General features: G+C 44.1%; 2 protein-coding genes and 1 pseudogene across 5 annotated transcripts; 1 reads left to right on the top strand and 2 right to left on the bottom strand.

The window, feature by feature from the left end:
* Positions 1-10,672: 10,672 nt before the first annotated feature.
* On the top strand, positions 10,673-71,883 carry LOC105470587 (VAMP associated protein B and C). 4 transcript variants are annotated; one of them, XM_011722735.3, is made up of 6 exons: positions 10,685-10,955; positions 39,827-39,979; positions 55,091-55,194; positions 59,396-59,476; positions 61,368-61,544; positions 64,556-71,883. In XM_011722735.3, the coding sequence occupies exons 1-6, from the start codon at positions 10,898-10,900 to the stop codon at positions 64,712-64,714; spliced, it is 732 nt and encodes a 243-aa protein (XP_011721037.1). In that variant the 5' UTR covers positions 10,685-10,897; the 3' UTR covers positions 64,715-71,883. The 4 variants fall into 4 exon arrangements, with proteins under 4 accessions (XP_011721040.1, XP_011721038.1, XP_011721039.1 ...); XM_011722736.3 differs by lacking the exon at positions 59,396-59,476 and having other exon boundaries at positions 10,681-10,955; XM_011722737.3 differs by lacking the exon at positions 39,827-39,979 and having other exon boundaries at positions 10,682-10,955.
* A 9,050-nt stretch (positions 71,884-80,933) lies between these two features.
* Positions 80,934-93,258, bottom strand: LOC105470586 (APC down-regulated 1 like). The gene is made up of 4 exons (XM_071078899.1): positions 93,195-93,258; positions 92,497-92,635; positions 88,961-89,513; positions 80,934-83,434 (listed from the first exon to the last, which is right to left on the bottom strand). The coding sequence occupies exons 1-4, from the start codon at positions 93,256-93,258 to the stop codon at positions 82,670-82,672; spliced, it is 1,521 nt and encodes a 506-aa protein (XP_070935000.1). The 3' UTR covers positions 80,934-82,669.
* A 23,472-nt stretch (positions 93,259-116,730) lies between these two features.
* On the bottom strand, positions 116,731-117,097 carry LOC112424730 (large ribosomal subunit protein eL43-like; annotated as a pseudogene).
* Between the last annotated feature and the right edge of the window lie 4,799 nt (positions 117,098-121,896).

The following is a 121,896-nucleotide window of genomic DNA, read 5'->3' as shown; positions in this document are numbered from 1 at the left end:
ATTTTCTGATGTTTCTCTTATGTTTCGACTGGGGTGGTGGGCTTTGGGGGTGAAGACCGCAAAGGTGAAATGCACGTCTCATCACATCATATCAAGAGTACCTCCTATTGCTGGGTGCGGTGGCTCACACCTATAATCCCAGCACTTTGGGAGGCTGAGGCAGGCAGATCATGAGGTCAGGAGATCGAGACCATCTGGCTAACACAATGAAACCCCATCTTACTAAAAATACAAAAAATTAGCTGGGCGTAGTGGCGGGCGCCTGTAGCCCCAGCTACTCAGGAGGCTGAGGCAGGAGAAAGGTGTGAACCCGGGAGGCGGAGCTTGCAGTCAGCTGAGATCAGGTCACTGCACTCCAGCCTGGGTGACAGAGCAAGACTCTGTCTCAAAAAAAAAAGAAAAGAGTACTTCCTATCAGCAGGACTTATCAGTAACCATGTTGACCTTGATCACCTGGCTTACCAATGACTTCCCAGAGTCTCCCCTATTAAAGTTGCTTTTCCCCCGACTTTCCATCCTGTAGTCTTTGGAAGAAAGCCGCTAAGTATAGCCCTTGGTTGAGGGGTGGAAGTTATGTTCTGTGTCCTGGAGGGAGGAGTATCTCTAACATCAATTATTGACAATTTTTCTGTCTGGGAGATGTGTCATTTCTACTCTATTTATTATTCAATCATTTATTTATGTCATTGTAGACTCAAGGATATTTATTTTCTTTTTCTTTTTTTTTTTTTTTTTGAGACGGAGTCTCACTCTGTCGCCCAGGCTGGAGTGCAGTGGCGCGATCTCGGCTCACTGCCAGCTCCTCCTCCCGGGTTTGCACCATTCTCCTGCCTCCACCTCCCGAGTAGCTGGGACTACAGGCACCAGTCACCTCGCCCAGCTACTTTTTTGTATTTTTTAGTAGAGATGGGGTTTCACCGTGTCAGGCAGGATGGTGTCCATCTCCTGACCTCGTGATCCACCCGTCTCGGCCTTCCAGAGTGCTGGGATTACAGGCGTGAGCCACCGCGCCCGGCCTAGGATATTTATTTTCTACTTTGATTTGTTTATTTATTTTTGTAGAGATTTGTTTATATATTTATTTTTGTAGAGACAAAGTCTTGTTATGTTGCCCAGGCTGGTTTTGAACTTCTGGGCTCAAGAGATCCTCCCGCCTTGACCTCTCAAAATGTTGGGATTGCAGGTGTAAGCCACTGTACCCGGCCTATTTTCTACTTTGGGTTATAATCCAATACTATGTTATTTATTTTGTTATTCAAATTGTGACAGCTTCGGCCATCGGGAGCTCTTCCAGTTGGTGTCCCTTTGACATGTTACCATTGTTTTATCTTTTGAGCACTTCCTTAAATTCTACCCATACAAGATGTTGCAAGTTTACTTCAGATATTCCCTACCCCAGGCCAGGAATCATCCATGCTTCCAAAAAGTCCTGGTTTCCATTTCTGGGGAAATGGTATGAGAAACTAACATCGGAGGCATGCGTGCAACGAAGTGTTTTTAACATGAAAACTTTACTCTGGTGACTTCTGTTTCTGGCAATATGGAGGATTAGACATGCTGAGTAACCCTTCCCACCAAAACAGCTCACATGCTGGATAAAACATTTTAAATGCATTGATGAGCCAGCACAAGGAGTGTTCTGAAACCAAACAGTGAAGGGAAGATTAAGCCCTTAGGGATAAGCTGAGTCCCGAGGCTGGTTTTTTATTTTTATTTTTATTTTTTTTTGTCCTGGGGAACGGTGGAAGCCTGTGAACAAGTGATTTAATTTTCTCAGTACTTTAGGTTTTATAGGACAAAAGACAAAGCTCAGGGCCCATTCAAGTTGGGAAGTCTAGCAGTATCCTTCAGTGTACAATGATCCCAAAACACTGCCCCCAGCCCCAAAGGAAAAGTGTCAGATGTAGGCACTCAGTGAGGGGAAAAGGCCAATTCTTCTAAGAGTCAGGAATACAGGGTAGGCTTCCCAAAGGTTTGCAGCCCAAATTCACACTACCTGGGTGGTCTGAAAATCTTTAACCGAGACCTGAAATCTACTGGTCAGTGCCCACCCTCCACTTCTACCTGGAATAAGACAAGGCAAAGGCAAATTCTTTCTGGAGAAGCCACCTTCAGCCCAGGTGTGGCTGATTGTACATTCTGCAGACAGCTGAAACAATATTTCCTACAGGATGTGCTCTCCTAGAAACTTGCCATATCCCACCAGGAGGTAGCGTTTCCATCCCCACCCTTGCAAACTGGACAGGCCTCTTGACTGCCTCAAAGGATAAAAAGCAGTGAGCAAGTGACCCCGCATGACTGCTAGGTTAGAAAATGTGATACAGCCTCCATCTGGGACTCTCTCTCTTTCTCTTTCTCTGTCTCTCCTTCCCTCTCTCTGACACTAGCTTGCAAGCCCTGAGCTGCTGTGTAAAATGTCCTGCTACCTGAAGCCTTGATCTGGAGAGACAGCTCCAGGACAAAACATAAAAGTCATAGAGAAATGACCACAGAGTCCCAGGTGTTCCCATTGGCTGAACTCTTCCAGCCAGGGGCCAGACCTGTGAGCATGCAAGCCTTCCAATGATTCCAGCCTGGATAATGAAGACTTTGGCCTCACCCAGACAGATCTGGCTTTTGTCCTGGTGCTTGGGAAGTAATCTCTGGGTCCTTAGAATGTTTTGACTGATAGGAGTGTTCACCTGGTAGCCTTGTGTTATACTGAATAGTCATAACAAGGTGAGTTGGGGTGGAGGCTGGCCAGATAGCAAGGGGTTGGCTCCCAAAGACCAATAGTGTAGCTTAGAGTGGAGACTTGGGATCATGTGATATCAGTTGACCTGGAGACTGAAATCAGTCATGTGGGCAATCAATCAATCATACCTACATAATAGAGCTTCAGTAAAACCTCTGGACACTGAAGCTTAGGCAAGCTTCTATGATAATACTCCATGTACTTTGTTACACACTGACACTAAGAGTCACACATCCTGTATTAGTCTGTTCTCACCCTGCTAATAAAGACATACCCGAGACAGGGTAATTGTAAAGGAAAGAGGTTTAGTGGACACACAGTTCTACGTGGCTGGGGAGGCCTCACAGTCCCATGTGACTGGGGAGGCCTCACAGTCATGGCAGAAGATGAAGGAAGAACAAAAGGATGTCTTACATGGCAGCAGGCAAGAGAATTTGTGCAGGGGAACTTCCCTCTATAAAACCACCAGATCTCGTGAGACTTACTATCATCAGAACAGCACAGGAGAAACCTGCCCCCGTGATTCAATTACCTCCTACCGGGTCCCTCCCACGACACTTGGGGATTATCACAATTCAAGGTGAGATTTGGGTGGGGGCACAGAGCCAAATCATATCACATCCTGACTCCACGGGGGAGGGCGACCGAAGCTGCACATTTGGAGCCCTCTGCCCTATGCTCGTCTTCCCTTGGCTGATTCCATCTGTATATATTCCCTACAATAAACCATGACCATGAGTACATCTGCTTTCAGTGAGTTCTGAGGGTTTTTCCAGTGAATTATCAAACTGGAAGGTTGTTTGAAGATACCAACAAACTTGCAGTTGGTGTCAGAGGGAGGGTGATTTAGGAACTATGCCCTTTAACTTTGTAGTTGGCCCTAAACTCCCTGCACAGGCCCAGCTGCAGTTTTACGAAAGCCACATGAGAGGCTCTGAGTGCGAAACACCCAGCAGAGCCCAGTCAACCCCACAAGTGTGAGTGAGAATAATTAAATGGTGGTTGATGTTTGGGCCGCTAAGTTTTGGAGGTAACTGAAATGCTCAGCCTCCAAGGATTCTCACAGATAGGGTCAAAGACAGTAAAACACACAAGGAAACAGGCCACACTGAGCCAAAGCCCCCAGAAACAATAAAATTAGAACTGCACACACGTCAGGCACTGAACATACCACAAAAATAAGTATGTCTATCATGTTTAAATAAATAAAAGAGGAACTGTTAGTTATGAAGCTGTTGTCTCTCAGCTCCAAATTAACCCTCTACACCCTGCTCTGTCGTACTGGGCCTGAGTCTCTGGCCATGTCATTTCTCCTCAGTCAGCGGGTTTTCTCTCAGGCTCCAATGGGAGAGGCACTCAAGGAAGACCTGAAATCGGAAGAGGGGAGAAGAGACCAGTCTTTCCTGTCCTGTTTCTGTTCTTGACAGCGTTGCTTCAGCAGTGACCTTTCATCCAAAAGCAGTAGTTGTTCAGTCTCCACGTTGTTTTGGCACTCCCAGAAGCAGCCTCATTGTATCCCCTCAGAGGCCCCAGCCCTGGCCAGCCAGTGTTCCCTCCTCAGGAGTCCGTGGCCACCTCTATGAAGCCCTCTCACTGAGCTCCTGGGGTCCCATAACCCCAGCATCTTCCCTTATGTCCCCTTAACTCTAGAAATGGTAGTTTCTTCCTGCAGTTACTACCCTTGTGGTACCTTAGTGTCGTCTTCTTTTGGCTTTGACAGTTCTCCATTACCTGTTTAACCAGTTCCTTATACTAAGTTATCTTTGTTAAAACAGCTGGTGTAATTTCTACTTCCCTGGCTGGACCTTGACTAACAGAGCACTTGGTACCAAGAGTTGTCCCAGGAAACAGACTCTCGAAGAAGGGATTCTGGGATTGGATTGGCCACATCCTCATGCTTGATTGCAGTGCCTATGAAATATGGAATACAAGCACAGGTGTGCTGAATACCAGCTAGTGAGACCCAGTCATACACACCTCTTTTCAACTCTGTGTTCAGTGACATCCCATTGGCAGCCTAAAATCAGTCATGACGGGAGTGTTTATACCATAGAAATCTGCAAAACCTGGCTGGGCATGGTGGCTCACAGCTGTAATCCCAGCACGTTGGGAGGCTGAGTCAGGAGGATCACTTGAGGCCGGGAGTTTGAGGTTATGGTGAGCTATGATCGTACCACTGCACTCTGTCCTGGGTGACAGAGTGTGACCCTGTCTCAAAAAAATAAAATTAACCAACCAACCAAACAAAAAAACAAAGAAAAGGAAATAAAAGGAATCTGCAAAAACTAAAGATATTATTTCCCCCCTGAGAGAGCCAGTTTACCATACACCAGTGATTACAAGTAATCAATGGCTCATGGTGACATCACTACCAATATCATTTGATTGTGACAATGTTCCCACCGAAGTAAGGGCATGGAGAGCCATGGGACTGCCACACTTACATGGTAGTGATGACTTCAGGACCATGGGGTGAGACAGCTATTTCTGAGTTAACTGGAGCTATTATGGAAAGCAAAGGACATGTTCCAATCTTTAAACTCTCAGCTTAAATCACAGTCAGAGAACCGGAGAGATTCTACAGAGCCCTAAATAATCCTTTATTTCTTGTAGTCATAGGTTTTTTTCTCTCTCTCTCTCTTTTTTTTCTTTTTTCTTTTTTTTGAGACGGAGTTTCGCTCTTGTTGCCCAGGCTGGTGTGCAATGGCATAATCTCAGCTTAACTACAACCTCTGCCTCCCGGATAAGTGATTCTCCTGCCTCAGCCTCCTGAGTAGCTGGGATTACAGGCAGTTGCCACTATGCCCAGCTAATTTTTTGTATTTTCAGTAGAGACGGGGTTTCACTATGTTGGCCAGGTTGGTCTCGAACCTCTGACCCCAAGTGATACACCCGCCTCAGTCTCTCCAAGTGTTGGGATTACAGGCATGAGCTACGGCACCTGGCCTAGCTGTAGATTTTTGACTTTGCTGAAAATTATACTCAAACTTTAATTGGGTGGGCTGCAGGATTACAACATAAATGGAATTCACACGTTTAGAATCTCAAGCAGTGTGTTCGGCTGTGTACTTTGTGTGGCTGAGAAATGACCAAGAGCACAGAGGTGCATGGGCCCCTGGGTAGTGGATGATCAGGGATGGAGAGAGCAGATGTGGATGTTTGGTGAGGAGGTCTGGGAGGAAGTACTGGATACCTCTCAGGATGGGTGTGAAGACACTGGTGTCTTGGCCGAGCGTGGTGGCTCACGCCTGTAATCCCAGCACTTTGCGAGACCGAGGTGGGTGGATCACGAGGTCAGGAGTTTGAGACCATCCTGGCCAACATGGTAAAACCCCGTGTCTACTAAAAATACAAAAAATAGCCGGGCATGGTGTGGGCGACTGTAATCCCAGCTACTCAGGAGGCTGAGGCAGGAGAATTGCTTGAACCCAGGAGGCAGAGGTTGCAGTGAGTTGAGTTCATGCCACTGCACTCCAGCCTGGGCAACAGAGCAAGACTCTGTCTCGAAAACAAAACAAAACACACACACACACACACACACACACACACACACACACACACACAGAGGCATCTCATGTGAACGCCCACTCAAAGACATCTACTGCAGCAGCGACTCTATTAATTGAGTGGACAAGATGGCATATTCTGCAGACAACAGTTACCCTTTCCCGCAACTGTGCTATTGTGTGCTCAATGAGCTTATTTACACAGAGGTCATGGTGGCAGGTGTGATGGCTCTGTATAGGCTTAGGAACGTGGGCTTCCCCTTACCAAAGTGACCTGGCAGAAGAGACCAACACTAAAGCTCTGTTATGGCACCATTCCCTAGGGGAGGGCAGAGGAGCTGGGAACCAGTGTTAAAAACCTATAAATGTGGCCAGGCACAGTGGCTCATGCCATTAATCTCAGCACTTTGGGAGGCTGAGGTGAGTAGATTGCATAAACTCAGGAGCTCGAGACCAGCCTGGGCAATATGATGAAATCCCATCTCTACAAAACATTCAAACATTAGCCAGGTGTGGTGGTGTATACCTGTAGTCTCAGCTACTCGGGAGGCTGAGGTGGGAGGATGGCTTGAGCCCGTGAGGTAGAGGCTGCAGTGAGCCAACATTACACCACTGCACTCCAGCCTGGGCAACAGAGGGAGACCCTGTCTCAAAAAAAAAAAAAAAAAAAAAAAAAGAAAGAAAAAGGAAAAAAGCACAACCTATAACTACTTGGATATGTAAAAGAACAAAATAGAACTTATAGACTTTAAAAAAATAACAAACAAAATGAAAAACTCCTGAAACAGGTTTATCAATAGCCTAAGAGATAATTAGTGACTAGAAGAAAGATCTGAAGAATGATCTGGAACATGGAACATAAAGATGACAGATTAAGATGTGATAGAGAGGTTAATAGACACGGAGAAGGGTATGAGACTTCTGTTTCTTTCACAATCCACAGTAATAAATGTATTTTACTTGTTACTCCATAAATATGTGTATATTAATAAATACAACTGAAACAAAAGTTTCATGAAATAATACAATACACTCCAATATATTCTATTCTCATTCTTTCTCAACACTGGTAACAATCTACTACATTGCTTTTATAAGCCACTATTGGAAAACAACCTACAGTTTGAAAAATATTAGTTGAATAACTACTAATCACACTACAAGATGTAAAGAGTGAGAGAATAAGGTTGAGATAACATTCATTTTTATTTTTTCTTTCTTTGAGATAGGATCTCACTCTGTTACCGCAGGCTGGAGTGCAGTGGTATAATGGTTCACTGCAGCCTCAACCTCCTGGGCTCAAGTGCTCCTCCCACCTCAGCCTCCTGAGTAACTGGGACTACAGGCATGCACCACCAGGCGTGGCTAGTTTTTTTTTTTTTTTGTATTTTTTGTAGAAATGGGGTTTTACCATGTTGCCCAAGCTGGTCTTGAACTGGATTCAAGCAATCTGCCTGCCTTGGCCTCCTAAATTGCTGGGACTACAGGCGTGAGCCGCTGTGTCCATCCAAGATAACATTTAAAAGAGATATTCTCACATATGATACAACATGGATGAACTTTGGGGACTTTATGCTAGGCAAAATAAGCCAGTCACAAAAGGATAAATATTGTATGATTCTGCTTACAAGAAGTACCTAGACTAGTCAAATTCATAGAGGCAGGATGTGGAATGGTGGTTGCCAGGGGCTTAGGAGAGGGAGCATGGGGAATGACCGTTTAAGGGGTACAGAGTTCTAGTTTTGCAAGATGAAGAGAGTTCTAGAGATGGATGATGGTGAGGTTGCACAACAATAGGAATGTTAATACCACTGTATACTTTAAAAAGATAGTAAATTTTATGTTATGTGTATCTTACCACAATAAAAAAGTAAAATTAAATTTAAAAAAAAAGGTATTGTCTGAGAGTTTTCAAGAATAATGAAAGACACCAATCACCAAATTCAGAAAGCCCAAAGAATTCAAGGCAGAATAAATAAAAAGATACAGCTTGAGCTGGGCTTTGTGGCTCACGCCTGTAATCCCAACACTTTGGGAGGTCGAGGTGAGTGGATTACCTGAGGTCAGGAGTTTGAGACCATCCTAGCCAACACGGCGAAGCTCTGTCTCTACTAAAAACACAAAAATTAGCCGGGCGTGGTGGTGGGTGCCTGTAATCCCAGAGACTCGGGAGGCTAAGGCAGGAGAATCGCTTGAACATGGGAGGCAGAGGTTGCAGTGAGCTGAGATGGCATCACTGCACTCCAGACTGAGGGACAGAGCAAGACTCCGTCTCAAAAAAAAAAAAAAAAAAAGATACAGCAAGGTAAAACTGTAGAACATGAGAAGAGGGGGAAAAGACCAACAACCTATGAGGGAACGATGTAAGATTGTCACTGGACTCCTGAGGAGCAATGAGGGGGAGCAGGCAAACAGTGGATGGCAATCAACTGTGCTGAGAGAGGACAGCTGTCATTCAAGCAAGGAAGCCAAAACATCTTTCAAGAACAAGGACAAGGCCAGGTGCAATGGCTCATGCCTGTAATCCTAGCACTTTGGAGGCTGAGGCTGGAGGATCACTTGAGCCCAGGAGTTTGAGACCAGCCTGGGCAACATAGTGAGATTTTACAGAAAATAAAGAAAATTAGCCTGGCATGGAGGTGCATGCTTTTAGTCTCAGGTACATGGGAGTCTGAGGTGGGAGGACTGCTTCAGCCTGGGAGATACAGGCTACAGTGAGCCATGATCATGCCACTGCACTCCAGCATGGGCAACAGAGCAAGACCTCATCTCCAAAAATAAATAAATAAAAAACAACAAAAGACAAAAACGAATGCATTTGCAGACGAACAGAAACTGAGAGGGTCTGCACCAACAAACCTACAAAAAAGTAAAATTTAAAGGATTTACTTCAGGCAAAAGGAGAGTGATCCTGTTCATGAAAGCTAAGATGCAAGAAGAAGAATAAAAATGGTAATTGTGTGGCTGAATCTAAACTAATGTTGACTGTATAAAACAATTTAATAATGTCTCCTGGGGTTAAAATGGCAAAGGTTAAACTTAACATACACTACATTAAGGTATCTAATTTAGAGGATGGGTGATTAAAGTACTCCGAAGTCTTCATATTTTAAGGAAACAGGGTAAAGACATTTTTACAAATATTTAAACATACTGGACTTTCACAAGGTAAGCATGCATGCCCAAAATTTTCAAGTAACCACTAAAACTTAGAAATAGAGTATGTAGGTGAAGAAAATAAGAATGAGAATAAAAATAAACCCCAAAGAAGAAAGGGGAAAAAAAAAGAAAAACAAAACAGGCAGGACAAGTAGAAATAACAAAATACGATGGTAGAAATAATTCCAGATATATTAGTAAATATAATAAATGTAAATGGACTAAATGCTACAGTTAAAATACAAAGATTATTCTTCCAAGAAACCTGTTTATCATGAAAAATTTCAAGTATACAGAAAAGTGGGAGAAACAGTACAAGAAAACCAGGTACCTGCGATGTCAAGTCAGCCATTGTTAGCAATTTGCCATGTTTGTTTCACCTATATTGGTATGTATAGGAGACTATTAAGAACACCTATTTTACTTTCACAGTGAACATAATATAATGAAATACAATTTAAACGGTAATCATGATGTAGAGTATCCATTTTTGAGGTCAAGCAGATCTGGATTCTCCAGCAATTTTTAATTATTTAACTTACTTGTGTGGTTATTTATTCAAAAGATGTCTCTTCACTAGGCTACAGTAAAAGGATTGGAATCAGGTTAGCTTTTCTGATCATTGTATTTCTAAATATTTATTGCATAAACAAATCGAATTTACTAGTAAAAATTCAGCACAGTGCCAGTTGCCTAATAAACATTTAACGTAGAGTAGCTTGTATTTATTGTAGCTGCTGTTGTCATTGGAAGCATTCAGCAGAGTGATACGAAATAAGCAATAATTGGTAGTTTATTATATTTATAATTATTATTTACAAGACGTCACAGTGCTTAGCCCATATCACTCACCCATAAACATCGTGTTTATACTAAGTACTTTCACTATTATTCAAAGTCTCTAACAGTGCCTGGCACTACATAAGCAAGAGAAAAGTGGAAGTTTATTCTAATTGTTGTTACTGAATAAAGCATTTAACACGAGGCTGGCCCCCAGCGGACCCTTAATAGTTTTCGCGGCTGCAGTCGTTAGCCGGACTACAAACCCCGCCTCCTGAGCAGCGCGAAGCCCCGCCCCTTGCTGCCCTGCAGTTCCGCCCCCGTGGCTTGTACCGCGCCTGCGCACTGTCCCGGGTGGGGCTCCACGCGCGCAGCTTTAGTCCCCGCCCCTGGAGCTGGCGGCGCAGGGCGCAGCTTCCCGCCGCCCGAGCGGGCCAGCCTGCTGCGTGCGTGCGTGTGTACGCCTGTGCGTGCGTGCGTGCGTGCGTGCGTGCCGTCAGCTCGCCGGGCACCGCGGCCTCGCCCTCGCCCTCCGCCCCTGAGCCTGCACCGAGTAGAACGACCCCCCCCAGCGCGCGCACCCCGTCGAAGACCCTCACCCGTGCCCCGACTGGTCCCCCCTTTTTTGTAAAACTTAAAGCGGGCGCGGCATTAACGCTTCCCGCCCCGGTGACCTCTCAGGGGTCTCCCCGCCAAAGGTGCTCCGCCGCTGAGGAACATGGCGAAGGTGGAGCAGGTCCTGAGCCTCGAGCCGCAGCACGAGCTCAAATTCCGAGGTAAGCCCCAGAGGCCGCCACCTTCATGCTTGCGGCCCCCGCCCCAGTGCTGGAGGGACGGAGTCCGGCGCGGCGGGTGACGTCGGCCCTCGTCCCCACCCCGACGGCGCTGTCGTGGGGGCCGGCGAGGCCGGGCCGGGCCTTGGCGCTCAGCGCGCGCCCCAGAAATGCGCGGAGCGGCCGGGACCCGAGAGGGCTGGTGCAGGAGCTAGGGCCTGTGCCTCCTCCCCGACCCCCAGCCTCCTGGGACTTGCCTTCGAGGCACTTGTCACTTTGCCTTGTAACTTAGTGACCAGTTTGTGATCACTTTAGTGTGAGCCTCCGCCGCTGCTGTTGCCTGGAAGGTTCTTCCCCTGCTCTGTGACAGTGTTGACCTCAGGGTTTAGTTGAGGTATCACCTGCCCAGAGAGGCCTGCTGTGGCCACCCAGCCCACCGTGCACACCTGCTCTCCTGCTGTCCCCATTCTGTCACTGTTTCGTGGTCAGCACCGCACTTTTCGTACTCAAAATCACTGTTTCAACACTAGAAAGGAAACTGCATGAGGACAGGTTCTTGTCAGTTCGCTGCTGTGTACCCAGCACACATTAGACGCCTAGGAAATACCTGTTGAACCAACAAATGAACCTCCTCAGGCCTTCTGATGGGATTGGTCCCATTTTCCGTTCACTGCCTCCCTCATGGTGCCTCCTGGATGCAGCTGAGGGAGGCTGCCAAGGTGCTGGGATCCTTTTGCTCCGCAGAGCTGCCTGGAGCAACACCTGCGGTGGTGGGAAACCATGACCTTGGTTTCTCCCAGACACTATTATCTCTGTAATTTGTGCCTTTATGTTTTCTATGTTGTTCTTTTTTTTTTTTTTTTTTTTTCCTACCTTCACCAGGGCCACGAGGTAAAAGGTCTGACATGCTCATTCCTTCTTTTTGCTTGTATCCAGTGATGTGGAAGGCACTAGGGAGGTGATGGATGAACAAGACAGACGAGGCCTCTGCTCTCAGAGAGCTTAGCTTCCGACGAGGACAGACAAACCAGCACACAACATCGTTACAGATACGTGGAAGGCACTGGGGAGGTGATGGATGAACAAGACAGACAAGGCCTCTGTTCTCATAGAGCTTACCTTCCGACGAGGACAGGCAAACCAGCACACGTGATCTTTGCAGATAGTGCTAAGTGCTGTGTAGGAAATGGAACAGTTTGACTCCATGGAAGTGTACTGTAGATTGGAAGGTCAGGTCTCCACTATATCGCTAGCAGCGGGCTCACAGTAGATGTTCAGCTGGTATTAATGAATGGCCAGAGGTTCTCCAGTTTATATGTCCTATTGGGAAGTAGTGTAGGGTAACTTATGCAAAGTTACCCAGTTGGCAAGTGGTACATTTGAACCCAGACTTCAGAGTTCACGCTGTTAACCGTTATGCTGTCTGATCGCTGGGAAATACTCCAGAACGGTGGCTGTCACTTTGCCTTCCAAGTTAACAATGTGAAATAACTCTGAATTTACAGAGAACCAAAGGCTTTCCAATTAAAATGAAAAAAACAAAAAAACCCCACCAAACCTACCGGGGATCGAAATTCCAGGATAGTACTTGAGGTTTCATGATGCGCTCATGGCTTTCTGGGAACGCCAGATTGGAAAAGGAGGCCAGGTGGCTAAAGTGGTGAGCCATGGTTTCCACTTGAGTTGTCTGAAGTTCTTTTTCTGTCTGGGAGGCCTGGCTTGGCTTCTCCTGAGAATTGGTGGGTTCATTCGGTTAGTCCACAAACATTTACTGAGTACCTGATCTGTGTGTCAGATACCCGGAGAAGCCAAGTCATATCAGCTGTACTCTCCCATTTTCCCTCAACCTCCTCCCAGTACTTTAGGGAAGGGGACAGATGAGAACAACAGCCAGGACAGGACAATGATGTAGGGTAGTTCAGAGTGCCCCAGGAGCATTGAGGAGGTCAGCTCCTGAAGGAGGTGTCATTTGAGCTCAGTTATAAAGGTTGAGTAGAAGAAGGCTCAAAGAAGGAAAGGGTGAGAACATTTCAGACAGAGGAAATTGCATGCACAGAGGCACAAACACTGAGATGACTGGGCTCCTTTGGGATGCCCAGTAGTTCTTTTTTTTCTTTTTCTTTTTTTTTTTTTGAGATGCAGGTCTTACTCTGTCACCCAGGCTAGAGTGCAGAGACGCGCTGTCTCACTGCAACCCCCGCCTCCCAAGTTCAAGCGATTCTCCTGCCTCAGCCTCTTGAGTAGCTGGGATTATATACAGGCGTGTGCCTCTACGCCTGGCTAAAAATGTATTTTCAGTAGAGACGGGGTTTCACCATGTTGGCCAGTTTGGTGTCAAACTCCAGACCGCAAGTGATCTGCCCTCCTTGACCTCTCAAAGTGGTGGGATTACAGGCGTGAGCCACTGTGCCCAGCCACCACTAGTAGTTGTGAATGACAGCAACAAAGAAAATTTGTTGTGGTTGCCCGGCAAGATGGCAGACAAGGCTGGTGAGTAGACAAGAGTCAGACCTCAGTCCCTTTATGCATAGATGCAGCCAGTGTCCAAGTTAAAATTGTGTTGCTTCTCCTTGAGCAGTCCTTCCTTGCATTAACTTTCTGAAAACCCCCAAATCCCAGTACAAACTCTGTTGTCTAATAGGATGTTTTGGAAGGAGGCACTCATTTGAGAAAATTCAAGATTTTGTTCAGTTGTTTTACTGAAAGATGTGTGACCTTAGGCCACTTCACTCCTCAAAGCCTGGGGTCATTCTTTGGTCAATGGGGATGATGCTCATGTCCACCTTGCCTCTTGTAGAAAGTGTTTAAAAGGAATGACATGGCTGTTAGCGGCTTTGTAAGTGCATAGTACTATACAGAGATTAGACAACCACTTAACCACTTAAGTGGTTTCATCACTTCTGTACCTGAAAGGTGTGGCAGAGAAGAGGGATCATTCTGGCCCTGGATTGGCCAAAGTAATAATGCCAAAGTCACTGGATATTTTTGCTGGGGAAGTGGTCCAAGAGAGATGGTACCAAATTGTTGAAGGCCTCTGGCTTATAACTTTAGAAGAGACATCTGTGTGTGTTTTTAAACGACGTCATGAGTTATGTTGTTTGTTTTAAACTGAATGCTAAGACAGTACAATTAATAGAGACTCAATACCCTGACTTACTTAGAGATAATTCATTTCAGGATGAAAACTGGCACATTTAACTGGTTTCTTCCAGGTTACTCAGGGTGATGACTCTGATTTCTGGTGGTTCACCTAGATGAACCTCTGAGCTAACTACTTAAGAAGGTAATAACTAAAATGCCCATTCAAAGGAAAAATTATCTTTTAAATGCATCCTAAGTTGATCATATGGGATTGTATATTGTCAGACTCTTTAATCTTGGGAATTTTGTGTGGTATATTAAATTTAAGGATGTTACAGAAGAAAAAACGCAAATTTATATGACCTTATGCAGTTTTATAGGAAGTACTGTGCTGCATCATAAATATGGAAAGGACAAAGCCTGGTGGCTTCCTGAAAGAAGCATGACACAGGAGGATTTGCGTAGACTTAAGGTTGATTTTCATGAGATATTTTTAGTAAGTGAACATTAAGCTCCTTCAGACTAGGGGTATCTTTCTGAGAGAGTAAAAGTAAATGTTTTTGTTTTATGGCAGGGTCTTGCTCTGTCACCCAGGCTGGGGGGCAGTGGTGCCATCATAGCTCACTGTAGCCTCAAACTCCTGGGCTCAAGAGATCCTCCTGCTTCAGCCTCCCTAGTAGCTAGGACTACAGGTGCCACCATTCCTGGCTAATTTTTGGATTTTTTTTTTTTTTTTTTTGAGACGGAGTCTTGCTCTGTCGCCCAGGCTGGAGTGCAGTGGCCGGATCTCAGCTCACTACAAGCTCCGCCTCCCGGGTTTACGCCATTCTCCTGCCTCAGCCTCCCAAGTAGCTGGGACTACAGGCACCCGCCACCTCGCCCGGCTAGTTTTTTTTCTATTTTTTTAGTAGAGACGGGGTTTCACCGGGTTAGCCAGGATGGTCTCGATCTCCTGACCTCGTGATCCGCCCGTCTCGGCCTCCCAAAGTGCTGGGATTACAGGCTTGAACCACCGCGCCTGGCCTAATTTTTGGATTTTTTTATAAAGGTAGAGTCTTGCCATGTTGCCCAGGCTGGTCTTGAATTCCTGGCCTCAAGCAGTCCTTCCGCCTCGGCCTCCCAAAGTGCTGGGATTACAGGCATGAGCCACTGCACCCAGCCTAAGTGTGTGTTTTCTTTTATATTTCTTTTTGTCTTTTTCACTAAGTCATAGGAGTTTTTTTTAAATTGTCACTCTTTCTGTTGATCTCAGTTCTTCCAAGGCCTAAATGTTTCCTTGCCATCTCCTCACTCTGAGATCCCACTTGTTGTCCAGCTTAAAGAGAGCTTTCCAAATGAGTCACTTTCAAGGCATTATGTAGCGCTCTTCTGTCATTCTCTTCTCCCTCCCCTTCCATGAGAGTCCGTCTGTGGTAAATAGTATGTCTTATATATTTTTTGGTCATAGTTCAAGACTCTAGATCATTCTTTATACCCTAGCCCGTTCCCCTAGCAATGATATTGTCGCATGGAAGTGGTCTGTTGAACATCCATACTCACTAGGTTAAGGTTTTTTTTTTTTTTTTGAGAGAGTTTTGCTCTTGTTGCTCAAGCTGGAGTGCAATGGCGTGATGATACTGGCTCACCGCAACCTCCGCCTCCTGGGTTCAAGCACTTCTGCCTCAGCCTCATGAGTAGCTGGGATTACAGGCACGCACCACCACGCCCGGCTAATTTTGTACTTTTAGTAGAGACAGGGTTTCTCTGTGTTGGTCAGGCTGGTCTCAAACTCCCGGCCTCAGGTGATCTGCCCGCCTTGGCCTCCGAAAGTGCTGGGATGACAGTTGTGAGCCACTGCACCCGGCCAGTTAACATTTAAACATAACTGGACGCATTTACTTTTGCTTTACTCCTTGACTGAACCAATGGCCTTCAAGAAGTCTTAGATAGTCCTGCCGTTAGGGATATCAGATGGGAGGGCACCAATGAATCGGTGTAGTTGAGTACCACTTTTCGGAGAAAATAGAAACTTGGACACTGAATGATAGTTTAAAGATGCTGTTTTGTTTTGTTTTGTTTTTTTGTATAGGAAAAGCTGGCTTAGACTCTTTAGTTCAGCCCTTCAAGTTGATGTGTAATTTAAGATTGTTTAGGAAGTTACAAAATCGAAAACCCTTTGGATCTACAGTTCATTCAGTGCAGTAATTATCTTTCATATGCCAAGTACAACATTAATTCTTTAACTTTAGCACAGCACTGATTTTCTTAACATTTCCTGATCACACAGAGCAGGCTGTGTTTTACAGCACAACAGAATGTCACCCATGTGCTGAAGATTCTTCATGGTAGTAGTTTAGATCCATCCTGAATAGATTATCTTCGTTTATTTAATTATTAAGTAGCTTGCTTAACAAAAGTGGCATTAAATTTAACTTGAGTCAAACTTAAATCTTCATAGATAGTACCATTTACTTCTGAAATCTTGTTCCTGGGAGAACAATGTGGACTGGAAGTTAGCTTACTTTTATCCACCTATTCACTCCCTTTTCTTGACAGTTAACTCCTTAGGGGGAAAAATGTATAGTTCTTGACCATGTGCTTATATTTGTAAAGCAATGATGTTTCCTGAATGTGAGTGGTTGTGACATAAATCACAGTTATCTTCATAATTACCTGGGAGCTTTTCATCCAAGTGTGGATGTACTAAAATAGTCTGAATTGATGCTTATTAAAGAGCTGAAGTCTTAAACATTAACACTGTCTGTTATTTATTAAATTGTATGTATGTTTCCTTCAAATACTGAAGGCAAAATACTGAGAACGTTGACCCTGTGTTATTATTGCTAAGTAGTTGAAAATTAGGGGAGGAGTCAAGGGAGTATATTATATTGGTTAACACTCAAATACTGCTCCTAGGCTTGATTTTTAGAACCGAAACTTGAATATTTACATAAAGAATTATTTCCAAAAGTGTCTTTTTTTTTTTTTTGAGATGGCGTCTTGCTGTGTTGCCAGGCTGGAGTGCAATGGCACAATCTCGGCTCACTGCAACCTCTGCCTCCCGGGTTCAAGCGATTCTCCTGCCTCAGCCTCCTGAGTCGCTGGGACCACAGGCACGTGCCACCATGCCTAGCTAATTTTAGTATTTTTAGTAGGGATGGGGTTTCACCATGTTGGCCAGATGGTCTCGATCTCTTTACCTCGTGATCCGCCCACCTCGGCCTCCCAAAGTGCTGAGATTACAGATGTGAGCCTCTGCACCAGGCCAAGAGTGTCTTATATATTCCTGCTTTTTTGAAAAATTTTCTGTCTAAAGGATGACCATGATTTGGGACAAATGGGCTTAGCTTTCAATGAGATGACAAGAAAGATGAACACACAGAGTACTGAGTTCTATTAGTCAAGACAAGGTTGCCATAGAATGTCTTTAATAAAATAGAACAAAAGCCTTTTGCAGTTATTTTGCACTGAGGATTGTGTTAAAAACAAAGTTGCATTATGGTTTCCAGACTGGCATCCTTGTTTTTTTTTTTCCTATCATTTTAGGCCCCTTTCAGGCTGTTACCAAGCATAGGATATCCAGGATTGCTTTGGCCTTGCTCAGTGGGTATGTGCATTCTTTGAAGTTCTTACCTGACAGACCTGGGCAGCTGGCTTTACACAAGGAAGAGTTGTTTAAAGAGCTTTGTTATGGAAACAAAGTTACTAAACTTGACAGTCACTTGAGGATTATTTAAGAAACAAAATAACCGAATGTGGTAAAATAATATCTCTAGAATATTTTTCAAAATGTTAAGTGCATCCTTTTAACAGAAGCTGTTGATGTCTGCAATGTCTTATGGTACTTTAGGGTTTTTATCCCCTAGCATGCGGTCTTAGGGGTTGGGAAGCAGTTGAGAAAATGGCATGGTCCCATGAGAAAACCTTGGAATACCTTCTTTTAATAACAATTTTTATTAATTGCATAGTACTGTAAATCTATAGAAATGCTTTCTTGGAGTTTTCCTTCATCCTTTCAGAAGGGCTAATATTGACCTTTGGTTAGCACGTTAGTATTTTCACCTGTGTCAAGTGATGTCTTCAGGCTTTTGGGGGGTGTGTGTGTGCATGCCTACCTCGTGTTGTGGTGGGGCACATTCGCTGATACCTGTAATGTGTTTCAATTACTACACTGTTGGCATTTCAGTAGGCTCCTTTAGCCTTTGCCCATCTGGGAAGTGGAGACTAGGGCAATAAATGTTTTGGGGGTAGATTGAGACTGCAGTGTTTTTCATCTTTTAGCTTGTACTTTAAGACAGTGGGATGTACCCCTAGACCATTTACCTAGATTTGAATTACTTCCTTGTGATGTGGTTTAGAGCTCTAAGTTCCTTGAGTTGTCTTGAAAGGCTAGAGAATGGAGGGGAATTGAAAATGGAACCTAAGGATTTCGGAGTGGTCATATTTGTCAGTGGTGACATGTGCCCGCCAACACCGCGTTGGGTTGGGTCTGGAGTTAAAAGCAGTGGCTGACATACATTTTGCAACGTGAAGGTAAAGAAAGATAAAGAAAGAACAAACATTTCTAGAGGATAAATGCTTTAATTCCTGAAGATAGGCCACACAGTTTAGGAACTGTGGTAAGAGGTGCTTTGCCATATTTATGTTACTGTTTAATCTGTGTAACAGTCCTATGAGATGACTTAGTCAGTGGCTAGGTAACTTTCCGCTGGATGAGTCTGCACTAGTGAATGGTGGCACAGGCAAAGCCTTATACTTTCCCTTATACCACTATCAGCTCATTAGAGTTAACTCATAAAGGGGTTTGTTCTTGAGAGAGGGAGGCAGATAATTTAAAACCATTAATGAAGTATTAATAGCTGTCTGGACAATTTCTTGAGAACATCAATTAAGAGTTATTCTCTGTGAATTTTTTAGGAGGGATTTCTTGACCTACTTTTTAAAAAGTTCAGACAGATGAGTCCAAAGAATGCTTTGATTTACCTTGTGAATATTCACTTTTATATCAGATTCTGATGGTTTCATGATTCTATATATTTAGAAAGCATTAGGCCAGGCATGGTGGCTCACGCCTGTAATCCCAGCACTTTGGGAGGCCGAGGCAGGCAGATCACCTGAGGTTGGGAGTTCGAGACCAGCCTGACCAACATGGAGAAACCCCGTCTCTACTAAAAATACAAAATTAGCCGGGCGTGGTAGCGCATGCCTGTAATCCCAGCTACTTTGGAGGCTGAGGCAGGAGAGAATCGCTTGAACCTGGGAGGCAGAGGTTGCCGTGAGCCGAGATCATGCCATTGCACTCCAACCTGGGCAACAAGAGCAAAACTCTGTCTCAAAAAAAAAAAAAAAAAAAATTAAAAGCATTACCTTGTGAGTAATTTGTCCTGCTATCCAGTCTTTGGAAGGCAGGGCAAAGCTTGTGTGTGGTAGGGATTTCATAGGCTTGCAGGTTTGTAGAGTGGGAATTCAAGAAGTTGTAAAGGGCACTTATTAAGATAGGAATGTCTAAAATAAATGATCTTTAGCAGTGCCACCTTAAACTTTGTAAGTGGTGCTACAAAGCCTTTAGTTCTGCATTTTCCTGACCAGCCATTGTCTTGGACAGAGAAACAAATAAGGGCGAGTTAATAAATAGAGACTTGTCTCAAGTATTCAAAGAGGTAAACTTAAGGTGATTAGAAAGTGCTGTTTTACTTTATATGAGGTACACTTTGGGAAGTCATCATTTCACAAGACGATGATATGCCAGGCATATGAATTGGATCAGAAAGGATTTAGAGACATGCATGGATGTAATGATCTCGTACAGATGCTCCTCACCTTACAGCGGAGTTCCGTCCTCATAAACCTATTATCAGTTGAAAATATTATAAGTTGCAAACATGTTTAATACAGCTTAGCCTACCCAACATCATAGCCTTGTCTACCTTGAACATGCTCAGAACCCTTAAGTTAGCCTCCAGTTGGACAAAGTCATCTAGCACAAAGCCTATTGTATGATAAAATATTGAATATCTCATGTACTGCATATTACTAGCCTGGGTAGAGATCAAAATTCAAAATATGTCAAAATTGTGATGGCTTCACATCACTGTAAAATTGAAAATTGCAGGCCGGGCGTGGTGGCTCAGGCCTGTAATCCCAGCACTTTGGGAGGCCGAGGCGGGTGGATCACGAGATCAGGAGATCCAGACTATCCTGACTAACATGGTGAAACCCTGTCTCTATTAAAAATACAAAAAATTAGCTGGGCGTGGTGGCGGGCACCTGTAGTCCCAGCTACTTGGGAGGCTGAGGCAGGAGAATGGCGTAAACCCGGGAGGCGGAGCTTGCAGTGAGCCCAGATCGCGCCTCTGCACTCCAGCCTGGGCGACAGAGTGAGAATCTGTCTAAAAAATAAAAAATAAAAATAAAAAAAAAATTGCAAGCCAAACCAATCAGGGATTGTCTGTACATAATAGATGATTGTCCAAATTAGAGCTATTTTGGGTTTCTGCCCTTTGCAGATCCTTTGAGGTTTTCTTTATAGACAGATGACTCCTTCTGGGGGAATTGAACGTGACTCTGAGATTTGGTTCAGTTACCACATACTGAAAGCTTCCTGTGGGCCAGGCACTAGGTTGCATTGGAGACCTGGGAGGAAGGCTTAGCCCTTAAAGTTTCCAGCCTCTAGGTATTGGGAGACAAGGAGGGAAAATGGGGACAAGATATTTATGGCCTGCCCCTATTAAAAGCTTAGAAAAAGCTGTGTTAATTCTGCTTTGGGTGTTCGATCTCACAGGGAAGATGGCATTTGAGATATGTGACTTGGTGAGCTTATACTGTGTGCTTGCCATTTTTCTAAACGTTCATTTATTTAATTCTTAATGCAAGCCTAGGAAGTGGGTACAGTTATGATCCTGAAGTTATTAACCCAAGTTATGAACCTGACTGAGGGTTGGAGTTGGGATTTGAATCAAGATCTATCTGATTGCAAGGCTATGTTTTTTTTCTTTTTTTTTTTTGGTCATTATGCTGGCTGTGTTTCTTCCCTTAAAAGATAAGTGGAGGTGTGACTGCCCTTGGCTTTCTTATTTATTATGTTGTTAGGAAGATGAGGAGTGAGCCTAGAGAAAGAGGCTTGAAAGAGAAATGGGATAGAAAAATAAAGGAAAAGGCCGGGCGCAGTGGCTCACACCTGTAATCCCAGCAGTTTGGGAGGCTGAGGTGGGTGGATCACCTGAGGTCAGGAGTTCCAGACCAGTGTGACCAACATAGTGAAACCCCATCTCTACTAAAAATACAAAAGTTAGCCGGGCTTGGTGGTGCATGCCTGTAATGCCTGTAATGCTACGTACTTGGGAAGCTGAGGCAGGAGAATCACTTCAGCTGGGGAGGTGGAGGTTGCAGTGAGCTGAGATCGTGCCATTGCACTCCAGCCTGGGAAACAAGAGCAAAACTCTGTCTCAAAAAAAAAAAAGAGAAAAAGAAAGAAAAAGTGCCTTATTGTAATTGTAGTCTAATAATTGTCTCGTTGGCACCTCTTACGTAAAGTGCAGTTGCTCTGGGACATTAGAATGACTGTGACTGACTTTTAATCTTTTGCCAGCCGCGGTGGCTCATGCCTGTAATCCCAGTTTTGGGAGGCTGGGGTGAGTGCATTGCTTCAGCTCAGGAGTTTGACTCCAGCCTGGTCAACATAGTGAAACCCCTCTCTACTAAAAATGCAAAAATTAACCAGGCTTGGTGGTGTATGCCTGTAATCCCAGCTACTCAGGAGGCTGAGAGGTGGGAATCGCTTGAACCAAGGAAGGCAAAGGTTGCAGCTAGCTGAGACTGTGCCTCTGCACTCCAGCCTGGGCTAAGAGTGAGACCCTGTCTCAAAAAAAAAAAAAAAAAAAAAAAAAAAAAAAAAAAAAAAAAAAAAATCCTTTAACAAATTCTGTGTTTCCCCCTAAGAACTTCTGTCACTTCTTATTGTGAGCTGTTTATTAGTGTCAAAAATTCTGTGCTAATGCTATCAACTGTACCTTCCCTTCCACCACCCCACACTCTACTCCGAGTCTTTCATGTCCTCAATACCTGTCGTGCAAACTATGCATTATAAACACTCAGTGTTTACAATATAGTAGAAAAAGGGAAGAAATGGAGTGGTATGTACTCGAGAAGTCAATGTTATGACCATCTCTGTTTTAGAGACGAGAGGCCTTTGCAGAGTGTGAATTTGTACCCAGGTCTTCCAGCCTCCCAAGTCTGTGTGCTTTGCATTACAAAGGGAGTCTGTGGTTCCTAAGCCTTGCTGTCACCTAGAGGCACTTGGACTAACCTGCTTAGCTTTGGTTTCCTCCTCTGTGATGTGAGGAGGCTTCAACTGAGTACCTCTAGGTGGTCCTTCCAGCTCTAAGCTTGAGAACTTAAGTTTATTTTAGCTGAAGAAGAGAGATGGAAAGCCCCTTGAGGACAGGAACCAGCTTGTGTTTCCCACAGCACCTACCAGTACTTTGTTCCCATGGGCTCCTGAATATTTAATTAGTGAAACCTCTTGTTCTGTTTGAAAGCTCACTACTAATATTAACCTTTCCTGAGTATTCTTGGACTCTGATCCAGTTTTTTCTATATCACCTCTTATTGTACGAATTATATGTCACTTTGATGTTTTGTTTTATTCTTTATGTGCTTCATTTACTTATTGCTTGGCTTTCGCTGCTAGAATGGAAGCTCCTATAGTTTTTTGTTTTGGTATTTCTGAGTAGTGACTAATAGACTACATTCTCTTCTTATTGTTGTTTTCTTTTCCTAGTACCCCAAAGAAGGGTACAACCCTGGACTTGGTCATCTTTTCAGTGTTTGCTATGAGCATTTGAAATAGACGCAGACATAAGAATAAAAAGAGAAATTTGCTGAAAAACCAGAGGTTTGTCCCTGTGGAGGCTTATTTGAATTCTCAATCTGTTGGTTGAATTGATTTGTTGGCATATAAATATATCCTGATGGACTCCTCTGAAAATCTAAATTTGTGCTTCTGACCTTTGTAAAGTCAGGCAGTGCTTTACTAATTGGATGAAGGAGAGCCATGGCTTACTCTTGAGAGAATGTGCAGATGCACACAATCAAAACTTTTCATGTAATTTGCGGGCAGGAGGATCCCATCTTAGTGCATAGTTCACCTCTAACCTAGCTCAGAGAAAAGGTGGAAGAAACATGAGCAGTCATCTAGAGAAATCCAGAGAACACTTGGTCGGCTCTTTTGGGTCTTTTTATTTATTATTGTTTTTAAAATGAATGCTTTTGTTGCCTTTCTCTTTCAAAGCAAGATTGTTTCTTTTTCTTTCTTTACATACCTAGCACTCCTTGAGAATAGTGTTTGGCCTTTAGTCATTTTCATTAAACATCTGAGTATTGTCCCTTCCACCTTTAAAGAAGAAAAACTGTGTTGTCAGTCCTTTTTGCACTGTCTAGCTACTCCTTTCACTTTCCTTCTTATCATGGTAAGCTTCTGGAAAGCATAGTTCCCTGTCTTTTTTCTTTCTGTTCTTCATTTCTAGTCACTGCCCAGGAGCTCAGTCATTGCTTCATCACTACATCTCCCATTGCATGTTCAGTCTTCACCATATGTGTGCTCTCCCTACCATTTGACGCCTGTTGTCATCCTGCTCATTGACACACTTCTCTTGACCTCCCTAATTGCTCTCTCTGCTTTTCTTCTGCCCATGTGGCCAATTTTGCCTACTCATCATGCAGTCTGGTTGATAGGTTACAGGTTCACCACCTCCCCGTCTTCTCCTTTCCCTGTTTCTCTCAGATTTGCTCTCTCCGTGTCTTCCCTTTTCCCCCTTGTGGAACTTTTACCAGTACCCTGAGCTTCTAACGTCACTTATGTATGAACCCAGGCCTGACTCAAGCCCTATAAAAGACTGCAGTACTTTAAATGCAGCATGACCCAAGCTGAACTCTATACCATCTTTTCTTTTTTTCCTCCAAACCTCCCCCTTCTTACTGTCTCATTGAATGGTACCTACATTCATGCATTTGACCAACTCAGAGAGTCTATGACTCAATTCTGTCCCTTCTTCCCCATTCCCTCTATGGTTGTCCCATTTTCTCCCGCAACTGTAATAGCCTCTTAACCTGTCTTCTTGTCTAAGTCTTCTCTTTCTTTCCACCCTGATGTGGTTTTCAAAGACAAATCTGAGCATATCTCTTGCTTGCTTACAATCATTAAATGTCTTCCTGTTGCCAAAAATGACGTTTAAATTCTTTAACAAAACCTGGAAAATTATTTATACTTGTTGCACTCCCTCCACATTGCCCTCCCCATCTTTCCAGCATCATCTTTCGTCATGCTTGTGTTCCAGCCTTTTAGTTCTCCTTGGCCATGGGGCTTTGGCATACTCTGTATCATGACTTACCCTGTATGTAGTCATAAAGTAACAGCTTTTAGCTGTTTCCACCACTAAAAATTAGTTGATTCCTTTTTCTCTTGTTGGTTTCACTGCTTTCCCCTGCTTACCTTTGAGGCTCAGCATGGGCTTCACTTCTTCAAGGTCACTTTCCTGACATTCTTCACTCACATTGTACCTGTTCCCCTGGCTCCCACGTGTCCCAGCGTGTTGTCATTGGCTACGTGATACATGACTCCTTTCCCCTGTTAGTCAGCAAGCCCCTTCTTTTTTTTCTTTTTCTTTTTAGATTGTGTCTCTTCTCCCCAGATCCCAGTGCCTAGCACAGTGCATGGTACATGGCAGTTTCTCAGGGAGTTAATGGTCTCTGGGTCTAAGGCATAGGCGAGGAAGGGTTGGTGTTTAGAAGGAAGCTGGGAAAGGAGAGGCCAGGCGCAATGGCCTCACGCCTGTAATCCAAGGATTTTGGGACGCCGAGGGGGGTGAATCACTTGAGGCCAGGAGTTTGAGATGAGCCTGGACAATATGGCAAAACCCTGTCTCTACTAAAAATACAGAAATTAAGCTGGTGTGGTGGTGCATGCCTGTAATCCCAGCTACTTGGGAGGCTGAGGCATGAGGCTCAATTGAACCTGGGAGGTGGAAGCTGCAGTGAGTCAAGATTATGCCACTGCACTCCAGCCTGGGTGACAGAGCAAGACTCTGTCTCAAAAACAAAAACAAAGCTGAGAAAGGAGAGGGGGGAAAAAGAGAAGACTTTCAGTGGTGAGGAGTAATGAAGCCTTTCGGCAGGGCCCATTATGTACAGCCGATTGATGTAGACACAGTGCATTTTGCTCAGAAAATATTTGAACATTTTCTACTAAATGCTGGTTACTTTTCTCTCATGTAGAAACTTAGGTTTTTATTTATCCTCCTCTTCTATTTCAGAGTCAGGACTACCTCTTAGGTGTGTGTTCTTTCACCCCATTCCTTTCCCAACACTTAACAGTATTTTGCATCGTTAGTCAGCCTATTACTGCTGTCTCAAATTTCTCTTGTACTTGATTCCTTCCTTGTGCCTACAATAACATTCTTCAGTTGCCCCTTCCTAAAAAGAAATCTTGTTTTCTAGATCTTCCCCACTTAAGCAAATGCCCAGTCTTCTATCACAGCTAGTTTTGGGGAAGCTGTGAATCTCAGTTTCTGATATCTTCATCCTTCTTTCATCAGATCCCACCCCTCCACTCAAACCCTTCTTAGTTCCCCAGGTTTCTCTCTGTGATACTTGTCTTTGACTTTTCCGATGAACTTCTTTATCATCTCTTTTAGCGGGTGTTGAGGTTTCTCAGGTTCTGGCTTCAGTCTTCTCAATTTAACAATTTTCTGTATGTTGCCTCATTAATAATGACTTCATCTTCCACTTCTGCACAGAAAACTTCCAAATCTGTATCTCCAAGCAGATCTTTTGATCTGTCAGCCTACTGGACATCCGTGTCTATCTGGTTGTCATGAGAACACCTCAAACTCAGCATGTTCCACACTGTATTTACAGTTTACCCTCTCATCGGTACTGACTGTGGCTTCTGGCTCTTGGGAGTGGCCCTTGCATCAAGTTGGCAAACTGGAAATCCTAAACTTGTCTTTTGCTCCCCCTTTTCCATAACCTTTCACATCTACTCAGTCTGTTTAAATCAGCAACATCTCCTATGCCCTTTTGCTTCTTTGTATTCTGCTGTCGTATCCTGAGTATAGGTCCTTTCCCTTCCATACTATTGTAGTAGCACTATGTCTCAACTTTCTGTCTCTTAATTTGTCTACCTGCTTCTCTTACCCTTCGGACTATCCTTTATAGAGTTTCCAGAGATATTTTTCTAAAAATTGAAATTTGATATCATTTCTTGGTTTAAAAACATTCATTGGCTCTCTAGATCTTACAGATAGGTTCGTGTTCCAAATTCTTAGGCCAGCAGCAAAGCTCTTCAGAGTCAGGCCACGCTGCGTCTCTCCAGCCTCAGCTTCTTTCACCCCTCTCGTACCCTTTCCTCTTCAGCCATGTGATGCCCCCAGAAGTCCCTTACAGCTTTATCACACTGTACGTTTACCCAAGTTCCCTGCAGCTCAAAGTGTGCTTTGTGTTATCTGCTTCTCAGACTCCAGGGCTTGCCTCAGTGATCAGTTCCCAGTACTCCTCACCCTCCCCTTTTGATAGGATGCTTTATAGATTACCTTTCATACAGTATTCGATGCAGTTAGAGGTAGTATACTGCCCAGGAGTTAAGAGAGTGAACCCTAGATCTGCCATCTGAGAGTCATGTGTCCTTCAGTGATGCATTTAACCTGTCTGTGCCTCAAATTCCTCCCTCTGGGGTGTGTTAGGAGGATACAAATTAACACATGTAAAGTACTTAGAATAGATTGGCACTGTTAAATATGAGCTAAGGTCACATTTGATAATTTTTTAAAAAGAAAAAATCATTAGGGAGTCTCAGTCCTGGAAATTCTGATTCATTAATTCTGGATGGGCCCCAAGATTGTTCTGTGTGTTCTGGATGGGAGCTGCAATGCCCTGTTTCTCTCTCCAGCTTGAGAGCCTAGCACAGCACCTGAACCATTCTCTTCATTGGTTACTTACTGAGTACCTGTAGCGTGCCAAGCATTGTTGAGAGGCCAAGATGAGAAAACTTTTACCTTATGGAGCTCATCTAATTATAGCGGGGAAGATGTACATTAAATAAAAACAGAAAATATATATGATGTGGTGTCAGGTAGTAGGTGATAAATGGGAAAAAAACAACTAAAAACAATGCAGGATAAAGGGATTTGGGAATGTGTGCAATTTTAAATAGGGTGATGAGGGAAGATCATTTAAGTAGGGTGATTAGGGAAGGTCACTTACCTGAGAAGGTGATATTTGAACTGAGACCTGTATAAAATGTGTGTGTGAACTATGGAGACATTTGGGAAGAGCATTACAGACTGATGGAAGGGCAAGTGCGAGGTGGTGATGAGCTTGGTGTGTTCAAGGAGCAGCAAGGTCATTATGCCTGCACTAGAGTGATGGAGGGGCCTGCTAGGAGGTGAGCTCAAAGAAGAGGGCAGGAGCCTTACTGGTAGGCAGGCCACAAGAGGGACTTTGGATTTTGTTGTGAGATAGGAAGCCACAGAGGATTCTGAGTAGGAGTTTTTTTTTTTTTTTGGAGACAGTCTCCAGATGAAGGAGCCCTTGGCTATCCCCATTTCAGTTATTGTGATGGTGCAGGGAGTTTCTTCATCATACCCACTTCCATCTTAGAGCTAGTTTTATTTCTTCTTTTTTCTTTCTTTCTTTCTTTTTTTTTTTTTTTTTGAGATGGAGTCTCACTCTGTCGCCCAGGCTAGAGTGCAGTGGTGCGATCTCGGTTCACTGCAACCTCCGTCTCCCGAGTTCAAGCAGTTCTCTTCCCTCAGCCTCCTGAGTAGCTGGGATTACAGGCACGCACCACCATGTCCGGCTAATTTTTTTATTTTTAGTAGACAGAATTTCACCATGTTGCCCAGGCTGGTCTTGAACTCCTGAACTCCCGAGCTCAGGCCTCCCAAAATGCTAGGATTACAGGTGTGAACCATCATGCCTGGCCAGGAGTCTTTTTTTTTTTTTTTTTTTTGAGAAGGAGACTGGCTCTGTTGCCCTGGCTGGAGTGCATTGATACTGTCTCACTCGGCTCACTGTAACCTCCCCATCCTGGTTCAAGCAATTCTCCTGCCTCAGCCTCCCAAGTAGCTGGGACTATAGGCATGTGCCACCACACCTGAGTAATTTTTGTATCTTTAGTAGAGACAGGGTTTCTATATTAAATGTAGAAGAATATAGAGGAATGTAGATTAAATGTAGAGGAAGAGAGACTGCTTTTGGCCTGAGCAGTTGGGTGAGTGGTGGTTTCTTTACTGAGATGAGAAGCATTGAGTTTGAGGCAGGAGAGTGGGGACTCAAGAGTGCTGTTTGGACATAAGAAACTTGAGATGCTCAGTACACTTGCAACGAGAGATGTTAAATAGGTAGTTGAGTCTGGAGCTCAGGGGAGAGGGCCAGGCTGCAGATAGAAATTTGGCAGTCAGCTTATTGTTGTGACATAGAACAGTAAGGAATAATTTCTTCTGACTAAAGAGATTTGGTAAACCTTTCCAAAAGAGAAGACATTCGAGCAAAACTTTGAAGAATGAGCATAATTTCCAAAGGCAGAGAAAGGGGAAAATAGAAAATATTTTTCATCCAAGTCTCACAGCCTTTCCTCTGGCCTCTTGTTGAGTTTAAGAAGCTGCTGACCTGGTTGATAATTTCTTACCACTGGTATAGCCACTTAGGTTCTTTATTGAAAAGGAACCAGACCAGATTATACACTAACTGATAAACCACATTCTACTAGTTTCTCATTGTTCACAAACTGAAAATTCCAGTTGGATCGTCGAGGTGCAGAATGCTCAGCTTGTTCTTCTCCCTTCTTCTATGTATCTGGTGTGAATTGGGTGTGTTGATTTTGGTGTGGAGGCTTTTTCACATGCTCTCATCTCCACTAAAGATGGAACACTTTGGGGAAGTTTTTACTTCTGTTGATACTGACTTTTTGCACTTGAACTGTTAAAACAACTACAACCACGAGAAACTGGACCCCATGCTATTTTATCACGCATACCCCTAACTTGAGCATATTGTCTGTCTTGACTCATCCTGCTTTGTGTAAAATGTGAATCATGTTTTGCCACTCTTCTAGTTAGATAGATTTTTATTTGGAGTAGAATATTGCTTATCTTTTTGTTTATTTTTGTGATCATTGTGATCAGAAATTTTGGTCTTTCAAGTAGAGAATAATTACTAGATGTCCGCTAGTCAATGGGATAAAGAGTGCATTGAAAAAATTCAGTTTATTAAACCGTCTAAGATCCTTTTAGAACTGATACAAAATTAATCTGTGAATAATCTTCCACTGCATGATAATCTTAGTGCTGGATATAGATAGAATGTATGAAGCCTCAGCTCTTATGTACTCCTTTTAGCCATTTTTTCTATTATAAAAAAAATCTAGTGCATTAAAGAAAAGTAGTGACAGTATTTATCTTTAGATGGTCTTTAGTCTTTGAAGTTCATACAGCAGCTTTTGTCAGAATTGTAGACATGGGTGTTTGTCTTGAATTAATGAGACTACTGCAACTTTAAACATGTTTTAAGTGATAACCTTGATTTTTATAAATTATACAAGCATGACTATCAATGTTGATTTGTCAGTTTTCAACAACTTTACAAGTTTGAACAAGTAGAAAATTATTTCAAAAGAACCTTGTTTGGATCTCACATAAACTACAGGTAGCTTTCTGTATATGAAAAAAATTTTAAGTACAGAAAAATACAGATAATATAAATACCCCAATATGGAGTAGCTAAATGTTAATAATTTGTTAGAAGACTTGTTTTAAATCTTTCTTTAATAAGTAAAACTTCACTAATAATTTATGACATGTCTGTACTCCATATCTGCTGATTCATACTCCCTCCGTTTTTTTTCTTTTTTTTTTTTTTTTTAACTCTGCAGAGGAATTTAATGTGAACTATTTCCATTTTTTTCTAGATCACTTAATGTAGTGTCATGGTGTATGGATGACTTAACATGTTTTTGAGACCCATCAATTGTTGAAATACAGATCTAGTTCATTCTTTTAAAGAGTTGTATAGTATTCCTTCATGAAATTTTAGCATTTTTATTGTAAGATAATTCTTTATATATTTTGAATTCTAGTCACTTATCTGTTATATAAACTGTAAATATCTTAGTTTTCCAGGCTGTTCCTTACTGTCTAACTTTATATTTTTTCAGGTAGCTTTCCTGAGTTTGATCTGAGGAATTATTAAACTACAATAGCATGCCTTCCGGTTTAGTTTTCCCACCCATGGATGGTGGCCTGGGTTTTGTTTCTTTCTGCTCTGAAAGAGCTAGGAAACTAGTGAATTGAGCAAGCAGCCTGCAAGGCTGGTATAGTCTGTTTCAATCAAGCTGGCTTCTGGTGTGCCTTTGATGGCATCATCGGTGAGAGTTCTTGGTGTTGATTTCTCTTGCTGCAATAACAGGTGTGATGTTTCTCAGTAGCTGACTGGCTCCCGAGGATACCAGGAGGATACTTTATTAATTTAAAACACTTTGCATTCTAAGAGTTCTTCAGGAAAGTTATGTGTCTATGGGTAGGGTTCTTTTTATGTGGTTATTTCAAAATAAGAGCTATACAATTAGGCTTTCTGCTGGAATATTGGAATATAATGCCTGTCATTTAAACACATTGGTTGCAAAGCTTTAAAGCTTTATTTTTGTTTCTAAAGCATTGATTTAATGTGTGAGCTGACAATTCAATCAAGAAAATAGATTTTTAAGAAAACTTCTCCACTGTCCTTATTCTTGAGTTCATGGTTATTTAAGAGCTCACTCTCTTTGAATATCTGTTAGTATGGTGTCTTTCATTTTTTAGGGAGGGGGCAACTTTAAAAAAAAAATCACCATACGGTAATTATGATGAAAGCGTTATTGACACAGTGAGCATTTTTAATACCTTCGACCTATATATAAGCAGCACAGATTTAGAATGACTTCAGATCCAGGTTTTGAAGTAGGTGTCTGTTTACAGGAAATGCAGCAGAATCAGAGTACAGTGACCTCTGAGGAAGTCTCCTGTTCATGCAGCATACATTTTTACTGTGTTTGTGGCACTGTTCTAGTTCGGAGGATCTGGTGATGAATAGGATAGACACCCGCCACGCCCCCCACTCCTTGTGGAAACAGGAAAGGAACAAACAAAATATGTCCTATGCAGAAGATGAAAAGGGTGTAATGCTGGAACGGGAGCAGCAGTCGTCTCGGTATTTATTCACCCAGAGCCTGGATATGCATACAGTGGGTGCATGGAGGAAGAATACAGTCATTGTGTGAAGTAGATGGAAGCATGGCATGGCTATTTGTTCATTCAGCAAATATATTTATTGAGCATCTGTTCTGTGCCTGCGAGTGTTCTAGGTGCTGATGATCAGTAATGAACAAGAGGGACGAAAAAGTCTGTGTTGGTGGAGTTTCCATTCTAGAAGGGGAAGATTGATTTACATAAACAAGAAAAGAAATAACGTGGGGATTGGTGCACTGCAGATGGGTATGGACAGCAGAAAGCAATAGGATACTTTTTAATGAAAATAGACTGTCAAAGGGTAAAATTTAAAGATATTAATAAGATACCCAACAGATTTTACTTTAGAGTGTCTGTGTCCCTCCATTTTAGTGTATTTTTCCCACATACAGTCTTCTGTATTGAAACCTCAAGCACACTTTTATTGTCTTAACAAAATCCATCAAAAGTCACAGGCTTCTGGAGACAGATTATTACCTTCCCAGAAGGTAATCTTTTTAGAGCTGAAATGAAATATGGTAACTGGTTTTTTGGAGAGGCTGTGAAAAGGAGAGATGCTGTACCTAATTTGTGTTTTCAAGAGTATAAAATAATACAGCTTTTTTTATGCAGAGTGAAAAAAACTGTTGTGAAGCTATTAACTCTAAACTTATATCTAGAAAGCTGAGACCTGATAGATTATATATCATATTGGTATATAACTTATTTAGTAACATATAGGTTGAGTTTCAAAGTATTGTAGCTACATCAGAAGATAAATTACAAAGGAAGGATATGTATTTGTGAAACCAGAATTTCATGAACTCTAGAAGAGGAGCAATCATTTTGCACAACAAAGAATCTTTATTCATATATATACACACACACACAATACAGATTTTCAAAATCTCAATAATATTTAATGTTAGAAATGTTAAGGGGGATACAACTGAAAGTGAATTAATATAAAAGACCAAATACTTTTTCCTCTTCCTTTTTTTTTTTAAAAACATAGTTTAGAACAGTTTTAGGTTCACATGAAAACTGAGCAGAAAGTATGCACAGAGTTCTCATGTAGCTCCTACCCTACACATGCATAATAGCCCCCTCCACTGGCAACATCCTACACTGAGTGGTACATTGGTTACCATTGGTGAACCTACATTGACACGTCATTGTTAGCCAGAGTCCGTAGTCTGCATTAGTATTCATTTCTAGTGTTGTACATTCTGTGGGTTCTGACAGTGTATAATGACATGTATCTACCATTATAATATCAGAATAGTTTCACTGTTCTAAAAATGCTCTATGCTCCTCCTGTTCTTTCCTCCCTTAAGTTCTATCAGCACATTATTTTATTTTCTTATTTTTATTTTTTGAGACAGAGTCTTGCTCCATCACCCAGGCTGGAGGGCAGTGGGACGATCTTGGCTCACTGCAACCTTCACCTCCTGAGTTCAAACTATTCTCCTGCCTCAGCCCCCTGAGTCGCTGGGATTACAGGTGTGTGCCCCCACACCCAGCCAATTTTTGTAGTTAAAAGATGGGGTTTCACCATATTGGCCAGGCTGTTCTCAAACTCCTGACCTCAAGTGATCCGCGCCCCCACTCAGCCTCCCAAAGTGCTAGATTACAGGCGTGAGCCACCACTCCTGGCCAACACCTTGTCTTTTTATTGTCTCTGTAGTTCTGCCTTTTCCAGAATGTCATAGAGTAAAAATCATACAGTATGCTACCTTTTCATACTGACTGCTTTCACTCAGGAATATGCATTTAAGGCTCCTCCGTGTCTTTTCATGGCTTTGATAGCTCATTTCTTTTTAGCACTGAGTACTTTTTCAGTGTCCGGATATACCACAGTTTAATTTATCCACTCACAAAATGCTTCTGCATTTTGGCAGTTATGAATAAAGCTGCTATAAACATCCATGTGCAGGTTTTTGTGTGGATATAAGTTTTCCACTTACTTGGGTAAATACCAAGGAGGGTAATTGCTGGATTGTATGGTAAGAATATGTTTAGTTTTGTAAGAAACTGCTAAATGGTCTTTCAGAGTGGCTGTGCCCCATTTTTCATTCCTACCAGCAGTGAATGAGAGTTCCTGTTGTTCCATATCCTCACCAACACTTGGTATTGGTAGTATTTTAGAATTTGGCCATTCTAAAACCTAACAGTAAGAGAATGAACAAATGTGTAATAGTATCTCATTGGACGTCTTTTCTTTTTTTGTTTTTCTGAGATGGAGTCTTACTCTGTCGCCCAGGCTGAAGTGCAGTGGCACAATCTTGGCTCACTGCAACCTCTGCCTCCTGGGTTCAAGTGATCCTCCTGCCTCAGCCTCCCCAGTAGCTGGGACTACAGACATGGGCCACCACACTTGGCTAATTTTTGTATTTTCAGTAGAGACAGGGTTTCACCATGTTAGCCAAGCTGGTCTTGAATTCCTGACCTCAGCTGATCCACCCGCCTCAGCCTCCTGATGACAGGCGTGAGCCACCGCACCTGACCAGACATCTTTTCATATGTTTATTTGCTCTCTGTACATTTTTGGTGAGGTGGCTGTTCAGATCTTTTGCCTATTTTATTTTATTTTGTTATTTTACTGTTATTTATTTATTTATTTTTTGAGACGGAGTCTCTTTGGTTCTGTCGCCCAGGCTGGAGTGCAGTGGCGTGATCTCAGCACATTGGAAGCTCTGCCTCCTGGGTTCACACCATTCTTCTGCCTCAGCTTCCTGAGTAGCTGGGACTACTCAGCCCGTCCCCACGCCCAGCTAGTTTTTTGTATTTTTAGTAGAGACGGGGTTTCACCATGTTAGCCAGGATGGTCTTGATCTCCTGACCTCGTGATCTGCCTGCCGTGGCCTCCCAAAGTGCTGGGATTACAGGCGTGAGCCACCGTACCTGGTCTTCATTTTCATATTATTGAGTTTTAAGAGTTCTATGTATATTTTGGTTGACAGTATTTTATTCGGATATGTTTTTAGCAAATATTTTCTCTTGGCTTGTGGCTTGCTTGTCTTCTGCAGAACAGATGTTTTTATTTTTAATGAAGTCTAGCTTATCAGTTATTTTTTTCATGGATTTTGTTTTGGTGTTGTAAGTAGAGTCACCTCCAAATCCAAGGCCATCTAGATTTTATTCTGTCATCCTCTAGGAATTTTATAGTTTGGTGTTTAAATATATTTTAGCCTTTATTTTCTCGTAGAATTGCTGAGTTAAAAGTAAAATTGTGGCTGGGCGCAGTGGCTCACACCTCTAATCCCAGCATTTTGGGATGCCAAGATGGGTGGATCATTGGAAATCAGGAGTTTGAGACCACCCTAGCCAAGGTAGTAAAACTCCGTCTCTATTAAAAATACAACAGTTAGCCAGGTGTGGTGGCATGTGCCTGTGGTCCCAGCTACTTGGGAGGTTGAGGCATGAGAATCGCTTGAACCCGGGAGGTGGAGGTTGCAGTGAGCCGAGATGTGCCACTGTACTCCAGCCTGGGTGACAGAGCGAGACTCTGTCTCAAAAAAAAAAAAAAAAAAAAAAGGTAAACTTGTATATTTACTCCTTAAAAACATCTGTCTTGCCATTTAGTAGATAGGATGTTATGCAATTCTTGAGGTAATAGATAGGTAAGGCCTAGATTGAATTTTCAGTTCATTGGGAATTTTCATTGTTACTTTTTATAATTTGATGGGACATGAACTTTTAAATTATTCTTTTGTAAAAAGGTAGTATTTACATTTCCTGAAAGGAGGGATTTTAATTTTTCTTCCATGGGTCTTGAATGAATAATTACAGAAAAGCATTTAAATCATATGTAGATCAGGAGACTGTTTAAAGATTTAATGGAATACTTTTCCCACAAAATGCTCTTAGGTTTCCTGACAAGTTTATTCAGCCATTTTTTTATGACATTTTCAACACCTGGAACCTGACCTCTTAATGTTGTTCTGGAATGTGACTGTCTTCTTTGACCTTTAAACCAGAACTTTGTACATCTTAAGGCCCAATTTTTGTAACTAAGAGTAAAAAGCAACTATTTCTTCTTTCACTTTTAATGGTATGCAAGTTTTTGCTGGTATTGTAGTATTTGCCTTCTAAAACAGGTCAATTCTAGCCCCTCTTACTGTCTTACTCTTACCTCTTATTTCCTTAAACACAATTTAAAATGACAAAAATCCAAGCACAGTGGGTCCTGGGGGAAGGTAGAGGAAATAAATTATACTATGTTTAGCTTTATCTAAATACATTTTAGAGCATGTCAAGGAATTCATTTTCAGTTAGTGCTGTTTCATAAGCATCTTCAACAAACTCACACAAATGTTCACAGGTGAGTATATGCATAATCTAGGATGTAAAGGGCGTTGTTTACATTATTAAAAAAGAGTAACAGTTTCAAAGAGTATTGCCAATTTCTCCCAAATTCATGTTTTTTCAATTTTTTAACCTCCCATTTCACATTTTAGATGCTTAGTTCCTAGTTTTGCAGACATTATCTGAAATAAGGAATAGAAGATTAAAAATGATTTAAAGTATATGCTGTGGTTCTAGAGACACATCATTTTTTTATCTCTAAAAAGGAAAAATTCTAAGTTTAGAAGGAGATTTCATTTGTAAAATTGACTCTGTACTTTATAAGTAGTGTTTAAATTCATTGGTGATAAATATGCATGTTGGTATAGTAAAATCCCATTTTTTACATAATGCTTTAATGGAAATGGCAGTTTTATGAAATGAAAGTGACTAGTAAAAATCTGAATGATGCTCATAAGCTTTTACATCATTTTTATTGAGAGTTTTGTGTATACTAATCCATTAATACAGGGGAAAAGGAGAACACTAACATAGTTTATTTCCTATAATTATTCAAATCGAATATAATTTATTTTCAATAAAATTCTTGGAGTAAATTGACCAGAGTAGGGAGAGGAAGGTTGGCCTGTTCTTACAAACTATCTTGATTTTTACCTATGGGACTTTGTTGTTTTACCAATGATGTTGTTTCATTGCATATATTTTCAGTATGGTTCCCTCCAGATTTTTACAAATAAAAGCCCGTGAAAGGCCAAGAAATCCCAAGCATGTAAAGACCTAGTATTGCAGAGGGAGAAATCTGGGATGTTTATTTTATCCTGTTTATTATTACAGATACTGCTTGTCTTTTAACAATTTAAACTTCCTTTTATGTGATTTATGTAAGTTGAAGCACCATTAAGATTGCTGTGTAACAGCAATTAATTGTGATGCAATGGATTAACCTGGGGAAATTTTTAAAAACAGTTAAATATTTACATTTACATTTGGCTTATTTTTGTAGAGTACTTTGAAGAAGAGGTCAGTGTAAGAAATAAACAAATACTTAAATTTGGGATCCTCACACCCCAGCTTCATAAGGGGGAGAGGAGGGAAGGAAGAGACTAGAAACTGAATTGGAAACTAGCAAGTATTCTGGATTTCATCACAGTGGAATCTTGCCAGCATCCTGGTTTGCTGCTCTCACTATACTTCAAACCATTTTAGAAAAAAAGATCTATGTGTTTTTGGATGTTTTGGGGGCCATTATGAATTCTTGGCATTCTGCTCTGAAGATACTTCCATGTTTTTGAGGCAGAATCTTGTTGAAACTAGTCACTTTAAGCTTTGATTAAGCTTTGATTTAGAACGCTTTGTGGCCTGAGAGTTTCTGAATCACATTCAAACTGTCGTTGAGTACCTGTCATCCTTAGGCTTTATATTTGAAAGCTCACCCTAATTTCAGGTGTCTCTTTATGTCGTGCACATTTTTGTCCACTTTTTTCTCCCTTCCCCCAGTGTTGCAGTGCTGCTGTGCTTATGTGGAGTTCTTCTGAGTTGCAGTTTTTAGATGAGGGTCAGGGAGTGGATGTACATGGTGATTTGCTTGTGCCCTCATAGGTTTGTGTGTCCTTTATGCCTGTCTGTGTGTGTGTTTTATTGCTGCTTTGACCCTAGAAAATCAGAGCTTGCATAGCTAGTCTTTTCCCCCCTACTCTGTGAGTGCTGAAGTGATCCCTTCCTTAAGCAAGCAGAGAGACTTGGAGGACAGCTTTTTCTCCATCTTTATTATGAGTCAGAGAGTGGAAAAGGGTAGTCACGGAGAGTGCTGCCTCTATAATCTCCCCAGCACTGCTTCAGCACCAAGTGTCCTGTTTCTCCCTTTATGCCAAGAACTTGATGCCAGGATGGAGCAGCATCAGCATCTGGCTCTCCCTTACTGTAGCTGAAAATCCTTTTGGGCCACAGGTACCTGGCCTCCTTTGTACTCTTAGTTTTCAATGGGGAGCTGACTTAGAGCGTAGTGATAGAGTTGTTTGTGATAGAAAGGTAAGCAAATGGAGAAATTCTCATGGAGTGTTGCATCTGTGAAGATGTCACTGCTCGTGGAATGAGAATAGTGTTTGTAATAATAATTCACAAAACAATAGATGATGCAGTAGTATAGTCAGTTCTGCTGTAATGCATTCCTGGAATCACCACACTATACTGAATAGCTCAGTAAAAACCACAGGGCTTATGAGGGAAGTGTGGTTAGGAGCACAGCACTCAAAGCCTTTGTTGGTGACGCATGCACAAAGATAGGGTGCTGGTAAAACCACAAATGCTACAGCAGATATGGCATTTTTCTTGAAAAAGACCCAAAGTTTGTCTGTGGATATGGACATCAGAAGAGTTGTTTTCTTGAAGTAAGGAGGATTACCTGAAATCATATGGAAAGTTGTAATACCAGGTGTGGATAGGTGTGGCTCATTACCCACAAGGTGAACTGAGGTATCCCGTAGGTGGTTGAGGTGTGTGTGCTTGTAAGTTTTCTGTATTTGTTTGCAGTTGGGTTCAGCAAGGAGCAGTTTTCTGTGTTCCCCTAGTGTTGATAGCAGACAAAATCACGCAGAAACAAATATGAAAATTGTTTATGCCCAGAATATCCCTCTAATATGCACATGAGTAATGTTGGATCAAATTTATGTTTTCAGAATAAGCCTCATAGCAGAACTGGCTGTCGTTTGATTTTGGGATTGAGTCCCATTTCCTTCCTTCCTTATCACCATTTTTGATTTCTTAATTTGTATTAAGGTAAGCCCATATCAGATTGATTTTTTTTTTTTTTTTCATGCCCTGAGCATCTCAAGAGTAGAGACACCAGCCTGAGATTTTAATTTTGCTGGAGATAATCCACACACGGGTGGTTTTTTTCTTGGTGAATATGTGGATTGAGACCTTTATTTCATGCAGCCACGGTGCTGGGGCTACAGAGATGGGTAAGGCATAATCCTTGTCCTTAGGAGCTTCGAGTCTCATCGAGAAGTTTTTCAGAACATACATTTGAATGACTTTGTTAGGTCAACATTACGTATTTGTTTGTGAACACAAAAGCACACACCCTTTCCCCACCTTCACTTCTGATTTCCTTGCAAATATAAAGACCAGAGTAAAGAACTTGCCTAGAGGAAACACAGAAATACTTATCTACAGGTGAAAAATATGTAAATTTGAAAAGGTGTTGAAAAGGACCTCAGTTTTTGTAGCCACCTGACTAATAAACACAGAGATCACATGTCCACCATAGAGGGGTAAATGCAGAAAAGCAACTTTCAGAGTAATAGGAATAGTATTATTTCATTATTTGTTAGCCCCCATCCCTTGCACATGTGTGCATGTATATTGTTTGTGTAAACATAGATGATGTGGAAAGATCTCCCATATTGTTAATATTAGTTATCTCAGGGGACAAAGGAAAGCTTATTCCTGTTTATACATCTTTTATTGTTTGGTTTAAGAAGCATGTTTTACTTTTTTAATTAAAAAAATCTAATAAAGTAGGAAGTGAATAAATAATAGTAATAAAAAGTATCTTCAGGCCACTGAGCCTGTTTGAACCCTCCCGGTAGCCTCAGTAGTTAATACTGTCTGTAATGTTTCAGGTGTGGACTGCCCAGCAGGACTCTGAACTTCTTGCTATAGCCTAAGGTGATACAAAGTTTTCTGTGGCAACACTATAATGTTGAGAGTTTCTGTGTTTATAGACCATTAACACCTCAAAGTCTTTCTTCTATCTGCTCCTCTTGGCACACTGTGCTTTAGATAATCATTTTGGACCGAGTTTAGTCCTTTGTGCTCTCCCTGTTAGATTTCATATTGTTATTGTGGAAACCAGTATTTAGCATGGGTAAGAACTGGCCTTAGATGCAAGCCATCTGGTTACAGATCCTCACTACCACTATCATGAAAACTTGGACAAGTAACTTGTCCCCCCAAGCCTCAGTTTTCTCATTTACAAAACAGCAATTATCATAAAGTTGTGAGGGTTCAGTGAGATGCTGTATGTTAGAATACTTACACTAGGTACCTAGTGAAATAGTGGGAACATGGTAAATATTAGACGTTACTGGTAGTACATTAACCTCAGCTCATCTCTTTCATCCATTGGCATGTTAATGAGATAATTGTGGATCTCAAATCTTCCCTTAACTGTATTTATAGCTCTCCTTTCCACAAACCTTCTCAACTTTCCTCATGAGACCCCCAATCAGTCTCTGTCTCATTCTACAGGTCCCTTCACTGATGTTGTCACCACCAACCTGAAGCTTGGCAATCCGACAGACCGAAATGTGTGTTTTAAGGTGAAGACTACAGCGCCACGTAGGTACTGTGTGAGGCCCAACAGTGGAATCATTGATGCAGGGGCCTCAATTAATGTATCTGGTAAGTCCGGAGATGAGGCCTGGAGGGTGGACTCAAAAGGCCCCTGGACAGTAGATTTTCTTAAAGTTTATTTGCAGTGTAGCAAAAGAAGATAGACTTCTCTCCACCCACCCCCCCATCCCACCCCACAATCCTCCACCCCACAATCCTCCACCCCCGATCAGAAAGCTGGGTCCCAGTCACCTGTTTTTCATAATTAATGCCTCCTTGTTTCAATGCTTACAGCCCCTTTGCACCTCAATAGTTAGAGCAAAACTGAAGTGATAACTTTAGACCTCACTTCAGAATGAGTTTTGTTTTCACTCCCTTGAAATTAAATCTGCCCTTTGGCAATAAATATAAAAGGGCTAAACAAACTTAATTTTACTTTGTGGGAGAAAGCTAAATGGAGTTATTTTCTTACTTAAGCTAAATGATTTCTGACATTAAGCTCATGCCATTTCCAATGATTGGCCACTGCACTTTACTGATTGTGGAACGCCAAGGGAGATGAGGGCTGAGGAAATTGGAATATACTCGAGGGTGTCAGTTTGGTGCATGTCTGATGGCTTTCCCTTCTGTCTGCGAGTGCATATATTTTCCAAAATCCAGCTTTTGAAAAGATGCTGGTAAAGTGCCCAAATTGAGAATTGGATTTCAGAGTTAAGGAGATGTCAGTGATGGGTTGGAGTTTAAATGCATTTTAGAAATGGAATAAACTTTCAGCTCATTAGAACTTCTCCAGCCAAGAACGAGCTCTGGGGGAGTGTGTGTTTATCCTGTAAATATCAGGTGACTCACTGTCACAGAGGCTTCTGCATCAATAGAAGCTACTGCTCGTTTGAAGTGAGTACCTCTCTGGCTTTTTCCATGATAGATTTTGATTGTGATACTTTTGGCTATTCATTTGACACCTAAAAAAAATGACTCACCTCTTCGGAAAAATATAAGGTGTTTCATTATCTGATCATTTCTGCGAACTCTTATTCCCTGCATCTGTTGGTCTCTCTCATTATGGTGCACCCATGCCAGCTCTCCCCCTGTGCTTCTCTGAGTCTGCAAGACCTGATCTGGACTCTCGAATCAGGTTATTATCTTGAAGTCAGGAGGGTGGAAGCTGGCATTGATTGAGTGACTTCTGTGTGCTGGACCTGCACATGTGCTATCTCATGTCATTTCTCTTACCTGCCCTGTGAGGGATGCGTTTTTACCTCCATTTTACTAAGAAGTAGACTGGTGGTCATAGGATCATGAAGCTAGCAAGTGACAGAGCCAAGATGTGGATCATTCTGACTGGCTCTGAAGCCCATGCTCTTTGAACTGCAGCGCAGCACTCTGGAGAAAGGAAGGGACTGGGATTTTGGCATTTCCATATCCTCTGGATCCGTATGGTTTAAATTTTTCTGTTGACGTCAAGGGCAGCTGAAATCTTTTATTCCCCTGTTTTATCTACTTTCCCCCCTCGATTTCCATGCCCGTATCAAATTTGAGCAAATTTGTCAGTAGATGAAAATTACCAATTTTCACAGTAAGAACAGGGAACGCAGCATTGTTTTCTGAATAAAAGAATCTCAGTAGGTAGTTGTACAATGTTAGTGTGTTTTCTGATATAAAATATAAATATGTATGGGTGGGTGTAGGGTGTATGTCTCTGTCTCTTTTTTTTTTTTTTTTTTTTTTTTTTTTGAGACGGAGTCTCGCTGTGTCTCCCAGGCTGGAGTGCAGTGGCGTGATCTCGGCTCACTGCAAGCTCTGCCTCCCGGGTTCACGCCATTCTCCGGCCTCAGCCTCCCAAGTAGCTGAGACTACAGGCACTCGCCACCACGCCCGGCTAGTTTTTTGTATTTTTAGTAGAGACGGGGTTCCACCATGTTAGCCAGGATAGTCTCGATCTCCTGACCTCGTGATCCACCCGCCTCGGCCTCCCAAAGTGCTGGGATTACAGGCTTGAGCCACCGCGCCCGGCCTTTTTTTTTTTTTTTTTAGACAGAGTCTCACTTTTTTGCCCAGGCTGGAGTGCAATGGTGCCATCTTGGCTCACTGCAACCTCCCAGATTCAAGCAATTCTCATGTCTCAGCCTCCCGAGTAGCTAGGATTACAGGTGTGTGCCACCACACCTGGTAATTTTTGTATTTTTAGTGGAGACAAGGTTTCACCATGTTGGCTAGGCTGGCCTCAAACTCCTGACCTCATGTGATCCGCCCATCTCGGCCTCCCACAATGCTGGGATTACATGCTTGAGCTGCTGCGCCTGGCATCTCTGTCTCTCTTTCAGGAAGATCCATTGTTTCCCCATCATAGGAATTTTTAAAAAGCAAAAGCAAACTCTGCCTTTGTTCTGATCTATGATTGCTTACACAAGGAAGACCAAGACTTTGTGGTTGTGGCCTTCCTTTGGCAGATGAAGTAAGGCATAGAGTGTGACATAGTCATCAAGGGTCACGTGGATGGTCATGGCAGCACTGCTATTTGAAGCTGGTGGCTTGGCTCCTGATCCAGTGCTCTTTCTGTCATACTAAACTGCCTCAGTAGTGTTAGAGGATGACCCCACTTATGAATGAATATAAAAAGTACCATCATTCTCAAAGTTTAATGTATTTGGGGGGAAAAGTAGTTGAATAATAAAATGTCCATGTGTCTGTAGACTTTCTTCCTAGATGAGACAAGATCATATCTGCACCTTAGAAAAGGGTTCCTTTGTTATTATTTGGTATTTATCCCAGTGCTTGAGGGGAACCAAGGTGAAGCCAGATATCATTGCATTTCTAGGACAGCCTTGCAAGTCAGCAAAGGAGACCAGCCCCATTTGCTGCAGTTGTATTGCTGAGGGACTACTGCATCATTTATTAGACGTGCATAGCTTGGGATAAAAAGCACTGCCTTTTTCCGGGAGTCCTCTTGATATTAATACAGCTACATGATGACATCTTGGTGAGTCAGTAGAGTCCTCAGGAGGAGGAGGATACCAGTGGACAGGCAGTGCAGATTATCCAAAAGCCAGCCTCCCCTTTTCCCCGGAGGTGCACATGGCCAAGCTTGGTTTTACCCACTCTCTTCAAAGATTAGTGGATTTGAGGTTAGGAAACCTGAACAGGAAGACCAGTTATGCTGTTTAACCAGCTGGCTGAATTTTGACCAACCTATTAACCTTTCTAGGTTCTTGTTTTCTCACTTGTAAGGTAGGGAGAATAGTGTCTACCTTACAGAATGTTTACAAATACTGCAGAATCGACAGCATGGTACAAGAGTGGTACATTTGTACATTGTTCTTCTTCTAGCTTTGACAAAAACCGGCTAGTTTTTGAAGAAGGTGGATTGCATAATACTTGAATTGACTGTTTAGAAATAAATCAACCCCTACATTTTGTTTATTTATGGACCTTTCCTAATTTTGAGAAGAAATTTGTATTTTCTCTTCCTTGTATAATATTCATTTGTTTTATAGTGAAAAGTTGCCAGTACATTTTCAGATATAATCTTTAAAAAGGTGGCCACCAAATCAACTTAAAATACTGCTAGCATTGCCCTGCCCACTACCCAGAGTGGGCAGGGCATACCTAAGAAGGACATGACCAGTGTGCTTTTCCCATTTCTGAAAACCCTTGGGATGCACTAGCCATTTGGGAAGGCTATAAATCATTATTTTAAAGAGAGGAGGGATGGAGGGGGAAGGAAAGAAAGAGAGGAGGGAAGCAGGAAGGTGGGAAGGGAGGGAGGGTTGATGGTAATGATGTCTGCCCATGGAGCTGGCACCTGTGCTGGCCAGAGGGATCAAGGTTTTGAAGGCACACAGGTCTAGATTGTGACATGGAAAGCCAGATGTCTTTGAGACATACCCTGTGAAGCTCTTCTTACCTTTTCACATTACCCTCATATTCAAGGGACCTTACATTGTGCTTCAAAAGTTCAGGCTCTGACCTATCATGCTATTTTCTTCAAAACATGGCAGATCACTTATTGGGTCCTTAAAAACACTCCCTTTTATAACCTTACGTGGTAAAGTAAGAGTGGACACAGGCATAACCTAAACTTTTTGTGTCAGTGGTTTATAATGTGTGGGCTTTACCAAAGAGTTGCTTTAAGATATGGTCCCCTGGACCTATGATTTGAATCCTTTTCTTTGTCCTTTCCATAGGTGCTTGTCTTATCTCATTTTTATTGTAGCCCCTTCTGGGGTTTGTGCTTGTTGGATGAGACAGCATGGTAGGTAGGGGGTGCGGGGGGCTTTCTCTTTGCATTCACTGGCCCAGAATTGCTGTGGTTTTGGCCCCTTGCTCCATGATACATACTATCAACTAGAGATGGTTTTGAATTATTTAATCTGGACCTCAGCAAAATAGGTACACTTAAATAAGGATTGGAGAACGGGACGTTGGATATTTTTCCTCCTGAGATTTCAAATGTAAGGAATAAAGAACTTTTTGAATTAATGAATTGTTTTGAGGCAGTGGGGGATCTTCCCAGTTGTTCTGGCTTTACAAAATTAAATCTATTTTCTGAACTGTATGGTGGGAAAATATTTTTAAGGTACATAATTTCTGAAAATCTCTTTATGGTAAGCTGTTAGGTGGTTGTGGATTTTTTTTTTTCTTTAGTGTTTCAGTTAATAATGAGGGAGTTTTCCATTAATATTCCAAACCATGTTTGCCAGCGGATACAGCAGGTGAAGTGGTAAAATTATGGGCCCATCAAAAATACTTACGCTTCCTGTAATATGATATTAAGTTTAATATTTTTATAACCTTCACTGAATTCTAATTTCACTAAAGTAGCAAGCATGCTTCCATTTGTAGTTCAGTTATGTACATTGGTTGCCTGTGTACCAAGCAAATTAGAAATGCAAAATATCTGTGTGTGGAGGGGGGCATTGGAAAGAGTCATTAAAGATACCAATATTTAGGTACGGATGTACTTTACTAAGTGTACCTTGGGAATTGAAAATGAATTAAAGACAAACACAAAACTCCCAGTGTCTGAATCTGTATTTTAAATTAGAATTCAAAGGATTAAGGAGCAGTATTCATTCCTGACATACAGCCCTTTTCAGCACTCTTTTCAATCACATTTAAAGCATAAAGTTTTTCCAGTAAAATCCTCAGGACAGCCAGGTTCGATGGCTCATGCCTGTGATCCCAGCACTTTGGGAGGCCGAGGTGGGTGGATCACCTGAGGTTGGGAGTTCGAGACCAGCCTGACTAACATGGAGAAACCCCGTCTCTACTAAACATACAAAATTAGCTGGGCATGGTGGCACATGCCTGTAATCCCAGCTACTCAGGAAGGCTGAGGCAGGAGAATTGCTTGAACCCAGGAGGTGGAGGTTGCAGTGAGCCAAGATCGTGCCATTGCACTCCAGCCTGGGCGACAAGAGGGAAACTCCATCTCAAAAAAAAAAAAAAAAAAAAAAAATCCTCAGGACAGAGCATGAACATCAGCAGCTCTTCTTGGATGGAAACATTGATCAGTTAATTTAAATGGATAGTATTGTGATTAATAATTAATCCTTTTAAGATTTCCCTGACTCGGTTTAATATAGCTGTTTGGTGGCCCTGGACCAGTCAACCGGGGTGCACCTTTCAGGTGATTAGCACTAGGGTATAAGCGCACAGAGCCCTTAGACAAAGAAGCCAAATATTTATCCATCAAGCACTGATAGTGGGAGCTGCGTTTGGGGTGTTTGGGCTTCTTAACAGCAGCATTCTTCTTAGTTTGATTGTTTGCTTTGGAAGTCTCTGAAAAGCGAAACTTTTTTATAAGTGGTTTCCATGAACCAGGCTTATTACTCTCAGATAACAACAACTCACATTCATACTTTAAAAGATGTCTTTAATCTTTTTCACCAGATGAGATTCTGGTTAAACAAAAAGTAGAAAAAAGAAAATTGCCCACAAAAATTCAGCTTAATTATGCTTTTAAGGGTTTTTACACATTTACTGTAATACTTAGCTTTTTAATGAAGAATTGTTACTTTTCTTGTGACTATGACATAGTTTATTCGTTACATTTTCAAATATCAAGATCGAGAGGACTTACACGTTTCGTCTACCTCAGTTAGCTGAAGGTAACTTCAACTATGTACAGCATAACTGAGAAGCAAAAAATAAGCAAAGTTTTAAGAAGCCAAAAGTGATTTTCTTTTTGCTCATTACGGGTCCTTGCATACTTACACACTTGAGGGCTCTCCAGTCTTGAATGTTGTCTTGTTTATTCTTACCTTAGACTTACTGTTAACCCTGTCCTGGTTGCCAGCCCATCACAGATCAGAATAAAGGGAAAGGAGTAGAGAGGTGGCCACATTGAAAGTGGCCCATGTGACAGCGCGTAGCAGACAGTGGACGTGCTGGGCAAGAACACCACAGAGAGCAAGTGCGGAGCATTCAGAAATAACATTGGGGAGCCGGAATTCCTTAAGCCTCGGGGAACTGTTCTCCATGTTTTAGGTGATCAACCCCAAGAGACACAGCTTGCAGGTTTCACTAATACGGTATATAATGGGGGTTCATGTCACCACATAAGAGTAATCAGAAAAGGGGTATGTTGTATTCCGTTATAAATGTTAGAGGAGACTGAAAAGTATGTTGGATTTTTGAAAAAGATTTACATTTTAAAAGATATTTATAAAAAAGAGTGAATAAGCCTTGTTATTTGGCCAGTGCCTGTAGATAGCAGTCCTCATCTTCCATTGATACTGGAGAAAGGAGACCTCACTGTCAGCACATTTGTACTAGTCTCTGCACAAATAAATTAATCAGACTGTGAGGAGTTTGTTTTCTAAGACAGAATACACAAACTGGAAAATCCTGTAGAGAACACAAAGACTCTTCAGTGTTGACTGATTTATTAGTAAATGCAATTCATTATTTACTTGCTAGACTCAGAGTTCCATCCATGGACCCCTGAATAGGCAGAGGTCCACCAAGGTAGTCACGATCTCAACGTGTTGAGGACCGTAAAGGAAATGATAAATTTGCTCACAGTCTAAAATGTCCGACTTCTTTGCTTTAGGCTAGAATTATATCGCCTTGTTTAGGTAATGCTGGTTATCTCCAGCTCATCAGGAGCTCTGCTTGGCATTTATGTATCTGTGTCTTTGATTACTCTCAAAAAAGTGGATCAGTGACTTCATTCCGATCCTATAAGTGCAGTATGGTAGAGGACAGTCTTTATGCAGGCTTTGTGAGAGGATAGGGAGTGCGAGACTGAGGGCACTGCCATCAGAAGCTGGAAGCCCTATCTTGCCCACTTGGAAGGGAGGGAGTGACTCTGGGAAGCAGGACAGAAGAAAAGCCAGCTAGTGGGGGTAAAGGAGGGTTTCGTCTTTGGGCTTCTCCAAGGATATTTCTAGGGAGAGCATGATTCAGGAACACTTTGAATGTTGGAAGAGAAGAAGGTGCAAACCTGTCAACTAATGAAAAAAATGCAAATTAGCACCCAGAATGTGAGCTATTAAAACATTAAGTTCTGGGCTCAGTCTCACTGGGGAGAAAAGGCAAACATGTCAGTAGGAGCTTAGGAGTCTTGGAGTTGACAGTCTCCTAACAAAGTAAGGTGCCCACAGTAGGCACTGTGGTATGAAATGGTGTTTCAGCAGGAACTGTGATGTTAGAAGGTATAGCACAGCACAGATTTTCCAGGTGCAGGCCCTGGGCCAGCAGCAGCAGCAGCAGCAGCCCACCTGGGGACCTGTTAGAAATGGGAGTGCTCATTCTCACTCCGTCCCTGCTAACACAGACATTCTGGAGGTGGGGTCTAGCAGTTGGTGTTGTAGCAAACATTCCTGGTGATTCTGATACTCACTGAAGTTTGAGAACTTTTCCCTCCAGGGTTCTTATCTACATTTTATTATATTTATATATTTATTTATTTTTGACAAAGTCTCTCTCTGTTACCCAGGCTGGAGTGCAGTGGTGCCATCTCAGCTCACTGCAACCTCTGCCTCCCGGGGTCAAACGATTCTTGTGCCTCAGCTTCCCCAGTAGCTGGGATTACAGGTGTGTGCCACCATGCCCAGAATTTTTTGTATTTTTAGTTAGGGATGGGATTTCACCATGTTGGCCAGGCTGGCCTCAAACTCCTGGCCTCAAGTGATCTGCCTACCTCGGCCTCCCAAAGTGCTGGGATTGCAGGTGTGGGCCACTGCGCCTGGCCTTATTTATTTACTTATTTATGGAGTTGGGATCTTGCTGTGTTGCTCAGCCTGGAGTGCATGCCGCTCTCATAGCTCACTGTAGCCTCAAATTTCTGGGCTCAAGCAGTCCCCTTGCCTCAGCCTCCCAAGTAGCTGGGACTACAGACATGCACCACCACGCCTGGCTATTCCTTACAGTGTTCTGTCAGAGGATTAAGTCCTGGAAGATGGGGTATATTGACATGTGAGTAGAGTAAGAGAGAATCAAGAGAAACGTGTCAGGCAGGGCTGACATGATGAGAGGAGACTTTGATGATGATCGGAGAGCGTCACTGGGTCTAAGGACATAGGGGCATGGTGTGTGGCCTGAGTGACGTGCACACCTGTTGGAGCAGAAGGGAGGCCTCCAATAAGAGATACCAAGAAATCCAAGAAGGGCCAGATTGTGAAAAGCTGAACTGATTGCCTTTTACTTAGGACATAGTTACTCTTACAGGAGGTTTTTGATTTGAGGAATTAACGTGATACAAGTAGGGTATTAAGGTAAGATTAAATGTGTGGAGTTTGTAGGGGCTAGGCAGGGTGATTTGGTTGGGAAAGAAACTAGAAGAAACTTGGAAAAATCTCTTAGTTGGGAGAAATCTAGAGAGATCTGTGGGCCTGAGCTGAGATTGTAGGCATGCAAAATGTGGAGAGAGAGATTTCGAAGATAAGATTCTGAGATTAAAAAAAAGTGAAGCATGTGCCATAGTGCTTGTTAGACTTTATTTGCTGTCACCATTATGATGCAGATGAAAGTGATCTGTGATTTGCTTGGGTTCTCAGAAGCAGCATTTATGCTGCATTTAATCAAGTCATCATTTCTCCAAGGGGTGTGTGTATATGTTTTAAGTAGCGTATCTTCTGCATTTCTTTTCTGTTGAGGAAACTCTGATATTATTGATCCAATGTTTTATGACCCCAAAGGCCCTTTCTTAACAGGATCCAAGTTTGCAATCTGTAATACAACAGGCATTGTATCACAAAGCGTTAATGTGGATGAGTAGTGACCTGGCTTCCAGGCTGTCTTCTGGTAACAGACTTCTTTTTAATGTATCAGCAGATACATTTTAAAAGTAGGATAGATGATTCATTTAAGAGGGCTTTATCATCAGTATCTCTGGTATTCAAGTGAAGAGATACTGGTGAATACCATTTGGTGTAGCATAACAGTGCTTAAACTTTTTGGTCTCAGGACTCCTTTACATTCTTAAAAATGAAGACACAGCTGGGCACAGTGGCAGGCAACTATAGTCCTAGCTACTCAGGAGGCTAAGGCAGGAGGATCACTTGAGCCCAGGAGTTGGAGGCCAGTCTAGACAACATTAGCAAGACCCCATCTCTTTTTTAAAAAAAGTGAAAGTGAAATAAGTTAATGGGAAACTGTTTAATAACCTGCCATGGAAAAAAGTACATAATTTCTGTCACCGTTTGCACGTATGGAGCTGAAAGAACTAATGATTAGTAGCATTCTGTCATGTTTTTATAAAGTTCCCACTAACAGGATAGAGCAAATTGAATTTGACATGAGATGATAGTAGCTGAAAAATACAAACTATTTGATGTGAGTTAGGGGCCATGTTAAGCAGGATGTGGATACCGAGGTACTCCAGGAGTTTATGAAGTTTCACAGAATCTGGGTGTCCCAGATCTTCACTGTGGCTCACTGATGTCGGAGCCCACAAGCCAAGGAGAGCTGGTGGTGGCAAGCACCCCCCTTAGATGTTCCAGGCTGGTAGAAATCTAGAAGTGAGTCTTTGGGGCCTGAGCTGAGATTGTAGGCATGTAAAATGTGAAGAGATTTCTTTTCAAAGATGAGATTCTGAGATTTAAAAAATGAAGCATATGCCATGGCTTGTTAGACTTTTTTTTTTTCTCCAAAGCAAAAACCTTTTATCAGATCAGAAACCTCCCATAAGTACCCACCTTATACCTAGAACTTCCTGAAAGTTGACATGCCAGTAGGGCATGTTTTTTATTCCCAATTGAAAAGTTTCTATTCAACAGTGTATTTAGGCATCTGTGTATATATCTGCTCAGTCCTCTGCTTTTGCAGAAGGGCTGTTGGACCTGCTACCTCAGGCTGTCGCTGGGGCTCCGTTAAAGTGATTGCTTACACCCACTGCCTTGTGGTGGGTGTTTATGTCTTCTCCCCTGCCCATGAAATGGTCCTTCCATGTCTACACTGTGGTGACTTGGTAGGTAGGATGTTCTAGGCCTGGAGCTGTGCTGGTGACATCTGTAAGGTCTGCAGTAAGGGGGCAGTATATCTCAGACAGTGCCCTTCTGTGGAGGTAGAGCAAGCAGTTGCAAAGGCGTTTGATTAGAGGAGCATAGGTAATGCCCCATTCCTTCCGTAAGGAATGTGTGTGCATGCATATGTGCTTCTGTTTTCACCTGAGGGCCAGGTACGTCCCGAAAACTCAAGACCTGGTTTGTGTAAATCTCCTTTCTCTTTTTAAACTGCAGATTCTACCAAGAGGGGTACTACTTAGAGCCACCAGTGTGTTATTACTTAACCGCATTGACTTACTTAACCATATTGTTTACCTCCTGGAGGGCCTGTGCTATTTGTTGTAGCATAACAGTGCTCAAACTTTTTGGTCTCAGGACTCCTTTACATTCTTAAAAATGAAGACACAGCTGGGCACAGTGGCAGGCACCTATGGTCCTAGCTACTCAGGAAGCTAAGGCAGGAGGATCATTTGAGCCCAGGAGTTGGAGGCCAGTCTGGACAACATAGCAAGACCCCATCTCTTAAAAAAAAAAAAAAAAAAAAAAAAGGACCCACAAAGCTTTTTGGTTTGTGGGGTTTATCAATATTATATTAAAAATTAAACTGAAAATTTGTAAAATTATTTAAGAATGACATAATTACATGTTAACAGTAACATTTTTAATGAAAAATAAGTTTTCAAAAAAATTAGTGAGAAGACTGAAACTTGACGCGTTTTTCCATTTTTTGCCAATTTCTTTTCTTTTTTTTGAGATGGAGTCTGTTGGTCAAGCTGTAATGCAGTGGCACAATCTTGCCACTGCACTGTAGCATGAAGGACAGAGTGAGACTCCATCCTCCCAGGTTCAAGTGATTCTCATGCCTCAGCCTCCCGAATAGCTGGGATTACAGGTGCCCGCCACCATGCCCGGCTAGTTTTTGTATTTTCAGTAGAGACAGGGTTGCCTCTTGGCCAGGCTGATCTCAAACTCCTGGCCTCATGTGATCCACCCGCCTTGGCCTCCCAAAGTGCTGGGATTACAGCCGTGAGCCACCGTGCCTGGCCTGCAAATTTCATTTTTCTTTTTTTTTTTGTTTTGAGGCAGAGTCTTGCTCTGTCACCCAGGCTGGAGTACAGTAGCGCAATCTTGGCTCACTGCAATCTCCACCTCCCAGGTTTAAACGATTCTCCTGCCTCAGCCTCCTGAGTAGCTGGGATTACAGGCGTGCACCACCAAGCCCAGATAATTTTTGTATTTTTAGTAAAGAAAGGGTTTCACCATGTTAGTGAGGCTGGTCTGGAACTCTTGACCTTAGGTGATCCACCCACCCCTGCCTCCTGAAGTGCTGGGATTATAGGCGTGAGCCACTCTGCCCTGTGGCAAATTTCTTTAGTGTCTGTTTCAATAGAAGACAGGCTGGATTCTCATATCTGCTTCTACATTTAGTCTGTTAGGATGTGTTCTTTTGGTGAATGCATATGGAGAAAAACTGCTTTCTCCACAGATAATGTAGTTGGAAAAGGGAAGAGTATGTTTAATGCTTTTTCAGATAAATCTGAACATTCTTCGATACTACACCAAAACTTGACAAGTGTTACTTTCTTCAAGGTTATTAGTATGATGTGGAATCTGAAGCCATGTCTGTGACTTTTTGAACATTGTTTCACTAAAACACATCAGTCTCTCCTGTACTTTGAATGGATTTTGTGATATCATGCATGGACTGTTTGGAAACCATTTGCTGAGTGTTGCAGAGCTTCCAAATGTTGGCATATTGCATCGTACACTTGCAAAAACATCACATTCATTTCTTTTCCTGCTGATCTCATTGGAAAAGTCTGTAAGTATAGGCCACCATGCCCAGCTGATTTTTTTGTGGTAGAGATGAGGTCTTGCTTTGTCGCCCAGGTTGGTCTTGAACTGAAGTGATCCTCCCGCCTTGGCCTCCCAAAGTGTTGGTATTAACAGGTGTGAGCCACTGTGCCTGGCAGCCCTTATCTTTTTATCTTGAAAAAGGAGATATGTGCTGCTTTGATGGATTGTTGTGAGTCGTAAATGGGAGAACTAAGGATAATTTGCCTTCTATGGTACCTATTACACAGGAGACATGTGTAAAGGTTCTTTTCCTTTCTTTCCTTCTTGGGCCATCATGAAAGTATTGGGGATGAAGAAGCTGAGGGATGGTGGAGAAATGGAAAGGAAAGGCCTGTTTTCCCTTGGGGCATTCTTAGAACCCAGGCAGAGCTCTGGACACAGTGCCCTTGGCTGTACTTTTTTACTCCCACTGCCTCTAGGAAGGTGGTGAATGGGAAGGGGCAGGCAGAGCTTCCTAGGGCTGTTTTTTGGGGGTGTGTTCTGTTCTCTGGATCCATTGGTTTTTTTTTATTTTGTCTAAATAGCTTCTCTAAAAATTAGCATTTTCCTTAGATTGCTGTCATGTGAGCATCAGGGCTCTTTACAAATAAACCTTGTTCCTCCTCAGAGCTCTCCAGAGTGGTAGACTTGGGAATGGTGCAATAGCTGTTCACGGCTGGGAGAACAGAGGCTCAAGGGGAGACAGTGTTTACTACTAGATCTGTGCCCTGCCAAAAATCTAAGAGTAGTTCAGGTCAAAGTTCTCTTCTTTCCTAAACTGAAAAATACCAGAGCATGATTTTGTCACAGCCAAGCAAGACCTGAAATTCTTAAAACTGAATTTATTTTAATTTTAGAAAGGGAATGTTAATCTAACAGTGTGTCCCAGCTCCAAAGAAGGTTGACAGTCCCTGTCCAGGAAAGTTCACAGCACATGTGAAGACACTGGCTCTTTACTTTATAATGTGTGTCTTCCTTATTGCAGTCTTGGGGGCAGAAAAAACAAAACAAAACAAAACACATTGGGAATTTAGCTTTCAGAAAAAGCATTGACCTTCCAGTCTGGTCATTTGTCCCTGAGGTTAAATGTCAAGCCCAGGTAGGTAAATGTTCCAGGTCTGTCTATAGGAAAGTTCAGCTCTTGCCAGTTCAGTGATGCCAGAGAAAGAGTTACGTTGATAAAAGGTTTACTTTCTGACAGTTATTGAATTTTGTCCTGAAGAAGTCTCCCAGCAAGGCTTCCTGTAGCTCAGGGCACTCAGGTAGGTCTTGTGGGCAGTGAAGCTGTCTGGGTGACTAGGGACACCAGTGCATTTAAGTCCGGTGCATGGTTAGGTTTCAATGGACTTTCTCTGTTCCCATGATGGAAAGTGCCACTGCATCCCTGAGAGATGGATGGGGGAAGTTGGTATTTCTGTCCTGTTTTGTGACTCGTTCCATTAGCTTTGTCATGGGGCCTGGGTGCCAGATATAAATCTAGCTCGTGTTGGAGTGACTAGTGTGGCGAAAGGGGTGTAGACTGCACTTGGAGTCAAGTCTTGGCTCTCTGTCCCAGTGTTGCCGCTTCCTGATATTGTGACTTTGAGGGAGCCACTTCACTTTGTGGAATCCCAGATTCTTCATTTGTAGACCAGGGCTATCCTGCTCTCTATCTGCTGCTGACTGTTTGATTGTGTGACTCTAGAGGAAGCACCTGGGAGGTTCTAAGTTGGGGTTTCAGGGCGAGAGAATGCTGATGAGGGCCCAGCAGAAAGGTAGTAGAAGCCCTGCTGGTGAGAAACGTAAGGCTTGTACTGTCAGAGGACAAGGCACCAGTCCTTTGTGGTGGCTGTGAGCTTAGATCTCCACACCAATTGCCTGGATTTGAGTCTGCACTCCACCAAGGTGTAACCTTGGGCACATTCACCTCTCCGTGTTCATTCCTTTCATTTGAAAAGTAGACACCGGAATAGCCCCTCTCCACCCACAATAGTACCTACTTTTTAAGGATTAAATGAGATAATGGTAGACGTAAGGGACAGAGCCCAGTTTCTGGCGCATGGAAACACTCAGTCCATGCCCATTGTTGTGGTCAAGGCCACAGTAGGCTTTCGCTGCATGTGAAGTTATTTCAGGGAACTTAACTAGATGTGTGGATTAGCCAAAACCTTGTAGCAAAGTAATGTATTCTAAAGCAGCCATCATTTGATAGGAGTAGGCCCAGCTGCACTCTAGGAAGTAGGTTGAAGGGAGCCAGTTGGGGTAGGAAGGCATCTTCCTCCATGCAGTGGGTGTGACTCATCCACAGGATCCTCTATGTGAGATTTCTCTAGGTTCTTAGGGAAATAAAAGGGGGGTGTAAGCTGATACTGTTTTCCCTGCTGTGTGAGTGTCCTGCTTGTAAAAATTTTCTAGTATTGTATTGGCAAAATTGTATTTCAAGGATTACCTTGATTAGCTGTATGAGAAATGGGTTGGAGAGAAGCTAAAACAGTTCCTTAAATGTTCTTAAACATCTTAGATTATTCCGTTTAATTCCTGAAAAGATCATTTGGATATGTTTTCTTGAGCAAAACAGGCAGATGGTGTTGCTACCCAGTTTCCCGATTCTGTAAGGCCTATAGCAGACATGTATGGTAGGCTTGCAGTAGTGAAAGATCCATGGACTAGGAATCAGAAGACTGGGTCCTCGGCCTTATTCCCAGCTCTGTCATGCCCTGATTTTGTAGCTCTTAGGTTGGTGACCTGCAAAATGGAGATGTTAGTCACCCTTGCTTACTCCACCAGGGGCGTCCATCCTAAGAGATAAGAGAATGCCGGTAAATTGCTTTACAACCAAAGTACAAATATTAGCATAATAAATGGCACTGACAACCAAGCTCTGACCCTCCTAATGAAATATTTTCTTTCTCAGTGATGTTACAGCCTTTCGATTATGATCCCAATGAGAAAAGTAAACACAAGTTTATGGTTCAGTCTATGTTTGCTCCAACTGACACTTCAGATATGGAAGCAGTAGTAAGTACTGAATGCTTCTTATTTTTTTCAGTAATAATAATTTTAAAAACCAATTAGATATGGAATTGTGGGTGCATGCATTGCAAAATATGTCAAAATTGTTTAAAAGGGAATAGTTTTTTTTTCAGAAGGTTTGTACTTTAACTACCTTTGTGGTTTTTCTAAAACTTTGAGGAATAATTTTAACATTTTATGTGACTTCTAGAAGGCTGTTCTTTTCTGACCTTTCTGAGCTCAGTGTGCTTCAGCAGCTCCTTGCACTGGTGGCTGGTGTCTTGAATGGTTAGGGATTGCCTCCTTTCGCCTCTCCTTTCTGCCCCGATAGAAAAGGATACTTTTCATTGTCCTGCCTTTTCTTACCCTGTCTTCTCATCCCCCACAAACTCAAGAGCCATGTGAGAATGTCAGTGCTGAATGTCCTCACCCATTTAGACATACGTGTGTGTGGCTTTGTTCTGGTAAATATGATTATTTTCCCCCTGCTTAAAATATATGTTTAACTTTTCTCTAATTTTGATAAAATTAAGATGACTTCATTTTTATAAAACAAATAAGTGATATTAGTGATGGTTTTGGGGAAAAAAAAAAGAGTATAATGGACATTCCCCCCAAAACGAGCTTTTTATACATTTGAATAAGTCTATAGGCATTCTGGGGCTGGGAGTTGAATTGAAATGTACAGTACAACCCACAGCCCCAGCAGGGACAGATGCGTTTGTCCTTACAGTTCGGGAAAGCAGGACAGGGTTGCCTCATACCGCTCGTATTGCTCTCCAGTTTTGGCCAGCCCAAAATGGGGCCCCGAGTCATTCATGGCAGGCCTGCCCACCTGAGTCTGCTGTTCCTCACACCATACTGCAATTCTCCTCTGAGTTTCATACCAAAGGCAACTCAGGCCAAGCCCACCCCATGCCCTATTTCGCCACATAGTCTTTTGTTTTAGTTCTGGAAAAGCATCTCCACTGGTGTTTCACTTGTAGGCAGAAAATGAAGGGGGAGGCCAGATATTTTTGAGTTTTAGAGAGATCAGTGATAATAGGCTGTCTTCTTTTCATGAGAACAATTCTTATGAAAAGCTTCTCTTTGATTTTCTGCAACATGATGTGTTAACTTCATGTTAATTTGTGTGATCAAAGAAACATGGCAGATAGAAAATAATGGAAGATCCCAGGGTGTGTTCTGTTTGGCTTTTGCTGCATGGCATAGTGGAAAGAGCATGGGCTTGGGTGTTTTTGAGCTGAGTTCTTCCTTTTACTAACATTGTGGCTGGGAGCAGATTTTATTAAATCTATTGCAGTTTTGATCATTTGTAAAATAGGGATAAAAATGCAGCTCTCACGATGGTATGAAGTGAGCCTTGTGTAAGTGCCTCGTCGGTCTAGTGTCTGACACTTGCTTATCAGAGTGTGTCGTAGGCCAGGCACTGCATATCCAGTAAAGAGTCATTTTAGTTCCTTGTATGATTATTTTTATAACAGTTTACTTTTTTTTTTTTTTTTTAATGTACATTGTGGGAAATTTCAGAAATACACAAATGAAAAAAATTTAAAGTGACCCATAGTTCTTTTCTACTAGGTCTAACCATCATTAATAAGAGCTTTGTGTTTTTCTTCCTTTTTTTTTTTTTTTTTTTTTGGCAGTGGGGAGACATGATCTCACCGTGTCACCCAGGCTAGAATGCAGTGGAGTGATCTCAGCTCACTGCAGCCTCCACCTCCTGGGCTCAAGTGATCCTCCCACCTCAGCCTCCCAAGTAGCTGGGACCATAGCAGCGCACCACCATACCTGGCTAATTTTTTGTAGAGACAGGTTTTCTCCATGTTGCCCAGGCTGGTCTCAAACTCCTGGACTCAAGTGATCTGCCCACCTGAGCCTCCCAAAGTGTTAGGATTACAGGCATGAGCCACTGCCCCAGCCTGCTTTTTCTTTATTTTAAAATGTTTTTCTTTTTATTGTAAGATACAGAAAGTTGAAAAAATAGCATGGTGACCACTCATATAACTTTTACCTAGATTTACCATTTGTTAACATGTTGTCACATTTGCTTCCTTTCTGTCACAAACTTTCTTATTTGCTTAAGATGCAGATTTTATGGCACTTCACCCCTAAATGCTTCAGAGCAAGGACAGTCTCTTATAGTGCCATGATACTATTAATCATAGCTGAAAAAATTAACTTTAATTCAGTATTATTATGTGATAAATTAATATTCATTATTTCCTAGTTGTTCCAAAAGTGGCCTTTAGTAGAGGACACCCAAACCTTTTTGTTTTTCAAACTTTGAACTTTTTTTTTTTTTTGGAGACAAAGTCTTGTTCTGTCACCAAGGCTGAAGTGCAGTGGTGCAGTCAGTAACTAGAACTACAGGCATGCCACCACGCCGGCTAATTTTTTATTTTTTTTGCAGAGTTGGGGTTTCACTCTGTTGCCCAAGCTGGTCATGAACTTCTGGGCCCAAGCGATCCTCCTGCCTCTGCCTCCCAAAGTGCTGGGATTACAGGTGTGAGCCACTGCACCCTGCCCAAACTTTGAACTACTTTTTTTTTTTTTTTTTTAAGTGTCCAGGCCAGTTGACTTATAGAATGTCCCGTATTGTGGATTTGTTCGATTATTTCCTCATGATTAAATTCAAGTTAAATGTGTTTTGGCAAGAATATTCCATAGTCGGTATTTCATACCAGGTTGTCCTGCTGTTGGTGATGCTGTTTGATCACTTGGTTAAGACGGTGACTGCCAGCTCTCCCCAGTGTCAGAGCACAAAGCACATTTGCCCCTGTGGTTAATAGGTAATCTGTGATACTCTGAGTCATCTGATACTTTGAGACCATGTGAATATCCTGCTTGCCAGCAGTCTCACCTGGTGGTTTTAGCATTCAGTGATGATCCTTGCCTGATATTTTTTTGACTCATGTGGTAGGCACACGTGTACAGATGTGTGTGTGCAGAGGAGCAGACTTCAGTATTCTCTGTGGTTTCTTCACTTAATATTCTGGACATTTCCTCCATCTAACTGAATGCTCTTCAGCATCATTTGAGTGGCAGCATGCTATTCCATTTAGTGGATCTGTCATAATTTTTGTGGCAGTTCCCTAGTGTCCCACTTTTTGGTTCCCACTTTTGATTCTTGGTACCTGTGTTATACTAGCTGCCTCTTGCATGGTTTTGGGAAGGGTTGGAGGCACGGAGGGTAGGGGATGCCTTCTTTTTCTATATCGTCACCTTGCTGCTATCCTGGTCTATGATCCTAGAATACCCTGTAATTCCCATCCTCTGCTGCCAAAAGGAGAAGTTATCAGGAGCATATCCTCTTAGGACATGGGATTTAGCTGGGAAGGTGCTGTCACTACAGCCTGGAGGGATGGAGATGGGTCTTGGGGTAGAGATAGCCCAGACACTGCCACAGTGACAGAGGAGGGATTTGGTAATGAATGTGTTCCGTTGGTAGTTGGCAGAGTGGTTCTAAAACTACTCCCAGATAATATGCGCTTACACTTTCTAGATATGCCTTTAAAGTAAGTTTCATTTTCTCATTTTAATTTATTATTTTTGAGACAGAGTCTCTCAGTGTCCCCCAGGCTGGAGTACAGTGGTGCTATCATGGCTCATTGCAGCCTCCCTCCTGGGCCCAAGTGATCCTCCCACCTCAGCCTCCTGAGTAGCTGGGACCACAGGCATGTGCCACCATGCTCAGTTAATTTTTAAATTTTTTTTGTAGAGATGACATCTCCTTGCGTTTTCCAGACTGGTCTCAAACTGCTGGGCTCAACCATTCCTTCCACCTCAGCCTCCGAAAGTGCTGGGATTACAGGCATAAGCCACCACGCCCAGGCTAAAACAAGTTTTATTTTCATAAGGAGAGCCAAGGTTACCTGGTCATCCAGACATTATTTAGAGGACTCCTTTTTGTTCAGTGGTAGGCCTCTCCTGTAGAGTAGCAACATGGGGAGCATTGGTTGACTTTAAGGAGTCAGGCAGCAAGACTTTCAGGGTTTGTGAAGTGTAATAAATATTTCGAGAAAGTGAGTGTATTTAATCTTGTCATGTTACAAATACTGGAATCTCAGCAGACTTCAGTTCTTTATTTGATATAGTTCTAGGCTTTCTCATTAAGAGTATTTTTCTGAAATTATCAGTTATAGGAAGAAAGTTATTCTTCCACCAGGTAAATAATATCTTGATTATTAAATTTAAATTGTTTTAGTGGAAGGAGGCAAAACCGGAAGACCTTATGGATTCAAAACTTAGATGTGTGTTTGAATTGCCAGCAGAGAATGATAAACCAGTAAGTATGTTTATAGTTAACAATAATTGAATGTTGTAAGCTGATACTTATTTGCATACCATTTCCTGCAAAACCAAGATTTAAGTTGGCAAATTATTTTCCTTTATCTGATGTCTGAAGAAAAAAATAAGCTGAGGTCAGCAAGTAAGTGGGCCTTTATGAAATCAGCCTTTGAAAAACTCAGGGAAAGACAACTGATTCAAACAGTGTTTCCCCTTGAAAAGTGCAGCCCGATGGCCGTTGAGATGTCATAAATCCTAAGAGCTTCTATGACCTGGCGAAGGTATAGGTTGCTGTTAAACAGTGGGTGAGTGTAAAACAGGGAATAATTTGCCCTTTATCATGGTGCTTGATGGACGGGTGGGAAGCTTTCAGGTTCTCTTGTTTTACAAAGTGCCCTGTCAGCCTCCCTACCCCTTTTACCCTATCTATCTCCTCAGTCAAAGGCTGCTTTTAGATGAGGATTTCTCAACTTCAGCATTGTTGATATTTGGGATGGATAGTTCTTGGTGGTGGAGGTTGCCCTGTGTACTGTAGGGTCTTCTATTGATAGCAGCATCCCTGGCTTCTGCCCTCTTGATACTGGTAGTACTCCCCAGTTGTGACAACTAAATATGTCTCCAGATATTGCCACATGTGTCCTGGAGGGCAGTATCAACCCCCCCTGAGAGTGATCTCATTCCGGTGTTGCCTGCGGGGAGAAGGAAGGAGCCCCATCCTCTAGCCTGTCCGCTTTCACCCTTGATGGTCCTCACTTGTGACCGGTTGAAGAAAGGGGACTGTATCTGAAATGCTAATTTGGACTTCCCTTCAACCTAGTCGAAAACATTTTAATTGTTATAAAAACACCAAAACTGTGAAAATATGCAGCATATGAAACTATCTTAGCTGTTGATACCTGGAGTTGGGAAATAGAAGTGCCCTGAAATGTTCTGTTAACAGTATCTATGCTGGTCTGCGGGAATGCTGTTGATTTGTGTCAAAACTACCTGATATTTTATTTCTGCTGAATCATTTACCACTATTTTTACCGTGTTTCTTTAAGTAGATAGTGGTCTTTTTTTCCCTCTTCCCAGTGTACGTCCTGTCACAGGAAGGTCAGTTTGCAAGTTGTGAAACCTGTATTCTGGCCTCAGCTCTGTGATAGGTTGACTTGGTAGCCTGGGACCTTGCTTCACAGGGCCTACTCTTCTCATCTGGAAAATGATGGGGAGAGCTAGATTCCTGGTTTTCAGTTTGCTACCCAGGTCAATGATCGTCAGTTACTTTTCCCTGACAAGCTGCGTGTTTCCATGCCCTCCCTCCACTGACTGGCTGTCATCCCCAGTAAATCTCAAGAGGGGATCATAGCTCAATCTTGGCAGGGGAAATGAGGGGAGTATATAACTTCCGAAGATTGAAACATTGCAGACCCTGAGCTTGTTACACTTTCATCCCAGCTTCCAAATGCTAAGTTGGTAAAATAATTCGCCCTCTGTCTACTACTCTCCCAAGCTTCCTACTCCACCAAGACAATCCTAGGGATGTTCACATCTTTGTGGTGACAGTAATTTGTGGCTAATAATTCCTGAGCTTGCACAATTACAGTATGCTAATTTTTGCATGGCAGGAATTTGATAGTGCAATATACACAGCCCTTTTTCTCTTTCTCTGAAGTATTAGTCTCAGCTAAACTTCATTATTTACCCTTATCCATAATTTCTAGGGCCCAGTTGCTTTAGATTATTAAGATACCAAATAAAATGATCCATTTCAAAAATAAATGTGACATTTTACAGTGTGGATGAAATGCTACCACGTTTGGTGTTTGCTGAGAACTACTTTACTTTGCATAAAAAAGTCCTTTATTACATGGTTGGTGACACTTAGGCTTTCATTTGTTTTTGAACAGCATGATGTAGAAATAAATAAAATTATATCCACAACTGCATCAAAGACAGAAACACCAATAGTGTCTAAGTCTCTGAGTTCTTCTTTGGATGACACTGAAGTTAAGAAGGTTATGGAAGAATGTAAGAGGCTGCAAGGTGAAGTTCAGAGGCTACGGGAGGAGAACAAGCAGTTCAAGGTAATAGTTTATTTTCTGGTAATCTACAGAGAACAAGGGCATTTTCACTAGCTTCTTGGGTGGGGAAGTTGATGAGCCAGTGAATGTATAGATTTCTTTTGCTTTTGGTATTTGGCTGTTTTTTTCTCCCCAGGGAGAAATTTCCATGGCTTTCATCAGATTCTCAAAAGGGTCCTTGGATCTGTGTAAATTAAGAACCACTGTCCCTTGATCAGAAGTTTCTCTACTGTTTAAGCTGTTGTCCCCTTGGAAAAAAAAAAAAAACCTCGGCCGGGCACGGTGGCTCACGCCTGTAATCCCAGCACTTTGGGAGGCCAAGGCAGGCCGATCACAAGGTCAAGCGTTGGAGACCAGCCGGGCCAACACAGTGAAACCCCGTGTCTAATAAAAAATTAAGAAAAAAATTAGTTGGGTGTGGTGGTGGGCGCCTGTAATCCCAGCCACTCAGGAGGCTGTGAGGCAGGAGAATCACTTGAACCCAGGAGGCGCAAGTTACAGTGAGCTGAGATTGCGCCACTGCACTCCAGCCTGGGTGACAGATCTAGACTCCATCTCAAAAACAAAGCAAACAAACAAAACCCCCCAAAATTCACACTTTCCATTAGTGTAAATTGAAAATAAATGTTGAGACCAAAATAGCAGTTTTTATTTTGAATATGCATTTTTAAACCCCACGCCATCCCCATTCACTTGGGTGAGAATCTTTTTTTCAGAGGGTAAGTACTGACCAATACTCTGATTTAATGCAGGTATAGTTCTGATTTTAGAAGACTCTAAATAGGTCTGGGCAGTTTTGGCTCCTCAAACTGTTGATGTGGTGATGAGCTTGGAGGTGGGGTGCCTCACAGTGGTTAGGAGGTGGAGATTATGGAAAGAAAACCTGAGCCTCTAGCTCGTGGACGAGGCAGTTGGCATTGGCAATGGAAGGTTGTATTGTACTGAGTGGTGAAGGGGGGAGTCAGAGGGTGCTTCTTTTGGCTTGGAGGCTTGTGGTGGTGTGGAAGTTGCTCCCATCCAATATGAAACAGCTCTGAATCTGTGCTGGTCACAGCATCTTTTAGGCCTCTGTTTGCTAAACACCTGTAAGGCCCCTTCCAGCTTTAAAAGTATGAGTTTTCTTCTCTTTTACTCTTGACAATGAGGTAGATATAGGAGAACTGACAACATTTGGGAAATGGCATCATCTTCCTTTGCAGTGATCTTGATTTGCCTCAGTCAGTAACTTCTTTAACGTGTAAGTAAATTGTGAAGCCGACACTACGTTTTGGCTAACAATCTAAGCTATGCCTGAAGCTTCTCCTCAAGTGTATTTCTCTTCTGAAACAGAGTTCTGTGCTGTTTAAAGTGGTAAATAGGTAGAAATAGCTTCTATATAACCCAATAAAATAAATGGTGTAGTTAGCTGTTTTTTTTTTAAGTCAGTTGGACACCACCTTGTTTATCACTGTGCAGTGATATTGCCATGCCCCATGAGCAGAATATCCTTAAAATATGATCAGACTAATCTCGACATTAGAAGATTCTTTATCCTGCCAGACGCTGCCTTCTTGTTTTGTGTTGGTTTATTCTGTCATCTGGCCAACAAATGAGGGTCTAATATGTGCCTGTCACTGTGGATTCAAACACAAACAGTCCCTGCCCTTGAGGAGCTCTCTGTTAATGGGATAGCAGGGAGAGACATACACAGAAATTATTATAAGCCAGTGTGATAAATGTCCCACAGAGATAGCAACAAATTGCAGGAAGAGTCAGCTCCGTGGGATTCATCTGCCTGTGGTCTCCAGGACCTACTAGGTACTCGGGTGGATGGGAGAGAATGGAAGGAAACAAAGAAAAGAAAGTACAGCTGGTGTGTGGGGTTTGGGGATGAGTAGATGAGGTAATTATCAAGAGATCTTTCAGCAAAGATGAGTCTGGGCCAGAATAGAATGGCTTGATGCATGTCCCTCTTCAGGGATGTGGGCTTGGCTTTGAGAGCATGGAAATGGCATCATAGATCTACATGGTAACTTGCAGATTCTTAGGAAAGTGCAAGGCAGTTGTGGCAGTGGAGGTGAAGGAAGAAAAAAATTTTCATTTCTTACATATCCATGTAGTTTGGGGACAAAGGGAGGGTGGGGGATACGGTCAGACATCTTTATATGTGTGAAAAAGAATGTTGCTTCTTCAATGAGAAATCTATGCATTAAGTAGAAAATATTTGAGATGAGTGTACCAAGGCCAGTCACATTTTAATATTCCAAATATCATTTGATCCAGCAGTCTGGATGTAGTTCATCAGGTACCAGCTATGTACAGAGCTCTGCATTTGAAAGCTTCCAGATGTCCCACTTTTAGATTTTTTTTTTTTTTTTTGATATGGAGTCTCACTCTGTCACCTCAGGCTAACTTTTGTATTTTTAGTAGAGATGAGGTTTCATCATGTTGACGAAGGTGGTCTCGAATTCCTGAGCTCAGGTGATCCACCCGCCTCAGCCTCCCAAAGTGTGGGGATTACAGGCATGAGCCACCGTGTCCAGTTGACTTTGTAGTTTCTTATGATTTGTATATTTATGTCTTGGGAAATGCCTCTCATTTAAAAAATTGATGATTTGATCAAGGAAGGCTATTCATTAGAGGCAGGAAGGACAGAGAGGTTGGGGTTGAAGAGAAGCATCTGAAAGACATGGCCGTAAAGGTGGGTGGGGCTGAGGGTGCAAAGGGCCCAGTTGACCCTTTTAAGAACTTTTTTCTGTAAATCATGGGAAACCAAGGAGCACCCTGTTTAGATTTCTGTTATAACTAGCAGCATCAAGTGGAATGTATGAAAGAAAAGAGGGGACTGTTTTCTCTGTGGCTTCAGGCTAGCCCTTTCCCCTCTGTAGCCTGCAGTTTCTCCATTTGCAAAATGAGGTTGGACCATATCATGTCGGCCAACACTGGGCATGAACAGCCCATCCTGTTAAGCTGTACGGTTGACTCCCCTTTCTGGTGCCTTGGCTTGTCTTTGAAATGTGCATTTGCTCCCATAGGAAGAAGATGGACTGCGGATGAGGAAGACAGTGCAGAGCAACAGCCCCATTTCAGCGCTAGCCCCAACTGGGAAGGAAGAAGGCCTTAGCACCCGGCTCTTGGCTCTGGTGGTTTTGTTCTTTATTGTTGGTGTAATTATTGGGAAGATTGCCTTGTAGAGGTAGCATGCACAGGATGGTAAATTGGATTGATGGATCCACCATATCATGGGATTTAAATTTATCATAACCATGTGTAAAAAGAAATTAATGTATGATGACATCTCACAGGTCTTGCCTTTAAATTACCCCTCCCTGCACACACATACACAGATACACACACACAAATATAATGTAACAATCTTTTAGAAAGTTAAAAATGTATAGTAACTGATTGTGGGGGGAAGAATGATCTTTATTAATGACAAGGGAAACCATGAGTAATGTCACAATGGCATATTGTAAATGTCATTTTAAACATTGGTAGGCCTTGGTACATGATGCTGGATTACTTCTCTTAAAATGACACTCTTCCTCGCCTGTTGGTGCTGGCCCGTGGGGAGCTGGAGCCCAGCGTGGTGGGGAGTGAGGTCATCTCCACACAGTAGTCCCCACGTGGCCCACTCCCGGCCCAGGCTGCTTTCCATGTCTTCAGTTCTGTCCAAGCCATCAGCTCCTTGGGACTGATGAACAGAGTCAGAAGCCCAAAGGAATTGCACTGTGGCAGCATCAGACGTACTCGTCATAAGTGAGAGGCGTGTGTTGACTGATTGACCCAGCGCTTTGGAAATAAATGGCAGTGCTTTGTTCTCTTAAAGGGACCAAGCTAAATTTTTATTGGTTCATGTAGTGAAGTTGAACTGTTATTCAGAGATGTCTAATGCATATTTAACTTATTTAATGTATTTCATCTCATGTTTTCTTATTGTCACAAGAGTACAGTTAATGCTGTGTGCTGCCAAACTCTGGTGGGTGAACTGGTATTGCTGCTGGAGGTCTGTGGGCTCCTCTGTCTCTGGAGAGTCTGGTCATGTGGAGGTGGGGTTTATTGGAATGTTGGAGAAGAGCTGTCAGGAAGTGTTTTTCTGGGTCAGTAAATAACAACTGTCATAGGGAGGGAAATTCTCTGTAGTGACAGTCAACTCTAGGTTACCTTTTTTAATGAAGAGTAGTCAGTATTCTAGATTGTTCTTATACCACCTCTCAACCATTACTCATACTTCTAGCACCCAGGCCCAAGTCTGAGCCTAACCTCTCCTTGGGGACCTAGCTTGGAGTCAGGACGAATGGATCGGGGTGCAGAAGGTTAGAATCGAGGGCACCAGCAGTTGGGGGTGGGGAGCAGTGGGAGAGAGAGACTCTTCAGCTAATCCTTCTAGTACTAGTTGAGAGTTTGACTGTGAATTAATTTTATGCCATAAAAGACCAATCCAGTTCTGTTTGACTATGTAGCATCTTGAAAAGAAAAATTATAATAAAGCCCCAAAATTAAGAATTCTTTTGTCATTTTGTCACATTTGCTTTATGGGGGGAATTATTTTATCATTTTTATTATTTTGCCATTGGAAGGTTGACTTTAAAATGAGCTCTATCACTGGGAAATATGTGTTTCATGATTTAAATGTACGTGTGTGTGTGTGTGTATATATATATATATATTTTTTTTTTTTTGGTTGTCTTCAGCTGACAGTATGAAAAATAAAACTGCTGAAAAAGCTGAGCACCTGGTCACCCTTGGCCTTCCATTGCTTTGGCCTTCAGTAAAAAGCAGCCTCGCTTCTAGGTCAGGGAACCATGCCATTGAGACTAGTAACAGGCGTTCTGGGCACAGTCCCACTGTGCACAGGTTTGAGAGGACAAGTTCATCAGAAGGAAGGCAGTCCTTAGAAGTCACATACGTCAAGCCACATTGCTCCTAAGCCTGGCTGTGTTAAGCTGGGTCAGGTGCCTTGAAACAGGAGAAGTGGAAGTCTGTGGTTGGTGAGTAAGGAACTTCCTGTCTTCATGAAAAAAGTTGACTTTGAATCCCAGGTACTCACAGAAATGGTGAGCAGACTTAGTTGTTACCCAGGCACCCATGGATTGCGTTGAGTGTGCAGACAGGGAGGTCACCCCAATATGAATTTGTCTCCAGGTTTTTTCCCATGTGGCCCCCAGTACTTATAAAAGGAAGTGAAAAGACCGAACTGTAAGGCACATGCCTTCTGCCGCCTGATTTTCCGTGAGGAGACTAAAATTTGCTAATTGTAGGTGCTGCAGCCAGTTAAGTCCTTCTGTAGCTTCCAGGCCCTCATGTCCTTGCCCTCATGGAGAGTGCTTAGATGGTCCCCAACATACGTAGGGGTACAGTACAGTCCCATTACACTAGAGCAGGGCTCTATTTGTTTTTAAAGGATATGGCCGTGTGTTTTGATAAAACTTTATTCACAAAAACAGCCAGGTCATGGGATTTGGCCTGTGAGTCTGTGGCAGTTCTTAGAAAGAATATTGAGAAACTACTCTGTTTTAGACCTTTGAATGTGATTTAGAGTTTTGTGTACATCTAGGAGAAGGTGTTCAGCTTCTCAGAGGATGTGGACGTTTTGGTTGCAGCTAAAAATCAGCCTCTGAAGTCTCTCCCTTCTAGAGGTTAGCACTTGGTGAACACGTTTGTGGGGTTTTTGGCTGAGTGGCAGAAGGAAAATCCTCAGGAAGAGAAGCAGGTGAGTGATGGGAAGGTTGGTTATTTTATCAGTCATCCTGGCAGCCGAAAATGTGCCGGGAAAAGAAAGAACGTGGAGCAGGCATGGCTCCTGGAGAACTTGGACATGCATGCACATTTAGGGTGTCTTTCCTAGAATTACATAATGAAAACAAGAGTAAGGCAAAGAGGAGGTGAATATGGGGCCTGTCACAACGGCCTGCCCTGCCCCAAGAGGTTAAGAGTCGGATAATCGGGATGAAACTGGCATGGAAAGAGCGAGGCTGAGGAGGGTGCCGCCGGGCAGTGTGCATGGGGGAGCTGCTGCCAGACTGCCCTCCAATCTGCTCCTGTGTTACTGGCTCCACGGCACCTCAGAGAGGGCAGCCTTGGCTTCGGAAATGCCAGTCATAGTGCTCACAAATGCAGAAGAGATGGAAGCGGCGACAGACTCCTGAAAGTTTTTATTGATTGACGTTTTAAATGGATAATTTAAGCTTCCTTGGCACGATACAAAAGACCTCTTAAAGACAGCAGGCTGTTTTATTTGTAGGTGTGAGGAACTGGCTTTACCTTTTTTCTCCTCCTAGTTTGCATGTTTTCCCTCTCTAGTCTTCTAAACTGCTGGCACCAGCAGTAATATATACTGATAAAATCAAAATTGATTTTTACCAGTGGCCAGTTTATGGCTAGAGAGACGGCTTATACCTCCTTAACACAGAAGGGGGAAAAATGAAGAACCTCCAATGATCCGTGAAAACCTAAACGCTTTCAAACAAATCCTAGGAACAGAATTGCTATCGAAAGATATCAGTGCTCGGCTTGCAGGCTGTGTTGAGTCAGATAGAACTGAATGTAGTGAGAACTCAGAGCTAAAGAGCCTTTCAGATTAATTTGAAACCAGGCTCTGTGTGTGCATGCATGTGTGCATGTGTAGTATATGTGCCATGTGTCAGTGGCTTGACAGTCTTCAAACCGTGCCTATATTTTTTGCCTACACAAAGTTTTGTATTTGCAAACTCAGAATCCATGCCAAAATACCATGTCATTTGTCATTTTCAGCTCCTTCTCTAAAGGAATGGCCCATTTCTTATTGTAGTTTGAGAAATATGTATATCAAGAGAGAGGGGTCTTGGGCTTCCCAGTGTCACTCTGAACACCTGAATAACATTTAACCCCTGAGACCTTCTCGCTGTAGAGGCCAGTGCTTCCCCCTGCTGGACATGACACTTCATTGAAGGGCCTCTCGTGGCTTCCCCTGCCCCGGGCTGTCTGGCCTGAAGGAGAAAAGAACCAAACTAAACTATGAAAAGTTACCACTCTGAGACCTCTCTTAATTAAGCTTGGGGCCATGTTTGCTGTTGAGAAGGAGTGTTCTCAAAGATAGGCTGGAATGGAATTGTATTTAGAAAGGTCCCTGCAAAGTATAGATGGATGACTCTAGTTCATGACACACAGATCCCATAAGGCCAACGACCACTCTTCTGGAACCCCAAGAGTAGCTCTGAGATCACGCATGCCCTACGCGAATTGAGTTTCTGTGACCTAATTGGATTTGGAGAACGCCTTCCCTGCCCCCCCCTTTTCCTCAGACAGATCTGCTCTGATAGGAACCTTTTCAAGCAAGTTACTGTTGTTTCAATGCCATTCCTTACCTGTATAGAACATTTCCAGTATATTCGCACATTGAACTTAATCCTTGCAACTGTACTGGGGGGTAGGTGGCTCTGTTTGCATATGAAGAAATAAAGGCTCCAGGAGGTTAAATTGGGCAACTTTTTAGAACTAAATCAGTCTCTGTAAGGCCTGCATTGCTAAGATACCATTTCAGCTCTGAAAATCTGCTTCAGGGAACTGAGTGGATGAAGCCTTCCTCCTTCAGCTCCTCTGCCCGTCTGTACATCTTTTCTGTGTCTGCCTCCATACCTGTTACTTTCACACTGAAGTAAGTAGAATTAAGACTGTAGTTCACATGCTTTTTCTTTTTCTGTTGCAAACTGAACACACTCCAGACAGTGAAAAAAAGTGCATATTCCATTTTCTCATTGCCTGAAGATCTCTGCCCGATGCTCCTGGGGAATGACTTTGGGGGCTTTAGAAAGAATATTACCAGTCTGTCTCGGCAAGGAGATGATGGGAACGCTTTATATGGAGGCTTTACATGACTTGTAAATTAAATGTGAATGAGGGCAGTTCATTAAAATTGGTATTACAGAAGTGCCCTGCTGAGGTTTGAAGACAGCTGAGCTGCCGATGTCTCAGGCCTCTCCCTGAATTAGCACTGCGTTTCTCCAGGAAATCAGCTAAGGGAGCAAGTAATAGAAGCCCCTGATAAGGAGCATCAGCCGAGAGGCAAGCTTGGGAGGCTGTGGGTCTGCCGCCAGCTTCACAGACCTCTTCCTCCAGCCTCTGAATCCCATTAGCCACAGCGTTAGCACACGAGGCTCAGCCACCAAGAACATTAGCTGGGGTGCACGAGCTCGCCCACTCCTGTGCCGAGGGGCCCTGACCTTCCTCCATGCCATGTTTTTAGCTGTGTCTATGGCACTTAACAATAGGGGGCTTCATTTTATTTAAGTTACAGAGAGGTATTTTGAAAAATTTAAAAGACACGAACTCACATAAACAGTTATGGGTAATAGTTAAAAGGGAAACCGGTGGAGGTGGATGAGAGGTTGTCTTCATGAATATAATTGAGATTTCTTTTTCTTAATGGAATTAATTTGTTAGAAAATGTCTGCGTTAAATCTGTAGAAAAAGAAGAAAAGTGTAGGCCGGGCGCGATGGCTCACGCCTGTAATCCCAGCACTTTGGGAGGCTGAGGTGGGCGGATCATGAGGTCAGGAGATCGTGACCATCCTGGCTAACATGGTGAAACCCCGTCTCTACTAAAAAAAAAAATTCAAAACAATTAGCCGGGCGTGGTGGCGGGTGCCTGTAGTCCCAGCTACTCGGGAGGCTGAGGCAGGAGAATGGCGTGAACCCGGGTGGTGGAGCTTGCAGTGAGCCGAGATCGTGCCACTGCACTCCAGCCTGGGCGACAGAGCAAGACTCCGTCTCAAAAAAAAAGAAGGAAGAAAAGTATAGCAATAAAAATGTAGCTATTATCTAACTTGCCATAAATATTTGCAATTATGATACCTTGGAATGTTGCCACGATATGGATTGCTTTGATTAAAAGATGTCAGTTGAATAAAACAGTACTATGGGAGAATCGCTTTCTGCTGCTAGATAAATGCTGATGTTTATTTTTAAACCAGGAAACATTGATCCTGTAACAATGCCCGATTACAACTGCTTTCTTACACCCCAGGGCTGATGGAGAGGTAATCACTTGGCTAATGGATGTGGGTGCAGGACGGATGCTCACTTGCTGGCCTGCTTTCCTGCTGGCATTCTGATGAGCCGCGGGAGCCCGCCTGGGCTTCTGCAGGTGGAGCTTCTGTCAGAGCTTCGTTTCAGTGATACCCAAAGCCATGTCTGACTGAAATAAAACAGGTTCCCTTTTTTTTTCCTTTGGAAAATGCCAACTAAGGGAGACTAATCAGATATCTTAACACAATTTCATCCAGGCTTAGTGCTAACAAGATTGCGGGGCTTTTTAGGGTTTAAGAAGATGAGAAATTAGTGTGCACGTTTCACACATTGACTTGCTGGTTTTTCCATGTCAGACAAAAAAGTCCTGGCTGTTTCTCCGAACTGGCTGCCTGCATTCCCATCTTTCTTTTGTTTTTACGAAATAGACTGAATTCAGCTGTTAATCCTCTCGTGCAGCATCCATGTTAAAGTGCTTTTCCATTGCATCTTTTATGTGAATTCAAAGGTCAGAATTTATTGTCTGTGATACTGAGACCATGTGTACAAGAACTACTTTTTGCTTTTCATCATTCACTCGTTAGCAAACGTTTCATAAGTACCGTCTGTCTGGCTGCTACTATATGAGGTGCTGAGAAATTAGTCAGTGGGAGTGACTTTTTATATTTTTCATTCGTATGTAGCCTAAGTAAGGTGATTCAAGCTTATACACTGAGAGAAAAATGCAAAATATATTTGGTTCTCATTTCTGTTGCTGTCGTTTCCTTTTTAAAGACTATTTATAAACTGCTGCCATTTGGAACTTCCTATAAGAAACTAAAAGTGATCTATTTCAGTGTTCCCCTCACCTTTCCTCTCCTTTTTGAATAAATGGTTTCAGTAACCCATGCTGTTCTCTCCCTATTCTACGTCTTTCTCCCTATGTTGAAAAAAGATTCCTGCAGTTTCTAATGTGTTTATTGTCTTCGATGTATGTTAACATTTTAGGAACTGAGTATCTTAAGAGATGTCTTAGAATGCTTTAGTTTTCATAGTTTTTCCTTTCTGTAGTTTTCATTGTATTTGCTGTTTTGACATGGAAGTCATTTAAAAAGCTGGTGTGGGAAAGGACTCTTCACCGTTGCACATTTTGGTTATCTGATATGTAATAAACCCATGGCTTGGCAGCTGACATGATGTTTCCCAGAGAGAAGGAGATGTATTTCTGCAGGGTCCAGACCAAAAGAGCCATTAACAGCATGTTCTCCCATGTTCCATATCAGCCTGATGAAACCTGCCCTGCCAAGGCGTAAACTTTTGTACTAGCTGTCTCCATATTATGTTCAATAAATTCTGTGCTCTGAATATATTTAAAGGATGCTTCAGTGTAAAATTATTTTGAATGGATGGCTTCATTCCATTGAGATAGGCTTTGGAGTGTGGACTAGAGCCCGTTGCTTGACTCTCACTGCTTCGTAGGAACATGAAATTGGTTTAAATTAAAATCAGAGATACCTTGCACCAGAAAACAGATCTAAGAGATCGCTTAGGTCAACGTCCTCTTTTTACTGATTAGGAAACTTTTGCCCAGAGAGCTTAAGCACAGGGACCAGCTTGCACGCCAGTGTTTTCCTGTTGTGGGAAGTATGTGTCATCATTGATTTACAAAAGTACCCATCTGTGTAAATTGCTTCCAGCTTTGAAAGGTGGGTGGATTCTGTCTTTTAAGTAGTGGTTGATGGTTCTCCCATCTTACAGTGTTACCTTGTTAAAACATTAATGAAAACCATTTTAACTTCTTTTGGAAGAGTAAGGTAGGAAAATGGTAAGACTTCATATCAGACCAAAGGGTACACAGTATACAAAGTCAGGTTTCCTCCATTCCCCAACCTTTCTCCAGAGATATCCTGAACTTTCCATGTATTGACTCTTTCCAGAGATCTGTGCACATATATGTCTGTGTATATCCAGCCTTGTGTTTTCTTTTTGTTTTGAGACAGGGTCTCACTCTGTCACTCAGGCTGGAGTGCAGTGGTGTGACCCCCACAGCTCACTGTAGCCTCCACCTCCCAGCCTCAAGCAGTCCTCCCACCCCAGCCTCCTGAGTATCTGGGACCATAGGCACGCACAAGCATGCCTGGCTCTCTTTTTTATTTTTTGTAGATATGAGGTCTCTCTGTGTTGCCCAAGCTCGTCTCAAACTCCTGGGCTCAAACCATCCTCCTGTCTCAGCCTCCTAGAGTGCTGGGATTACAGGCGTGAGCCACTGCACCTGACCAACTGTGTGTTTTCTAATACACAGGCAACAGCACACACTAACTGCTCTGTTGTGCATGTTCCTTTTTTGACTTTGAAGTTTATCTTGGAGATCATTTCATGCTAGCCCACATCATTCTTTATGGCTCTATAATTTTCCTCTGTATGGATGTGCCCTTAATTTACTTAATCAGCCCTCTATTGAGCTGCATTTAAGCAGTTTCTAGTCTTGGTGCTAAAGACAACGCTACAACAAATACTCCTACAAATGAGCAAGAATATCACAGAATCACTTCCTAGAGGAGCAATGGTTGGGTCAAAGGAAGCCTGCATTTTAAATCGTGTTAGATGCCTTCCGCATTGCATCCAAAGAGGACATACCAGTTCATAGTCCTCGCAGGGTCTGCTGCTTTACTCTGCCAGCACCTTGTGCCATCTTAACTTTTTGATCTTTGCTCACCTGTAACATGCACGTGGTATCTTACCTTGAGTTTGTGGTTCTTGGGTTGAGCAGTTGTTTATGTACGTAAAGGCCATTTGAAAACACACATGAGGACCCAGAGTGGAGTAAGGTCAAAGGGAATAAAGGCTTATCTCACAAAGGGCTGACGGCAGAGCAGCAGAAATGAAGAGGCTAAGGGCACAGTCATGAATGTGGAAATTGGAATCTACCTTGTTTTACTAACAGAAAAAGAACTTGCAGCAAAGTGTATCGAAGTGGATTGGGCAGGGGGAAATAACCCTTCATGGCAACTGCTAGAGCTCTGATTCTTGACCTGTACTAGCCACCTCACTTGCTCTCATCTGGCTGCATTCATGTCATTCTTGCATCCCTGGGGTCCTTTTAACCATGGCCTTCACAGAGGGTGTAGGGGAGGCAAATGTTAGCATCCCAGACCAAAGAGAGCTTCTGTAAGAGAGACTGATAAATGGTGGTGGTCGTTAAAGAGTTAAAACCCAAAGCGTTGGCCGGACGCGGTGGCTCAAGCCTGTAATCCCAGCACTTTGGGAGGCCGAGACAGGCGGATCACGCGCTCAGGAGGTCGAGACCATCCTGGCTAACACGGGCGAGGTGGCGGGTGTCTGTAGTCCCAGCTACTCGGGAGACTGAGGCTGGAGAATGGCATAAACCCAGGAGGTGGAGCTTGCAGTGAGCTGAGATCCAACCACTGCACTCCAGCCTGGGCGACAGAGCGAGACTCCGTCTCAAAAAAAAAACCAAAACAAAATAACCCCAAAAACCGAAGCGTTAAAACCCAAGCTGTGAAGGAGTTTTCTAAACAGCAACACGAGGAGCTATTTTGAAGAAGTGACCACACTGATTTGCCATTATCTCTGGTTAGTGCATTAGAAGACAAAACTTGCTACCTGATAATTTGCCAAGGAGTAATGGGAGTGACATGCCCCGTTAGAAACTGAAAATACTCTCAGAAATTGCACTTAAGAGTCTAGGGTTTTCTTGTTTTCCAGGTAGAACTTTGGCCTCTGTTTTCTTAGCAATGTTTGACTGCTAAAATCACTTCAAAGAAGAAAATAGTACAAATTTGGAGAAACACAAAATTAGTGTTGCGGACTTTCTGAAAAAATGTTACCTTTATGCCACTTCAAAAAATGTTAAAGAAATGTGTAGGGAAGACAGGAAGCTTTTGAAGTCAAGCCAAGACCCGCTGTTATATTTTAACCCCACCATGCAGTCACATTGTTGGCCCTGAAAGTGCCTCCACACTAAAGAAAATATTCTCCATTAGTAATGAGAAAACCACCCTAGAATATTCCAGCTGATATGTGAGGAAGGGCTGGCAGGCCACGGCTAGGATCCTGTCATGGTCCCACTTTTCCTCCTGTTTCCCAGAAGCTCAGACTCCCGAATGCTCTGTTCTCCCATGAGTGGGCCTGGCTGCCCCGCTCAGCCCTCTGTGCTCCACCACTCTCGCCTCCCAGAGCATTCGAAACCTCTCTTAACAGAGTCTGCCCTTTACTGGATTGAAAGCAATTTGAGGGGAAGTTCAAGGTTTTTGTTGTTGTTGGGTTTGGTTTTGTGGTGGTCTCATTTTTTTTTTTTATACCAAAGTATTTTGTGTGCATAATATAAAAAGCCAAACAGCTATAACAGGCTCATAGTGAAAAGCAGCAGGCCCATATCGCCCGGGGCTGCCTCTTCCCATAGGTAGCCAGTTGAGCACATTGAACTGTTTCTTCTGATATTAACATCTACATTTCCTAATAATGTGGTTATATTACTTTTTCTTGATTTTTCACTTCTATATATTATCTGTTTATTTCCTCCTAAGGAAGAGAGGGATTTAGCTCTAATAATCTTTCTCCCAACCACATCCCAAGCATAGATTTCCTTCTCTCTCCCTCTCAGTCATGTTATAATTTTTGGCTACATCAGTATACTTTTGCATGATTAAGACTACTGAGATATTGTTTACAGCTGTACCTTGGATGTGCTATGCTTCTATTTCCCTTTTATTTGTAATCCTTTGTTTTGCCGGAGTTACTAAATCTTAGTGTTTTGTTTGCTTAGCTTCCAATATATCTGTCACCTATTTAGCCCAGACCCTGATAGAAGTGTAAATCTCCTCAGCACAATCACAACACCTCAGGCAATCTGATTTTTCTGGTTTTCTTAGATCACTCCTGGAGCTCTCTGTTTTCCTGCTCCTCTCTGGACTGACTGCTATCTAAGCCTACTGCACAGCTCTCATTCCAGGGCCTTCACTCACTCTCATCTTCAGAACTCCTTTTGCACTCTTCTGGATTGGATCCCTTCTTTTCTGGATTTCTAGCTTCCTCTCTTTTGTTTTACTACCTCATTTTGGGGGAGCACATCCTTTAGCAGGTCTCTGAGCAAGGAGTATGTGGGACATAATTTTGTTGAGAACTTTACATGTCTGAAAATGTCCCATTCTGCTCTCCCACTTGATTGATAGTTGTACAGGGTATAAAACACAAGGTTTAAATCATTCTGAGGATTTTGGAAGCATTGTACCACCGATTTCCAGCCTCTAGTGTTGCCTTTAAGAAATCAAGCGCCTGGCCATCAGAGAAATGCAAATCAAAACCACAATGAGATACCATCTCACACCAGTTAGAATGGCAATCATTAAAAAGTCAGGAAACAACAGGTGCTGGGGAGGATGTGGAGAAATAGGAACACTTTTACACTGTTGGTGGGATTGTAAACTAGTTCAACCATTATGGAAAACAGTATGGCGATTCCTCAAGGATCTAGAACTAGAAGTACCATATGACCCAGCCATCCCATTACTGGGTATATACCCAAAGGATTATAAATCATGCTGCTATAAAGACACATGCACACGTATGTTTATTGCGGCACTATTCACAATAGCAAAGACTTGGAATCAACCCAGATGTCCATCAGTGACAGACTGGATTAAGAAAATGTGGCACATATACACCATGGAATACTATGCAGCCATAAAAAAGGATGAGTTTGTGTTCTTTGTAGGGACATGGATGCAGCTGGAAACCATCATTCTCAGCAAACTATCACAAGAACAGAAAACCAAACACCGCATGTTCTCACTCATAGGTGGGAACTGAACAATGAGATCACTTGGACTCGGGAAGGGAACATCATACACCAGGGCCTATCATGGGGAGGGGGGAGGGGGAAGGGATTGCATTGGGAGTTATACCCGATGTAAATGACGAGTTGATGGGTGCAGCACGCCAACATGGCACAAGTATACATATGTAACAAACCTACACGTTATTCACATGTACCCTAGAACTTAAAGTATAATAAAAAAAAAAAAAATGAAAGAAATCAAGCACCATTCTAATTCCTGATTCTTCTTTTATTTCTGGGAACATTCTTCAACTTTTATTTCCAGCCTTTTTATTTTTTTCTGCTAACATATTTATAATTTTCAAGACATCTTTCTTTTCCAGTTATTCTTTGTTACAGCAACCTGCTGCAAGATGTATGTATGTTTTTTTTTCACTGAGGATATTATAGCCCTTTATTGCTTTGTTCTTTTTTTTTGTTGTTCTGTATTTTTTGCATGTTGTTCCACTGGAGACCAGAAGTGTTTTGTAATTCAGATTTGTTTTTGGATTTTCAGATATTTACATTATACTTCCCAGTTAAACATTCCTAATTTGAAAATCCAAAATTCAAAATGCTTCAATGAGCATTTCCTTTGAGTATTGTGTCACCACTCATAAAAGGTTGTGGATTTTGGAGCATTTTGGATCTTGAATTTTCATACTGGGGATACTTAACCTGTATCTAAATTTTTAGCATGATACTCTACCCTGGGCTGTTGCTAAGTCCAAAGATTTTCGGGTTAAACTTTTGGTTTCTTACAGTGGTTAGGGATGGGATCTAGGAGTAGAATTCCTTTTACAGACTTGTAAAACATTTCAAAGATTCCTCCTGTTTTTAGCCCTACTGTGCTGTTGGTTTCTGCCATGCCTAGGGCCACCATTTCCTTAGCCTTAGGGGGGATTCATGGCACAAGTGGACTTGCTTCTGAGCTGCGCCCCTCGACCAACCTGCTTTTCACCTTCTGTGATCTCCCGCCAGTGATAAATTACCCATCAGCTTTCCAGATCCCAGAATCGTGCTGACATCTCCTGTTGGCTATGTTCTTTCTTACTTTTCTGTTTATTCATGTGATCTTGTGCCCTTTAATTCTTTCCCATAATTTGTTGGGACTTCAGAAGGAAGTGGAGCTAAAGGTAGGTGTCTGCCTGCCCCACCTTCGCTGGAAGTCTGGAAGGCCTTCCTTCTAAGACACCCAGCATAGCACCTGGCACATGATGGGTGCTCAGCAAATGTCTGAGTCTTTTTACTAAACAGGCAGTTGATTTCACCAGAAGGAGTGACCACCTAAGTTTTGGTAATTTTTTTTCTCCTGAGGGATTAAAAACAGTGTCAAATGCAGGAGTGAGAGCAGTAGGTTATCAATAACCCCTAGGAAATACATACTATATCACAGGACAAAGACCTATCCTCACTAAGAGTTTGTTTTGTTTTGTTTTGAGACAGAGTCTTGCTGTCACCCAGGCCGGAGTGCGGTGGTGTAATCTCGGCTCACTGCAAGCTCCGCCTCCTGGTTCAAGTGTTTCTCCTGCCTCAGCCTCCCGAATAACTGGGACTACAGGCGCGTGCCACCACGCCTGGCTAATTTTTTGTATTTTTAGTAGAGACGGGGTTTCACCGTGTTAGCCAGGATAGTCTCGATCTCCTGACCTCGTGATCTGCCCGCCTCAGCCTCCCAAAGTTATGAGATTACAGGCATGAGCCACCGTGCCCAGCTTTTTCTTTTTTTCTTTTCTTTTTCTTTTCTTTTTTTTTTTGCCATTTCTCTCAAAATACGTTATTGATTCCATTTGAATCACTTACTATTTTGGGTCTTCCTGTAACTGGTGTTGGGGCTGGTTGGCTTCAGGAACTATCAGGTTTCAGCTCATTTTATTGATAAAGAAACTGAAGCTGGCAGGGTGGGGGGTGGGGGAGATAGAGGCTCCAAAACTAAGAAACGGAAGTCTTGGGTACCTGTGTGAGGCTGAGGCTCTCCCAGTCTCCCTGGCCTTTGAGAAGCTTGAGATGGAGAAGCTTGAGATGGAGAAGCTTGAGATGGAGAAGCTTGAGATGGAGTCTCAAGGCACCTCTCACCAGGCCCTGTGGCCTCCTATTCGGGGATAGCAGTGGTCTTTAATGCTATTCTAGAAATATCCTGGCTAGTAGAAAACAGATGTCCTCAAGTTCACAGGCCTTGGTTCTGCTCTGCCCACCTGATTAGAAAAAAAGTCAGCAACATCAAAATTCCAAGCCAGTATAGTGTGTGGGTGTCATCCTGCTGCTTGAATTCAGAGTCTCCAACCAGGTCTTGGAACATGTATTCTTTTAACTGGTATTTATTTACCTCCTACTATGTGCCCGGCACCATTCTAACACTGGGGATCCACGGAGAACGAGACAGACAAGGACCCTGCTGGCACAGAGCTCATGCTAGAGGAGAGGGGCTAACAATAGGTGAAAACCAACAACCAGGAATTTTTTCAGATTTTGGCTACTGACAAATGCTGTGATGAAGTGACTGTGCTGTGGTGGACGCTATCTTTAGGGTAGTCAGGGGTGAGGTGGGCAGAGCCTTCCAGGCGAGGGAGAGCTGGAGCCAAGACCTTGAGAGGCACCAGGTTCCATGGGACTGCAGGAGAGCAAGGAGGCCACTGTGGCCGAAATGGAAGGTGGAGGTGCCAAGTGGGCAGGAGGAGGGTCTGCCTGGAAGCTTGGAAGGGTGGTTTTGGGGAATGTCGACAGGTCATTTGTGTTCATGCTGACATCCATTTAAGGGGGGTTGTGTGTGTGAGAAGGAGCAGGCTTTCAGTCTCTCAGAACCATCAGGAGCAGACTGGAGGCTGCACGCTACTGTTCAAGTCCCCTCTTGAAGTGGGAACAGCTCTTCCCTGCTTGGCTCCAGTCTGCAATGCTAATGGGTATGAATCAGCCCCGACCAGGCCCTGATGCAGTGCTCCATTCTGCGTCAGAAAGCTCTAGCCCCTCATGCCTGAGTCACCTGTGCCCCAGGAGAGGATGCACAGACCAGGGCCACGTGCTGGCGGGCCTGCGTCACCAAGCCACACGCTGCTGCTCAGCCCGGTGGCACCGCTGGGAGATTAAAAACATGGGCTTAGTGAAAGGCAAAGAGCTTCTTATGATAACCAGCATCTGTTAGTTAATGGACCTCTGAGAGCTGTATACAATTTCAACTTTTTATTAAGGGAAAAAAGCTCATTTGCTCTCCTGGGAGTTGCACAATGAAATTATCAACTGCATGGGCTTCCCACCCACCCCTCACCTTTCAGCGTGACTGAACATGCAATGGAGAACATTAATTTTATTTGGAAATAGGACTCTGGGCTTTCCTCCCCCTCTGTGGATGAGAGCGCTCTCACGTTTTATGTGAAGGGCAGAGACTTAAGGGGCAGGAGCAAAGGGCTGGAAGGAAGGCTTGGTGCCCATGGGCCTCTGGCCCTGTCGCCAGGGAGTCTCAGCCCCTCAGCCTCTGAAACGACCCCTTCCTTTATCAGCCCAGAGTCTTGGAAGCCCTGACCCTCTGCCTGGGAGAAAAGGGATGGTTGCCCCTTCTTCAGCCTTCGTAGCTCCAAGCAGCATCACCTGCCCCCAAACTAACAAGCCCCAGCGAGCAGAGAGCAACTAAGTCCAACTGAGGGGATCCAGGAAGCTGCTGTCCTGCTCAACACACTCCTTTTCATTAGGGATGGCTCACGCCACGTCCCACGAAGCAACACTAAATTGCCTTCCCCAAATAAAATCAAGGAATCCCATTCCCTCCAAGAGTCAGGAGGACACCCCAAGCCCGCGGGCTGTGAGACAGAGTCCTGGATCTCAGGCTCTGGAGCCCAGCCACTTCTCCTCTCTGTGCTTCAGTGTCCTCGCGTGCAAGACACAGAGACTCACAGCCCTCTCACTGACTCAGCTGGGTCTCCCGAGGGTCACTGAATCTGGTAGATGGAGGTGGCCCATTCACAGGTCTCAGTGTGAGGCTTCACAGCGATGACCAACATTTGCTGAGTCTGCCATATTCATTGAAGGTCTTTCTACCATGCACCAGGCACGCTGGACCCTTCTGGAAAGATTGCAGGCAGTGAGTCAGAGCCGAGTTGTTTTCGTTGGAGCTTACATTCTAGGCAAATAAGGTCATTTCTGACAGTGATCAGTTTTTATGATAAAGAACATGCACCTGTGATGCAATGGATTGACAGAAGGACCGGGGAAGAAGTGGGGCTGCTCTTTGGGATGCGCATGGTGACACCTTCAGGAGGTGACATCTGGTCCGAGACTTGATTGAAAACAAAGTGCTAAGCTTCTGAAGGTCTGGGGAAGAGACGCTAGGCAGAAGTCAGGGCTTGTGCAAAGGCCCCAAGGCAGCAACAGCTCCTGTGATCCAAGAAACAGAAAGAAGGCCAGTGTGGCCAGGGCATGGGGAGGCGTGGCTGAGCCTTGCAGGCAACAGTGAGCCAGAAGTCAGGCTTTTATTCTGAGTGCAGTGGAAGCCCCTGGGGGGTTTTCAGCAGGGCAGGCAGTGACATGAGAGCAGAACTGAGAGAGCTGGGGTTTACCTCCACTGGTTTTATCTCTTTCACACATTCTCTGGAGGACATTCTGCTTCCTTTCTTTAGAACCATAATTCCCTTGGTTGACTTTAATAACCAGCAAGAGCATTTTTCAGGCTGTTTAATTTTATTAAAAGGTTTAAATTTGATGATAAATGGTGGCATGATTGCTTCAAGTCTCGGATACAAGACCTGCTCAGCCGTGGACACATCATCGACACCCACCGCCGTCCCCACCCCCCAACCCCGATGTAGTCTGAAACTGTAAATAATGTAATTATTTCTTGTACTTTGGTAAATATGCCAGGAACACTGGTAGCTGTCTGAGACCTACAGAGAATGCTAACTTGATGGGCTTTTTTTTTTTTTTTAAAGAAGAAGAATGGGTAATAAGTGGGAGCAATTTCAGCAGGCTGATTGGACCCCACACAATCTCAAGCAGGACGAGGGCTTCCCTCTGAAAGCATCATTAACCTCACAGACAATTGTTCAAAATCTGTGATAAGAGCTAGAGATAGAGATCAGGAGGAGGAAGGAGGGGGTGAGTCATCAGCCCCCAGTCCTGAAAACTCTCGGGCCCACCAGGAGGCCAGTTAATTTCAGTGTACAGATGAGGCCCTGGGAATTCGGGTAGAGTCCCTGGAGAGGCACAGCCTGTTCCCACCATGATGACAGTCCTCTCTGAGCAGAGGACACCAATATATTAGGATCATGGCAAGGAGGCTGGGCAAGGTGGAGCTGTCCAGATGTCGCCATGTAGCCTGGCGACCCCGACTTCTCCCTAGGGTGGACCCAAAGATACACATTCGGAGATTTCGTTTGTCAGGCAAGCACAGGAAATCTTGGCAACCGAGCATGGCTGGGCAGGGCGAATTGCAGAGCATGTTAGTGTTATGGCGGTCATTACTATTAACTACTTTCAGAAGGCTGGAAACGCTGCTCCCCTCCAAAGACCTGCCCCCAGCAGCCAGCCTGGTGCACACTGGCATTCGCTTGGGCTAGGGAGGCTTGGAGGCTGCAGCCTGCTCTGGGGAGGCCACACTTCTCAGCTCAGATGGAGTCCTCTTCATTTGTATGCTGGCCCGGGAAAACTGGATTTATCCACACGCAGTATTGGCAGCTTGAGGTCTGACTCACAGAAGCACAGGCAGATGCAGACGAATGCCAGCAGTCAGGATTCAGGAAAGCTGAGCTGCCTCTGAAGACACAAGCCCTTCGCCAGAAAGCTGAGAAGCACTGAAAGCCCGAAGTGGCATCTTTAATTCATGGCACCACTTAGAGATCGTATTGCTAAATTCGAATTAATAATCTTTAAACAACAACCTACAGACATGGCAGAGCAGTAGGCCTTGTCCCTAGGCAGAACCTCAGGGTCTCCTCTTGCTCCCATCTTGGAATCCCAAGGGTCAGGATGGGAAGAACGGGGAGCAGCGTGGGATGGGGGGGTTCCATGTGGCCACCTGACTGCACCTGTTGGCGGGCTGCCAAGGATAAGGAAAGTAGAAAAATTGGGAGTGATCTTTAGAAACTCACATAGCAATGAACATCACTGCCGCGTCCAAGTGCGTGACTGGGACGTGGGCTGTGGGATGTGGTATAGGCTTTGCAGGTGTTAAGCTCATGCCCTGAGCCACATGGAATGCAGGCAGAGTTTGGAAGCAGTGGGGCTGTGCATCCATCCATGACAGAGCAGAGGAGAATGGTTCCTTCCCTACAGTTTCCAGGAGGGAGTCTGAAGAGTTGAATGGGTGTCCAGAGCCACCATCCTGATGTCAAGTCCAATGTCATAGCCAGTAGAGGAAAGCCAGCCCTAGAACTAGGGGCAGAAGTGGGAGGGGGGCTACGCGAAGACCCCCTGTGCTGGGGTGCTTCTGCAGCAATGGTCGGTGCTGCGGGGGCCTGGAGAAGTCGGGGGCTTCTCCCCGACAGAGCACCAGGGGTGCTTGGTAGGAGGTGGGGCGTTTCTCTGGGGTATCGGGACTTGACCCATCAGTGGGCCTTTGTCCGATGAAGAGCAGGCTTTGCCCGAGGGGGTCTTGCTCCATCTTGAAAAGCTCGTACTCCACGTGTGGGAGCCGGATGCCCAGCGGCAGGCAGCCATTGGTGGCTGTGACATCCCGCTCAGTGCCCACGGACCAGGCCCCCGCACCCCCACAGCTGCGTGGCTCAGAGAAGTTAAGCATGGCCGTGGTGACCTGGTCCATGGGGGTTACATGGGCCCGTGTAACCTCGAACACCAGCTCGGTGCCGCCGCGGACCCTGGTGGACGGCGTGCCCCTGGTGTATCGGCCGGCGGCATACACGGTGAAGGTGGGCTGCTGGCAGGCTGGGTCTGAGAAGTGATGGTAATACCCTTCCCAGGAGCGGCTGTGCCCGTGGAAAGTGAAGAGCCGGGTGAGGAACAGGACCGCTGGGCGCACCTCACATCCCGAGCTGACCCACCAGCCGCCCAGGCGCAGGGGCAGGGCCAGAGGGGGCGGCAGCACGGGCGGGTGGTGCACATCAGAGCGGGCAATGAGGCCACAGGCTGGGCACGGCCGCACGTGGTGCTGGCGAAAGACAAACAGAAAAACGGTGGTTGTCCCACAGGGAGAAGTTGGGGTGCAGCCTGGAAAGGAACCCCAGCTCTGTAGGGGTGAAAAGGCAGAGTGAGTTGCGGCCTGTCCCTCCCTCCTCTCTCTCTCACTCCCTGCCTTCAGTCAGGACGGCCTTTTTGCTTCAGTCAGGAGGGCCTCCTTGATGGAGGTCAGCCCCTGTATCCTCGGGCCTTGGGTCTCCTGCTGTCTGAACTCCCCGCCAGCTCCTTCTTACTAGGTCTCTGCTGGGCACCAGAGAGAGCTTTCCCGAATGCCCCATGTAAGGTGGGGCTCAGGGCTGGCACACCACCCTCTTTTATCTTCCTCATTCCACCCCCTGAGACTCTCTTCTCTCTATCCCTCGCCCCTCATCAAACTGGAAGGCATTATGCCTTACAGTCCTAAAACGCCCTAGAAAGCGCGAACTGCCTCTGCGGCTACCCCATCCCCACAGCACAGGGCTTGGCTCGCAGCAAGCACACATTTGTTGCATGAATAAATGAGAAATGAATGGAAGCACAGGTGGCCTTCGTCTTGGGACCTGACAGAAGTTGTCCTTGCTCAAGCCCAGTGTGCTTGGTCCTGGAATTTGACCGTGAAAGTTGATCTTTTTTCTAGCTCACTCTTCTAGGTGTTTCCGAAGTGCCAGGAACTATGCTAAGCACTTCCCGGGCAACTGGTACGTGTTATAGCTGAGGGAGCTGAGACCCAGAGGACCGGCTGGACTTCCCAGGTTGTCCGGCCTGGAAGTGGCAGAGACCAGCTGAAATGCAGCCTGGCTTGCACCCGGCTGTCTGAGCTCCCACTCTCCTGTGCTCATAGCAGGTTACATCTTCCCTACAGGTAGAGAATAGAGGATTTTTGTCTTTAGAAATCTCACAGTGGAAGGTGCACATCATTTGCTCTACCTACCCCATGGAAAGTGAATATGGCAACAAGGATCAAAAGCCATCAAAACATGTCTGAGCCGAGCGTGGTGGCTCACACCTATAATCCCAGCACTTTGGGAGGCTGAGGTGGGCACATCACTTGAGATCAGGAGTTCAAGACCAGCCTGGCCAACACGGTGAAAACCCATCTCTACCAGAAATACAAAAATTAGCCAGGTGTGGCAGCACATGCCTGTAATCCCAGCGACTCGGGAGGCTGAGGCAGGAGAATAGCTTGAACCCGGGAGGTGGAAGTTGCAGTGAGCCAAGATCACACCACTGTACTCCAGCCTGGGGGACAGAGCAAGACAACATCTAAAAAAAAAAAAAAAAAAAAAAAATAGGCCGGGTGCAGTGGCTCACGCCTGTCATCCCAGCACTTTGGGAAGCCAAGGCAGATAGATCAATGGATCATGAGATCAGGAGATCAAGAGCATCCTGGCCAACATGGTGAAATGCCGTCTCTACAAAAAATACAAAAATTAGCCAGGTGTGGTGGTGCACGTCTGTGATCCCAGCTACTTGGGAGACTGATGTAGAATTGCTTGAATCTGGGAGGCAGAGGCTGTAGTGAGCTGAGATTGTGCCACTGCACTCCAGCCTGAGTGACAGATCAAGACTCCATCTCACAAAAAAATAAAAAATAAAAAATTATGTCTTTGGAAGCCCATTGCTTAAGTCTGTGCGAAGGAGATAATTGAAATCTCGTGAAGAGCTGTGGCTCAAAGATGTTCATTCTCATGTTATTTGTTATAGGGAAAACCGACCACACTTAGGTCTTCAGGTGCTGCCACACCCTCACTTGTCCCAGGCTATGAGTTGATTTTCCTCCATCTTTGCCTGTATTTACAGTTGTCCCTGCCTTACAAACTCTCGTGAGCTGCGTTTACCATAAAACACGTTAACAGGAAACAGATGCTAAACTAAATTGCGTGGGAGTAGTCTGCGTTTTGGAGTGAAAAGGCTCAGCAGACACTAAAAAGGAATGCGATACAGACTTCTTCCTTCTTTCTCCCTCTCCTTCCCCTTCTCCTATTTTATTTCTAAAAAAGCAGCTGCTGCCCAGACTTGAGGCCAGAGCACCGTTCTGGAAGGTAAATGGCCTTGGAACTTGTCAAAGCTGATGTGGGAACAAGCAAACATCTCCTGCTGTTGCCATTCCAGAAGGAAACTTAGAGTTGCAGTCCAGCCAGGACAGGCACAGGAAGGGGGCGTTTTGAAGGCCCAGCTGGGAAATTAGCTCCAATATATTTTTTCTTGCAAAACTCCCAAGATTTCCATGTAGCACTGCTGAGTTCCATACAGTACTGAGTGAGTTTCATGCCAGACAAGTAACATTTAGAAGTTCTGGCTTAGAAAGAAAATATTGGATGATTGATAACAGTGTTTTTTTTTTTTGGGGGGGGGGTGTCATTTTATAAGCTGTTATTTTTTATTTCTATAATGAACCTTAAGTTTCCTTGATTTATATAACATTGGAGACCATATTGGTTTTGGTTATGGGGATTTTGGCCCAGAGAGCTTGATGGTTCTCTGAAATGCTAGCAAATGGCTGCAAAAATGTTTGTGACAGGAGCAAGCAAGCTTGATAGTTAGCTGGAGTGTTGGTGATGGGGATGCCGGCTGATGGGAGTTGGCTCTATGTCACACTAATGTATATTGAGAGGACGTAATGCATTACAGCAAAATAATCCCAGAGCTCTCCTTACCCACCACAAAGGACAAACAAACAAAAGATATTCTCTGCAGATAGGACGTTTGGGGATGCTGGTTAGTAATTTGGGGCAAGCAGTTTTCTGCAGAGCAGAAGCAAATTGAGAACCAGCAAACGTTTAAGGTGAAAGAGGGGTGAGAAAAGGCATTTCCTTCTCTGGTGCTTTTGAAGGTGGTGAGACAAGGTTCCCGGCTCCATGGGGATTCTTCCAGGCACCTTTCTGCAGAGGTCTGAAGTCTCCTGCGTTAGTAAACAAGGCCCCCGGCAGGCAGAATTCACACTTGTACAGAAACCAAACTCTTACTCATTTAAGCCCGTTACATAAAGTTATTTCTCAAACACTGCATAACAGTTTCTAATTAACCCCCAGAGGTGACACCAGGCTCAGATAATTTTGGTCCGGTGTTGGCTGATTGATTAGGATTCTCTATCCAGGCAATGAATTTGGGGATCCAATTGGTTTTAAATTAACTTCTAAAAATGTTCATGTTTACCATCTGGTTTGGGTCGTGGGCAGGGCGTGGGCCCCAGAGAGCGTAAGGCAACAACTGATTCATTTCTTAGGGGTTTCTCTGCAGCAGTTCCTTCTTTGAAATTATCTGTCTTTTCTCTTTCTTTTTTCTTTTTTTTTTTTTTTTCCCAAGGAGAGGAGCCACTGGTGAGCAGACCTTTAATTTAATGTCTGTACATCTGGCACTGTTCATCTCTGCATTCATTTCTATGTGTTTTGCTTCTCAATCACATTTCAGGCTGGATTGGCCACCCGGGTTAGCCAGGCAGCAGGGAGGGCAGGGACAGCCATGGCCCCAGAGTCCTGCCTGGGGACGCATGAAATTGTCAGCCTCCGCAGCCCCCGGGGATCTGTCCTCTCTGCATTCAGAGCAGTTTCCCCTCCTAATGAGGTGGTGGCGGCCAGTAATCAACTCACCACTAGCGCCTTCTCTGAACTAAGTAGGATTAACGCCACACCAGCCTAGAACATTGGTTGCCAAAAAGGGAATAATTTCGAGGTCATAAAAAGAACTCTGAGGCTGATTTTCTGATTATGAGAACTTCGTGTCATGTTCCTCCTCTGCTACTGAGATCCTCAGTTTGGAGAAGGGGAGGGGGAGGGGGAGGGGGAGGAAGGCAGGCTTCCGGTCTGTCTCATCCACAGTGCTCCCACATTGGGGCAGTGACAAGTGGCTGCTGCCAGGGGTGAGAAGTTGCCTCATCTGGTTTAGTTCCTTGAATGTCTAGTACACAGTAGGCAACAAATACATGCTGAATGATGTGAAGGTGGCCTAAGAGCTCCAAGAGGACTTCATGGGGATGCTGAACCCATCCATCCATCCACACCCATTCATCCATCCTCCCTCCATCTGCTCATCTGTGCACTCAAGAAATACTCATTGGGTGCCTTGTACAGAGGTTTTTCACCTGGAATGCTAACCTCAACTTCATTTTCACTAACCTTTCACTAATAAAAGTTAACATTTCTTCTCATTGTAAATGGAGGCAACGCGCCCCAGTAGCGTCAGCAGAACCTCTGACTTTGTATGACGCTAACAGCGTTGCAGGTACTGGAAACATGGTTTGCAGTCATCCCTGCTTTGAAATGAGGGCAAATAAAGATTTCACATTTATCGTTTTTCTATATCACAAATTAATACTTTAAAACTTGGGTAACTATTTTAATAGAACCGGTTTTCATTTAAATCCCATGTATTTTCTCTTATGCTTTTAAAAACAGATTTTCTGAAGAGGGGTCCTTAGGCCTCACCAGCCACCAGAGGGTTCTCTGACACTGGGAAGGTCCTAGGTCCACACCCTTGTAGGAGCCAGGCTCTGAGCTATGTGCCAGGAGCCATTATACAGTAAAGTTATGTTTCTTTCTGCCTGTTTGCTCACCTGGCAAAAAAAAAAAAAAAAAGTGTGTGTGTGGGGTGCTACTAGATCTTCCCCAAATTAGGATGGTATGCGGGCCATGGCTTCATCTAAAATCTAGGTTAATCAGCTTAAATGAAATTCGTGCTGGAGTCAAGGGGGAGCATGTCAAAGACAGGGCGGTTTCCTTTAGACTGCAGCCTCCCCACAGCCCGGACGGCTTGCTGGAAATGCAGAACCCCGGGCTCCCTCCAGACCTGACGGATCCCTTTCGGCCTTCTCACAAGAAGCCCAGGCCACGTGTCTTCGCCGTCTGGTTTGGGAGTGGGTGGGAGTGGCGCCCCAGTGGCTGTGCGGCTAGGTCGGTGTGAGGCTCGCACTGAGATTTCAAGGGACCGGCATCTGGGCTGGTGTGCGCAGCCCCAGCGGCACCCTGGAGGAAAGCTGCCCTCTCCCTAATTCATCCATCCACATTTATTGGTCCTGATCGTGTGCCTGACCCGTCGTGCTAGGTGCCCGCTGTGACCCCACCCTTGTGAAGGACCTAGCGCCAGAGGGAGAGGCAATAAACAAGTCAGCAACGGAGCTTCAGAACGGGCTGAGAGCTGGCAAGGTCACTCGCGGGAAACAGGGAACAGTAGAATGGGAACTGCAGCGATGTTTCAGCCGAGAACCAAGGGAGGGGGACTCCCGCCCAAGCCTCTGTGCCCAGCAGGGGCAGAAACGAGATCCTGCAGTGCCCACGAGGACAGGGGCTGGGGAGGACCAGCGTGGGAAGGCCGACCCGAGGCCCGCCAGCCTTGTAAAGGCTGAAAAAAGATGTCTCCAGCAGCGTGAACAGGGTGCGCAAATGTCCTGAGGCACGTGGACCAGAGTGGGGAGGGGCAGTGATGACAGCCGGACAGCCAGAGCCCTGGGCCGGCCCAGATCTTGCAAAGCTGCGGGGCTGGGCTCCGAGCTCGCCCCCCGAGACCCCCCCTCCCCACTCACCAGTGCGCTCTGCAGCGGGCGCTGGTAGCCGGTGGGCCGGTAGTGCCGCCTCTCGGCCGGGTCGGTGTGGATGTCCCCCAGGTACAGCTCCTCCACCAACCGGGGCGCCGCCCGGGGCTGCGGCTGCAGTCGGCGCTGCACGCGGACCAGGCTGAACTCGTGCATGCTGAGGCCCAGCGCCTCCAGGCAGTCCCCCTGGGCCCGGGCGCTCCGCAGCTCGTACAGCGCCCCGGGCATCCAGGCCCGGGCCGGGGGCAGCCACCGCGCGCAGTCCCGGCCGGCGCGGGTCTGGTTGAGGCGCCCGGAGACGTCGAGCAGGGCCCGGCGGCTGTGGAAGACGATGCCCACCTTGCGCAGGTAGTAGTCGGCCTCGGTGGCTCCCCGGGTGACCCAGGAGGCCCGGCGCAGGCGGACTTTGCCCTTGACGAGCAGCGAGTGGGCAGGCTCTCCGCAGAAGGGGTCCTCGTAGTAGAACTGGTGGGCTCGAAAGAGCCGGCTGGGGTAGAAGGTGTAGGCGCGGGTCAGGAACTCCGGTCCTGGGCGCACCTCGCAGCTGCAGGGGTGGAAGGAGATGGGTTGGGTACGGAGGGAACACCACGCCGCGAGCCCCTCTCTCCTCTGGGCTGGGCTCCGTTCTCCCCCCAATCCCTCTCTTAGGCCTCAGCTCAGGCCTGGGCCCCTCCAACTTCAGTTCCCCTCACTGCTCTCAGTCAGCCACCCTTGGGACTGTGGCTTTGCATTGGATGCCTCATGGCCTCAACACAAGCCTTCTAGTTCATTCTCCTTTCCTTCAATCCGAATTGCCCTACTGGAGGCCCTTTTGCAACCATCTGGGGACCCACAGGCCTGGGAGCTCCGGGATGCCCTGCCTGCTTCCTCCCCCACTGGACTTTGGGCACCTGGCCCAGAGCCGGCCCCGCGCCCTCCGCCGTCCTTGCTGAGTGAATGGAGGGAGGGGAGAGTAGTGATCAGATGTGACGGTGGCCCGTCCTATCTCCCCCTTCTCTAGGCTCACTGCCCTGACCAGGTCTCATCCTTGCCTGTGACAGGGCTTGTAGGTATAAACCAGGAGTCGGCAAACTTTTTCTGTAAAGGGCTGGGTAATAAATATTTTTATTTTTGTGGGCTGGGTGGCTTCTGCCGCAACTACTCAAAGTTGCCATTGTAGAGCTAATGCAGCTATAGATGACATGTACATGGATGGGCATGGTTGTATGCCAATAAAACTTTATTTACAAAATTGGAAAGTGGGCTGAACTTGGCCCCAGACTCCATTTGCTGGTGATGCAAACAGATCCAGGGGAAGGGGTTGGAGGGAGAAGAAAGAGGAATGACTCCTAGACCCATGGTCAGCTCCGGGATGGGGCAGAGGAGGCCTTTGGGACTTCCCACTGAGGGTGCAGGTGGGGTGGACAGTGGATGAAGTCAGGGGGGAAAAAGAGCAGGCACCCTCCTCACGATTTTCCTCTAACCAGGTACCCTCTTGTACTGCTATTTTCTTTCTTTTTTTTTTTTGAGACAGAATCTCACTTTGTCACCCAGGCACTTGGCTGGGTTGCAATCTTGGCTCACTGCAACTTCTGCCTCCTGGGTTCAAGCAATTCTCCTGCCTCAGTCTCCTGAGTAGCTGAAATTACAGGCGTGTACCACCATGCCTGGCTAATTTTTGTATTTTTAGTAGAGACGAGGTTTCATCATGTTGGCCAGGCTGGTTTTGAACTCCTGACCTCAATCAATCTGCCCGTCTCGGCCTCCCAAAGTGCTGGGATTACAGGCGTGATCCAAGCCTATTTTCTTGATATTTTTTGTAGCAGGGCTGTTGGAGCAGAGGAAACATGTTATCACCCAGCAACGAAATAATTCCCTTTTCTTTTCTTCCATCTTTTTGATAATGTTGAGGGGAAATTCTCTGTTCAGAGCTAATGTGTCTTTAGTGCCAACCTCCCTGTTCTCCCAGAGAGAGCAACTCAGAGCCTCGGGTCGGCAACGGATCTAGAGAGGATTTATGTTGTTTTGTTTTCGTTGAATTTAATTTTACAGTTGCCTTTAATTTATGACAAGTGGCTCTGGTCCCCATATCCAGGATAATATTACATTTTCTTTAAAAATAATCACATTACATTGTCAATGTATGCCAGTTATACCTCAATAAAGCTGTAAAAATAAATGAATATATTTTAGTAAATAAAAGCAAGTTGGTTTACAGAAAATGATAAGTAAATACTAGTATAGGTACTTAAAAATAGGAGGGGTGACCATACCCCTGAGGGTCTCAGACAAGGCCTAGAGAGGGGAGATTTGCCTGAGAGGACACAGTAGGTCACACTGGACCGCTCGATGGTTCCCAGGCTCTGGGCCCTTTCCCACTCTTCTCCCAGGAAGCAGCAAGGTCCGTCTGGAGAGCATGGCAGGGAACTTTCAAGGAAGAAAGTTCTAGAAGAAATTTCTTAGAAGAACTGCTCCAAAATGTTACTGTCTTGGGGCAGGAGTGGCCTGCAACCAGTGTCCCCTCTTCCTGCACCCCAGTTCTGTCTGGGTGACCCTGGCGAGTGGATGCCTGGATCCCCCCTGGACTGTGCCGTGGGCGTGGGGACTGCTTGCAGCCTGGCTGAGCCTGCAAATGTGTTCGAAGCGGCCTTGAAGAACTCGCATCCCTTCCTCCACCCAAAGCACTAGCAGATGTTTGGCAGTTGGGAGTTTCTGCCTGACCTCAGGAGGTACAGGAAGGACACCAAGAGGCCAGTCCTTGACCCCAGAATGGGACTGGCCTGGAGGGGATGTTGGGGGAAGGAGGAATGTGCCAGGTGTGGAGGGGGCCACGCTTTTCCCCAATCCCTGCCCCAGGAGTGGGGACTCAGCTGGCTGCTGTAGGGTTTGTGCACCACGGATGAGGACAGAATGCAAAGTCCATTGGCCGCAAAGCAGCAACTGAGCCTCTGAAATGTCGAGTGAGCCTGTCAGGTTAGACAGAATTAGATGGGTGCACCCAGGCTCTCCCTGGCCTGCCACTTCCTACCCCAGGGCCTTTCACCAGCTGCCCCCTCTGCCTGGCTCTTCCCTGGCCCTCTAGATGGCTGATTCCTCTCCTTTTAGCTCTCAGCTGATGTCACCACCTCCAAGAAGCCTCCCCTGATCACTCTCTAAAGAACCCTCCAGGTCCCTTGCTATCACATCCTTGGTTTTATTTCCTGCATTGAAGAGCTTAGTGCAATCTCAAGTTTATACTATTCATTCATGTGTTCAAATGTTAAGGGCACGTCCCACTGCTGACCCCGGGCACTCAGTTCGTAATAGGTTTGTATAATAGGTGCTCAAGGTGTTGAATGGATTTTGTCCATGGACGTGATGCCCAACACAGTCCCTGCCTCCCATTGCAGTCTGGGAGGGGAGGCAAGCATCGCCAGCAGCTTGGCAGATAGCAGGCCTCTTGGATAACTATGTGAATTATGCCTCTTTCAAAGATTGGACACCGAGTCTCAGAGAGGTAGAAGTCTCCGAGCCCATGGGCCCATGGTCAGGATGACCTGAGGTCTTACCCCGTGGAGATCCAAGGTCCATTGAGGCGTGGGGGCAGGATTGCAGTGCTGGGCACTCTATCTGGCAAGGGCAGCTGGCAGCGGGGTTCCCAGCGCAGGCGGCTGCCCCCAGCCTCCCCAGCCGCCAGTGCGGTGTGGGCTGCAAAGCAGACAGACCTGGGTAAGACCCCAGCATGCCCCAAGAACACCCACCCCATCTGCCCTGCCAACCCCACTGTGGCCACAGACAGCCAGGCAGGGCTGTCCCGCACCCTCCATCGCAGCCCTGTCCCCAGGGTGCCCCAGTTCTGGAGAGTGATGCGCTCCCCATATTGAGGATCCTAGAATCAGCCTCCCCAACGCATCTCCTCCTGGGTTCCCAGATGTGATCACCCTGGAATCCAAGCCTCCTGGATGGAGACCGTCCCGGATTCTGGGGCTGGGAGGCCTCTGAGAATTCTACTGCGTGGAGCAGACTCCTAGAAGCCCAGAACTTCCACGGGCTTGCCAGCTGTGACCAGGTGCTGCCCACAGGTGGCGGAAGGACCCACGCTCCTGGACAAAGGGCATTCGGGACTCAGGACTCAAAGTGCTGGGGACAGTGGGGCCCTAGCCCATCCCCAGAGCAGACCACTCCCCTCCACCAAGGAGCCCTGGGGGCTGCTTGGCCTCTCCCAGCACAGAGCAGGTCCCTTGAGGCCACTGGCTTCAGGTCTCACCTGGTGCTGGGTGCCTGCTGTCTACTTGGTGCTCAGTGAACATGTGGCAAGTGAAAGAATGCATGGCCGCTGCAGAGGCCTGGGCCAAGGTCTGAGGACAAACAGTGCAGGCCCTGTCCTCCTTCAGGGCTCCCTAAGCCTGGACACCAGGGGAGGAATTGGGCTCAGGGCAGAAGGTGACTGGAAGATGGACACGGGAAGCAGGCACTGCAGCACAAGCTCCAGATCCTCTGGAGTGACCCCTGGATGAGCTTGGCTGGGCCTGGAGACAAGTCAAGCCCGGGCGTGGGGCTGTTCACGATCTCTTCTTGGGCTGCTCAGAGGTGAGAGTGCCAAGACCTTCAGCTGCTAAAGAGCAGCAGCTCTCCCAGAAACTGTCATCTCCACTCGGGGCTGATGGGCTTGAGATGGCCCAGATGACGGGATGCTGTGGGAAGCTCAGCAGTGAGCAGCGTCCAAATACTGCAGCCCCGGGCTGTGCTCAGGGGCGCCGGCCTGGCCCTGGAGGCCCAGTTCCTGCAGCGAAGCTTCCAAGCATGGCTCTTCCCACCCAGCGTGGGGCTGAGTCTTAGGGCTCCAGGCCAGGGGATGTGGGGGCCTGGCAGGAACTTCAGGAGGCCTTGGGAGGGGTTGGGGGCTGAGTTGAGAAGTGAGCAGATGGCATGTTCTGTCCCTTTCCTGGCCTCGCAGGCAGACCTTCCCAACAGGGGTTCAGAAGAGCTGAGGGCTCCCCACTGCCCCCTCAGAGCTGCTTGACCCCAAACTCTCTGTGCCCTAGGGGTATTTTAGGAAAATGAGGCAGAGTGGATTCCTCAGTTCCCTTGAGGTTGAGGGTTGCATCTGGAGACTTTTGGGGTCCCCAGTGATCAGCTGAGAAGGCAGGAGTGACGCTGATGATGACGAGGGGATGACAGCACCTGTTAACTGGGTGCGAACCCCTTGCACTTCTATACATTATTCCCATCTGATTTTTGCAATAACCCTGCAGTCGGTGTTAGTGTTATCTTCCTCTCATGGGCAGAGAAACAGGCTCAGCTCAGAGATGGGCTTAGCTTCCAAGGGACACGTGCCACCCGGATGTGGCAAAGCCAGGATGTGAGCCCAGGTTGTTGGACTTCAGGTTGTGACGGCCTCACCGGTGCTTGTCTTACATCCCCAGAGAACACAGAAGGGGCTGACTTGGAGGCGGGGTAAAACTCAGGGCAGTCAACAATCATTGGCCGACTGAATAAACGAAGGCATGAGTACAAATGCTGGTGTAGCCCGAGGTCCCTGTTGTAATCTTGGTTCATCCTGCAACTGATTATTGGCTTTAATTAGCGAAATAGGAGAAATGAAAACAAATAGCCACCCAGCCAGGGCCAAGGTGTCACCATACTGACTCATCAGCACTCAGGGCCGCTCTACCAAGTGAATGAAATGCCAGCAGGATCTTGAAAGAGAGAGGCTGTGGTTGTTTTGTCTTAATGTAGCACGTCTAATTTGCAGAAATTTGTTGCAGGACGTTGTAGTGGGTGGGTAGGCACCAAAGTTGGGCCAGGTCCCTATACAGCTCGCCAGAAGCCCGGAGCTGATGGGTGCGCGGCAGCGTCCACATCTCGTGCATTTGGGGGCTTCTGCAAGCTGCGTCGTCAGAAGACATTGGGTTCCCTGGATTCAATTCTGCAGGTTAATTTGAACATCTCCAGTGTCAATGAAACCTGTCCAAAAGTGTTGATTTGGGGGAATGGATGAAAACAGAGCGAGGAAAAGGATCAAAAGGGGTCAGCAATATTTGCCTGGTAGGAAAATCCAGCTTATGTTTCAGAGTGAAATAGTGAAGGGGTCCTGCAAATTATCTTGTCATTGTTTCCACAAAACTTGGGCTCTTGAGGAAGTGTTTTTCTGTTCAAAAGAAAACAAGACTTCTTTTCCCCCCCCTGCACCCTCCCTGAAGTCACTGAGACTAGATGGCCCTTGAAGTGGTGTTTTGTCATGAATCCTCAGATTCTGTGTTTCTGCCGAGTGCATTTTATTTATCTTGTTTTTCTGTGAGGAATTGGGATTTAATTATGTTGGGAGACTCTGAGATACAGCGAAGTGTGGCTGCATTCAGAACATGTACACACAAATGCGAAGCAATGCCGGGCACCTCTTGAGGAGCATCATGTCACCTCTGGGTCATGCATGAAGTCTCAACTTCAAGGTTGCAAAAGCAAAATTGACCAATTATAAATGATTGCATGACATTTTCTCCAACACAGCTCTTGGGGTAGAATGTTGGATTTTCTTTGCTTTCCCTCCACTTCCTCTTTCTCTTCCTCCAAAAAAGTCTTAACTAAAGAAATAACAGCTGAAAGTAGATGGTGCGGTGGATTGAGTTACACAACTTTTTGCAGGGAAGTGATAGACGGAGTTAAATGCATGGACCAAATTGATTTTTATCAACCATGGATTTTTAATTAACAGTGGTGTCCACTTACTGTCATTCATTATTTACTGTTTACCCACTAATTAAAAATTATGCTGCTTTTGCATTCATAAGAGCAGGACATTTGAAATTAGATAGCATCGTTCAAATTACCTGAAGAATTAAATCTAGAGTTCCCAATTGCTCAGACCAGGCTACCGGAGCTTAAAATATGACCTGCTTGAGGCCGATGTGTCATCCTGAATCAGAGCACCAGAAACAGGTCTCATGAACAAATACCGTATGGACCTGCCTGGGGCCTTCCGGGGAAAGGACACTCACTGAGTACACACATAAGTGTGGGCACTCGGCTAAGATTGTCTTGAGATCATCAAGTGGTGCCCAGCGTCTCCTGAGTGGGAGGCCCAAGGTCAGGTGCTTCATCTGCATTATGACCTTGAGTCCTCCCAGCGGCAGTGTGTCAGTACCCTGGCAGAGCCCAAAGGATTGACAGGTGTTATTGGCATAACCACCTGTGACACGGGTTCAGTCAATGAACCCATTTTGCTGATGAGGAAACTGCAGTTCGGAGGAGTGGAGGGACTTGGCCATTGTCACTCCTCTGCAGACAGATGCTTCTTAACCAAATAAAACACAACAATACACCCAGTAAAATACAGCTAACATCAAAGGTACCATGTCGGCCGGGCACGGTGGCTCACACCTGTAATCCCAGCACTTTGGGAGGCCGAGGTGGGCGGATCACCTGAGGTCAGGAGTTTGTGACCAGCCTGGCCAACATGGTAAAACCCTGTTTCCACTAAAAGTACAAAAATTAGCTGGGCATGGTGGCACACGCCTGTAATCCCAGCTATTTGGGAGGCTGAGGCAGAAGAATCGCTTGAACCCAGGAGGCGGAGGTTGCAGTGGGCCGAGATCGTGTCATTGCAGTCTAGCCTGGGTGACAAGAGTGAGACTCAGTCTCAAAAAAAAAAAAAAAAAGGCACCATTTTAAAGTGAACCATTTGGTAGCATTAGTACATTCACATTCACAATACCATGCAACCACCACCATGATCTCATTCCAGAACGTTGTCATCACCTCAGAAGGGGACCCTGTGCCCATCAGCAGTCACTCCCGCTCCCCTTTCCTCTTAGATCTCGGCAACAATGACTCCGTTTTCCGCTTCTGTGGATTTGCCTATTCTGGATATTTCATAAAGATGGAATCCTCCACTCTGTGCCCTTCTCTTACCTCCCTTCCCCAGCAATTCTCCTAGGTGGGTGTGGTTATTCCATTTTGCAGATGAACAGTGGAGGCTTAGACAGGTTTCACTCCTGGGGCCACAATTTATGTTTTCTTCAAAGATCACGAAAAACGCAGGTATGGATCAAAGAGAGAAGAGGGTGGAGAAAAGATGTGAGCTTTGTAGCCAGAGCAGATGGAGAAATATGAGCTTTTCAGGTACCTTTCTTTTGGGGGTAAAAAGCAAAAGAAAAGTACCTTTTTTCTCTTTTAATCTGCTTGTTCTGAGGTTCTCAAAGCAAGGCACTAATGAATGCAGGGTGGGGTGCGAGGTGATTTTAGGCGCGATGCGAGCACTTCATATTCCAACAGTCACGCATCGATTTTAGGAGGTGTTAAAAGTGTTGGTAGTTACCGTAACAACCTTGTACTTGCACGACCTGTTTTGCTGAGGACTGAGTTTTAAAAGGGGATTGATCTGAACTTGATATTAAAATATTAGGTATTTTATTTTAATTATTTTCTTTTTATATTTTAATGAAATCGTATTTAATAAGTAGATGTACAAGGGACTCGTGGGTGTGGTAAATGGCCTGAGGGTGGATGCACGGAAGATGGAGGGAGGAGCAGTTCAAGGTGAACTGGTCACCTCACCTGAGGCACGCAAAAGGAGAGCATCTGGGCATCTCAGGGCTGCCATGACAAAGACCACATACTGAGTGGCTGAAGCAACAGGAGTCGATCCTTTGCCAGTCTGGAGTCTGCAAGTCTGAAGTTTGAAATCAAGGTGTGAGTAGGGCCTCTCCCAGGACCTGGTGGCTGCAGGTGTCCCTTGGCTTGTGGCTGCATCACGCCAGTCTCTGCCCCCATCTTCCCATGGCCTTCTTCCCTATTTGTGTGTTTCCTCTGTCTGCACCTGTGTCCAAATCTCCCTCTCCTTTCTTTTATAAAGGCACCAATCCCTGGATCAGGGCCCACCCTAATCCTAATCCAGCATGACCTCATCCTAACTTGATGACATCTGCAAAGACCCTGTATCCAAATAAGGTCCTATTCCCAGGTACCGGGGGTTAGGACTCGAACATATCTTTTTTGGGGGGTTACATTCAACCCACAGCAGATAACAATGACCATCCAAAATTGAGGTCCCCCAGGTGACCCAACTATCATTCATTCATTTCTTCTCCCCCACACAAACACTTATTTTTATTTATTTATTTATTTTGAGACAGAGTCTTGCTCTGTCGCCCAGGCTGGAGTGCAGTGGTGCAATCTCGGCTCACTACAACCTCCGCCTCCCAGGTTCAAGCAATTCTCCTGCCTCAGCCTCCTGAGTAGCTGGGACTACAGGCGCATGCCACCATGCCTGGCTAATTTTTGTATTTTTAGTAGAGACAGGGTTTCACCATGTTAGCCAGGATGATCTTGATCTCCTGACCTCATGATCCGCCCACCTCGGCCTCCCAAAGTTCTGGAATTACAGGCGTGAGCCACTGCGCCTGGCCCCAAATACTTATTGAATGCCTGTTGTATGCCTGGAACTGAAATGGACTCTGGTTCTATATGGCTGCACATGATGGTCAGAATTCCTGTTCTCCTGGAGAGATTGGCATTAATCAAATAGGCTCACATCAAAGTATAACTTCAAACCATCCCTAATGTCTTGATGGAAATTTAAACAATGGCCAACAACTTCAGTGATTTCCCAGTGCACTCGGTTCAATGTTCAAGCTTTCTTGTGTAGCCTCTGAAGCCATTTGAAACTGGTTGCCTTTTTACCACCAGATCATCCACCCCATCCCACAGTGCTTTTCCACTGTGAGTCCCTACTGCTGAAAGGGCAAACCTTTGGCTGCCTTGAGGCTATTGCCTGTGCTGTTCCATTCTCTGCTCTGTGCTGGGCTCTCCGTCTTCACGGAGGTCTCAGCATAAATGGCATTTCCTGGCAGCACATCCTTTCCAGGCATCCCTCTTCTGTTCACTCCATTCTCTTCTCTCCTGTGCAGCACTCATCACATCTGGCATTTATTATCTGCTTTCTTGCTTTGGTTTACTTTTTTGACTTTTCATTTTGAAATAATTTCAGACTTACAAAAATGTTGCAAAAATGGTAGAAAGAGTTCTAGTGTATGCTTTGTCCAGTTTCTCTACAGGTTAACATCTTACACAGACATTGTGCAATGATCAGAACCAGGACATTAACACTGATATAGTGTTCTTAACGAGTGTACAGACCTAATTCAAGTTTCATCCATTGTCCCATTAATGTCCCCTTTCTGGTCCAGCATCCAATCCAGGATCCCACATTGTATTGAGCTGTCATGTCTCCTTCAATCTGAGACATTTCTTTTCTTTTTGTCTTCTATGACTTTGACACTTTTGAAGAGTAGTGGCTCTTATTTTGTAGTACCCTTAGTTTGGGATGGTCTGATGTTTCCTCATGAGTAAATTCTGCTCATGAGTTTCTGGTAAGAATGTTGTGGAAGTGATGGTGTATCCTTCCCAGTGCATCATCTCAGGAGGCACACCAAGGCAATCATCCCATTCCTGGTGATCTTGACTGTGATCACTGGCTTAAGGAGGCATCTACCAAGTTTCTCTACTATTAAATTGCTACTTTTCTCTCTGTGATTAATAATTACCTTATGGGGCTATACTCAGAGATAATGGAAATAGTTTGTACTTCATTATACATTCCCCCACTAATTTTAGCATCTATTGATAAGTGTCAATGATTCTTGTCTACAATTATTATTGGTGTTGTTTTTCAAATGGTCATTCTCTAGTTCCATTACTCTTTTTGAGTTTATTTTTGTTTTTAGAGACAGGGTCTCACTATGTTGCCCAGACTGGTCTTGAACTCCTGAGCTCAAGAGATCTGCCTGTCTCAGCCTCCCAGAGTGCTGGGATTTCAGCCATGAGCCACTATGCCCAGTTCTTTCTGAGTTTATTAACTGTAATTGTGCTGTAAAAATGTACTCTCCTTTCTCTCCCATTTATCTTTTTATTCAATTATTTATATTACTATGAACTCCTGAATATTTATTTTTACTTTATTGATTATAACACTTTACTATCATTATTTATTTTGTGGCTCAAATTGTCCCTGATTTGGTCATTGGGAGCTCCTCCAGTTAATCTCCTGTGTCCTTTCTGTATGTCTTTGTCATTTTGGGGGGAGTATTTCCTCATTTCCTGGTGCCAGAAGATCTTCCAGGCTCATTTTGTATTGTTTTCAGTCCCATCCCTGAAACTGGCCATTTTTCCAAGGAGCTCTGATTCCTTTTATTGGAAAATGGTGTTTAGAAACCAAGATCTGGGTGCTAGGTGTGCTCACTGCTAGTGGGCTGTCACTTTAGGCTTCTTAACTTTTTCTTTTCTCCTTCCTTCCTTCCTTCCTTCCTTCCTTCCTTCCTTCCTTCCTTCCTTCCTTCCTTCCTTCCTTCCTTCCTTCCTTCCTTCTTCCCTCCTTCCCTCCCTCTTCCCCTTCCCTTCCCTTCCCTTCCCTCATTTCTCCCTTCCTCTCACTGTGACTCCACTACTCTGCCAGCCTCCTGAGGGCTGAGTCCTCATCTATCTTGCTCACTGCTGATTCTCCAGCACCTGGCACAGTGCCTGATGGATGCCCAATACATATTTGTTGTGTTAAGTCATGGAAAGTGCTTGGGACAATGCCTTCATATACTAAGTGTTCAATACATGCTATTTACAATGACTACTTTTCATTGAATGAATGAATGGCTTGTGATCCATAGCAGCACGTGTGTGAGTTCCTTGATGACCCTTCTCCCACCTCTCTGGATGTGGCCGTTAGAGTCAGGCTTGAAGCAGGAGGGGAGAAAGAGACGGTTTACAGTTGTTGGGATTGCCAAGAATCTGGTTGAGGGTGAAAGGGTGATCAGTCAGGGAGTTCCCAGCAGGCTGGGGGCCCAGGCTGATCCAAGCAGGTAGAGAGGAAAGAGAAGTAGGTGAAGGGAGATTAGTGTGTGAGCATCAGATCATGTCACAGGCTTAGATAGGCTGGATCTGGCCTAAGAAGCGAATGCCAGGTGCTTTGCTTCAAAGCCTCTTTTCACCCTTGGAACCTGCCCTAATGAAACCAGGATCCTGAGATGGTCCTGCACCCCCCAGGAAGGCTCCACTAGCTCCATAGGCACATAATGCAAGCCATAAATGTCAGCCCTGCACGTGATTTTATTGGTGCATGTTTTCTAGTAGCCACGTTAAAAAAGCTAAAAAGAGACAGGTAAAATCAATTTTAATGATATATTTTATCCGGCTCCAAGTACTATATTTCAACATGTAACAAATGCAACAATTAATGAAATATTTTATGTGCTTCCCCCCCCCCATATCAAGTCTTCAGAACTTGGTGTATATTTTATACTACTAGCACAACTTAATTTAGACAGGCCACATTTCTGGTGCCCTGTGACTACATGTGGCTGGCAGCTGCCAGATTAGACAGCAGAGCTCTAGCTCAAGGATAGAGCATGCATGTTACATTTTGCTGTATCAGATGTTTTCAAGTTGGCTTCTGAAGACTCCTGGGGCTATTTTTGAAACAGATAGGGCAACCCAGTAGGTAAGATGTAGTCTTTGACCCAGCTTTAGCCCAAACAGTCCCTACCTGTTGCTCTGTTTTATATACTGAGATTTGGATTAAGATTTGCAATTTTTTTTTTTCTTAAAATGTCTGAAACCCTTTCGTTTATTTCAAAACCGTCAGCTTGAGGTAATTCACCTAGAATGTTTGGACCTGGAGGAAGCTTACACATATTTTAAGTAAAAATTTCAGCAATAGCTCCCCACCCAAAAAATAACCTCTCTTGATTAGAGGAGGCTGCCTTTTGCAAATGGAGATATGCTGGCTGTGACAGTGGCCCCTGCTGCGTGGCCAGTAAACTTCAGACTGGCTATGGAAACAGAGCCATCACAGCACTGCTACAGCCAGAGATGTACTTTCCAATGAAGTCACTGCACAAAAGGCATGTGGGATTTCCACCAGAACTCCCCTGAGAAGGCTGCCGATTGGACGCTACTATTGGATGCTGCATCAGCAAACAGAAATATGGAGACACCCTTTGCATTCTAAGGAGCCCGCCCCCAACCTCTGGTGTGAATGGCTGGTCCTCAGATACCTCACATGTCTCTCATTTGGCTATAATTGAATCTCCTCATCCACCTAATCTGAGAATCTTTGTGTTCAGGGCTGGGAGGCAGGTTGGGAAGTGGGTTGGACTTTGCTATCTTGGGAAACACAGAAATGATATGCTCTAAAAAAAAAGTACCCTCCATTCCCCGCAACCTTCAGCATCCCAGCCTTTGGAATGTGCCCTCCTCTGCTCAGTGTGCTCGGAGAGTTGAAGGCTGCCCTGAGAAAGTCAAGAGGAACTGGGTACCTGGGAGAGCAGGTCTGAGGATGTGAGGAGCAGAAGGTCCTTTGGATTAAGAAGCCGCGGGTTGAAAGGCAATCAAAGGGACAGGGTTTGGTTCACTACTGGTCCCCCAGTTCTCCATGAAAAGTCTCAGGTCAGGCTGGAGCACGGGATGGAGGACAAAGATGGGCCTTGCCTGGTTCCACCTGGAGAAGGTGACTGCTTCATGTTTGTGTGACATGTGCTTAAATCACAATGGAAAATGCTGTGTATGAGGAAGCGGCTGGTCACTGAGGATACATCCCTGAGGCCTCTGCTTAGCCTCTCCTGCTGAGAGAAAGGAAGTGCACAGTCCACAGAATGGGAAAGGAATGGGGGCCTGGGGAGATGAGTTCTGGCCCACCAAGCCTGGCTCATAAGCTAGGTTTTTCTGTTTGTTTGTTTAGGAATGTTCCAGAATGAAAACTGTGCACATGAAAACTCTCCCTCGGCCCCATGATAACACTAATTACTCTCGCTCTGGCTGAGGTTCCCACCCAGTTGGAAACTGGAACATCCCAGCCACAGGCCAGCTGTTTCTAAAGAGCCAAGGCAGCAGGGTGATGGATGGGAGCGTTTCCTTTTTCACCCAGATGTTCCGGTATCTTGGAGACAAGGCCTCGTTAGCCCAACTTTAGCTGCTGTGTTCCCAGCTTGCACGTTGGTCTGTAGACATTATTTATACCAAACTTGGCCAATGCTGTCCACTGATGCCAACATCCCACCTGGTGCTTGGAGGAGCCGGTGAGGGGATGATGATAGCTTGTAGCATCACTGTGTAAAAGGGGTTCTGAACGTGCCTGGATCTCACTGAATTTTCTGGTGACTGCCCTAAGGGGTGTAGTTAGGAGTCAGTGTTTGCCAAACAGAATGTGTATCTGGGAGTCTCCCGTTGGACTGAACTCTTATTAGCTCTCTTGGCAGAAGGCTGAAGCTTTCATTGTTCTGTAGAACAGGACTTTGGCAAGATAATCACAAGGTTTTGACACATTCAACAAGAAAGAAGATATTCGTATACATCACGGTGAAGACCCCTCGGAACCCAGAAAGGGCGCCTGAGAAAGACTGTTGGGATTCCAGTTTGAGGGACTGAACTCTTCATGGAGCCTTGGCAACTGGTTCTCCACCAGGTCTTCCCCAGAGGGGCCAAGAATCTTGTCGTGTCGCACAAATATTTAGGTTTTGAGGAGATAGGGATGGAGGATGGTGGTTTCCATTGAGTATCCTTGGATCTGAGACCTGCCCCAAGATGTCGGGGGTGACTGGGAGGAACCCCAGCGTGGGGGGAAACACACCACTCACCGAGCTGTTCTTGGGAGCTTCCACAAGGGGGCCCTCTTGAGCTTTGGTAGGGGCGATTGGGATACTGTGGTGAACCCTCACACCGCCGGCTCCAGCTTCGGCCTCCAGCCCAGGGTCACCCAACCTCCCTCGTTCCACCCAGTCCTTGGGGAAGAAGGAGCCCACCAAGGCCAGCTCTGGTGCCCAAACTTTCTTCCACATGGGAGATCTTCCTTTCCACTCGCGCAGAGAACGATATTTAGAGACTGAAGCCAAGGGCGAAGGGTCACCTAGCGTTGCCTCTTTCAGAGAAGTTTGCAACAACAGAACAAAAGCTCCAGTTGGAACCACATAAAAGGGCATGTGGGAAGCTTCATAAACAATGAAACAAGACATCTCGGCTCCTTGGGCCTCTCCCCAAAGACACATATACGGGGGCCTTTGGGTCAGCTGCAACAGGAAGCACTGAGATTTTAAATGCAAGAAAATTATTGTAATTTAACAAATCAATCTTTCTTACATTGTGTTGAGATTAAGTTCGTGGTCTCTTTCATACATTCAAACTAAGAAATTTCCCTAGAGTGCAATTTTGTGGGAAAACCTACATCATGTTTCGAAAAACCCATTTTGCTAGGAGTTACCAGATTTTAAGATAAATGGTAATATTTAATTATTGCATTATTTTACCATCTAGAAAATTAATGTGCTTTTAGAGTTTCAGGAGAAAGACCCGCTGTAAGTCCGCACCCTATTTTTAAATTACCATACAAATAGAATCCCAAAGACGCAAATATTGGCTTAAGTGTTGCAGAGAAGGTACAGGAAAATGTGTTGGCTTCCTAAATGTTAAATAAACAGGCTTGTAATTCTCACCTTCCCTCATGACCCCGGCCCAGCTGTGCTCTTACGCTGGGAAGAGCACATATAGCTCAGGGAGGGGACAAAGCAGTGCTAACTGGATGACCACAGCGGGTGAGTCATCAGAGTATCATGGTTACCACCACAATAACAAGATGCACGTTTTTGGTAAAGCTCTGGAGTCTTCGAAGCCCACATTCATGGATCTGCTCGACCCTTATCACAAACATTCCAGTGGGGTGATGACTGCCCCCATCTTACAGACCCCAAAACGGAGGCTCAGAAGGGAAAGCCTGACAGTATCTCGCCTCTGTCACATAACCCTCAGGTGGAGAGGCCTAAATTCAAAACTGGGTCCAGTAACTGTAAACCCCTAGCCTCTTTCCCCCTGCACTTACAGCCCTGGTCTTGGCTCAGCATTTATTGGGCACGTACTATGTGCTTGGCCATGGGGTTGCAGAGCGCAGAGGCATCTACAAGGGCTCAGGGTCTGACATTCCAAGCCAATTATTCTGCCTAATACTGGTCCAGTTTACCAAAAGGATCTCAAAGAGAAGAGGGGCCTCCAGAGGGGCCCCACTGCCTATGTGTGCTTTGAGGTCTTGCAAGACAAGAAACTGCTTGACAGATGGAGAGAGCTATAATGGGCACTCCAGGCAGGAGCTGCAAAGGTAGCAGGGAGGTGTGAACCAGCAGAGAGAGATGGAGGAGGATGTAATTAGTCCATGCGTGATGGTGGCACCGTACAGAGGGTTGTCATGGGGAGAGCTAGAGAAGCACAGAGCGGCAGGTGCGGAGGGAGGCCTTACCCGCTGCTTCTCGGGGCTGGAATGTTCTCCAGGAGGTGGGCAGGGGGCTTGCAGGGGGTGAATCAGGTGTGTGCTTTGAAAAGCAGTGTTTTCCACACTGGCTGTGCCTCCTGGGTGGCACTGCCCACCGTTCCAGGGGTCCATGGTGGACATTTTGCATTGGATTAATTTCATGTCTATTTTGACTCAATTCAATAACTGACACGTCAATCCTGGGTTGCTGTTAGGATGAGGCTAAGGCACAGAGGGATAGATTATTTTAAAAAATAAGTTAAGTGAGAGTGAGCTAGTTGATGTGGAGAGAAATGTTGACTCAATTACAGAACAGTAACAATCAGATGTGGCCAAATGGCCGGAATGGCACCTGGTGACAGGTGGTGGGAGGCCCAGGCTCTAAGGCCCCTGCTGACTTGCATTAAAGATGATGTTGTGCACATCTGAGGGCTGGGGAAGGAGGGACTTGAGAGGGCCTGTGGGTACCAAGTCAATTCCTGAGCAAGGAGGCTCTGAGGCTGGGGCCAAAGATGGGGAGGCTACCTTGTAAGGTGAAGTGGGGTGCAGCTTCTCAGCCTGGGACATGGGAAGGATGGGGTGCAGGTGTCTGAGATAGAGAACTGGGGAGGAGTACCACATTTAGGGGGTACATTTTGAGCATCTAGAGAGGGCACCCAGCTGGGCCCAGTCACCTCTCCACACAGCACCTGGGGACGATAATGGGCTGGAGAAGCCAGCCTCTGGAGAGGCAGAGTCCCCAGGGAAGTGGCTTGAGGGAGAAGGCTCAGGCAGAGGCCAGGCAAGGGGGCACAGTCAGAGTGGGGAGCAAGTTGTTTGATAAATAGGGTTGCAGATAAAATGCAGGATGCCCAGTTAAATCTAATTTCCATACACACAACAAAAAAAATGTTAGCATCTGTGTGTCCCAAATATTGCATGGATGAGTGTAGCAACTTGGCTATGGACAGAGAAGAAAGTCGAAACCAGGGAGATGTGTGAGACAGATTGTGCTTAATGGTTTAATTATTATTTTTATGTAAGTTCTTTTATGCCATACACAGGGCAAAAAAAAAAAAAAAATAAATCAGAAAATGCAGGAAAGCACAAAGTTGATTTAAAAGCACGTCCACAGTCACCTAACCCAGAGTGAACTGCCATTAACCTGCTGGTATACATTACCTTCCAGCTTCTAGAGTCTGGGGGTGCCAAAAGGCACAGCACAGGGACTTTGGTCCCCTCTGAACTTCCATCTCTACAACAATGCCTGGCCCATGGTAGGCGGGCAGTACATTTTTGTTGAATGAATAATAAATCTTTCTAGGCTTTTTTTTCCTTATACATACATACCTGTATTTATCCAATTATCATTTTTATAAAAATGGGGTCACCCTATACCTATTATTTGAAATCTATTGTTTTAACTGAACAATAGGTTTAGCGATCTTTGTGGACAGTTGATTTTTTTTTTTAAGACTGTGGGGACTAACACACATTCACACATTCACAGTCTGCAGCGGAGAAATCAGAGATGATGCAGGGGCAGAAGCAGGAGATGTAATAACTCAGTGAGGCCGGTGCCCTAATCAAGAAGAGTCCAATAAAAACAGGCTAAACTCTTCAAACAAAAGCAATATGTGGCTTGCAGTGGAATTTTCAAAATGTATAAAAAAAGGTGTAAAATGAAAACTGCAAGTCTCTTCCTACCCTGAAGCCTTGGTTGCTTCCTTTATACAGAATCACTTTAACAGTTCCTTGTGTATCCTCCCAGAAAAATGGTTTCATGCCGATCTCTGCTATTAAAGTTTTTTTTTTTTTTTATGAATGCAATCTTTCTACACACATCGTTTTGCATTTTGCTTTTTACACTTAAATTATCAGAGATAGTTTTCTGTTGCAGACTTATCTCTTATGGAAAAGACAAAATAGTATTCCATTATTTAGATGAATCTTGATGTAGCTAAGCAATCCTCTGTTAATGGTCATTTAGGTCGTGGTACCCAGACACACACACACATGCAATTATCAAAACAACAATACATTGGACACCCTTTTAAATATGCCTTGGTATAAATATTCTGGGTCTCCATTGGAGAAATTCTTAACAGAAAAATTGAATGTGCATTAACATGTCAATAGATTTGGCCAAATTGTCCTCCAAAAATACTGTTTCAATTGATCTTCCCTCAGTGATGTACAAGAGTGCCTGTGTCCTTAGATCTTGGGCCACACTGGATATTAGCAAATATAGAAAGCAAAGTTTTCATTTTTACAAGTCTAACATATGAATATTGGAAGGGAAATGACAAGTTAATGAAGCTTTGTGGTTAATCACACATTTCCGTGCCTACAAATAAACAAGGGGCGCAAGTTAATCAGCATATACTCCATTAACTTGGATTCATACCCTTCTGTTTATTTTCACTGCCATCACTCTGGCTCAAGTCACCATCATTTTTCAGATGAAAGGCTGACAGGGGCCTCTCGCTGTTTCCCTGGCACTCACTCTGGCCCCTGTAATTCATTCTCCACGGAGCAGCAAGCATGATCTTTAAAAAATGCAAATCAGCATTCTGCTTCTGCAGTACAGCTTATCTGAATATTCTGAGGGCCTTCCCCACTGTGCCTAACTAGATTTGGTATAAATTATGCTTTTTCATAAAGTAGGGAAGCTTCTGAGTTCTCTGGCTCCCAAAGTGAGCTTAAGGGGGGCCTGGAGAGCCCCTCCAGAGGACAGATGTCATTGTCTTCTTTGCCTGTGGCATGAGGTTGGGCAGACCAGGGGCTAGAGTGCTCCCAAGCTGCTGATGCCCCTGGCTCCTGGGAGAAGCAAATATAAATAATCTCTAGAAGAAAGCATTATTATTTTCAATTATAATTTTTTCACAGATTAAGATCAAATAAATCTGAATTCTCAAAGATCCCCCAATACACAAGTAAACAATCCACTATGGAGTAACAGCTGGCAGAAGCAAAAAATGAATATCAGATATTGGAATTATCTATCACAGAATATAGAATAATATACATGAAATGTTTAATAAAATAAAACATGTAAGTTAAAAAATGAGCGAACAGCATGAGCCGTAAAAATGACCAAGCAGATCTGGAAAATGAACAAATACAACTTTGAGAAACAAAAATAACATTTTTGAAATAAGAACTTAGTGGCTGGTTCAGGGAACAGATTAGACACTGTTGAAAAGGAGATTAGTGAATTGGAAAATAGATGTAAAGAAATTACCCAAAATTTAGGAAAAAAAGAGAGGGAATGCAAACTAAGAAGAGAGGTTAAGAGACATAGGAGCTATCATGAGACAGTCTAACTAATGTCTTCCATAAAGACAAAAAAAAAAAAAAAAAAAAAGAAAGGGTAGAGGAGATGCAATCAGCAAAGAAGAATGTCTAACAATTTTCCAGAAGTGATAAAAGACACTAAACTACTGGAAGCACAGTGAATACCAAGTGGGATTAAGAAAAATCCAAATAAATAAACACTTGACCCTGCAAAGCACCAAACAGAAAGTAGTCACCAACCTAGATTTGTGTACCCATCAAAATACTCTTTCAACAACAAGGGCAAAACAAAGACATTTTCAAATAAACAATACTGAAAGTGTTCATCATCCTACACTCTATTAAATGAACTTCTAAACAAAGAAATTTATTAGGAAGGAAAATTTACTGGAGGGAAGGTTTTTTTTTGTTTTATTTTGTTTTTTGTTTTTTGTTTTTCTTTTTAGATGAAGTCTTGCTCTGTCACCAGGCTGGAGTGCAGTGGCACGATCTTGGCTCACTGCAACCTCTGCCTCCCAGGTTCAAGCAATTCTTCTGCCTCAGCCTCCGAGTAGCTGGGATTACAGGCACACACCACCATGGCTGGCTAATTTTTGTATTTTCAGTAGAGATGAGGTTTCACCATGTTGGCCAGGCTGGGAAGGTCTTAGTTTTAAGAAGAAATAACAAGCAAAGAATTGGAAAATGTAATTCTTTAAATAAATAAATAAAATAATACCCTCTAATTTTGTGGGGTTAAGAAAAGAGGAAAAGGACAGAACAAAAATCCTGGAAAACAGAAGTATGTAATTTGGAAGATAAATTATTAGGTTAGTGTTCTAAATTTCTTGCATTAATCAGGAAAAGAGTTAAGATGTTATAATTTCAAGAGTTAGCTGCTAAAATAATAGAAGCATTGTGTAACTTCTAAACCAGAAGAAAGAAAGAAAAAGTAATAAGAGTAAGTATAAATAAACTAATTCCTTAAATATTAAAAAAAAGCAAGAAAGGAGAAAAGGAGCATAAAAAGTGTAGTTTGTTGGAAATAAAAGATGGTTAAAAACAAATATGAAAAAATGTAAATGGTTTAATTACCAATTAACAGAGATTATCTAATTGGATTTTGAAACCCCTAGCTATGTGTTATTTACAACAGACATACTTGAATTATAGGGACACAGAAAGTATGAAAGTGAAATAATTCACAAAACTTGCCAAATACTAAGTAAAAGGAAAATGGGTGGCTACACAGGTAGAGTACGATATGCAATAAAAAGCGCTATTAGGGATAAAGGTGGTCACTCCACAAAAGGTCCAACCTGCCAAGAAAAGATGGCCATATCAGAACATACAAAGCAAACATTGCTAGAGCTAGAGCGAAATATTGACAAATCCATCATTATAATGGCATAGTTTTGCACAACTCTTCTGATTATTTATAGACCAAGTAGACAAAAGATCAGTAATGACACAAAAGCTTAAAAAACACAATGAACAAGTTTAATTCCTTTCATATATATGTGTGTGCCTGTGTGTGCATCTGTGTGTGTATGTGTGTGTATGCATGTGTGTTATGTAAGCATAGTGTACACAGTGGTCCCCTCATGTGCGGTTTTGCTTTCCGTGGTTTCAGTTACCTGCAGTCAACCATGATCTGGAAATATTAAATGGAAAATTCCAGAAATAAACAACTCATACATTTTAAATTGAGTGCTGTTCTGAGTAGCATGATGAAATCTTGCACCATCCTGCTCCATCCCACCCAGGATGTGAACCCCCCTTTTGTCTAGTGTATCCACATATACACTGCCTGCCCTATACAATGCGATAAGAGGAAAAAACATAGTATACATAGGATTTGGTATTATCCACAGTCTGGGGCACCCACTGGGGGTCTTGGAATGCCTCCCCTGAGGTTAAGGGAGGGACTAATGTACACACACATACACACACACACATATATACTACTGTGTCCAACAATTAGAGTGTGAACATTCTTTTCAAACACATATGCAACATTTACAAAAACTGACCCCATACTAGGCCATACAATGTCTCAAAGAATTCAAAGAATTGGTATTACACAGGCTACAGTTCTGATTGCAATGCAAATAAATTAAAAGCCAGTAATAAAGATATTCAAACATTTCTATGTGTTTGGAAATTAAAAACACTTCCCAAACACTCAGGCATCAATGGAGAAATCAAAATCAAAATCAAAAGAACACAGATCTTAGAACTAAGCAAAAAGTAAAAATAGTACACATCAAAACTCATGGAATTCAGATAAAAATCAATACTTTGAGGTAAACCTATAGGCTTATGAGCATATTGTTAAAAGAAGAAAGCCTAAGAATTAAAGATAACCATCCAATTTAAGAAGTTAGAAATAGAAAAATTGAATAAGCCGAAATAAAGGAGAAGAAAAAAGCAGACGCTAATAAAATAGAAAACAAAACTAGAAGAGAGAATGAACGAGGTCTAAGTTGCTTCTGTGAAACCCCTGAGAGATTAGATCAACCTCTGCTAAGATTGATCAAATAAAGGAAAGAAAGGAAAGGAGAGTGAGTGAGTAGGGGGAAAAGAGGAGAGGAGAGATTAATAATACTGAGAATGAAAAAGAGACAAAACTACAGATCCAGCAAGTTTTTATAAAAAAAGAAGTTTATGATCCAACATGTGTGTTTATAACCTGAATAGTTCTGTAAGTGTTGAAGAAATTGAGGAATAATTTAAAAATCTGCTCCCCGCCTCAAATGTAACCCAAACCAACACCAAACACTAATCAAACAAACAAACCAAACCAAACAAACAAACAAAACCAGGCAGGCCAGGTGCAGTGGCTCACACCTGAAATCCCAGCACTCTGGTAGGCTGAGGCGGGTGGATTGCTTGAGTCCAGGAGTTTGAGACTCCAGCCTGGGCAACATGGAGAAAACCCATCTCCACAAAAAAAAAAAAAAAAAAAAAAAAAAAAAAAATTAGGATCGGGCACGGTGGCTCACACCTGTAATCCCAGCACTTTGGGAAGCCGAGGGGGGCAAATCACGAGGTCAGGAGTTCGAGATCAGCCTGGCCAGCATGGTGAAACCCTGTCTCTACTAAAAATACAAAAAAATTAGCTGGGTGTGGTGGCGGGCACCTGTAATCCCAGCTACTTTGGAGGCTGAGGCAAAAGAATCGCTTGAACCTGGGAGGCAGAGGTTGCAGTGAGCCGAGATTACGCCACTGCACTCCAGCCTGGGCAACAAGAGTGAAACTTTGTTTGGATAAAAAAAGAGAAGAAAAGAACAATATCACTCCAATTTTACATAAACTCGTCCAGAAAGTAGAAAAAGGGTGCAATCTCCAACTCACTCTGTGAGCTCTTAGTATGAATGGCAGATCTACGTTTTGTAGAGCCTGAAGTTTATTCAATTTCGGGGGCCCTCTTAAGAAAAAGAATGGAAATTCATGCAAAAATTCAAAATTGGCATAAAAGTAAATATTTAGAATTGGAAAATAACAATAAATTACAAATTTTATAAAGCTGACATGTACCACAAACACAACAAAATTTAGAGAACTCGTATATTATTTTTATTATTCAATTGAGTCTTCTACAATAGTGTTTTCTTACACTTTTTAGATTGGGTTGGCTTTACCTCTTCACATGACAAAGATTTCATATTTTCATTTTCTATGGCAAGAGTAGAAAGGCCGCTTATTCTTTCTTCTTCCTTTGTTGTAAAAATATTTTTTGTTACCGATCATTCAGGAGATTTCTTTTTCAGCTTAACAACTCATTATTATAATGTCATAAGTTTTTAGATTATCAAATTTGGAAAACTTCTATGAATTTTCTTTCATGTATAAGCTATGAGATTTGCAACAACTTTCCCTAGACTAGCTTCTGGTTCTGCACATTTCACACCTGTCTCTCCACTGCCCCATAGTTCTAGTGATTGGTGCTGAGGACACATTCATGGTGCATCTTCACACCATGACAGTGGGCAGGTAGGACAGTGAGAAGCAGGGGTATTTGGGGAAGCCAGTCCTACCCTGACCTTGCTGGCGAGAACTTAATGACACATGGAAGTGGCTGCATAACACACAAACTTAACGGCACTAACTAAAATAATTCTCAACACAACCTCTCCGTAAGCTGATCCCCCAAGTGCCCGCGGTCACTTCAACATTCACAGCAAAAGGCAGAGTGTGAAGAACCAGTGAAAGAACCAGCAAAAGACAGAGTGGGAAGAGACTGTGTCTTCACTGATTAATATTGAAATCTGCTATGTTTTCAAAAACGTAAGTCCCTGTGAACACATTGCTAGGGTTCTCACACTCGATACCCTTCCGGGTTTTGGAAAGTACTCTTGCAAGACAGAGACCCTGAATCCTTTTGAGGGCAGTGTGAAAAGGAAAAATTAAGGACAGTATGAGAGAGGAAAGGTATAGGCTAATCGCATTTATGGACATGGTTGCAAAAGTTGTAAATAAAATATGAGTAAATGGAATGTAAAGATAACACATTATGTCCATGTTGGGTCTATCCTAATAATGCAACTCATTAACATTAGAAAAATCTGTAAATATCCTTGCCACATTCACAGATTAAAAGATCTTTTCAAAGATGCAGAAAATGCATTTGATAAAATTCCAAACCCATTCATAATTTAAAAATGAGAAATAGTTTGATATGTATCTATGCTGATTAAGGGCATTATGTACCAAAAAAGCCTATTCTAAATGATATTTCTTAGTGATGAAATACTGAACTTCTGAGATCAGGAATAAATAAGACAAGGATGCCTCCATCACAATGAATGACAATGACTTTCAATGTTTTACTGACAGTCCTTGTAGCAAAACAAGAAAAAGAAATAAAAGGTATACGTATTTTAAAAGAAATAAAATGATCACTATTTGTAGATGATATGATCGTCTATGTAAAAACTCAAAATCTACAGATAAATTATTAGAAATAATAAGTGTTTAGAAAGATGTCTGGATAAAAGAAATCAATATATAAGAATCAATTATATTTTATAAGAGCACATAGTTGTGGGGAGGGAATATATCATTTACAACAGTAGTTAAAAAATATGAGATACCTAGGAATAAATTTTATAAAAATATGCAAGATGTGTTTGGAGAAAATTATTAAAATTTCATGAAAGACATTAAAGATATAAATAAATGAAGTGAGATATATTCAAGGATAGACAATATTAAGAGATGTCTACCTTCTACAAACTGGTTCATAGGTATAATAGATTCCAGTCAAAATCCCAACAGGTGATCTTATTTTTTTAGGATCTTGAGAAGGTGGTTATAAAATGTATATGAAAGAGCAAAGGTGTCAGGAATTGAAAAACAGTAAGATATAGGGGCATCAGAACTCTTATAAGATTTATTGAAAACTCGAGTAACTGTAGCATTGTATATTCTGTGAAAAGATAAACAAATTGACCAAAACAATAGAACAGAGAGCTCAGATGGTGACTCCTGAAATTTACAGAGGCTTGCTAGATAACAGGACAGGGTTACTGATAAGTGGAGAAGAGAGGGCTGGTCAAGAAATAGAGCCAGGACAATTGGTTATCCCCGTGGAAAGGAAAAAGAAGTCAGTTCATATCCCCAAATCAACTTCCAATGGGGGGAAAAAACTTAAACGTACAAAAAGGTAAAATGCTAAAGCTTTTAGAAGAAAATGTAGACGAATATCTTATGATCTTGAGCTAGCAAAGGATTTCTTAAAATGTGCAAGTGCAAAAAGCACAGAAAGACAACCTGGTAAATACGATCCTATTAAAATGAGGAACTTCTGTTATTCAAAAGATACCATAAAGAGAATGAAAAGACATCTGCAACACACAGGACCAGCAGAGGATTAAGATACAGGATGTGTAAAGAAGTCCTCCAAATCTAAAGGAGAAGATAAATCATACCAGAGAAAAATAGACGTTAAGACATAAGCTGGTATTTCACAGAAGAGGAAACGAGAATGGTAAATAAAGATACATAGAGACTGTCAAACGCATTAATAATCAGGGCTGTGCAAATTAAGACCTAATAAGGTTATATTCTGCACACATTGGATTATCAAAATTTATGAATTCCAAAAATAGCAAGTGTAGGTGAGGACCAATGGGAACCCTGCCCATGGGAGCATAAATTGGGATGAGTACTTAGTAAAATAACACTTTTTTTTTTGAGACAGAGTCTTGCTCTGTTGCCCAGTCTGGAGTGCCGTGGCCCGATCTCAGCTCACTGCAAGCTCCGCCTCCTGGGTTTACGCCATTCTTCTGCCTCAGCCTCCCAAGTAGCTGGGACTACAGGTGCCCACCACCTCGCCCAGCTAGTTTTTTGTATTTTTTAGTAGAGACGGGCTTTCACCGTGTTAGCCAGAATGGTCTGGATCTCCTGACCTCATGATCTACCCGTCTCAGCCTCCCAAAGTGCTGGGATTACAGGCTTGAGCCACCGGGCCCGGCTGTAAAATAACTTTTCTAAGTTAACTTTATAGGCACTTACAGCATGAGATCAGTGGTTTACAAACATTTTCTGTGAATCACAATCAGAAATACATCTTACATCACCATCTGATATATACGCCTCTGCACACACATGCACTGACACATACATACACAATGCAAACATGCACAATGTGTGAGACATGCACTCACACATAATGCAAGCATGCACACATGCACACACATGAACTCACACACAATGCAAGCATGCACACATGCACAGTGCACACACAATGCAAGCATACACACATACACATGCCTCACACACAATGCAAGCATGCATACATGCAGTGCACACACACAATGCAAGCATGCACACATGCACAGTGCACACACAATGCAAGCATGCACACATGCACAGTGCACACACATAATGCAAGCATGCACATACACGTACACATGGACTCACACACAATGCAAGCATGCACACACACGTACACATGGACTCACACACAATGCAAGCATGCACACACACATGCACTCACACACAGTGCAAGCACGCACACACACATGCACTCACACTCAATGCAAGCACGCACACACACATGCACTCACACACAATGCAAGCACGCACACACACATGCACTCACACACAATGCAAGCACGCACACACACATGCACTCACACACAATGCAAGCACGCACACACATATATATGCACACACAGTGCGTGCACACAGGCACATAAACATGCACATAATGGAAACAGAAGTTTCAGGAAACAATATTGGCTCTTACTATGAGACATCCACTCCCAAGTATTCTCTTTTCTTTCATTAAGAAAGCACACTGGTTGGGCCCCACTAATGTGAGTCATGAGGCATTAAGAGATCATGACTATGATTTTGTCATATGTACACCCAGCAACAAGTCCAAGAAGGTTCCTAAGAGCCTTACTTGTAAAAGCCAAAAGCTAGAGACAAACAAGATGATCGTAGATAGAAGGGAAAAATAACTTGCAGCTTCCTCACACGTTGGAATATTATCCAGAAGTGAAAATGGAGGAGCTACAGCCACACCTAATAGTGTGCTCACACCTTAGAAACATAATATCGAGTGCCAGAAGCAAACGCAAAAGAATACGCACAGTGAGCTATGACTTTCATCAACCTCAGGAACAAGCACAGCTAAAAAAATACCCTGTTCGGGGGCACCTGTACCCTGAAAAAAAATAAGGAAAGGATAAACACAAAATTCAGAAATGGAGAACAGGTGAGTGGACAAAGACATGGGCAACGTTGTGGTTTCTGGGATGAGGGCTGGGCTCACGGGTGTCCACATTATGTTCACAGTTGACCTTTAACAACACAACACCAGAGTTAGGGGCACCAATGCCCCACACAGCTGAAAATCCACCAGTAACTTTCAACTAACTTTCAACCTAACTATTAATAGTCTACAGTTAACTGGAAGCCTTACTGATAATATAGTCAATTCACACATATTTCATATATAATATGTATTATATACTGTATTCTTACAATAAAGTGAACTAGAGAAAAGAAAATGTTATTGACAAAATCATAAGGAAAACATATTTAGTATTCATCAGGTGGAAGTGGCTCCTCATAAAGGTCTTCATCCTCATCATCTTCATGTTGAGTAGGCTGAGGAGGAGGAAGAGGAGGGGCTGGTCTTGCTGTCTCAGGGGCAGCAGAGGTAGAAGAAAATCTGGGGATAAGTGACCTGGGCAGGTGAAACTCACGTGATTTAAGGGTCAGCTGTGTTTCTTTATTCTTTTTTCTCTTTCTTTTTTCTTTCTTTTTTTTACATAAATTAACCCATTTATTATAGGCCAGTGATGTCTCAAAGAGTAGAGGAGCGTCTACTGGTCTTTCAACTCCTTCAGTCTTCTGATGGTGGACTTTACCGTGACAGCGGAAGTGGTATTGTATGTCCAGGCACCGCCGGCCACTGTCTTCATGCAGGAACCACAGTGCCAGATCCCCACAGCTCGTCTCTTCTTCTTGGTTTTGCCACAGAAAGAGCAAGTGTACTTGGCGTGCTGGCTGATTTCAATTTTCTTCACCATTTTCTAGAGGGAGGACCCACAGTGGGTCCCGTATTTACCGACGATCCTGACTTTCTTGGTAAGTTTGGCCATGTGGCTGCGAACTAGGTCCAAGCCCAGAGAGAGCTATTCTTTTCTTTTTTCTTTCTTTTCTTTTCTTTCTTTTCTCTTTTCTCTTCTCTTCTTTCTTTTCTTTTCTTTCCTTTTTTTTTTTTTTTTTTTTTTGAGTCAGGGTTTCATTCTGTCACATAAGCTGGAGTGCAATGGGATTGGCCCACTGCAGCCTCAAACTCCTGGGCTCAAGCGATCCTCTGGCCTCAGCCTCCTGAGTACCTGGGACTAAAGGTGTGCACCACTACCACACTCAGCTAATTAACAAAATTTTTTTTTGGTAGAGATGGGGTCTGGCTATGTTGCCCAATCTGGTCTCAAACTCCTGGGCTCAGTGATCCTCCTGCCTCGGCCTCCCAAAGTGTTGGGATTATAGGTATGAGCCACTGTGCCCGGCTGTCAACTGTGTTTCAAAGTATACATATACTTTGTAGTCCTCAAATATTGAATAAAAATGCACATTTGATCAAGTGAGTCCTGTTGAAAGCCCCTTCCATTCCGAAGTTCTATGAGCCCTGTACTTTGCCTGTGATTCCTGTCTCATGATCTCCTGGCATTCTGCACCCACTGAGCGCTTGGCAGTCCCTTGGCCATGCCCCACTTGTACCCACCCTGGGGCCTGTGCACTTGCCGGTCTGTCTGCCAGGAATGCTCTTTTTGGGCCTTCTGGCTCATTCTCCTCCTTCAGCTCAAGCGTCTCCTCTTTGGTGAGAACACCCCCATGACCTTGTCTCAAGGTGGGCCCTCTGGTGTCCCCTGGAGCCTGCTGCCCCCTGTGCTCCTCCAGAAACAATAGTGGGGTCCTTTCTGGCCACGGCCTGCTGGACACTGGATCCAACTGGTGCAGATCGGGATGCTTCGTGCTCACATGCCTCCTTCAGCCAACTGGGAGCTTGGGAGGACTGAGGATGCCTCTGTCTCCCTCGACTTGTCATCTGCCAACCCTAGTGCCGTACCTGCCAGAGTCACACAACAAATATGGAGCACCGGGACCAGTGGCCTAGTTTGACGGCCAGTGCAAATTGAAAATGCATGGCCCCTTGTTCAAAAAGTATTAAGAATTTCAAGACGATGACGACAGAGCGTTAAGGCCAGTGTGGGGCCCTTCTGAGTGTGGGAGCGTGTGCCTGACTGCATGGGTGGTGTGCCCAGGAAGCCGGCCCTTGGGGCCAGATAGAAGCCTTATCAAATGCTGCAGGGCTGGGGGCCACAGTGGCATGGCCTGAGTCTGAACAGGCCTGACCTTCTAGGCTGAGATGCCTCTCTGAGTCCCAGCACACACTTGCTCTTCAACCCCCACCATGCCCCGGGGCAGGGACCTCAGCTACATCCTCCAGAGGTTGAAGCCCAGGCTGAACCCCACACGGCAGTGTGAGTGGGCTCCACATGGCCGAGGAAGACACAGAGCTAATGTCGGGGGTCAGCATGGGGCAGACAGGCTGGGAGGGTGCAGGGGCCAGAGCTGGCCCTGAGGCTCAGGTGAGTGGGGCGGTTTGGTCTTTATCCTCAGACACCAGAAACCCTTGGGGTGCTACAAGCTTGCACCATGTCCACAGATGGGGTGCTGAAACAAGAGGAATTTATGTTCTCATCCTGCTGGAGGCCATGAGTCTGGGCTCAAGGTGCAGGCTGGGTAGGTTCTTTCTGAGGCTGGGCCGGGATTATTCCAGGTCTTTCTTGTGGCTTGTAGATGGCCACCTTCTCCCTGCATCTCTTCACATCGTCTTCCTTTGACACAGGTCAAAATGTCCAAATGTCCCCTTTCTGTGAGGTCATGCTGGATGAGGGCCCACCTGAATGACCTCATTTTAACTTGATGACCTCTGCAAAGACCCTATCTCCAAATGAGGTCACACATGCTGAGGCCCTGGGGGTCAGGACTTCAACATATGGATTTGGGTGGGGGACACAATTCAACCAGCAGCACTTACTGAAGATTACACAGCTGGTGAGTGAAGGGACCTTGTGCAGCCTCTATTAATAGATTCTCATATTAAAAGAGAAGTCTCATGCAGAGAAGCAGAATTCCCTGTACACACACCTCAATCATTTCTCTCCCTTCTTGGCAGCAACGATATTATCGGTTTGTGCATCTCTCTAGATCTTTTCCTGTGGAGGCATATGCATAAATATATGTCCTGAGGAGGGGGGCAATGGCAGGCTGTTTTTAAAATAAAATTTAAATCCCTGTTATGGTGAAAAACCTGGCTAATGAAAATTATGTTTCAAAACAGACTGAGGCGTTTTTGTACTAACTATGGCGTTCTCTGTCTCATTTGCAATGGAAAAGTCCCTTGTTTCAAAAAAATACATTATTAAGAGGCCTTATAATACAAACCACATTTTCCAATTCAATAGCGTACAAAGTCAGCCAAGCAAAGACAATGTAAGCTAGCTTCAAAAGCATCTTGCTCAAGAGTGAAATTTGTTCGGAAGGGCAACATTCTAATCTGAGCCGTGGGGTAGGCTGGTTGTGGCGTTGCTGAAATTTTAGCCTCCAAAATGAACCCCTTCGGTAATTGAGAACCTATTAAAGGAGCTTAAATGCAGTTTCAGATATTGCATTTCCTGATTAACAAGGATATAATTTCTTGAAGAAAGAAAGAAGAAAAAGGATTCTGTTAATATTGTTGGTTTTCCTGAATTGGCCCTTGTACAGGAAGAAAGGCCAGGGGCTGCTGGCCTGGGGGGAAGCTGATAGGGACACACTTGGGCGGGAAGAGGGTGTTGAGGGCCCAGCAGGGCAGAAGGAGGAGGTCCAGGAGAGTCTGTCTGGCCTGGCCACCTGAGTTCTGTTTGGACCTCGAGACCAGCTGAAGCCACAGCTCCCAGCTTGATAACCTTGGTCTTCACCTGCAGTCAGCCTCCCTGGTTGCAAGTGCTGAGCTAGAGCTGTGTCTAGAACATGCCTCCTCCTCCTCTGTCCAAAAGCTCCTCTGTCATTGGAGACATACCCTCATGCTTGCCCTCCAGGCAGGCATCATCTGCAGCCCCTGGCACTGCTTTTGGCCCCCTGAGGCCTTGGGTACATGCCTCACATCTCTTCCTCCCTTCTTGGAGTCTCATCTCCATCATGTGTCTGTGGGTGGCTGGTCCCCACCTTTGGTGCAGAACCCTTTAACTTCTCATTTCATTCCAATAATGAGGACACAATTTTGGCTGCTCTGATGCAGACCCACAGTAACAGCCACTGCAATGAGGTGGAAGTTGACTTTTCATCTGTGGGAGGGAGAGTTGGGACCAGTGTGATGGCTCTGCCCAGGCTCCTTCTGGTGTGTGGCTCTGCCCCATCCTTAGGTGTGACCTTCATCAGCATGGTCCAACTGAGCTCACAGCAGGTCTATATTTCTACCAGGGGAAGGAAAGCAGGGGCTGTGTCCTTCCGGTGGCCACATTGCTGGCCACACCTAGCTGCAAGGGAGGCGGGGAAACCTTCTACCAGGCTCATTTTGTTCCCTGTTACATCCCTGGGGTGTAGAACAGTGCAAGGCACATAGTCAGCACCCACTGAATGCTTGTTGAAGAACTGAATACTTGAATGAAGAGACATTCTCACCACTGAAGTTATAGGACGTTATCTAGAAACAGTAAAGACATGCTCACTCATTTAAGCTCTCCTAAATTAGAATTTGAAGTAGAGAGAGAAAGAAGTTTGTCTTTGTATTTAAGCAGAATTAAAAAAAGAGAAAAGAACTTTCTAAGCAAATTATCTATGTAAACAGGGAATATGTTTCACCCACTTAATAATGAAGTCCAGCAGCTCTGGTCTCAACTCAAACACTCTTAGAAGCTCTTTAGCAATAAATATGCAAATTACAAATTATTCCATGTTCTTGTTGAAGCTCTTACAGGGCTCTAGAGACTCAGGGGCCCAACCTCTCTTCCCTAGGTCCCCGTCAGCAACAATAATGAATGTCCTGGGTGGCAGTGGACATGACTCTTTATATGGGACCTGAATTCCGACTTTTCCGGAAGTCAGGCTGCCCCTAACCACCATCAGAGGCAGAAACACATGTCTCTGAATTTTCCTAAGGCAACATTTACAGTCCCTGAAAGGTTGGGGGTGGGGTTTCTAGCAAAATGCAGCTAGCCACTCAGTCATGTAGGTTATGATCTTCTCGGAGATTTTCATGGTTACCTTGAAGTGATTTCCTGTGAGAGGCAGACGGAAATGCAAAAGTATTGCAAGACTGTGCGAGAAACAACAAATCCAAATGCTGATCATCATAAAAGCCCAGGCACTTTCACTCACGGGCAAGTTGGTCTTAATTTCAGTCTGTGGGTTGCTGTTAAGGAAACTGGAGCCCATCAGAATTTGGTTAAAGCTGATGGGCCAAGCAGTAGACTTCAGTTTCAAACTATCTAGAAACCACATCCAACCACCAAAAACACATGTTAAAGCAACTCTAATTGTACATTTCAAAGAACAAGTAATTTTGTTTTACTGTGGTCATTGGTAATTCCAGGCTAAATACAGCCATGTCGTGCTCTCCTGTATCTACACATACTTTTGGAGAAGAGTAGGGTTGGGTATGAGCTATTGCTTTTCCTCCCTCTTTCTATATGATTTAACATTGAGGCTTAGGAAAGGCAGCTCATATTTTGTTTTTAATGCACATTGAGCTCTAGGGGTAGTGAACAGCAGGGGTATACAGCACATATATTATTTAGCTAACTGTTCAGAGGGCATGGTCTCAAAATAAACTTTGTAGACATATTGGTAGCTGCTTTGGTTGTAAGCAACAGAAGCAACATTTGACTCATGTAAGCTAAAAAGGGACTTCTTGGATGGGCAT

The sequence above is a fragment of the Macaca nemestrina genome, chromosome 15 (assembly GCF_043159975.1).
Source record: "Macaca nemestrina isolate mMacNem1 chromosome 15, mMacNem.hap1, whole genome shotgun sequence".
In the NCBI taxonomy this organism is placed as follows: Eukaryota; Metazoa; Chordata; class Mammalia; order Primates; family Cercopithecidae; genus Macaca; species Macaca nemestrina.
This window is presented reverse-complemented; position numbering and strand designations above follow the sequence as displayed.

Bases quoted from the DNA above. Each gene is read 5' to 3' on its own strand.
- LOC105470587 (XM_011722735.3), top strand. From the start codon at position 10,898: ATGGCGAAGGTGGAGCAGGTCCTGAGCCTCGAGCCGCAGCACGAGCTC. The intron at 39,980-55,090 runs GTAAGTCCGGAG...TTTCTTTCTCAG, and splicing joins GGCCTCAATTAATGTATCTG to TGATGTTACAGCCTTTCGAT. The intron at 61,545-64,555 runs GTAATAGTTTAT...TTGCTCCCATAG, and splicing joins AGGAGAACAAGCAGTTCAAG to GAAGAAGATGGACTGCGGAT.
- LOC105470586 (XM_071078899.1), bottom strand. From the start codon at position 93,258: ATGCATTCTTTCACTTGCCACATGTTCACTGAGCACCAAGTAGACAGC. The intron at 92,636-93,194 runs GTGAGACCTGAA...TCTGCTTTGCAG, and splicing joins CAGCAGGCACCCAGCACCAG to CCCACACCGCACTGGCGGCT. The intron at 89,514-92,496 runs GTAAGACCTCAG...CCACCCCTGCAG, and splicing joins GGACCTTGGATCTCCACGGG to CTGCGAGGTGCGCCCAGGAC.